The 115,420-nt window shown below is 53.5% G+C and overlaps 21 protein-coding genes across 21 annotated transcripts; 11 read left to right on the top strand and 10 right to left on the bottom strand.

The window, feature by feature from the left end:
* Positions 1-3,205: 3,205 nt before the first annotated feature.
* Positions 3,206-4,982, bottom strand: REG1 (protein phosphatase regulator; the record flags this gene model as incomplete). The annotated part of the gene is made up of 2 exons (XM_053187897.2): positions 3,206-4,238; positions 4,285-4,982. 2 exons carry the CDS (start codon positions 4,980-4,982, stop codon positions 3,206-3,208), a joined length of 1,731 nt encoding a protein of 576 aa, XP_053055401.1.
* A 19,977-nt stretch (positions 4,983-24,959) lies between these two features.
* On the bottom strand, positions 24,960-26,568 carry TRM5 (tRNA(m(1)G37)methyltransferase; the record flags this gene model as incomplete). The annotated part of the gene is made up of 5 exons (XM_065756427.1): positions 24,960-25,897; positions 25,946-26,023; positions 26,077-26,178; positions 26,238-26,493; positions 26,563-26,568. The coding sequence occupies 5 exons, from the start codon at positions 26,566-26,568 to the stop codon at positions 24,960-24,962; spliced, it is 1,380 nt and encodes a 459-aa protein (XP_065614796.1).
* A 448-nt stretch (positions 26,569-27,016) lies between these two features.
* On the top strand, positions 27,017-28,113 carry N0V96_002066 (uncharacterized protein; the record flags this gene model as incomplete). Its single annotated transcript, XM_053187899.2, has 3 exons — positions 27,017-27,097; positions 27,164-27,426; positions 27,477-28,113. The coding sequence occupies 3 exons, from the start codon at positions 27,017-27,019 to the stop codon at positions 28,111-28,113; spliced, it is 981 nt and encodes a 326-aa protein (XP_053055403.2).
* A 34-nt stretch (positions 28,114-28,147) lies between these two features.
* Positions 28,148-29,255, bottom strand: N0V96_002065 (uncharacterized protein; the record flags this gene model as incomplete). Its single annotated transcript, XM_065756426.1, has 3 exons — positions 28,148-28,638; positions 28,696-29,107; positions 29,172-29,255. The coding sequence occupies 3 exons, from the start codon at positions 29,253-29,255 to the stop codon at positions 28,148-28,150; spliced, it is 987 nt and encodes a 328-aa protein (XP_065614795.1).
* A 6,232-nt stretch (positions 29,256-35,487) lies between these two features.
* On the bottom strand, positions 35,488-37,443 carry N0V96_002064 (uncharacterized protein; the record flags this gene model as incomplete). The annotated part of the gene is made up of 2 exons (XM_065756425.1): positions 35,488-37,322; positions 37,437-37,443. The coding sequence occupies 2 exons, from the start codon at positions 37,441-37,443 to the stop codon at positions 35,488-35,490; spliced, it is 1,842 nt and encodes a 613-aa protein (XP_065614794.1).
* A 2,364-nt stretch (positions 37,444-39,807) lies between these two features.
* On the top strand, positions 39,808-41,600 carry N0V96_002063 (uncharacterized protein; the record flags this gene model as incomplete). Its single annotated transcript, XM_065756424.1, has 2 exons — positions 39,808-39,960; positions 40,110-41,600. 2 exons carry the CDS (start codon positions 39,808-39,810, stop codon positions 41,598-41,600), a joined length of 1,644 nt encoding a protein of 547 aa, XP_065614793.1.
* Positions 41,601-42,779: 1,179 nt separating this feature from the next.
* Positions 42,780-46,388, bottom strand: N0V96_002062 (uncharacterized protein; the record flags this gene model as incomplete). The annotated part of the gene is made up of 1 exon (XM_065756423.1): positions 42,780-46,388. One exon carries the CDS (start codon positions 46,386-46,388, stop codon positions 42,780-42,782), a length of 3,609 nt encoding a protein of 1,202 aa, XP_065614792.1.
* Positions 46,389-54,103: 7,715 nt separating this feature from the next.
* Positions 54,104-55,927, bottom strand: N0V96_002061 (uncharacterized protein; the record flags this gene model as incomplete). The annotated part of the gene is made up of 2 exons (XM_053187904.1): positions 54,104-55,292; positions 55,347-55,927. 2 exons carry the CDS (start codon positions 55,925-55,927, stop codon positions 54,104-54,106), a joined length of 1,770 nt encoding a protein of 589 aa, XP_053055408.1.
* Positions 55,928-56,897: 970 nt separating this feature from the next.
* SEC10 (Exocyst complex component 5) lies at positions 56,898-59,509 on the top strand (the record flags this gene model as incomplete). Its single annotated transcript, XM_053187905.2, has 2 exons — positions 56,898-57,093; positions 57,153-59,509. 2 exons carry the CDS (start codon positions 56,898-56,900, stop codon positions 59,507-59,509), a joined length of 2,553 nt encoding a protein of 850 aa, XP_053055409.1.
* A 9,931-nt stretch (positions 59,510-69,440) lies between these two features.
* Positions 69,441-71,048, top strand: N0V96_002059 (uncharacterized protein; the record flags this gene model as incomplete). The annotated part of the gene is made up of 5 exons (XM_065756422.1): positions 69,441-69,563; positions 69,633-69,799; positions 69,854-70,041; positions 70,114-70,664; positions 70,716-71,048. 5 exons carry the CDS (start codon positions 69,441-69,443, stop codon positions 71,046-71,048), a joined length of 1,362 nt encoding a protein of 453 aa, XP_065614791.1.
* Positions 71,049-78,743: 7,695 nt separating this feature from the next.
* On the top strand, positions 78,744-79,514 carry N0V96_002058 (uncharacterized protein; the record flags this gene model as incomplete). The annotated part of the gene is made up of 1 exon (XM_065756421.1): positions 78,744-79,514. One exon carries the CDS (start codon positions 78,744-78,746, stop codon positions 79,512-79,514), a length of 771 nt encoding a protein of 256 aa, XP_065614790.1.
* A 2,611-nt stretch (positions 79,515-82,125) lies between these two features.
* Positions 82,126-83,950, top strand: N0V96_002057 (uncharacterized protein; the record flags this gene model as incomplete). The annotated part of the gene is made up of 2 exons (XM_065756420.1): positions 82,126-82,186; positions 82,413-83,950. 2 exons carry the CDS (start codon positions 82,126-82,128, stop codon positions 83,948-83,950), a joined length of 1,599 nt encoding a protein of 532 aa, XP_065614789.1.
* A 3,706-nt stretch (positions 83,951-87,656) lies between these two features.
* Positions 87,657-90,976, top strand: MSU1 (3'-5' RNA exonuclease complex component; the record flags this gene model as incomplete). Its single annotated transcript, XM_053187909.2, has 2 exons — positions 87,657-87,797; positions 87,875-90,976. The coding sequence occupies 2 exons, from the start codon at positions 87,657-87,659 to the stop codon at positions 90,974-90,976; spliced, it is 3,243 nt and encodes a 1,080-aa protein (XP_053055413.2).
* A 463-nt stretch (positions 90,977-91,439) lies between these two features.
* On the bottom strand, positions 91,440-93,017 carry N0V96_002055 (uncharacterized protein; the record flags this gene model as incomplete). The annotated part of the gene is made up of 1 exon (XM_053187910.2): positions 91,440-93,017. One exon carries the CDS (start codon positions 93,015-93,017, stop codon positions 91,440-91,442), a length of 1,578 nt encoding a protein of 525 aa, XP_053055414.1.
* A 1,248-nt stretch (positions 93,018-94,265) lies between these two features.
* On the top strand, positions 94,266-95,045 carry N0V96_002054 (uncharacterized protein; the record flags this gene model as incomplete). Its single annotated transcript, XM_053187911.2, has 1 exon — positions 94,266-95,045. The coding sequence occupies one exon, from the start codon at positions 94,266-94,268 to the stop codon at positions 95,043-95,045; it is 780 nt and encodes a 259-aa protein (XP_053055415.2).
* Positions 95,046-95,682: 637 nt separating this feature from the next.
* Positions 95,683-96,981, bottom strand: N0V96_002053 (uncharacterized protein; the record flags this gene model as incomplete). The annotated part of the gene is made up of 1 exon (XM_053187912.1): positions 95,683-96,981. The coding sequence occupies one exon, from the start codon at positions 96,979-96,981 to the stop codon at positions 95,683-95,685; it is 1,299 nt and encodes a 432-aa protein (XP_053055416.1).
* Positions 96,982-103,953: 6,972 nt separating this feature from the next.
* Positions 103,954-105,195, bottom strand: N0V96_002052 (uncharacterized protein; the record flags this gene model as incomplete). The annotated part of the gene is made up of 1 exon (XM_053187913.1): positions 103,954-105,195. One exon carries the CDS (start codon positions 105,193-105,195, stop codon positions 103,954-103,956), a length of 1,242 nt encoding a protein of 413 aa, XP_053055417.1.
* A 2,372-nt stretch (positions 105,196-107,567) lies between these two features.
* N0V96_002051 (uncharacterized protein) lies at positions 107,568-109,063 on the top strand (the record flags this gene model as incomplete). Its single annotated transcript, XM_053187914.1, has 4 exons — positions 107,568-107,607; positions 107,680-107,782; positions 107,846-108,015; positions 108,072-109,063. The coding sequence occupies 4 exons, from the start codon at positions 107,568-107,570 to the stop codon at positions 109,061-109,063; spliced, it is 1,305 nt and encodes a 434-aa protein (XP_053055418.1).
* Positions 109,064-109,524: 461 nt separating this feature from the next.
* Positions 109,525-109,980, bottom strand: N0V96_002050 (uncharacterized protein; the record flags this gene model as incomplete). Its single annotated transcript, XM_053187915.2, has 3 exons — positions 109,525-109,719; positions 109,801-109,877; positions 109,953-109,980. The coding sequence occupies 3 exons, from the start codon at positions 109,978-109,980 to the stop codon at positions 109,525-109,527; spliced, it is 300 nt and encodes a 99-aa protein (XP_053055419.1).
* Positions 109,981-110,838: 858 nt separating this feature from the next.
* N0V96_002049 (uncharacterized protein) lies at positions 110,839-111,912 on the top strand (the record flags this gene model as incomplete). Its single annotated transcript, XM_053187916.2, has 3 exons — positions 110,839-111,060; positions 111,141-111,738; positions 111,890-111,912. The coding sequence occupies 3 exons, from the start codon at positions 110,839-110,841 to the stop codon at positions 111,910-111,912; spliced, it is 843 nt and encodes a 280-aa protein (XP_053055420.2).
* A 629-nt stretch (positions 111,913-112,541) lies between these two features.
* On the top strand, positions 112,542-114,421 carry N0V96_002048 (uncharacterized protein; the record flags this gene model as incomplete). Its single annotated transcript, XM_053187917.2, has 2 exons — positions 112,542-113,195; positions 113,690-114,421. The coding sequence occupies 2 exons, from the start codon at positions 112,542-112,544 to the stop codon at positions 114,419-114,421; spliced, it is 1,386 nt and encodes a 461-aa protein (XP_053055421.2).
* Positions 114,422-115,420: the final 999 nt, after the last annotated feature.

The raw sequence follows: 115,420 nt of genomic DNA, 5'->3' as shown, positions 1-115,420 counted from the left end.
TTTTGCCCTCTCTTTCTCGATTCCAGGTTCCGTTTTTCGCCACCTCCACCTCCACACGAAGCTCATCCTCTCCCCCCCCAAAAACAGAAACACGTCTCCAGACAAAGTACTCCAGAAACTCCAGTCCCCAATCCCCTGCTTGTCCCCCTGTTCTGTGTGCATTCTGACCTTGCAGTCCCCTGCGCTCCAGGACCCTGATTTTCAGTGGGGGGGTAGTGGGTGGGTGCCAAACTCCGCGTCCTCCCGATTACCGTTCCGTTTCGGTATCATGCTCTCATCGTGCATATCATCACGAACTTGCCACATGGATCCTTGCTTTTTTTTTTCTATTCACCTTGCCACGGCCTGCCACGAGCATGCCAGTGACCTTGAGTGTGAGAGTGCCACTGCACATCGCTGCTCCGTGTTGGTCACCAAATATCGGTGCAACCCGCAACCTAAAATCGTTCAAAATCACCGAGGTAAAAAAGAAATAAGAGAGAGAGAGAGGATAGATAGAATCGTCCGATCAATGTAGCATTGGTTTACCTCCCCTGCCCCCTCCTTCCTCTCCCCAGGATTCTCCGCGCGTAATCTGAGGTGGACCCTTACTCAAACACCCCGATTCATGAGATAAGACGTGAACTTTCCCGTTTTCCCACTTTACACACTTCAGCTCAAAACTAAATGGAAACCGAAAGTGAAAAAAGAGACATGCCAGAGGCTAGATAGTCGGAGAGGATAGTGACACGCATATTGTCAGATAAGCCTGCATAACGGCGAACGATTCAGGACGCTGCAGATGGAGGTGAAAATCCCCTCCCCCAAATGTCCAAAGGAGGAAATTCGGTAGAAGCTGAGGCAAAACTGTAAGAAAAAAGCAAAGCATATGCAATGTCGTACATAAAACACTGATAGCAACCAAAAAGCCCCCCAATTGAAAAAAAAAAAAAAAAAAAAAACCGCCCCAAATGACAAGATGGCGTAAGGTAACTTTGAGCCACGTATTGGACCCTGAACATCTATTTCTCTTCACAGGAACCTACTGCACACGGGAGGAGGGGGAAAAGCCACAAGCTCGTAAATAAGAAACCAAACATGTGGTATCAAAGTTTGTGCCCATTGGTACTCCTATAAGCCCCCTCCCCGGTCAGCGAGCAGAGAATGGCGTTGACATCATTAGCCACCAATATCACGCATCCCACACCTCTCTCGTCACCGTCACCACCATCACCATTATCAACCTAGTAAGCAACGCTTGTATAACCCCAGGAAGGAGCCGATAGTCTTTGAGTTCCAACGTAAGCAGCCTAAACGCATCAAACACCACACCACATCTACCTTCGTTTCCCTCAAATCTCATAAAATAATACGGTAAAATTAGTAGATAAACACCATACCTAAATATCCATAAACATGTGAACGGAAGAAAGAGGGATCTCCGCAGGGGTTCAAGGGGAGCCTCATCATCCCCATCAGCCGCATTCCAATACCTCACCTAAGTATCTCCACCTCGGCCTTATGCTTCCCCCTTCCCAAGGCTCAGGCACACCTAGACTCTTAGCTAGGCATCTAGCTCACCTCTCCCCTGCCCTCCCCGTCTCCCCGTCCCGTCCGTAGAGGTCCTCAGGGTCTCCCGGGCGGTCCATCACCCGCTCGGCCGCGGGAAGCCAAAATACATACCAAAAACAGAACGACCCCCAGATACACAAAACCAGTAGCCATAGGGGTCCAGGGCAGACGGTGGGGGGAGATCCAGAGTAAGAAAATTCCCACGATTGTATCCGTAAATACGAATAACCTAGAAGCACGTCATCTCGTATCAAAAGAAGGAAACCCAATTGAACCTGTTCTCTCACATCCAGACTCAAATCAAACAAACACACCCTCGCACAAACACCACTCTGGAATTTGAGATCCCCTTCCGCCCCCAAGAACCTACCTACATCCCACATTGCGCCGCACCTTATCAGCAGCAGGAGACGTCAATCTTCCTTGCCTCCATGGCGGTCAAGCCCAATACCCAGCTGTCCATTCCATCCCTTGCTTCCCAGAGATGGCGAGGGGGGGAAAGAAGATAGAAAAGCAAATATACTGAGACATTGGAGATACCGGGAGACATTTGGCGTAATGATACACGTAGACCACGAGGTTAACGGCCGGGACAGGTACACAAAACAGACACCAGTACAATCACTCTTGTAGTCAATGTTCAGTTCAGAGTACGTAGAAAGTCATCACAAGAGAGAAGAGAACGAACGACATTGTGTAAATCGTGTGAATTTTGGCATCTTTGCCACGGCGAGTTCATTTGCTCGAGCCTTTTCCCACCTTTCTATATACATTGGACCAGGGTCTCATCCAGGTGTTCCGTTTCCCCTCGGCGATACACAAAATTGTACGCCACTTTCCCACTGCTTCATCCCTTGATACCCGTGGGGTTTTGCATGCTGCAAGCCATCGCGGCCAAGAATGCTCGACATCTCCACGCAAGGCACGCCGAGCCCGATTTGGACAAGACTAGCACTGCGAAGTCGACGTCAAGTTCGCAGCAACACCATGGCCCCCGAAATTCCACCTCTTCCCACAGCATAAGTTCCGGGTGCTAGAAGCGCACCGAACCCGACTGTACCACACTCGGATGAGACCCAGCCAACTCTTGTTGTGAAACGAGCCATTTTCTTTTGTTCCCCGTCCATCTTTCCCATTGCGCCATTGCTAAAACCCAATACCTGGAACCAATTCGCGTGCCAGGCCTTGTTGGTGAAGACCAACTCGTACCCAAGATTTCCCCAAAAATGATTGTTACAAGCATATTCCGTGTATCGTCATTAAACCCCCACGCAACATTCCTAGTTGCCATGATAGTGAGGATATTGACCAGCCCATTACCATGATTCGCAAGCCTAAGCGCCGGTATCCCATCATGTGCCATTCCTTATTGGGCTCGCGACCAAATGTGATTGAGCCTTCAACTCGCTGCATGATAATGCTCCCCGTGTGCGATGATGTGATTAGACCAGAATCGTCCTTGGGCCCTTGCGTTGACCTGATTACATCTTCGTGGATGCTTCAAGAGATGAAATTCCACAAGCCTCTCGCAGATGCATGCGTCCGCTTTTCTCCGTATCGTACATCCACTCTCAAGAACGACGTGTCGATTGAGTAGCGCTGGAGTCGAGCTAAGAAAAGAAAGCCGAGCTCCAAACCACATTGACTTAGTTCTTTACTTCCTCCATCCCACGTTCCAAATAACATGAGCAATATCCCGGGCTGTATTAACTGTATCAATGACCCGGCCGATGATTCCTTCGTTGGAAGATGATTCCCCCTCTTCATATGGCATGAACATACCTGACGAGGTCCGACGCATGCCAGCTGGTTCGGCGTTCAGACTGTTGGTGGACGATGATCGTTGTAAGCCTGTAGACTTGTCGTCGGATTTTGTCGGTGACTGCCAGCCCATGGAAACGGCCTCCTCCTCTTCATCGTCATCGTCATCGAAGAAAAACTTGCCGGAGCCCTTGGAGGGTCGCAGGGTTTCTTGAGAGGAGGATGGTGACATGATGGGGCTTCTGTAGGAAGTGCTGTGCTTCATGGCTGTTTCTTGTGGCTCGGGAGTATCTTCGCGGTACTTGAGAGTGGTTGATGGCAACATCGCAATCGTCTTGCCCTCAACAGCTGCGGCGGCCTTTGAGGACTTCCTTCTGAGCAATGGTGCCTTCTTCTTTGTTCGTGATCTCTTCATCATGATAGCTCCTTCGTCAGAATCGCTGTTGTCATAGCGCTCGGTGTCGGCGTCATCATCGTCATCATCGCCCTTGATATCAACTGCGATGCATTGAGACACCTGCTCATTGAAATGAATGTGCTTCTTTTCACTGCACGGCGAGATGATGCCGGATGATGTACTTGATGGGCATAGGTTAGAGCTCTCACGGCTCAGCCTCCTCGATGAAAATGGAAACGTGACGTAGTCTGTGGTGGCTCGCTCCAATGTCGGTCGGGCTAGACGTCTCCGTCCATCTTTTTCCTGAGCTTGGACAGCCGCGGCAGCCTGCTTCAGCAGAGAGGACGCGGATAATGATCTCTGCAGCATGACTTCCGACATACTCCTCTTCTTGAGAATTGGCTTCTTGTTGACAAATGAGTTGTTCTTGGTAAGCCTGGCGCTGTTAGGGTCGGTGGTGATAGGGTTCAAAGTATTTGGACCCGTCTGCAATGGTCCATAAAGCCAGGTGACATCGCAGTCCTTGAGCCTGCCAAGAGTTAGTTTGGGTTGATTTACGCTTCCACGGTACCTACCAGTTCAGGGTCTCGGGGGAGACGGTTTTCAGGTGGTTCTTAGCCTTCATCCAGGTCCTCCAAGATGCGTTTTCTAAGCGAGCCGCGTTGCTGTATTCGGATCTCCGGGACACAATGAACTTCCACGACGACCAGATGTCTTCCTCTTTCCAGTTGTGCGAGAGATAGTCAACATGACGCGAGGGTTGTGCTCGAACAGCGGTATCGTCTTCTGCGTGTTCTACATCCAAAATGAACTCTGGTGTATTGGGCCTGGATGTGTTTCCATCGGTGTCGTTGTCGACGGGTGAGACAGTGTACGAGTCCCCAGTCCGGGGACTTGTTGGTGCTTCGAGGTCTTCAACTTGGTCAAAGTAGCCAGATTCTCCATAGTGAGGGATGACAAAGTGGTCGTTGGCGTGCACCGCAAGTTCTAATGTGTCGTCGCAGTCGGATGCAATAGAGACATTGCTGGCCGGTGTCGAGGAGCAAGAAAGGTCGGTAGATTCGGCGTGAATGGTCCTGGGAGATGAAGGGGCTGACGACGGTGCCGAATCGGGATACACCTTCGCGTCTGCAAAGACGTCGCTGATATGGCTAGGGGCGGGAGCTGAGTGGAAGCTCGCTTGTTTTGTGACGAACTTTGGTTGTGAATGCGAACGTCGCAGGTTAGACGACGAGAAGTAGGTATTCTCCTCCGAAGATAAAACGACTGCCATCGTAGAGTTGTTTTGGGCGAATTGAGGAACGTTAGTCCCTAATCGCCGCTAATTCAGTACAGAGGCGAGCAAGATCGGTCATAAGTATCCAAGTGGAAGCTGAGGTCGTCGGGTGTGGTGTTGGTGTTGTTATTATTATTGTTGTTGTAGGTGGATAAGAAGGAGTTGACAGCAGCAGGTCGTAGATCGTGGACCAAAGAGTCGGTAATCGGGGCGACGGCTACGCAGGACGGAGAGGGGGGCTGTATTGTCCGGGAGGATGACGGTCCCTTTTTCTTATTCCTCCCACACCAGGCCGTTGGTTGTACCGTGCAGGTTTTGGGTGGCTCAGGACCTAGCGCGGTGGCGTCCCAAGAAACAAAGGCGGTGACTGGAGCGATGCGCGGGGGATTCGCCAGTGGAAAAGGCGGAGGAGTCGTAGATCAGGTAGGGCGAAACGGAAGAGCAAAACTGGCTGGCGCTGGCTTGGACTGAGGGTACACGCGTGAGGGTCAGTGACGACGGTCGAGAAGAGACGACGGCTGGAGTAGGTAGATGATGTCGCTGCAACTTTGGAAACGCAAACGAGAACGTAAAAACCAAGCAAGTCGCGGACGGCAACGGGAGGAAGCGGGAGGGAGGTGGTTTGTATATTTGCTCGAGTCTCGAGTCGGGTAGGTAAGGTGGAGAGTGAGGACAAGAAGAACACCCGAGGTGTGAAGGGAAAAAGAGATGGGTGGACGGATGGAAAGGGTAGGTAAATGTAATCCGTGGTGTATGGAGAATTTGGGCTGCTCGATAGCCAGAGGCAGGGTAGAAGAGAAAAAAAGGTAAAAAAGTAAAATACTGGGTAGGGAAGCGGATCGAGAAACTGGAACGACAACCGGCACGTTCGAGCCCCAGAGGCTGATTGCAGGTCTCGTTCTTTTGCCCGCCCTAGTGGAGTCTCTCGGTGGATTAGGAGGAGAGAGAAAAAGGTAGGAGAAAGAGTGGGAGTCCATAGGTACGGACACCACTCATGTAGACGTACGCCAGGTCAGGGCAGGATATGACCGGGGAGGGGGGGTGAAAGAGGAGAAGGAGGTACCGGTATCCGTATTGTACGCTAGAGGCGCAGACGTACTGCGTGCTGGAAAGATGGAAGATGAGGGGGGGTCCAAGTTAATGTGGAGGGGGTCAGAATGCAGAAAGGCAGAGCGAGGAGGGAGAAGAGAGGACTCTGTGAGAGAGAGGGGCGTGGGAGACGACGCTCCGGGGTGTGTGGCAGACACAGTTTTTTTTTGCCTTTGCGTCTGGTTATTCGGGAAAGGGCTCGATGGTGCAAGCAAGGGTGATGGTGGGAAAGAAGTCCAAGGGGGTGGCAGGGGGAGTCCTCGTCTGTGTGGAGAAGTAGCGAGGACTGGACCCGGACTTGAAGGCAAGCACTCACTGTTCAGACTCTCAGATGGAGAGAATTGTAGTAGTAGTTAGAGTGATGGTTGATTGAGGGGGATGAAGGCTTCACCAAATGGGATTGGAGTATCGTCTGCTGAACCATATGGACAGGCAGACAGACAGACAGACAGACAGACAGACAGGCTTTGCGAAACTGGAGAGAGAGTGCAACGAAGGGAAGAGAAGGGGAGCAAGAACCTGAGGAGAAACATCTGGAGACTTGCGAGATGTTCTGGGGCCCGGGGATGAACAATGTGGATGGGACTGCGACGTGGACGTGGACGTGGACTGGGGAGGAGGGATCAGGGCACTACCATTAGCACCAGCAAGAAAGCAACAAGCAAAACAGGTGAATGTGCGGTGCAGTTGCGATGCGAAAAGAGGTACTTTGCCATAGTCTGGCGTGCCACCGAGTACTTCACGTACAAGGTAGTCCCTTACAAAGAGATGGACCTAGAGATACGTACTCTTGTATCCCGTCAAGTGCCTACCTATATCTCGGAATACCTAGGAGCAGGTGGGACAACGACTCTCTCTCTCTCTCTCAGTCTTGTACATGGTAGCCACTTAGCAAGGACAAGATACGTGGTGGATATGGACGGGTAGCAGATGGACGTACGCATGCTGGCTCTACGTCAGGTAGCCAGAGTGGCCGGCACGACGGCTGCAAGCACAGAGTGAAATTACCGGTATGTTGGGGTCGTAGAGGAGGCAGGTATCATACTGAGGGAAATCGAGGCAAAGGAAAGTACAGAAGCTGTGCGAAAGAGAGACAGAGAGATAGAGAGGGAGACAGCAAGAGAGACGCAGGTGTACAGTACAGTAACTGAGTAGAGGCGCAACGCAACGGAACGCTATGCTGCGCTGCGCAAGCGTTTATCAGACCCCTGCAAGCCAATGCACACACCAGAGATGCAAGTGTGGCAGCTTGCAGCCAGACCGACAGCTGGGGTGAAAGTGGGAGGGTATCGGAGTAGAGAGATCCAAAGTGCAGGAGACAACGAGGAACAAACACACTGGTACCTACCTCAATGTCTATTCGTCAAGGCTTGTCCACCACTGCGATGATGCTGGCGGTGATGATACGGGTAGTGATGATGAAGATAATGAAGGGAGGGGAAACTTGACTCAAGAAAGGGGCCGTGAGCGGAGGGGATGCATAATGTCTAAATATCTGTGTCGGTTGGTTTGGAACTCCCACATCCAAGTTCAGGTATGTATAATTGAACGAGAACAAGACACAAAACGGCGAGGCGGCGAATGCGGCGTCCAGCGAGTGGTCAATTGATTGGTTAGCATGGCCCGGAAAAGGTCATCGAAGCAGAGATGGAATCCGCAAGGAGCCAACTAGGCGAAGTGAGGAGATGCGGAGGCGGGAAGATGGTCAAGGGAAACTCCAAAGGCAGAGTGGAGAGACATAGACCTCAACTTGGATTCACACTCCCCGGAACACAAGGGATAGATAGAGAGCTCAAGCACAGACTGATAGCGAGCAGCGATTGAGCAGCCCTCCACGCCATCTATAGCGGCGGCCGGGATAATAAACAAGAGACATGGTGGATGATCCGGGGCAAAGCAAGATAAGGCCATTCGAGGGATGTGAGCCAACGTCACTCAGATATCGAGCCATGGTCTAGAGACGACGACAGTCTCAGCAGGGACAAAACCCCTCGCAAGAACGAATTCGTCCCGACCGTGGACGCGCGGGTACGATAACCAGGTGAATCGAAGACCTGCGCAGTAAATGAAGGCATGCCAGTGTCTAGTGAACGAGGCCACCGGAACAGGCTTGGGAATGGGCGTGGATTGTCCGTTACCGCAAAGAGGCGAGAGACTGTGTGGGGGACACTCGTCCAACACTGTAGCCAGAGATGGCCATAGGAAATCGTCCGGCAGGTAAGGCGGTCGTGGCGGTCCTGGAGAAGTGGAGGTTGCAATCCCGGAATGCCACGATACATTGGACGAAGAGAGAGAGAGACAGGCTCGTCGCGGATGTTGTGCCAATAAGAGCCTGCCTGTGTTGGCGCATTCGCATCCGACAGTGCCAGCATAAAACATTACTGACGGAAGTGACGAGATGACACATAACCCAGCCAAGGGTACTAGATGAGGTACCAAGCATTGAAGGGTGGAGGAATGACGGGTCAGAGGATTGAGATACCCAGTGATCTTCAGGTCTTTGGGTCTCTGATGGTCTCCGATCTTTAGCCATATCCAGGTTATGAACGCCCGTCTTGCTTTGGTACTCCTGGCACAAAGACGTCAACGTGGGGACGTTTGTCGTTTTGTCGAACCATGTCGGATACATCGACTCTTGTGTATGCAAGACACGAATATTCGTTTTCCTGAGGGAACAAACGCAATTGCAAATGCCAGCAGCTTTCTGCATGGCCCCAGGCGCTTGACCGACGGTAGCGATTTGCAGGTTACCGCGGCGGATAGCAGCGTGGACCTCTGTAGTATGGAGGCATTCGAGTCGGTTTTCTCTTGGTTGGAATGCACTAGGTCTTGACGAGGCCTGAGCACAGTGAGACCTCGTGATGAAGCCAAAAACCGCTCCAGTGACGATGGCGCAAGTGCGATAATGGCAATGGCAATATCCAGTGACCTGGGCCAAGTTGCGATCCTCGGATGGTCGGACGCCTCAATGTCTAAGGGTTCGAGCAGGGCCAGCTCCCTAGCCCCAAGCCAGTCTGAGTCTGGCCCAGGGCTGGCTAGGCATGCCTCAAGCGAGGAAAGTAATGGGTCTTCATGGCTGCTTTTCGGCAGGCTCGAAATTGACAAGGCGACTGTGGTCCCAAACGACAGGGGGGTCGGTCGGCTGGACCCTAGGCGTGAGGGCGAATGGAGTCGAAAATTATTTTCGAAAAGAATTTTTCTTCCATCTGTCGCGCTCTCGCCCCGGTCACATCCCACGTTGCTGCACCCACTGACGACGTGATCCCCGCCCTCACCCTCGAATCCTCTCCGACAGGCGGGGACAAGATGGTCGGTGTCCTTATGTCTCGCCCGTATGATTCTCGTTTTCCGTACAAGTCCGCGTAACAATCTTCATGGTCCGTGCCGATCCCGGGAGACTCAAGTCGCCGCCGTCGTTACCGGGAGGGATGGCCGCTCAGGCCGAAAGACCTTCTGGCCCAAGATGGGGGTTCCAAGACAGGTCTGGAATGGATGCTATGGCGACAGCAGGCGGGTAGTAAGAGGAACGACCGAAGAGACCGAGAGCTGATATCAAAGGTGACAAATATGGTGCGAGGAAAACCCAAGGGTCTTTGATGCGCTAGTATCAGACATAGGGCGCGCTTGCAGGACTACTTTTTCTCCCTTTCGCTCTGGAAGTTTGGCCCCAGGATTTTGGATGCCCGTTTGTTAAGCTCGGATATGCAAGTCGGGGGTTTTCTCGTGCTGATCCCGCCTACAGGTTCCAGTCAGCAGCAGAGATGCTGGATGCGAATGACGTTAGCTGGCATCGATCGTGGATCATCGCTCAGGCAAGTCGAGCAACACAGCGTGCCTGTTCTCGGCACGCAGCTTGTTTTTGGAGGCATGGTGTTGATTTAGAATTGAATTAGAACAAAAGATGCAACTCTGCCCTGATGTTGAGCAAGGAGCAGGCGAAGATCCAAATCCAGAGCCTCCTTCCTGTGCTATGCGTCTGTCGGGCAGGCCGTCCAAGGAAGGTATAAGGGATACGTACCGAGTCTTAGTAAGGCAAGGGCAAAGCCGATGACAAGGGTCACGTGGGGGTGTGTCTCGGAAGCAGAAGGTCCCAGCTGTCCCACAATTTCGCCGGATGATATGGGCTCTGGTTGTGGCTGGCCCCCCCAGATGGAGACTTGCGCATGACCGGAACCTTTCCCCGGGCTGACGGTCTGGTCACTCGGCGCTGTAAGTTAGCGTGCCATGGACTTGGACATTGCGGGGCAAGCTGTACCTCGCTAACAATTACGCGCAGGGCCCCCTTCTTTCTTTCCCGGGGAGATGGCAACAGCCAACATTGAACAGGGCCAGCAGCGACGCACATTGACAATGTCGTCAACTCGCGTGGGCAAGCCGCAAGACCCCATTGATGCAGCAAGCCGTGCCTGACTTTTTGGGGGACTTGCAACTGGCAATACTCCGTAGCGAACAAGGAAGGCATCATGTCGTGGTCAGCAATTTCTCAATGCTCGGAAAACCACTACACCTTCAACTTCCCATCTTCACCGTCCATCTATCCGCTTGTGAACAACCGCCGAGTAGCTGCATCACCTCGAGTCTCGTCGTATAGTCGTCGACGACCGCACTCGGTAGTCCAGCTCAGCCGAATGTCCGCAGGTTCAATGCGTCTCTCGTCTTGGCCCCATACGCTCCCCCACGGAGACCCCATCAATAGGCCCTATGGTTTCTGGGGACTCGGAAGTTTGGCTGTCTCGCCTCGTTTCTTCTCCTAACCTTACGCCATCAGCATCTCCCAGCTCACAAAAACGCAATGCACCTCTGCGGTACCGCTGTCCTTGCGCATTGTCAGATCCAGCCCTTCAGTCATGCCAGGGCGTTTACTTAGCATCTTCTGCTCACCGGAGCCGCCCTGCTTATCTTTGTCTTGTCACGGCTCGGCGGGGCTTTTCGATCGGACACCACCACATCATGGGAGGAAAGACAACACCCACCCAGCCAGTGTAGTGATATCATATTGTCCCCAGCATCGGGTTGTGGCATCATTGCTTTCAGAATCGGCGGCAAAGTGAACGCTTCTCACCACAAACCACCGCCATCTCGATGCTCTATCTCGATTCCTCGGTCCTCCTGTATGCACTACACCTTGTGCACTACGAGCACGCCCGGTCCTAGCTTCGAGCCATGTACTTCGTGAGGGGAGCATACGGAACTGCGTTTTGGTATGCTCTTTTGCCGCGATGGCAGGCCACTAGGCGAGGAAGCATGGCCTTCCTGGCCATTGACATGTAGTCGTGCGTCAGTTATCCCTCCAAGCTCGCTGATCGCCAGCTCCAGCTTCGTCGGGCCCTGACCGCCAATGTGAATTCGTTGGCTGCCAATATCAGACGTTCGCTATGTTCGATGGTAGCGGGTAGCGCCAGCTTCAAGCTTCCCCTCGCCGAACGTCAACATCGATCGACATTTTGTTGGGACTCGGCTGGTCCACCCCCTGGTGGCTGGCTGTTCAAACTTCAAGGGTCCATGACTCCAACCAAACAGAGTTACTAACAACTGGGGAACGTCTGAAAAGGCAACAAAAGCAAGTGTATGTAGTAGCAGCCTTTGCACATATCAGACAAACTCTGTCGACCTACGACTTGGAAGCTTGGTTAATGTAACCCGGGTTTCCCCCCAGTTCCCAGTATGTCAGATCCGCCGGCCACTATGCTGATAGCAGTCGCTTCAACCTAGATCGTTATCACAGGCGGAACGCTCCATGGTTACGCCAAAGTCTTTACCCCGCCTGGCCTGGCGTTAACTTTCCTCACAAGAATGGCGAGACTGAGACCCAGACTCTATGGATTCATTCGCTTTGTCGAAAGGACCCTCAATCAATAGGGTCTTACGCAACAGGGAACTGCAACTAGACGCTAGCTGCGCAACATCGAACGCACCACTGCACTCTGCTTTTCCTTCCGGCCGCTAAGGAGCGTAGTTAGTTAATGTTGGATGATCCATTTGGCGCGAACTGGTTTACCTGGCTCACCTTTAATGAGCCCAATCATTGGTCATGAGATGACATTCTTTTCGCTCTTTTCTTACGCATACCTCGCCCCTCCCGCGGCCGTTGTGGAGCTGAAGTAGCAGTACGGAGTACGGACAGCGGCCAGACGCAAAGGGCGAGGGCCATGCGGCAAGACTGACCCTTGGAAACTTGCGACTCTACACTATAACTACGTGGCGTGGGTTTAACGTTGCCCAAGCTACGTGCAATTGGCTTGCTTCAACCGCGGCTCCCAATTACTTGCGATCTGATATCGGTCTGGACGCATTATAATAGGAGACTCTCGGTTCAGCGAGTTGGCGCTTTGTGCTGCTGCGCGCGAATACAATACACGCCCGACCTTGGCTTCCCCAGTTTTCACCAAAGTCTACAATCATGTAGGCAGCGAGCCTATCTGTGTCTCTGGTTGTGCCCAGTGGCACTTCAGGTTATGGGCACACGCAAACACATGGATGAACACTCTGGGGTATACGCAAAGCCAACTTGGTCAGTGCCACCAACAGCCCTTTTCCTTGAGCCCGGGAAAGGCATGTCATGCACGCAAGGTGTAAGTAGGTGAGCACTACTGGGCACGGCGCGAGGAGGAGACCAGGCTGAAGCCAAAGGCAGGGTCATTGCAGACAATGCACTGACTGCTAACCAATAGGGGACGGTATGTGATTCGGTTGCAACTCCAACACGACCCGATGTACGCCGAGCTAGGCTGAGGTTAGGTTCAAAAGAGATGTCTCATGAAACGTAGGCTATTCTTGTCGTGGCATCTCGCGTGTCACTGTCACGGCCACGGAACCTGCTGTTGAGGAGGAATCGACGCATCCAGAGTCTGAAAGGAATAATGGGCGAATGGGAAAGGCGCCATTGCGATGCGGTTGAAAGCAATGGTCCCTGGCTATCTCTCAGTGAACGGGTCGGACTCCACTGGAGAGAGATGGGGAGAGTTAAGCCAGCTTGGTTTGGCTTTGGAGATCCCCCGCGGACAGCAAATCACAGATCGAGAATTCATGCATCATTCACCCACGAGGACCTCGACAGCTACGAACTGACGGGCTGAATCTACAGATATTGGACCTTCTACCAGTCACACCGTAGTGTTATAGGATGCCGAAGCCAATAGCTGGATACTGTTCACGACGTTTCGGCCTGAACCGGACACGCCAGTCCATTTGTCGGGTTGAACGGGCTTCTCGATTTCCAGTGTCCTTAGGCTTTTCCCTAGCTGATCACTGTCCTTGGACACTTCCGTTTGTAGCCATGTAGCTCAGTTTCGCTCTCAGGGAAGCAATAGTTGCAGTTTCTGGACGCGCCAAATGGTGGAGCTTCGCCATGAGTTTGCCTCTCTCGCCCCGCCATTCTCTTTCTCTCAGTGTCTCGCGGATTAGGATAGGCTCCCTTCCAACGATATGCCGCATACTTTAGATACCAATGGCAGGCCTGTTTGGAGCAGCAACTGTTTGGCACCTGTTTCTCGCTGGACGAATTACTCATTGCCGCCCTGAACAGCGGGCGGAGCTTCTTCGAGAGCAGGGACGCTGCCAGCTACAGTGGTCTGCTAAGACGCTCTGGCAGATCGGTCTAGACCATAAGGCGCTCAGACAGAGGAAACCCTGGCTGTCCGTTCTTTCGTTTCTGCGAATACCCGTCCGTCCATTTCCTGTGCTGCGATGAAATACGCGGGCTGGAGGGCGACTACGTTGAACCTGCCATACCATGGACCTGGGAGTACATGTCTTGACAGCCAGTGCATCATCTGCCGCAGGTATGGCGAATCCTATGTGAGTGAGACTGACACGCAAGTTGCCAACCCGTTGACGATTACAGTTTGGCTGCTTCCCCTCGTCCTTGGTCTGTTTACGTACACGCCCGACCCGGTATCGTCCGACACTTGTCCTCCTCAACCCATCTGCCAGCTTCTCCGGTTTCTTCCTCCACCATCTGAAGCAACTCCACACTCCGCACTACAGGCATTACCCGTCGGCCAAACACGAACCTTTGGAGCAGAGGCCATTCGATGGCGGTTGCTTGTCGTGTGCATCAAACCCACGAGGCTCTCCTCTCTTTCTCTCCGCAAACCTAGAGAAGAAGCAATACCGGCTCCAGATTTGTACTGCTTACTACCTTGTTTGGCCTGTTTTGTCTGGTCGTTGTCCTGCCTTGGGCCGGCTTGCCATGCCATGCCTTGCCATATAACTGTCTTCTCCGCGCCTCGTCGGCTATGGCTCGAGTCGTCCAATCGAAGGCGCATGTTTCAAACCGTGCCTCATTCAAGGCCATGCCCAGGCGCCTGAAAGAATGCAGCGCTGCAGGTCGACGCGGCGGGAGACAGAGTTCGCAATGTCCTGACTACACGCAGCCGTGTATTCCGTCGTGACACAGGACGCTTCTCTTCTTCATTGAGAGCCGGCCGGTAGGCATCCTAACAACGGGTACCTTGACTGCATATGCAGATATGCGGGCAGCCTATTCTCAAAGCCTTGGGACGGATTCACCTATTTTTCAATGTATAACCAGTACAATAAGCTAGTCAGCCAGTCATTCTGTATCCTCATCGCAACGCTCTTTTGTCTCTCAGGCATTCAAAGCGACGCCGATATCTTGCGCCGTCACCTCATCAGCCCCGCCCAGCCAGTGGCAGCGCCAGGTAATCGAAGCTATGCGACCTTGCAGCTAGACATAAGCCACACTAGCTCATATCCTCTTACTAAAAGACGCAATGGCGGGATGCTACCAGGAGACTCGAAGGCGAACCTAGCAACGGAGAAAACCATCCGCTATCATTTGCTTATCGACCTGCTGGTATGCATAGTTGCTGTTTATTAAGAGTCAGGTCGCCAACCTCATCCCCGACTGGGAAAGTATGGCAGTGGGGTGTGTGGGTGCCAGAGACGAGATAAGGACGACAACAAACGGCTGCAAGGCATCAGAACCAGGAAATCCTTGAGTGCCGTTTGCATTCTTTCCTATGCTGTCCCTTGGTGCCAGCCATCTTGAACAGTCAATGGCCCATGCCGTACGACTGCCAGCCACCCCTCGCACAGGAGACGTCTCAGCAGTGCCCGTCTGCTGAGACCCCAATCCAGTAAACGACATTCAACTCTCTCACTGAGACGGGGCTACGAATTTTCCCCCGTTGATCATGAAGCACTGATCACGTCGTCAGCAACGAGACAAAGCATCTACTACGTACTTGAGAAACCCCAGCGCGTTCAGCTTTCCCCTCTTGTACGATCCAGGGCGACGGGGCCCGCGCCGACCCTCTAAGCCGCCCGAGGTCCGGGCGCGGCCGTCTTACGGTGGACACAGTGAGGATGAGCCCGGATTCTACCGCTAAGCCGCACTGGCGAGAGAATTCGCTTCGTCGAAACTTTCTTCAGGTCGTAGGGCACATGGGAGTCAGGACCCTGATCGGCGCAAGTGCAGTCACTCAGCCGAGTTTCTACCGTATAATGCCTCAACACGGTTCAGTGGATTGAATCGCCCAAGAGTCCAAACTTCATCCGAGTCGAGGCATTGATAATGGGAGTTTTGCAAAGGTGCTTACATGACCGCGACGGAACAGCTCCGCGTGGCAGATGGAGCTCAGCCATTGTAACAGAGAGGCTGAACGAATGCGAACATTGTCAGGGTCATGCCAAGTCCTCAACCACGTCCAGGCCTGCCAAGGGCCAAAGTACGAATTGGTGTCGACCGTGGCATAGTGCTAAAGCCGGCGTTACCTCCCGCACCGGGCAGCAGACCGAGAATCTAGCTCCTGAAGATTCAGCCAACAGCGGATCACCATCCATCCTGTGAGATGGCTCTCCTTCGCATCATCAGCTGCCATGTTGCCCGGCGAAAAGATCACATTGAGGAAAGACCAAGCTGACAAGGATTTCCGCGGTTGCCGGACTGAACTCCGCAAGGTGACTTTGACAGCACAGACGACAGAAAGCTCTTCACGTCACTGTGTCCTCCATTCGTTCCCTTCTGAGGCCCATCGTCTTATCAAACGGTGGTAGCAAAGAGGTACGGGGGAGGATACAGCTCTGCAACACGCTGGTGCAACCAGAAGGACCAAGTGAATCCTGAGACGACATGCAGCTTGTGAACCGACGCCGCTCGTTGGCCAAGGCGCCCTGCACGTCTTCGACAACGGTTGAGTGGTTTCGACCGGCGTGGTTCATGAGTTTGGCCTAGCACACCTGGGTGCGCGTTTCCCAAAGATCTAGGTCTTCTATTTTGTGACTAGTCACATTGAGGCACTTTCGATGCGGTGCTTCTCAAGTTGACGACTTGCCAGAATGCTACCTACGATGCAGAGAATCCTGGTAAACATACAAGGGCTGCCACCCCTGCCCGTAACCCCCATCTCGTCGGGGAGGACAGCCTCTTGCATTCAGAGTCTGCAACGAGACGCCTCTGTGTGTAGAATGCCCCCCACTCCCACGCTACCTACAGACGCCCATCTGTATGACTGTTCACCCAATCGAAGTCTAGATCCGTCGACGATGGTGTTTCTGTCGTTGAAAAACACGAACAAGCCACGCCACTATTCCTGCGCCTCTTCATCACAAGTCGCTCACAGGTCAGTAGTGTGGCTCGATTTAATTATTCTATGGATCTCGGTGGGGGTAGACTTCCGCTCTTGTCACATATAGTCTCCCGAGGTCTTTCGGAACGCCTAGCATCTCTGGTAGCACGTAACCTGCGCGGCCGCCAACGATATCAAGTTGTGAACTGACGTCTGCAAACAATCATGTCAGGCAGCTGGAGGTGAAAACTTCGGAGGGCCCTCGGCTTCTTACGCGCGCAAGTGGGGTCAATTATCCATCTTGGAGGCCTTGTTGCCTCTTCGCGTTTTCAGCAACATGTCCGGGAGAACAAGAACGTAGGCGCCGCAGCCCTGCTGCAGCTCCGTCTGCAGACACATGTCACAGCCTCGGAGTCCCTCATGTGTATCAATCTTGTTATCGTGAAGATCACAAATATCCCGAAACCAACAAACCCCCCACGGAGACTGACGATCCGGCATGCGTATCTTTCAGTCCGAAGACGCGAGATACGGACTACCTCGCTTAAGCACTCCAGCGAGTCAAGGAGTCACTTCAATCGCCTTGAATGTTGGTGTCAATCCGAAGCCGTGAAAACTGGCTGAAGCATACATCGGCTACATGTCGCCCACCTAATGCCTATCGCAAAGTCTTGATGATTCGGCAACCTGGTGAGTTTCCACGGGCTATGCGACAACGTTGGACTCCTGCCCTTCTCCACCTAGCAAAGTTGATGCAAGTTGACTCCGCCGGATCCCTTCACGTCACTTTGGGTACGGGGAAGATCTGCACTCCCGCCCTTTCCCCGGCTGCAAGCTGACACGCCCCGTAATATCCTCATCTGGTAACCCGATATCAATCACTTAGAGAAGTCCCATCGCTGTTGGCTGCCTGGCTGGTTGCCTGCAAAAGAGGCTTCCATAGTACACCACTACCTCCTACCTGTTTTGACCAAGGCCGAGCCCCTCTGCCGCACACCCGAGAAGTATCTGCGGCGTGACGGCCTCGACCGTGTTCGGGAGATGGCCGGGATCCCTCCCGCCTAGAAACCTCGTCTATAGCGTAATGTGTACGGGGCTATCCAGCCTTGGTGATCAACTCGCGGCGTTCATCTGGTCCCAGGAGCGAGAATCCTGCGCTGCAACGAGAGTGCACGTCACGATGCCTCAAAGTTGTCAACAGACAGCGGTCTGTCTGCAAGCCCGAGGCCGAAGTCAGCTTATCTTTGGGATCTCACGCCATACCGTCCGCATCCGCTCGTGCCGGCCGAGAGAGATGACTACGATGGTCCTTGGGGCATGCTACCTGGACAAAGCGGGCCAGGGACAATTGGCTGGAGCTGATCACTTCGAAGCGAAACTTACTGAAATGTGACACTCAATAGGCCTCATTTGCGGCTGACACTAAGAAAAGTCATTGTAGACGCCTACAATTTCGGCATCGAGCAAGGAGCGCGTTCGCGGGAGGTGGGGAGCCAGGTTTCCTAAACCCGCTGGCCCGAAAGAGGTTCGGGAGGCCAACTACCAGGGTGCCTATGGACGGGAGCTACCCAGGCTTCTTGACGGAGGAAAGCCGATTGAATGGCCGGAGGCGGACCGTAAACTCTCGGACGGGCCGGTGGAAGACTCCATGCGAGAGCCGAGTTTTTCCGTCGACTTAACCATTTCCCAGGGGGTGCTATTCGCAGTCGTCAAACAAACAGCGACAATGCTTTGCTTGCTGACTGCAGTGCTGCCGCTGAAGCCCAAAGCTCAACCGGAACTGCTGTTGCTGCTTCCCCGCGTTTCTTCCTTCAGCTTGCATCCGTCAGGCTGCTCAGCCTGGAACCGGGCGGTTCAAACATCTGGAACTTGCACACACACCCACACCCCTCTCGTCTCCTCTCTATCCATTGTATCTCGGACTGTGCGCCGTATTCGCACGCAGGATACTTGCTCCGGGCATACCCGTCTCATCGTTCGTTCCTCTCCGATGGGCTGTGTGGTAGTAAACGGACATTCAGTCGCACGCCCCAACGCTGGCCCGAGCAATCCCGATCCAATACGTCTTCTTTTTTGGTTTTTCTTGTCCTCTTCCCCATTCTTCCCCAGACGTTGGGGAAATCTTACGTGTTTGAGATCTGTTCTCATGAGAACCAACAAGATACTTTCTGGGGTAGGCGATATACCACAAAGTCAACAGGGACAGGGGTTCCTGATGTTCCCCCTTCCGGATGCCTGTTTGTCGCCGACTTGGGGTGGCGCAACCGCGGGGTTGAGCCTTTGAGGTGAGCTTACATACTTTTACCTGCAGAGGTACAGATACCAAAAGAAATGTCTGATACTTTGTACGGCCCAAGAACCAAACGGTTTTTTGCCACGTTTCCGCAAGAGAAGAAAGTCTATAGATGACAAGACACACCAAACTATGTGAGTTGCAAAACGCGGGGAAAAGGGAAAAGCTTCGTCGTATAATTCGACTAAGGCTTATTGAAGACTCGTACTTCATACGACGAGCCGGGAGATGGAAAATGGAAAAAACGGAAGTTCAAGTTCGAGCCGAGACCTTACCTGCGGAAACTTTCTTCATTTGACGTCGAGCTTCTTTTTCCCTCTCTTGTCCGCGGGGAACCTTTGCATACACTTACTACAGAGCATTCTTTTCTAGGGACGTGGGCAGAATTTATTTTTTTGATGGTCACTGACCCAGACCGTTCGCGATGCCTTGCAAAAAGGTGAACAGCTCGCACTCCAACTCAGAAGCTCCATGTCCGAACGAAAGGCTCGGTCGGGAGGATGATGGATTTGTAGCGGCCTCGGTCTAGGTCCAAGAGCTATTGCGCACCGCGACGCAAAAGCCGATGGGATATGCCTCTTAACTCCTACGTGCATGTTCCAGCCCCCGTTCATGATCGTGGGCTCCAAATTTGTCTATGAATGCGGCGTTCTTGAAGTGCAGGTCAGCAGCAGCATGGCAGCATGGCATTACAGGATCAGAGAGTTACCCCCCTGCCAAGATACCGTTGCTTTCCCCGCGCCACCGGCACTGGATCCATACTTCCGCGGTGGCCGGCATCCGGGGTAAGGGAAGAAGATGGGATTATCGTCGCCAGTAGCTTCTCAATAAGGAACGTGGAGTGTGTTGAGTACTATGTAGTGTGTTGGGCAGAGTTTCTAGTAAAAGGGATTGGACTCAACTCGGCCGGGGAAAAGCCTTGCTGAACTACGACGGGACTCTACAAGCCTGAACTAGGGCTAGCCAGGTCCAACCGGCGGCGCGGATGACCGGACAGGTCGGGGGAAAGCTATGGGCAACTTTTTACCTCATTCAATTCCTTCAAGACGATGAGGGAGGATGAAAAATAATCAAAGGGGTGTGTGTATGATGTATATGATTATCTGTGCTGTTCCTGGGTTGCAGAGGGCATGGGCCATTTTCCCACGATCTTGCAACAGATGATAGGTAAAGGGCGTACGTGCGCTGTTGCTTAACAAACCGGGGAACCGGGGAAGGGGTACCGGTGTTGTAGATAAGGTAAGGTAGGGTACCGGTATGTTGTTTGTAATGCCGGGACAGAGGACGTGCCTCGCGGGGCAGGGCAGGGCGACGGGGTGCGGTTGAAGACGGCTTGTTGGGTATTGTCAACCTTTGGGACCGTCTCCGCCTATCGCTATGAGGCTCTGTCTTCTGTCTTCGGTCTGGAGGAGGAGGAGAAGGAGGAGGGAGAGGAGGAGAGACGTCATGTTTACTTTTCCCCCGCCTCCTCCTACCTACTCTCGGGGCACGGAGAGTAGACCGAGCAAGACGTGATGAAAAGTTGGGATCGTTTTGGGTTATGCGAGGGGTGTGGTCTAGAACTACCAGATCAACAGGCTACGGAGCTTTCACCGGAGGACTTCCGATAAGGTGGGAAGCTAGGCAACTGCGGGATAGAGGAGATGGAGGGAGGGGGTACGGATAGATTATAGATTTTTTGATAGAGCTTGGACGGTGTGGCACTCTTTTTTCCCTTGGTTCATGAACGGGGTGACGAAGAGGAGGATTCGGAGGTTGGGGCAGGTGTGAGAAGCAGAGCAGAGCAGAGGGAAAGATGTCATTTGCGTATGGAATAGCGAGCTGACGAGTGACGGGACGTTTCCCGCGAGGAATTTTGGTCAGTCATATCAGTCAGTGAGTACGGCCGGCCGGCCGGTCATGTCGTCTTTGATGGGGGTTGGTTGGTTGGTTTCCACACACACTCACACACACCCGAGCCTCAATGAGGCTCGCTGGATAAAGTATTTACCAGATAGTGCGATAGCGCACCCAGATGGTGGGATGGATGAGGCGAACGAGGCGAACGAGGCGTGTGCTGAGCCGGCTCGCTCTTCACGTTCTCGGCGGCTCTGTCGCGGATCACGACGCTTATCTGTGCCTGCCGCAAGCGAAGGGCGGCTCTGGCGGGCGTGTTTGTCGTATTCGACGGCTCACATCTCTCCCACGCGAAATCGTGATGTGGTGGGTAGCACGGGAACGGGTTGGCTGTCTCAAGCCTCGAGATACGGACAAGACTCAGTTGTATTCCCGGCCGAAAGAGAGGGGTTTTTTCTTCCTACCCTCTGCGACGGGCTTCGTCCGGGCTTGAACATCTCACTAAGTATACCCAAACAGTCCAGTACCTAGCCCAGTAGCAGCCAGTGGAAGCTCGTGAAAATGGCGCCTCCGCCTCCGGGTTTATTTCTCTTTCGCCCCCCGTTTGCGGAGCTTTTCCCACGAGAACCGGAGTTTTTCACGGTGGTACGGCGGCCGAATTTCAAAGGAAAGGGCGCAAGGGGACGCACGCATTGGAGGGGCGGGCCGCCGCCCCCGTTTTATTTTCGTGGTCCGTCGAGGGGGCCGTCGACCAGTGAGAGAGCGGTCTTTTTTTGGCTCTCTTTTCTTTCATTTTGTTGTTCCCGAGGGAAAAGGAGGGCCGATACGGATATCATAACGGAGGTTCGCCGTGAACGTGTTGTGTGTATTCATAGGACTTGTTATGTTCTAGGCGCTAAGCTAATTACACCACGAGTACGCCCGTTTGAGGGTGTACGAACTAGAAAAATGTAAGACACGTACACACACATGCGAATACAGAGAGAAACGAAAGGAAAAAGAGGATGCTAGGCTCGAGTTGATGAGATTCCAGTCTTAGTCTAGGAGGAGATCGTCGATCAGGGCGCAGAGGCGTTGATGTTTCGTTCTATGCGTGGTTTTGTTCTTGTGCCTTGTGCCGGCGCGCATTTAGCTTACACGCTGGGCTTGGTTTGGGGGATGAGACCAGCTTCAGTTGTGGTTCTTCTATCCCCGCCCGCTTCCAGTACCCCTCCACTAATCACGAAACAAGGAGACTCGAACCTCACTTGATTGACGCAGACGGAGGGAGTTTCTTGGCTCTTACGTGATTGAGCCGCTGCCGCGCCCCAGAGACTGGGGAATGGAGACAGAAGCGGAGTTGTTGCCTTTTTCCCCGTGGGACAGCAGAATTGAGTGCGAGATGATCAGGAGATTCTTAGTGACCTACGGATGGCTATCCGGGATCTGAACATCTGCTTCGAGTTCGGATTGCCCAATTCGTTGGTTTATCAGTGTGATGTGGTGTACTATGTACACTGAGACTTGATCTACAATACCTGCTTCAAGAGTCAGATCAGCGAAACCAACCAACTGTGCCAATCTGACAAGGCAAATCTCTTCGGGAATTTTACCACGTATCTCTCCATAGTAGAGGAGGGGCTGTCCATAGAGGAACAAGCTATATGGAGTTGTTACTTGTCGACTTTATCGATCGATGCCAGGATTCAAGAAGCTCTGCAGAGATAGTCTCGTAATTTGTGTAAACACACGCCCTGTCTGCATCGCAATTGAACCGAGTCGAACTACTAATCCAGGGGCGATATTGAAGTTGAATCTCATTTTCCGAGCTCAAGATGTGTAATTCAGCCGTTTACGCACATCATCATGCCCAACACCCAAAGTCCCGAAACTCGCCTCGCATGACGGCAGGCGAAATGGCGGGGAGGGGAGGGTGTATCTCCTGCGAGAGCTGGCGCAGACAGGAGCTCCCTTCTCTAGGCGCAGCTCTTCACTTTGTGCAACCATGTCTATACGTTAGTCGATTGGAACCTTTCAGGTTGGTCCGGTATGTCACTTGTCCAGGTTATCTGGGCCAATACATGCGTCTTAGGTATCAGTGTATGGTGTAAGAGTTGACGAAGGCACGAAGGGTATCAGTACCTGTACTGGAATTGGGATCTTTGGAGGGGGAGTATGCTGAAGCTCACGCAACATCCACACCCTTACATCTACACGCACATATGCTTCGCTGGCGTTGCTGACCCCCGGGGGATACTACAACGTCGCGGCATGCGTTCTACGGGCGTACAACGTACAGCATGCACGCCATGCCTCATGCCCATACCCCGTTTTCCCAGACTTTTTTCTTTCTTTTTTCTTTTTACACATGTTTACACGCAGACGAACGCTGTCTCTCTATTCCCTATCTCCCAGATTGCCCCCATGTCGTGCATATGATGGAGTACCCACATTATCTATGCAAACCGACATAGACATTGCGACGAGAAATTCTACGGTTGGATGAGAGTTCGAAATACTGGAACCCGTAGGAAGAGGGAACCGCTTAATGATGAGTGCGATAGGGAGTGGATTCCCTCGGAGGGAAGTCGGAAAGACTAGATGACGTTCTCACAACTCAACGGGAATCTTGGTTCGGAAAATAGCAACATCATTTTGGCTTCTGAGTAATACCTATCGCCCGAGCCAGGAATGGTTCCCTCCCTCCCCCTTCCGCGTTCTCCCCGAGAGGCTGACTGGGGGTAAGGGGGGGGGCTCTCTGGGCCCATCAACAGATCCGCTGCCGCTGCGACGGGATTTCAGTAAATAGTGATAGATGCGTGATGTGGATACTCGAGGCTTGGATGTGGTGTGTACTGAGGACGTTGTTCATACTGTTTGGCTGGGAATGGATGAATTGATGGGAGCGGTTGACGGGATATTGGATTCGCGGTAATGCAAAACACACCACCAACAGCCCATTGAGACATATCCCCGGATTGTCGCAAATTTGACAAGAGGGAGCACACACGCACAAGACATGCACATAAACATACAGCTTTGACAGGTTGCAGGACGTGGTTGAAGGTGGTGGTGGGATGGGACAACCACAGAGGTGCCGAGTCTCTGCGCGTTCTAGGCCCCGCCATGCTCCTCCTCTGGGCGCCGCCCCCGCTTCACCGGAGCAAAACCCCTCCGTCATCATCTACATGTCATGGTGCAGCCGCTACGACGCCTGAAAAACAGGCGAAAGAAGTACGAAGGAGGAAGAGACGCGTCTCGTGTGAATGTAGCTGTACCAAGCCATGACTTGATGAAGAAGGGGGGCGATACGGGGCTGGGGGACGAACGGGATGATGCACCTTGACCTTCGGCTGGGCGGGACTGGAGTCGTCGTGAAGATGGGGTCGCACGGCGTCGCGCGGCGTCGCAAGATGGAGGCTCGGTCTAGGTGAGGTAGGGGCTGTCCCTTCGACGGTTCGACCACGCCGAACCCTTGGACTGGGCGGGATTGCGCTGGCGGTATCACATGGTGGACGGCGTGGTGGTTTCTGGCGTTCGACGACAACGACATCCACCACTGCCACCAGGGTTCATAGATGAAGGGGGATGGGGCGCGCATATGCAGAACTGGGATGGATGCAGGTAGTCATGATTGCATGTATATCGGGGGGCAGATATAGGAATGTGCGATTGGAGGTGGGTATTGGTTGGTATCGAAGCTGTAGTCGCCGAGACACAATAAGTCGAGATGAGGTGGACCTGCCTCCTCCTCCTCCTGCTCCGCCATCTCCTGTTGTTGTTTCTTTTCTCTTCACTTTGCAGACTCCTCGCTCTCCGCATTTAATGAAGGGTGGCCAAGGTTTCCCGTCACGACACCGTCAGGTTGCCGTACGTTATCTCTGCTGGCCAGCCCCCTCTCCTGCACGACGGCCGATCAGGTAAGTCCTTCAGCTAGGCACACCAGATATACGAAAGGCGCTGGAGAAGCTGTTCTCTGGGAGCTTTGTCAGCCTTACACCGGCTGCAAGTTGAGCGAAGCGAGGCGGGGTTGGTAAAGGCCTGGACGACGCGGTTGGGATATCGGTCACGGTCGTGGAGGATGGTGAGGCTTCCCGTGTGGCGTGAATGAAAGAGGTGTCCCCCAGGTTGAGGTGTCACTGAGAAGTTGTGTCACCAAGCCGGCATCGACATGTCCATCTCGGTGACAGTGACATCGAACTATGCCTGCGGGGGCGGCGATTCTGTAAACCGAGCGGGCGAATCTCAGCTTTCCTTCGCGAAGGCGACCTCGGGAGGAATACGGAAGCTCGCGCAGAACATGCGCTTCTTCGGAGCAACGTCCCGCACGTTGTAAATGGTCATTTCCCCTTGCTTATCCGCGTCTCCAAGCTTGAACTTGACACCGATCTCGGCGTGGATGCGTTCGAGAATGTCATTCAGGGGTACCTCGTCGTCGCTCTTGAGGGCGAAGCAGTGAACGTGGACCATGGGCAGCTTCGCGGACGTGTGAGGTTCGAAGAGCTGCTCGTGTCCGCGGTAAATACCCTTGTAGTGGTTCACAAAGGTGTAAGCCGAAGCTGGTAGGTTCATGACGAAGTGAGAGATTGTAGGAGGGATAGGGATGTGCTTCGGCTCAGGAGGCGGATTTTGGGGCTTGCTTCTCGATTGCTTGGGCTTGATGACAGCGCCCTCTCCCTTCTTCGAAGCCTCGTAGACTTGGTGAACGGCCTCTTGAATAAACTTACGGCCGTCCATGTTGTACGGGCGGACATACTGCTGGACCTTGTTCTTCTGGACCGCTGCATTCAGGTACTTGTAGCTTTCGGGGTTCATATCGTTGGCGAAGACGAAGACGCCCTTCCTACCTGCTGGCACGGCAAACGGCCCGATGCCCGCCATGACATCTGCGACAACTTCTCCCGGCTTGAACATGCCGATGAGTCTGGTGTGTTCAGGCTCGAGCTTGCTGTTCCAGTACACCTTGGAGTAGTCGAATTGGAAGACGCAATCGTTCTCCTTGACCTCGACGTTCATATCCTCGGGTCCGCAGAGAACCTCGTAGGCAAATGTTCTGAACTCAGAGTTGCCGCCGACATCGTCCACCTTGTTGATAACGGTGCTAATCTTGGGGTTCTTGTCGAGGATGACCTCTGCGATGATCTTCTTATAGGGGAGGTACTGTTCCTTGAGGTTGAGGTGCGCTGCGAAGGTCAGTGGCTGGTTTCACCGTGTTACTTCGGTTGACATACCGACATGCCCAGCCGTATTGAATCCAACTGGGATCTCTACGTGAAGTTCCTCGGGCAAGATTGATGTCATCACATCAACTTCGTCAGAGGTTAGCCAGTCCCATTTTCTGGTCGAGACAAACCACACTCACGGTAGCTCCAGTAGTCATAGTCGAGCTGCAGCTCGTAAGGAACCACATCTAGCTCTCCGGTCTTGATACCCTCCTGGAAGACAGGACCCCATGTCGTCGGTGCTGAGTTCTGTGTTAGTCACAGGCTCAAGACATGTACTAAGCATAAGCGGGGTACATACTGTCAGCTTTCACGCCAGGTCGCAGCAAAAGACATTTCAAATTTGATGACTTTGGATCAGTCCTGCATGAATCCAGACGATCGAGTCTAAGGAGCTCATTGCCCTTCTCTAGCTGCTTGCGATACTTTGAGATGTTGCGGGGGTCCTTGACTGTGGCGGCAGCGAGTTCCAACTTTTTAGAAAAGAAGGAACGGTCAAGAATTGTAGCCGCGCGGGCAAGAGGCGCGCGGAGACTGATCATATCGGAGTTTGAGTTCTTCACGATGATATTAGCACAACATTCAAAGAACTAAGCCTGGCCGGCCGTGCAGGGGTCTCGACTTACCGCCATGTTGATGAGTCGATGGTCGGGCACAGTCATGGAGGGGCAAGGCTGAGGAAAAAACTCCGTCTAGGGCTGAGGAGCAGGGGTCCCCGGATGTGGCGTAATGGCGAGGCTGATGTTCGGCGGGTACGAGAGTGGAGCCAGGACGCCACAGGATGATGTCACTGGAGCTCCGTGATCTAAGCGTCATTGATGATTGGTCGACAGGCCTGTCTGAGAGGAATGTGAGAGATTGGTCAGTGTACTTCACCTCAGCTTTCGTGATGGTCGTAGGGTTTGTGTCTTGTTAACGTTCATTTGTAGCGTTAAGCGTCTTTCAGGCTAGAATCCCGGCTGCTGCTTATTGATTAGAGCTTTCAGTTGCATGTGGCTGCTGCTCAACGAGCCCCGGTTCATCCAAGCTTGCCCTCAACTTACACGACACTTCTCATTGTCTAGAAGCCCTTCATACATCATGTCGAAGAAGCGGACCCTGGACTCCTTCTTTGCGCCATCTGTGAAGAAGCCGCGCAAGGAAGTTGAACCAAACGAAGCCGTATGTTTAGTTGCAACTCAAATGCATTTGTAGGGCTCACTACTGACAGAAACTCATGAGTATCAGTTCGGCCAGTCCACTCACGCCAATTATCCCATACCTATCTCAGAGCTTCCCACAAGCATCAGTAAAGAGCTCTCCTCACTTCCTGCCCGTCCAGGCAAGGACATGAATGACCAACCAGACCTCGACCTGGTGTATTTTGAGCCTTATATTCCGTCGTACATGGCCAAAGATCTCTTTGAGTTTCTGCGCTCCGAGTTGCCGTTCTATCGAGTGGAGTACGATATCAAGAGGGGCGGCTTCCAAACTCATATTCGCACGCCACGGTAAGGAGGCTCTCCGTGTTTAGGTGTATGACACCGACTCACATGAATAGGTACACCACGGTATTTGGCTTGGACGACACATCGCGATTTGACGACGATGGCTCCGTCATAGACAAGAAGTCTGGCTTCAAAGTCGTCGACAAAATGTACCAGAGATACCCACCGCGACCAATCCCCAAATGCCTAGACGACCTCCGTCGCTCAGCTGAGACCGCAACAGACTGTAAGTTCAACTTCTGTCTCGTCAACTACTACGCCTCGGGCACGGACAGCATCTCCTTCCACAGCGACGATGAGAGGTTTCTTGGTCCAGATCCAGCCATTGCCTCCTTCTCCCTCGGCGCTAGAAGGGATTTCCTCATGAAGCACAAGCCGATACCCCCAGACAATGAGCATCCGGATAGATCGCAGCCCAAACAGATCAAGCTGCCCCTGGCCAGCGGCGACATGATCCTCATGCGTGGGCGCACTCAGTCGAATTGGCTTCACTCGATACCTAAGCGAACGGGCAAGAATGCGGAGGATGGTGGGAGAATCAACATCACATTCAGGCGAGCCATGGTGAAGGAAGGAACTGATAATTACTACAACTATAACGTTGGAACCGGACCTGTCTATCGATGGGACAAAACGATGCGGGAAATGCGGGTATCTTCCGCCAAAGACCAGCTCAAGGGAACGTCATGACAACTCTCGGGGTATACGCAACCCAAACACCTCTCTATTTGCCTTTGCGGAACTGTGCGCTGGAAAAGTTGAGCAACGCTCTTAAGAAGACTTGATATCCGACACCCTGGTTATCCGGCAAGCAGAAGATCTCCGTGAGGCGGATAGGCCAGGGCGGGTAGCCATCGAGGTCGACGTAAGGACCGAACGAAATGAGCAGATCGGGTTCCGGCATGATTCCCTCGGACAACTCCGCATCGATCAGATCCGTGCTGATGTCACGGGGGTGGAGCTTGCCCTTTTGTGACATCTCGGTCAAGGTGCGAGTGAGATCAACCATGGACGCCCGCCCATCCTCGGCGGAGATGAAGAGAACCTTGAGGTGACGTGGGTCGTTGCGCGCGAAATCGCCGTGGGCTGGGGACTCGAGAACGTCGTCGGCGTGCGGCATGGCCACAGTCAAAGCTGGCTGGTGTCTACCGAAGTAGGATCGCGACTTCTGGATGATGGATTGTTGCAGGTGAGGAAGGTAATGCTTAAGAAGACCTGGGGAAGGAAGAGTCAGTGGGGCGATGGTATATACACGTAGAATCAGGAGCTTACCTGTCCGCTCGTACACCGTCAAGACGGGAATCTTGGCGCAGACACACCACACGGCAATCTCGGCCGCTTCGGCGACCAATCTCTCCAACTCAGCTCCGTGTCTTCCACTTGGCTCGCGCTTCAAAATGACGCTGAGATGCTTCGGCTTCTTCTTCAGACCAACAACGTCCCGCTCGATATATTCCGGGGTTCGGTGATGGTAGAACATGATGGAGGATATGTGGTAGCACACCAGGTGCCATGCCTGTCGTATCCGAATATACAAAGAGAAAATGGCGTGGAGAATTGTGTAAATTGCAAGGTGTAGCTTCGAGCGAAGGGCGCGTCTTAGGCCGAACCTGCCCTTTGGAGGAATATCATCGTCGCGCCATTGCCGTCGTGCGTCTTGGGGTGGGCCGTCTGGGAGGTAGCTCTGGAGGGGCAGAGTTGTCAGCTAACGGTCGAGCTTTGGGAAACTTGCGAGTAGCTCAACTCACCTCGAGCAGTTGCTCCTTTTCTTCATCCTTGAGGTCCACGACATCGTCGGTCCTGTAGATCTTGCGGACCCTCGTGCTGGGCATGCTGGTGAATATCGGTGGTGTCTCTCGGCGCGCGATCAGTCAGGAAGCGCGGTTGTGGGCGTGTAGCTGCGAGGTGGGATGCTTGGGAAATCTGTTGAGCAGAGGGAGGGAAAAGGCCAGTGTAAAAGTTGGCGCGGAGCTAGTTATGCGCTGAGTGGGATATATGAATAGGTTTACGTCGTACGCGGCGTGTCTTCGCAGTTTGCCATTCGTTTCTTGGCAGGATGACGACGGCTTTGGGCGAAGGAAACTTGTCGAAGTTTGGTCTTGTCGCCCAGAGTCAGTTCGGTTCAGCGGCTGCCATGGATTTCCACTTCAGTGAGTGCAGACGCAACGCGGTAATACGACATTGGCACATTGGTTGGGCTGGTGGATTCCTAGTGGATGCTGCGCCGCTACGTCCAGCAAAGCTGCCCGTGGCTGAGGGCTCAGCTGAGGTGTTCTCTCCCCAATCTTTCTCTTCCGTGGGGCACATGGCAGGGCGACAAAAGATACGTATCCTGTCCGAATTGGGCAAGGTCCATGAACTCCAGCCACCCGGTGGCGGCCGCCGGTACAAGCTCCGGTTGACCCATAAAAGTTGAGCACACTTTCGGGACGCCGGGGCCATTCTTGAACGGGCATCCCGGTGCCACCTCTGTCTCCTCGAAATGTTTTTCTCGACTCAATGAACGTGTACAAACGCTGTCGAAGATGATCACAAACCCAGAATAGCGACACTGGCTACTGATAAAGGATTCAGACCGCTCTAACCTTCACCTCTCAAGGCGCTGAGAAGGGGATCACCCTTTAAAGTCGCGAGAGGGATAGACTGATGAAGCTTTATAAAAGAACTAATCTTGCTGATCGTCTGGCCTTGCGCAATGCATTCTTGTTGAGCCTTCGTATGGTTCCCGTTGGATTGTTTGGAGAATGAGCTCTTCTGAAGAATAGTTCTGCTTTTCTTTTAGGATCCCTCGTCCTCTCCCAATTTGCTCTGGTTCCGGTTCGTCTACTTCTTGAATCTTTCATTGCCCTAACGGCATCTCAACTCTCGCGTCTCTTAATATTTTCGTAGTATACATTCCGGGATATGTAAGGGATGAAGATGTAAAAGGGATCGCAACATAAAAAGACGACGATGATAGAGTAATGGTAGAAAGTATAACGAATGGCAGAAATTTAGAGTATCGGATAACAAGATCGCGAGCGTTCATATATCCAGACCTATTCTGAGTGGTCTTAGGAACAAGAAGTTCTATATAGATATTAAAGGGGGTATAGCAGAGATGTAGGGAGTTAGGATGAGGATAGTAGAGACGAAAGCGTGAGGGCCAGCTCGTACTCCATTTTCCCCCTCTATATAGCCTCGAGACGTTCCGACCGAATGACTCATGCTTGGAGCAGCAGTGATACGCTACGATGTGATGTCGCAAGCAAATGGATTTTTTAAGTGGTGGCCTAAAATCCTAAAGATGATCAGTAAGATAGAAACTTCCCTACGAGCACTGTTTCTGGTCAGAAAACAGTTTCAGAGAGTCCCATTGATGCTTATATAGGTACCAATAGATGACTCGATGGTCTGCCAGTGCTCAAATGGAAGCCGAACGTCGAACCAAAAGGGCGGAGACAAGTCACCCCAGTCAAGACGAACTCGGTCACAGCGGTGTCCTGTGTTTGATTACCTGGTAGATAGAAGAGCTTCCGAAGGAGCTTAACTTCGAATAGAAGCGAATGTTGAAGTGAATGCTGGCAGATACTTCTGCATCCAAAACATCGCCCAAGCCTTTCATCAGAGACAGAGAAGAGCGTCAAGTGTATTAATGCATTTCTCAGCTCTCACTGGCCGGTCTACGTGAGTGAGTTCACGTCATTGTCGCTCGGTACCGGCGAGGTCGTCCCTTGATTCTCAACCAGATCGGACGATACATGCCGCGTCAGTTAGTAGGTTCGTTGTTGAGAGAAATGGACAACGGTCATTTTCGCCGCCAAAGATGTTTTACATCTATTCAGAACAAGTATTCGAACGGCAGCGCAGCACCCGAATTCTAAATCAAATCGACAAGTGCCACTCTCCCAAACTTGATGACTGCGAGATAGCCCCTGCTGAAATGGAGGACTTGGGTGAAGCAGACTTCGACGACTTAGACGAGCCTACTTTGGCGTTACACTCAGAATATTGGCCCAAAGAAGGACGCAGAGGGGTCACGGATACTTCCCAGATCACTCAGGGAGACTCGAACCCTGACAAAACTACATGTCTTGGACGAATGGCTTGATGCAAGTTGCGGGTACTTGTCATAGCCGCCACGGTCGAGACCGCTTACACCGCCTGTTAGAAAAATCTTGCCGCAGGCGGTCCATGAGATCGAAAGTTTAAGAACTCGCGGGCTCTTTCCAAGTATATTCATCTGAACAGACATTGAGTAATTACGGATGAGTTCGTGTTCTCCAGAGAGTAATCATCTGAACCACGAGGACCAAGGTAATCCCAACGGGACTCGAGAGAGGCATCGTAATAACGGCATTAAGGATCAAATGGAATATGACAGTTATAGTGAGAATGACGTCTAACTTGATTCTCAACCACTCTAACTAGGATTCTTTAGGAGGAATCTATCTGGAAAAGACCAGGGTCGGGGATTGACACAGAAATCCGGTATACTGGAGACCTCCTTCCCTCAAGCATATTTCAGAGCTCCCTTAGACTCAAGCCGTAATGATCGGTTTGTGAAGGCAAGTACTTACGCGTTTGAGGGGGACATCACCTCAGATGGTTCGGAGAAGAGAGATAGTTGGCACGGTGGCCAGTCGGAAGTCGTCAAAATCAGAAGAGCACTAAAGACAACATACAACATTTTGGATTACCCAATACCGGAGCAATGGCTCCTTATTTGCGACGTTCATTTGACTTAGACAAGACCGCATTTGAAACATCCGCTCGATATGCGATCGGGAAAGCTTCAGCCTTCTGGGATGTGCCTGTATTTGACAATTGACCTTGCGCCCAGTGAGGCTAGTCACATGATCGAAGCCAGAAGCAAAGTATGGTCAGTATCGTCGAAACTTTGCGGTTTTCCATGGCCCGTAAGAACGGGTTCACAGTCAGGCGGTTACCTGCCTCCATTGAGAGGGCCGTCCATGAATCCTCCTTGGTAATCCTTACTCTGCTTACCTGAGTCTCTGCAAATATTGAATTTTGAGATGAACGTATAGAAAAGATTGAGATCTGTCCGGCTTTGCGTGATCGTTTTGCCACGCGGGCCCGATCATACGGTCGGTTTCATACTCGACGCATGCTTTAGTAACTTCTTCAAAATGGCAATACGCTCTTAGAGCGTATAGTGCCGAGACCTGCCGGGGCCTTAAGTCTTAGAATCTAAGATGTCGGCATCTTTAGTCTTTGTCTCCCCGAGGCTCAAGTATATTATTAAAGGAATATACAGAAAATGGATAAGAGCAATAGTGATAGCAATGAAAACAGCAGGAGAGATGGCGAGGACAAGAACAGGAGAGACAGCAATGACAATAGCAAAAGAAATAGCAATAGTAATAGTAAGAGAAATAGTAATAACAATGATAAGAGAAAAAACGACAATAATAATAAGAGAAATAGGAATAATAGTAATGGGGGAAGTAGCGATATGAATATACGAGGTAGTAGATGGTTCTATTATTTATTTAATTGCTCTACATAGGTGCTTTTAGATCATATGGAGCCCGACGAGACTGCTCGAAGAAACCGACAGTCCCGACATGACTCTGTAAATCGACATCCTGCTAATCAATATCGAGTCATCGACCAATCTGCTCAAAGACACCCTTCATGTATCGCGTACCGCGCGCGAATTCGGAATTCTTGTGGTTGTCGGGGTAGAAGAGACCGACCACGGAATCGCTACCGCGGTGCCATCACTCGATGGAAGGGTCCTACTGGGGGTCATAGGGGATGCGAGTCTTACGAAACTCCTTATGTGACGGGGCATGCTGTATATATTCCTACAATGAAGCTAGACCCGGCTCCGAAAGACTTTCAGAGGATTCGTCCAGTCTTTGGTTGACAATGGGCGTGGCGGACACCAAGTAACGGGCCAGAGCGTGTACACGAAGTAGATTCCTTCTCCGAACCTGATACTGAGAGCACCGAACCGGATTAATGAGACTTCATGACTTGGAAGCACTTACTGGACTCAGCAGGTCGACCGTTTGTGATATACTCGCGTAACTAGAAGGGCGTTTTGGTACGGGACCACTATTCCTACCCATGTTGTTTGTGGTCGCACAGGTGACAGAATTTCGAGCAGTGAAAGAACACAATACTGGGATACCGTCATTTTTCGTTGGGTCACTAACAGAGAACAGCCGCAAGATGTAGGATCTCAAATAGGGCGCTAACAGAAAAATTGACCAAGGTCAGGGCTGCCGAGTGACGGTTGCGGGCGAACAGGTTGTTGTTAACACCCATCCCCGCCATCCCATCAAGCACCTTGTTGTGGTCTTGCGCCGGTGAGTTCGGTGAAGTAAGCGCTTAGGCAGCTGGGTTATGCAGTAATTTGTGCCATTCACAAGTAAGCTGCTGCATATATGCATAGAACATGATGGCAGAACATTGTGAACCCCCGAAGTCTGTTTGTCACACTTTCCCACCATAACCAGAGTCTGGTTGGTTACCAGACTCCATAGACCGCAATCGACCAGCCGGTCAACAAGGTAAACCAAAAGACAGTGGACCTCAAAAGTCGAAGCAGGCCAATGGCTGTCGTGGTCGAGCCTCACCGTCTGTTTGTGGTGGATGTTTTCGCGTAACTCACCGGAAAGTTGACCCAGACAATCAGGTGGCTGATTCTGGCCCAACAAGCTCATTGGACATGTCTGCAGCCAATTTCCGCATGTATCCACACGGTTTAAGGTTTCTCCCCGCCCGGAATGACTCGTGTCCTCACACATTCTGCCGCCTCGCCCCATCCGCGTCTCGCAACACCGCCCATCAGACTTCTATATAAACGCTGTCTGCCGCTGTCGTTTGCTTGTTTTCTCTCTTTCTTCTTTAGCTCTCTTTGCCTTTTGGCTTAGATCAAGTGTAGTATCTGTTCTTTTCAGTTTAATCTCTGAAAGGTCTCTAAGGAGACCAATCGTGATTATTCCTATTTTTGTACCTCGAGAGAAGCTCTCTGTGCTTGCACATGGCTTCTCTCACAGTGTCCCTGGTATTACACTGCTTCCAGGCGACGCGAACCTATTTTTTCATTATGTGCCCTGGCTTATCCAGTGTCATGAGGAAGAATCACAACTCATCCATTCCCTGGTGTCAACTACCCTGAGCAAAACCTATTCAATACCAAGTGAGTGGCACGGATTGATAGCCCTGGCCGAGCTCTATCTGCTGCCTGACTTACATGGTCTTCCGCTACAATTTGGACAATGTGTGAACTTGATAACATTGTGCGCACCGGAGTTCCGAAGGAGGCGGCTCGGTGATATCGGCGCTCGGCGATAGACCAGCACCCCACAGACGGGCTCGATTGCACGGGCCATGAGGCCCACTTTCCATGCGCGGCCCGCTAGCGCCATACCAATTTTAGATCACCATCGCACGTGACACTGTACTTCAGCCAGGCCTCAATTGACGTCACCGACCACCGGTAGCTTGGTTGAACATCAACAACGATGCGATGCCGACAGGTGACCAGTTGACGAGGATCAATCGACTCACCAACCTTGGTGCAAGAACAATTCACCGCTGGAACAGCATCTGAAGATGATTGCCTACGCTTACGAAGACAGTCGCTCTGCTACATTTGGGTGGCCTTCTCAAATGGCGCGAATGCTGCCTGGTCTGTCCACGATGCCACCTCTTGAGCAAGCACAACATGGTCCTGGCCACAATTGATAGTCAGGCGAATTGAAATAGGGTCTGAAACTATTCTCGAATTCAAAGGCAACATGCTCACATCGGCTAGAGGGAAAACGACGTTAAGCGAAGCCAGACAATTTTGAACATTTAGTCTAGGAAACCACAGGATCAACATCCCTTGGCTTTCTCGACCTTCATCTGAACTGGCGCTAGTCATATAATACCCGGATCATCCCACAGTCAGCACCTTATCGGTCCCAGCTTCCCAACATTGTAATACCAGACAAGCAAGTAAATCATGTCTTAAAGGCCAAACCCAGCCAGTTTCACCCACGCCTGACACTCCATGTTCCTTGCGATGAACACCACAAACCTGTTCACATAACTGAAAACGTCTTCTCATCCATACGCCCTCGCGAGTCGCCGAGAGTACACCAGCGTCATGTACCCTTCAATCTGAGACTTGTGAGGTCGGTGGATGGTGAACGGCCTCTTTACTGCCATACTATCGGGCGGCATGAAAGTGAAAACCGAACCGTACTTGGGCAGAACCGAAAACCCGAGCTCGGCCATGGCGCCTTCAAAGGCCGTCCAGTTCACTGCACCTCGGGACTCGGACTTCATGAAGAGGGCATAGAAAACCTCGGCAGTCGCTGGCGAGACTTTGAACCTCTGTTTCCCGACGACTGGCTCTGCAGTCGGCACATTTGCCTGAGGACCGACCTCAAAGGCAGATACGTAGGCCGGACGAATTTTTTTCTTCTCCTTCCGCTGGTCTACCAAAGTTTCTCGCGGCTCGGGGGCACGTACGGGAAGTGGCGTCCACTCCTTTTGGCCTTGGCTGATCTTGAGTTTGTACTGTTCATGCTGATTTTCAAGGTCGGAGAAGCATTCGAAAACAAGATCTTCGTACAGCACACCAAGATTGGCACCGGCATTGTCAACAATAAACTGGTTGAGTTTCTCTAGAGCTTCAGCGGTCATCCCCGGCTCTAGAAGGTTGTCGATAGGGACGACAAAGTCCCTCAGATCAAGGCCGGCCCTGAGCTCGTTCAATTCTTTCTCGAGCTCTTGGGACCTGGAGACGAAAAGTTGCCCCTTTTTGCGGGATGGAGCTGGCGTCGAGATTGTACTGATTACATCCTGGATGAAGGCGACGGTGGTGGCTAGGTCACAAAGAGACCCGAACTCGCTCTCCACCAGTTTCTCCTGCTCTCCAGGATGAGCCTGATGAAGATCGCCCAACTTCTTCAGCCATTCGGCGGCCTTGGCTGCAGTGGTGTCAGGGTGGCAGAGACGGAGCATGTAGTGAAGTTGAGGATCGCTTCGCGTCAAGTCGCCTGGATTGCCTTTGAGCGTCACGCGCGCGTTACCAACGCTGTCATACACATTGGACATCCGGTTGTACCACTTGCTGCCAGAATGCGACTGAATATGCCGCTTGAATAAGGCCTGGGCGGAGACGTAGGCGAGCTGGGCGGCGTTGGCTATCTCCTGTAGCAGGATAGCCCTGTGGGCTTTGTCTTGGTTCAAGCTTTCGAAACGCTCGAGGAGCTGATGAATGCAATTCCACAGGACAGCTGCCTGGACAGAGTTATGGACAGCGTCGAAGACGCTGGCACTGATGTACTTGTCCGAAACCACCGTCAAACGACGTCCTTTCTCGTCTGGGAGTGTCTCTGGCCGGCTGAAGTGCCAGAAGTTGACGTCGTGTGCAAGAACAACCGGCTCTGAGCAAAGCTCTATGCGTTCCTTGAGCGAAGCCGCCTGATCGTAGGCATTATTGACGAGGTCGGCTAGAGAAAGCTTGGCGGGTGATTGTGGGATGCTCAATTTTGCGAATGCCGCAGTGGTTGTGTCCTCTGGCTTCTTGGGGCACTGGGCCTTACTTCGCGTCTTCGAGCCCTGCTCTAAGATATTGTCAATGAGAATATTGAGTGACTGCAGCAAGGTGACTTGTCGTTTTAAGATTAGCTCGCCAATATCTCTTGGTGGTACAAGTCCCGCTCTGATGGCCGGCACAAGCCCGCCCAACGATTTCTCATCTTTTTCGGGCAGATAAACAGTACAACCGTACCATTCCCCATCGGAAAACAGCATGTACCAGTCCTTGTCAGATGCAGGCGGACGTAAACCCTGCGTCCGCATGCTCTCCTGAATGACATCGGCATCACCCTTACCACCGTTAAGCCCGTAACAGTATTGCTCCATGGGCGTTTTCTTGATGCGGTGCTCTAGCATGCTAAGAAAATGTTCGGGCCGTTCAGTCAAGTCGCGCAAATTCCATCCGGGAAAGATCTTCTAGTTATCGCCCAGAGTAGTGTCCCCCGAGTGTCTGAGCAAGACACCCTCCATTACTCCGGCCTACACACGCTTCGCGCGCTGGCCTGCACCAAACTCTCTCCAAATTTCATCGATGACAGCGCCATGTCTCTTGTACTTTCGAACAAGATCATTATGCAGGTCCGTGGCCTCATTGTCCTGTTGTGGGTGCATGTTAGGCACTCAATAGTATGACTGAGAAGATAACTGGACTTGGCAGCATTCGCAGTACGAAGTCACTCTTCCGTCAACAGCCGGATCTTCCAGAGCGTTGTGACAGTCGACATGCGATGCCTAGATCATCCACGAGCTCTTTGCTTCTCGTCAGTGCCCAACTGGCGATGAACTGGAGGTTCTCCCATTGTCGGAAAAACATATATTCCCCTACACTAGATAGGTCCGGTCACGCTCCGTACCCCACACACCCATGCCTTCTTTGATGTACCGATCTGTGTATCCAGGACAGCTCTGGGCTAGGGCAGGAATCTTCGACTTTATCTGTCTGAAAGACTGGACATTCGTATCTTGAAAAAGTTCACATCATCGAGGACCAACGACGATTGAGGATCATGAGAAATCATCAGACGCGGCCCTTATCCGCGGTGCACGCTGGTTCATTGGTGCAAAAACCTATCACCGCAGACTCTAGGCTTCTTCCCAACTTTCTACCACTCAAAGATGGAAACGACGGCAATCATCAAGATCCTTATCGCAAAGCTAGTTCGAAGAATGAGCATGAAATGGGGCTCAATGGCATCAAGAGTCGAGAGCATGGGCTGCTCAACATCGAATGATACTAAGTTTCGGGAGGAGCCCAATGATCAACTGACATCGAACGAGCCAAACCACTACGAGTTAGTTCTGTACGAAGCACAGCCAGGCCGTTGAATACCCAACTGTCTCAAAAGGGGCATATTCCTCGGAGCAAGGGGCATGAAATCAAGTTCAAGCCCTTCCTTTCAGCCTTAAACCTTGCGGTTGTGATAGGTTTCTCATGAAGAGGAAGAAAAAGGTTCAGAATCCTTCGGGTGGTTTAAGATGACCGCATACCCACTCCCCTCCAATTAGGGAGCACACCATCGACCAAGGACCAGCCCACAGCCCTGTATCCGTAACGGTTGGGAAATCCCACAGGGCTGTTAGCTTCCGTTCCTCGCCCACTCTTCGGAGCCGGAGCTGGTCCAGTTAAACCTACCGACGAGGGGTTATGGTCACCGAGTCGGCGACGTTATGGAGTTCGCTGGGAACAGCCTGGGACCGCGGACGGCCGGGGGGCTGCCCCTCCCCCTCCATCTTCTTCCCCCCCTCCGCGCGCGGCAACTTGCACGTTGAACGTGTCACACAGACACCCAGCGATCTGACACCCACGCGGGGCGGCGTAGTTATCCGATCAACGTTTGCCGACCTTGCCTTAGCTGATAGTTCTAGACTTTTGCCAGACCACGTCTTTCAACGGCGGCGCAGCCAGGAACATGTGCAACACAGCCACGGCCCCCAAGAGGCTTCGAGGCTTTCAAAAGGATGGTTTCTACAATTGCCCAGCCAGCGCTTAGAGAAAGTTGAACTCATCGATGGCCTTAACCGATGTTATGTAATGATTATGATGCCGTGATCTAGCCGTCATCGATTCACGATTCACTGCTGCCTGGCTCAACCCCCCCGACCTAGGGCGGCTTTTGATTGACTTTGACAACCAAACCAAACAAACCCCCCATGTTGCACCCAGCCAAGGGGTCTGAACTCCTGGCACCCATGCGTGCCATGCCGCCAACTCGTGCTAACGGGTGGCGGTGCGCATTTCCCGATGTTTCCAATTCCTCGATTTCCTTCTGGTCGAGTTCTCCTCACATTGTTTTGACTTCATGGCTCGGAGATAACGCCCCACGTTTTATTCTCCATGAACCCCCCCCCTTCCTGTCAATTTCCCATTCTGTCAACTTGCCTGACAAGACCAACTCTCAACCTGTTGACTTGCAGAAGGATTCATCTTACCTTCATCTTTTTTTCTTTCTTTTTTATTTTCTGCCCATTCCTCATAAGAGATAGACCAGGGTTACTACGGATGATGTAAAAGCGTTTTTAGGCAGCAATAATACATCGTTCCTTCGTTTCCTTTGAGCGCTTACAAAGTCACAACAAAGAGAGAAAGAGGAAGTACAGCAGCATTCATCTTGTGTAATAACCGTCGCTGCTGCCCGCCAAGTGTTCCGGTTCTGGAAATGCGAGAGACCACAACTCGGCGACCTCGTATCTGTTCAAAGACACTAGAGCGGGAAACACACAGTCTCCGAGACCCGAGTACCCGGAACCCCCAATAATCCTTTCCTGGGAGGCACTTTTGTCTTCTCATTTCTCAGCCTCTTACTTACAACAAAGGCCAACAAAACTCCGGCCCTGATGCCCTCTCCCGGTCCCCAGATTCTCACCTTTGCGCTCGAGAACTGGCCTCACAACGCCGGGCCGACGACCAGGGCTAGTAAGCCCAAAGTCCGTACGGGATGCGTCACATGCAAGTATGTCAACTCAGGCACATCAAACCGGATTCTCATCGTACTAACACCCCGTCCAGACGGCGCAGGATAAAATGTGACGAGACAAAGCCGTCATGCCAAAACTGTCTCAAGCGGCGGGTGGAATGTGAGGGGTACAAACCCAAATCGCCAAATGCCTCCTCCTCTCCCGGCGCAGCCTCAAAACAGCTCATCGCAACCACCAGCCCCAACGGCGGCGGCGCCTCCTCCCCCTTCTCCGTCGAGCCGAGCTACCAGAGCCTCGTCTTCACGACGCAGCTCCAAAAGGACCACTTTGACCAATGGCTCTCCTTCGCCGCAGACACCCTCGTCTTCCCCTCCCAGCTCATCACAGAGACCATCCCGCAAATCGCCCGCTCCGACCTGGCCGTCCGCAACGCCGCTTTTGCCATCGGCGCCGCCGCCCTCGGCAGCGGCACTCGCGAGGAGCGTCTCACGGGTAAAGGTCCTTACTTCGCAGACGCGCTCGAGTACTACAACCGCGCGCTGCAGTTGACCGTCAAATCCCCGCCCACGGAGGAGACTTTCCCCAGCGTCCTCATGACATGTCTGCTCTTCGTCATGTTCGAGGCCCTCCACGGCGACAGGAGGTCCGCGCTAACGCACCTCAACCACGGCTACAACATCCTCGACCAGTACGAGCGGCGCCGGTCAAAGAAGATGAAGACGACGAAGCAGGCACCCCGCCGCGACCCCCTAGTCGACGCCATCGCCACAAACTTCCAGCGCCTGACGCTCCAGTCGTGGAGCCACAACGGCGACCACCCGAAGGAGACGGAGAAGCAGGTGCCCTGGTGCTGCCGCGGCCAGACCACGCGCTACGCCGTCGACGAGATACCCGACGCCTTTACCTCGCTCGACGAGGCGCACCGCTGGTGGGAGGTCACCCAGCACCACGTCATCCACCACGCGCCCCTCATCATCGGCTTCCGCGTCGAGGGCACGGGCAACAAGGCGCCGTCCTTCCCGCCCAACGTCAGCCTGCCCATCAACCCGGAGCAAGTGAAAGCGCACGACCGCTACGTCCAAGCCTGGCGCGCGCGCTTCTCGCCCCTCCTCGAAACAGCGCAGGAGAAGAAGAAGAAGAAGAAGAAGAAGAAGCAGGCGAACGAAGAAGAAGGAGGAGAAGCAAAGTGCGATACCAGAGAGTACCTCAAGGCCCTGGGCCTGCACATCCACTCGACGTACCTCTCGATCCCGATCCGGACGGCAAACTACTGCGACACGGACGAGCTCGCGGCCATGACGCCCAGCTTCCGGCTCTACGTCGACCTGAGCAAAGAGTTCCTCGAGCTCCAGCAGCGCCTGCTCAACGCCTCGGGCGAGATGTTCACAATGGACAGCAACAGCCCGACCTGGCCCCTCGGCGCGGCGACGATGCTCTGCATGGACGAAGCGGTGCGGGCCGACGCGCTGCGGCTGTTCCGGGAGTATCCGCGCCGCGACGGGCTGTGGGACACGCAGACGTGGTTGAGCATGCTGGAGAGCTACAAGGAGGCCAACCAGACTATTGTGAAACAAGTTGGCGAGCGGGAGTCGCAGCACATGTTTGACGTCGAGGTTGTCTATGAGGATAAGTCTGTGGTGTGGATCAAGCAAGTGGAGGATCCCACGAGCGTGAGCCCGGATGAGTTGAAGTATAGGATGAATCTCCCTTGAGGGGGGGCTAATAAATGAGTTAAATGAATGCTGAGGTGTTTTGTGTGTGATTAACGTGATATGCCAACCAGGTCTTATATTACTGATCTCTGAAGCTTTGATCGTTAGCGCAACAAGCGCTTGAGAGGTGATTCCATGGGCGTTGCGATTGTATGAGCGACAGCATGAGAAGCGATGACTTAGGTCTGACGACCAGATTGCTGTTGTGTGAAATGACTAGGTGCCACTGCCTCCTACTCGTCCCAAGAAAGGCAAAGAGAAGTCTGTTCTACCCATATGTCAAACCTCATGTCTCTCCACTTCCAACGCGGCGCATATTCCAACTAGAACACTCAGAAGATGAGCTCGCCGATCGGAGAGAGATGAATCCTTCTAAAGAGATAGAGGGAATCTACGATCAATAAACAATCGGACCCATGCGCATTTGCATTTCGGTCCCCCGCATCCACTCCCGCTCCCGAGTTGTTGTAAGAGCGACCTTTCGAGCCACGTTGCTGGTGCGGCTAAACCAAACACCTCCAACTGCATCAACAAGATATTTATATAAGAGACCTACCTGTCAGGCAATTAACATCGTTCCGGGTCTCGATCAGCCTGCCTGTCTGCCTCGCTCGCGTGGTGTACATCACGGCCGTAAGGTCCTATCGATTTCATTGGGTAACACTTCACCATAGGCTTTCAGGACGTGACTTGGCCAGAAAGACTTTTTATTCATAAACCTCCTCCACGCCTCTATTCACCAAGGCAGATATCATTATCGATCTATGGAAAAAAGGGGCTTAGCCATCATCCTGTTGAGGCCGCTAATCTCCAAATATAAAAGATGCTCTTTTTTTTTTAAGGGGGGGGGGGGTGTCATGTCCATGAAGCAACCAACGCAAACTACACAAAACTGCTTTTTTTTCTGATGCTGAAAGCCTCTTGAGGCAGTCAACCAACCAAGTCTCCCTTAAATGGACGTAATCGTAAATGCCGCTGTGTTCTCCTTTTCTTTTATGCAGATTCAAATCAACAAGCACCCGCAGTAGCTTGGTGGAAATGCAGGTATTGACCGTGCGTGAAGGCCAAGAAAATATTGCCCAACCAAACGCATACGCACACAATATTATGAGGGTATAAATACAGGTCTCTCATCCCATATAGCGGACATGAAAGACCTCATGGCAAGTAGTGAGTCGCTTAGAAGAACTTGCCCTTCTTCTTCTTGGTCGTCTTCTTATCCTCGCCTCCGCCCCCGAGAATGTCGTCAAAGGTCATGGTAGACGTGGCGGGATCGTGGGTGTGGTCAACAGACATGTTGCGCAGGTTTGTGGCAGAGGGTGAGCGCGGCATAACCATGCTCAGAGGACGGGAGCCGGCCGAGCTGCTTCGTGCGCTGCCGACGCGTGAGTTGCGGTCGCCAGGCAGGCCCTCATCAAACGGAACGGGCTCGAGGCCGAAAATCATGCTGGAACGGTGCGCGGCGTTGCGGCTGCCAAGCTGACGTCCGCCTGGCGAAGCATTACGCGGCCGGAGATGGGACTGTGGAGACCCAGGTGTGGGCGGGGTGCCACTTGTGCCGAGGGCCGGGGGGCTGCCGACAATCCCATCCGGACCAGGGAAAACTGGCCGGGGCGGTTCTAAAGGAGACATGCCAGCGTCTTGTGGGGGTGGGGCCTCCGCGCCGGACAGCCCTTCCCATTCCTTGGCCGCGAGCCAGCAGTGGCTGCGGTGGTAGACAGCCTCCACACTGAACAGCACACTGTCGGCCGAGAGCTCGACATAGCCATTGCCGCCAGAGACTTCGTACCACATCTTGCGAACCTGGCGAGCATCCTCGACCCAAGGGAGGTTACCCATGGGCGGCTCACAGAGGAAGTACTCAACGCCCTCGTTGAACTTGAGGTTAGGCGCGTCGACCACAAGCATAGGCAGCGACTGAATGACGACGTAGAGGAAGAGCCAGTAGCCGATGCGCTGATCAGCGAGATCTGCCGCGTTCTTTCCCTTTGCCTCATGCTGCTCAAAATCCTTGAACTCCATGAGGAAGGGAATGTTAACGCTGTTGGCGTCCCAGTTGTACGCCTTCTGAATGACCAGCGTCAACTCGTGCTCCTTGATCTTTCTGTCAAACTTGGCCTGCTCCTTGGCTGACAGGTTGTCGTAAGTAGCGAGAATGGACGTCATCGTAGGCAACTTGGGAACGTCGAATGGAATCGGCGGCAGTACAGGAGGCGTAGAGTTGTCGAATTCAGTGAGCATCTTGCGCAGGTTAACAATTGAGAGGGGATCCGTTGACTTGGCAGAATCTTCATCGGTATTTCCATCCATCACTCTGGTGGTGATGTTTTCGCGATCAACCAAAAGATCGTAAAGCGCGGTCATGTCAGAGTAGAGCGCCTTCAACACCAAACGGTTGAGACCGCTCTCAGAGAATGGGTTCTTCTTGCTGCTAGCCTTTGGTGGCCAGGCACCAAAGTTGGTCTTGTAGTAGCCCATGACGAACTGCTTCATCTTGTTGAAGTACTTCTCCCATACCTTGAAACGGACAGCCTTGAGCCCAGGGTCCGACGTAGAGCTGGCGATACCTGCGAACAATGATGGAAACTCGAATCGCTCCAGTCTAATGTTGACGTTGTGTTGGCGGTTGACGAGGTCCAGATGTGCGCGCTCCAGTCGTTGTCTGGTATACAGCGAAACCTGCTCGAACAGAGGAGAGTTCAAGTCGAGAATGGCAGTGTACTTGCCGACTGCGTGCGCAAAAGCCTCGTTGTACAAGTCCATTGATTTCATGCTCTCACCTAGAATCAATGACTCGAGCGTCTTCTCGCGGCTATGACGAACGTCTGCAAGCGACAATTGTTCCATGAAGAAACCGAAGCTGAGGTCAACAGCCTCGCCAAAAGATTGCCCATCTGCGTTGGTGAAGCCATACTCCTTTAGTAACTTGGAGATCTGCAGGAAGGCAGTAAAGGTGGTGGGGTGCGCCTTGGTGGCCACCAAAGGCTGGCCGGTCAAGAACGCAAAGAGGTTGCGAATTGCGATTGCACGGTCAACTTCGGCACGGAGCTGGGGTCCCGGCGCGGCGAGGCCGTTTCCAGGCTGCGTGTATTGTGGGGGCGTTGCCGGCAGATACAACTTCAATTCGCCTTCGCCAGGGCTGTCTGGGTCCTCTGCAGGAGGCGAGCCGGACCCAGAAATGGTCGCCCGGACAAGCGCATCGTCGACGGACAGACTACCCCCGAAACTCCTTCCCCGGCTCCGTCCCGATGGCGAAGACATTTCAGCTTGAATGAGCTCGTTGAAAATGACTGAGTTGATGATGGAGAAGCTTGGAACCTTGAACGAAGGTCCGGCATTGCTGCTTCTAGGTTGAAGGTAAACGTAGACATTGCCGTTTTCATTCCACAACTCCGGGACCTGCAAGTGAATTAGTCTCTCCGTCAGATTTGATGCGACACATGGCAGGAAGCTTACCTTTTCAGCATTCAGCAAGAATGAAGTATTGTACTCGCCAGGCGTGTCAGGCGACAAGACCCATGCCTGTGAGTTCTTCACAGCCGCGGAAACGTCGTGTGAGTTGGACCTTGATCTTCCGCCACCTGGCAGCCAAGATCTGCGCAAGCGTCCACGTCTCTCATCGCGGGTCGGGCTGTGGCTCTCGTTCGACCCGGTGTGGTGTGAGCTTCCGGTGTCGGTTCTGGCTCCTGGTGGGTGTGCAGAGGTGCTTCTACCCCGTGCATCTGGTGAAGGTGCGCGAACGCCCAGCATGGGGAACGCGGATTTTCGGTTCTCGAGGAAGGAGCTGCTTCGCTTTCTAGGCTCGGCGGCATTCTCTTTCTTGAGTTTCGCAGGTGAGGTCGCCTCCGGGTGGGAGACAGCTCTGGGCGAGGGAGCATCGTTGGTGTGTGATACTGCAGGAGGCGTAGGCAAGTTCTTCTCCTTGCGCAGCTTGGCGGGAATTGGGGGAGGCGCCTCAGAAGGCGGCAACGGTGCAGCCATCATATTTTGTGTTGTAGGTGTTGGAGGTTGAGGAGGAGAGACCAGAGGCTGATCGGCAGCGGGGGATGATATTATTGAAGAGTCTAGAGGTGCGGGGGCGACTTTCCTAGGAATAGGAGGCGGTGCATCAGAGGGAGCAGCCGGAGGAGGTGGGTCGAGGGATTCAGATGCCGCAGGAGCAATTCCGAGACCCAGGCCGGAGCTCGTCACAGGTCTCACGGTGGGATGCTCAGCCGTGTGGTAGGAAGGCGCGCTGTCGGAAGGAGACGAGGCGGGGGGAGTGTCGTCGGGCAGCGGCTTGCGGTGAATCGGTACTTGGTGTTGTTGCTGCAGCTGAGGCTGGGCAGACGGTGATTGAGTCTGAGGCTGATCTGTGGGTTGGATAATGAGCGAGGGAAACAGAGCAGACAGACGGTTGCCCCAAGATCGGGACTTTCTGTTGTTGGGAGGTCGAGTGGGAGCGAGCACTGGCTCGGAGGGCTTCTCCTTCTCTTCAAGCGTCACGTTCAGAGTTCCGGCATTGATTTTCGCAGCTGTCGTTGGCGAGTTGACGGTAGTATCGGTCTGTGATCGTTTCGGGGATGCGGGACGCTGCGGGCGGGAGGACGTGTAACCGTTGGCGTTGACGACGGCGGCGTCTCCGTGGGTCGCTTGGTCGTGTACAGGCTCGGATACGCTGTGATGCCTTTCGCGGCGTGATTTGGGCGAGACGGGGTTGGTGAGGTTGACTTGTGAAGAAGAGAAGGAGAAATGGCTTAAAGAAGACTTAAGAGAGGCGCGAGAGACCGACAACTTACTCGACGTCATGCTGGGCATAATCAGCAGCCGAGCCGTCTTTCAGTCTTGCTAAGTCTAGTCCTTGTCTGGATCTGGCGTGAATGTCACCTCGCTGCGGCGCAAGTAGGAGAAACGTGTGGTGGTAGTACAGTAAGGTAGGAGCTGAAGGAGCGATCTCGCAACCAACAACCAGCTAGTCTTTTTTTTTTCTCTCCCGTTTCTTTGCGCAAGCAGCAGGAATGGAAACAAACAGTTCAGTCCAGACCAGAGATAGCAAAGCAGACTTCCAGGTAGCAGGAGGGAACGGCGGGCGGAGGCGGCTATTATGAATACAAACAAAGGGCGGGAGGACAAGCCAAGACGGCGACTGCGGGACTGAGACCTAGTTCCTTGTGAGAGACGAAGAGAGAAGAGTGGGAATATGGAATGGAATGGCGTGCACAAGCCCATCCATGTACGAGCTACCTAGACCATGAACATTGCTCGGGTCTAGTGTAAGAGGTAAGACACAAGACACCGGATCCCTGGAAAGAAAGTTTCTGGGATAGTGCGGATACACAGAGCGAGCGAGTTAAGGTCGGCAAGGTAGGTAGGTATTGCAAGACAGGACGGGACCAGGAAGAGAGGCTTCAGAACGAGGATGAGGGCGAGAAGAGGGGACGACGGGCTCAGGTTGACGAGGGGAGGGGTGTCGAGAGAGTGGAGGTTTACCTGGTGCTGGTGCTGGTGCTGGTCTGGTCAGGTCAGGTTAGATCCAGTTGTCTGTCTGTACGGATATGTCTGCCCGTGTGAGGCTTTGCTCGGGATGGCGCGTTGTGCTGTGCAAGTGCTGCGCTTTTTCCTCGGCCGTTGGTGCTGGCGGTGGATGGCAAACGGGGCCGTTACGTGTTTAGCAGAGTCGGTTGAAAGTGCAGAGTACGTAAGTTGGTGAGGTGAGGAAAACAGAACAAGAGCGCAAGGCCAAAGCTAAGGTAGGAGAGAAAACGGTGCTGGTAGGGACAGGGTACGTAAGGCGTTCTGACTTCTGAGGTACCTTACTTTATTCGTGCCTAGGTACGGAGCAAGGGAAGGTGGAAAGTACCTCTCCTCATGTCTCTCTTTCTTCTCTCTCCTTCTCTTTTTCTGGGGGAGCCGAATCATTGATGGGCGACGGATGTGGATGACATAGGTACTCCGTACTGCGCAAGGTACCTTACCCTACCTACCGATCAGGGCTTCTTTCTCGTTCTCTCTCTTCCTCTGCTGCTGCTTCCATTCATTCAGAGTCTCTTCCAGGTTGGTTGTCTGTCACTTCCGATTTTTACGATGGGTCCAACGCGGTAAATCCGCAACAGCAGCGTTGGCGGTTCTTCGTCCCTTTGGAGCACTGTGCATGCGGCATGCCCCACTTGGCTCACCTCACACTGCATCCTCCGTTCATCCCTCCTCTAAAACGGTACGTATCTCTTTCATGTACTTCTGTACCTTAATCCCTCCTAAGGTACCCTCTCTCCTCGAATCTGGGTCCCTCCTTCCATTTGACAGTACACGTATTGAGGGCCCCCAAGACCAGCCTTTGCATGGCGTTCTTGGTGTGTAAGGCAGGGAGATGGTCACTCATCCGACTGAGGGATGACGTTTTTAGTTGCGGGGTGGAGACAGCAGACTTGGACGGATGGGAAGAATGCACACCAAAAGAAAAAGGCACCACTCACATGAGGTCGGGTGGTCTCCAAGAAGTACATCGTAAAGTACCTACCTCGGACGGTAAGGTACTGTAAAGGGGCCGCAAGCTCAAGTGACGACGGGTCAACGGCAGCGAAGCCATGTAACAGTAATCGCAATTTGGATCGACAGATCTGGGGCCGGCGGGCAAAGAGGACGTGTCGCCGTTTGAGGCTGGGCTTGCTTCAAGATGAGATTTCACGACAGACCGAGGAGTCAGGACTCTCGAGTCTCAGGATCTTTTTAAGACTCTCTGAATGAAGGGGAAACGTCTGCTCCATCTCATCAAGCCCCATGTCCCTCACTTCCTCCAGCTCGGCTCAGCTCAGGCTCATCTCATCTCAATTCACCAAGCTGCAAGCCTGCAAAGCCCAGGGCAGGCTCGTTCTTGCATTAGCCCAGCATGGCCTAGCCCGGGGTGGTCCCTCAACTCCCGGAACTGCGAGCTGGGCGCCGGCATCGACGGTAGTCGTGGAGGTAGCGCCATGCAATTGCGATGGGCCCTTTGATTTTTTTATTATTATTTTTGTTCGCCCCCCGCGCATCATCACTCATCTTGCCCGGTTCCATTTCTTTGGCAGAGAAAGCCCATGCCTTTCCACTTCGTATACGGAGGAGCTCTCTTGTGACTGTGTGCGAGAATCGGAATCTCTCCCTTTCTTCAGGTGAGAGTGTGGGTGCAACTGAATCTGTACCACCTGATGGGTGAAATTGGGCAGTTCGTATGGGACAACTGGACTGTGCTGCATTGAATTCGCACCTACGTATCCGTACGGGATCCAGTAGTATAAGTTGAGGCGATACCGAAACCGGGTCGGGCCACATGAGCGTTGCGTGTCTTTGTACATACTGTGTAGGCATAGTGTCAATGGCTGTGTGTGTCGTACGTCCAGTGATGCACACTCTTCGGGGGGGGTTCTTTCCTTCCTGCAGATTCCAGACTCTCCAAAGTCAAGAGGTCGAGGTCCGGTGCTACGCTGGCCCAGCTCGGGGTTGCAGCCAGACCTGCGATTGGACCCGACCCCGAGAAACCGGAAACACGGGGTCCTGTCAGTGCCCTTTCCCAGGCGTCGCGTACCGTTGCAATGAAATGCCCGGACTGCCGAATGGACGCGTGCTTTGCGGCGTACGAAACGAAGTCTATTTTCTCGTGCTTTGTGTGTCTGTTGTGCTGGCTTTTGTTTCGCTATACTCATGCTTCAATGTAAATGTGAAGCAAAACCTTCGAGAATAGGTAGAACGGTAAATGGTGGTTGTTCATGTTCTTGGTGTTCCTAGCCTTTCTTCCACAACTTTGCTTATTCTTAGTTGCTGCTGGTGACGGGGCATGTACTTGAAACTTTCCCCTCAATCCCAATGCTAATGCCACTGGGCTTGGATGACCCCCGGACAGCGGCTCTATTGGCTTATTGGACCCAAGCAAATGGCTCATTGGCGTCTGTAAGCCTACGGATACCTGGATCACCATTAACCGTCTGCCATGTTCGAGAGATTCAGGGGGAGGGCAAGATCAAGAAACAATCCAACCGAGCTCGTGCTTTGCTTGTTTGGAGGGCAAGGTGCTGTAAAGCCGAGAATGCCAGGCTGAGGGTCAGACAGATATTTCTTCTCCCTCTGGAACATCATGTACTCCAGATCTCACCACAGCGAGCTAATGCCTATCTATTTGATTGAGGGACGTCAGACAGCTGGTTGGCAGGGCAGTCTAGGCAAGCTGGCGGTAAGGCGTGCCGCGGGGTTGTTTCTTCCCAGCTGAGGTCAAATTGAACATGGTTCTTTCATCCATGTCTGAGGATAATTGAATTGGTGATTTGGAAACTGAAAAGCAGCTGTATGAGTCGACTTGGAGGTTGGAAGTTGGAAACTGCCACTTTGCATCTGGCGCCTTCTCTTCTAAGCCTGACGTACATTTTGAGCGGGAAGGCAGAGGTCAGCCCGGGTCCTGCCACGTCTGACCTTTTGATGGTTCCTTCCGTCTCATCAACGGTACGTACAATTGGCTTTCGTCCCGCTTCCCTCATCCTTCCTTTCCCAGCACTGAGATTCCAGGAAGGAACATGTTCGCCACCCGACGCCTAAGATACCTTTTCACCATCATCCAATATCGGCAGCTGCACTCCTGGTGACGTGATGGGAATTCAACAACACATCGCGCCTGGCTGAAGGCAGGTTGTTCAGCGTCTTTCATCATCCGGTTTCTCACTTGAGATTCGAGGCTTTTCTTCTCGATGTATCATGCTGCATATACAATACCCTTTACGTGCTTTGACACTCAACCATTGGATGGCGTGGTGCCGATCTTGCTCTTCCGTCTGATCCAGCTGACCTGGATCTCATCTCTCAACATTGTGATTACGCCCTCTCGATCATCGCATCTGTTTGCAGCTCAGTTCCTGCAGCAACGTGCACTTTGCACCCTCCCTCCCTTCCTTTTCTCACGGATCATCCTGCATCGTTTTTTCTCGTTCGCCATTCGCTAGCGTTCGGCGCAACTTTGCCGTTGGTCCATCTACCTAACCAACCATTCTTGACTGACAGCAACTACAGTATGGAGTAATAATCATAACCAAGATAGCAGCGTGGACCGAACAGGCCGGGCCCGGTCAATTTGCCGGACGGCTTTCACTCATCACCGACCCCCTTGCCCAAGCCATCGAACACGAAAGCCGTCGAGGCCAGCGGGTGGCCCGACAAAGAGAAGAACCGTATACGCGGCGTCCCGTCAGACCTCGTGTGCGACAGTGCAACTCCCACAAGTCTACCTACTCGATCCGGACACAAGGTTTTGGCCTTCCCAGCAGGACGGCTCTGGAAGGGAAGGCGAACTCTAGCACCCTACGGATACACGTACAAAGTGCACAAAGAAGGCTTCGTCCCACCCACATTCAAAAAACAACAACCAACGACCACCCTAAGAAACAATCACAAGAAGCTTTGGGTAAAAATAGCTTCGCGGCGCCTCCCTTCCCCAGTTGCGCCCCGTCCCACGCATCATCTCATCCACAGTCCACACCCATTGCATTCCAGCGGTCCACTCCAGCCCGAGGTCGCGGTACATCAACCCGCTTTCGGCTCATCCTCCCACCTGCCCGCCGCGCTTGCCCGCCTCGTCTCTCACAGCCGGACCCAGCACAGCCACCTTTACACCCTTCTTGGAAGTCGAGAAAGGCACAAAGGGAAGCAAAGAGAAGAGGACGACCAGCCCGTTCAGATCTCGCCATTTGGCAACGTGCTCTCACCAGCTGACGGCTAGCTAAGCCCTTCCGAGAGGCCGAGACAGAACAACGCACCTCTCACCGTCTACAAGCCTAGTCTGCCGGTCCACGCCTTTCCATTCATGTCGATCTAGAAAATACATCTTCGCGACTTGATCTAGTGCCGATCCCAGCATTCTTGTGACTTCCGAGCCACCCCTTTCGTCCTATACAGTACGGATATTTTGCGTCCATTTTCGCTCCCTATTGCTTCCCGCGGCGGCGGTCAACTCTGTTGCCCTTCATCTCGTCTTACCTACGTTTTTAGAACGAATCTTGCCGGCAGCTGACGCCTGGTGCTCATACTAGACAAGTCAACGAGTCGTGCCTCAAAAAAGTACCACAACGCGATGTGGCGTGTTGGCCGCATTTGATGAGGCTCCGGGTATGAGCCCCCAAATCCGACTTGACACCCGATCACTTCATCTCCAAATCTTCCAATGCGGCGCCGCATTTCTGGATCCTCACCTCACTCCGCAAAAGTGGATGGGAACAAGGGGTGACCCTTTTCATTTTTCACACTCAAAAGGGGGGGCTCCTGTTTTTTCAGGGACCGCGTTGTGGTGCTGGCCGTGGAACCTGGAACCATTCCAATCTTGGATCAACATTGCAGTGCCATCCCCACACTCCGGCGCGACTCGGCCAACATCGTCCCCGCCGTCGGAGCTCGGGTTTTGTGAGAAAGAGGCAGAATGCTACCTTAACCACCGGCCGCGCTGACGACTCCGGTTGCGTCGTCTTCGCAGGGCTGAGCCGATCCGCACGGTCTGGCTTTCGCCATGTTTACAATGGACCTCGACAGATTTTTCTTTCCGTCGTCTCGGCTGAGTCACTGTTGGGGAGTGGTCCAAGTACGTTGCATTGGCATGTCGTTGAGGGAAACTTGCGCAATTGTCTACTGCGGTCAAGAGGTCCGTCCGGTCAAGGCCGTGCCTCCTCCGGTGGGGATGCTGCCCCTCCGTTGAAGCTTTTCGGCACCGAAACCTGTCTTATACAGTCTGGAGACATATCCGACTCGGCTGATGGCGATTGATAGCTAGCCGCGTCAGTCAAACCCCGGGGACTCTAGCACGCTTGCGGCTCAAACCACACGGGAAGCCATCGTTAGAGTTCCTATCCAGGTGGGTATCAAGCTTGGCGAGGTTGGCCAGGTTTACGTTCCGCGACTTAGCATTGCAAACGGCCCACGGGGTTGCGAAACCTAGAGAGGCTTAAGCTTGGCGTGACAAGCCTTGACCCAAGCGTAATCCGCCTCATGATTTTTGCAACTATCCGTAGATGAATTATTGAAGGGCTGCCGGAGTCTCATAGGCTTACCTCTCAGGGTGGGCGAGGGCTACTCTTCTGCACTGTACCTTGTGCCAACTCTATGGCTGCGAGACTGACGGCCGCTGCCATCGTAAAGGCACATGCCACCTTTTTGCATTCTGACTTATACCGATGTTACCCTAAAGCTCAACCAAGGTTCCCTCCAAACGCGTCTACCTCTGCAGATAGTCCGTGACTGTTCCAGAGCTACTGACCACGTAGCAAAGTTAACGTTGGACAACAGCAGCATCTATACGGTCTTTCTATTGCACAGTCCACGAAGGAGCCTATAGGTCTCCGTTTGCGAGGGGAAATAATCCTTACCTTCTATCATGGAGACATGATTGACATTTTCTCTTCAAAATCTAATATAAGTCGACAAACCTGAACCGCAAAAACGTTTGTTGCTTCTCATATAATGTCAATGAGCCAGCGGTTCCCTTTCAGCAAGATGTTGTATGACTGGGGATAAATGATGCCTCTGGGTTTCCAAGATGAATCCTAACATCATTAGTACCAAAGTTTGCTGTCACCTTGGCCAGGGAGGGGGGCGCTGACGTGGCGATGAGTACGGCGAAGTTGGTAGGAACGCATAATTAGGGATAGGTACTGGATGTTAGCCATACGAACCCTCGTTCACGTGTTTTACCTACCTTAGGTAGCGAATACTGTATGTCGCTTACAGGAAGCTTCGGATGAGGTGATGGTACTTTTCGGTCCAACATAGGCGCCGTACTCCAGTCCGCACAAGCTACGTTTACTGTGATTTTGGTCTTGGCAAGTCTCCCAGGAGTTCTTGTAGTGTGACATCTTTTTGTTCGAGGAAGTCTATGTGTGTAGGGAAGAACCCGAAGTAGGTAAGCATATGTATCCATGTTCAACGCGTAAGCCTTTGGGAACAAAGGCACGAGAGAAGCGAGATTCTGTGACTATACTAAAGGATACAAATATGGTATGGTAAGTATATGGTATGGTAAGTTGAGAAAAATTAATTGAGCAGGCAATGATACCTTTGGCGTTAACTTGGGGCCAGATAGATGTGGGATCCGCGGAGACAGTACCTTGGAACCATTAGGTCATTTTCATAATGCTCAGGAAGAAGCTAGTGCCATATACAACCAAACTCAGACGGACACCCTTTCTGAACGCTCCAGAGCCCTTTTCTTAATGGAATATACAAAAGACGGCTAAGCTAAGTGGCCAGGGGCAAAATGTAGAGCGTATTGACGTGTGTAAGGGCTATGTTGAGATACGATGAGAACTAATCATCTCTGTAGAAGTTCATCGAACAGCCCATGGATGGCATTGGCGCAATGCAACACACTCAATTCAGCAACCGGGGGCGGCTCTATATACCTACTACGTCGTGAGACGGCGTGACTTAGGAAAGATGAAGTGAAAGAACGAAGACCATGATTACACACCCAAGGATAGATGATTGAGAGACAACATATTTGAGCATGTAGTTCAGTCTTTCATTCATGTCTCGATCCCTTTCCCTCTCGTCTTCCAACTCTCTTCAGAGTACGCTTGGAAACACTTCTCGCACTCGCCACAGTTACCGCACCCCTTGAGCTGCCACTGACCATCAAACACATTGAACTCTCGCGCGCCGGAACCATCGATTGAGGGGTCTAGGGGCAAAGACTTCAGCCCGGCCGCGTATTGCGGGCCAGCAGGAAACCCGATATCCTTGTCGTCGTGAATCCTCTTCTTGGGCCCGCTAGCCGTACAATTCACGTCGACCCCGCGCTTCTCACCAACGGCTATGAGGCGCTGGAAGCAAAGGTTGTTGGGCGGCTTATGCTTGGAGCAACGCGCCCGGTCGCACCGGTCTCGTCGGACCACGTCGTCCTCGATGAAAAGTGCCTTGAACTTTGGGAACCTGTCCGACTTGAGAAGGCCGATGAGGAGATTCTCTGTCTTTTCTGGGTCACTTTGCTCCGCCGAGTTACCCAGGAAGAGAACCTCCATCGCCGCAGGGAGGCGGGAGATAATCCACTCGAGCGCTGCTTCAGCGGGAGTTTGCCATAGCTGTGGTATCGTGTACATGTCGTAGCTGTCCGCCTGCTTGAGAAGGTCGGCGTTGTCGAGCCAGACGTGCCGGAGGTGTGGAAATGTGTTGAGTTCGAGCAAATGGAGGTGATACAGCTCACAGCCGGATTTGCGAGCAGTTTGCATCCCCCACGCTCCGTACAGCATGAAGCTTTCAAGAGATTCAGCCTGGGCGTTGCGGGCACTGAGCAGGAATCTGTCAATTTCGTCCCAGAAGTCCTGATCACGTCTAACGTTGCCGCGGAGGCAGAGGGTTTTGAGGGAGCGAGGGGCGTTGAGAAGGGCTGAGCAGAACCCTGCACTCAAAAACCCTGCCCCATCGATGAATAGGTGCTGTACGCTTGAGCAGCCGCGTGACAGGCCGCGGACCAAGTCATTGATACGATCGCCATCCCAATCGTAGAGGCCGTGGAAGTAGACGGTATCGATGCTGGGGAGCATGAGCACATTTGCTAGGAGATCGGGGCGATGATAGATTCCATAATCGCAGTCTAGCCAAGTTCCGGAGCGCACTCCGATGGAGACCTCACGAAGAGCGCGTAGCCCTGGTGCCCAGGATCCGATAAGTTGACTCCTTTCGATGAGCGAAGTGAGCCATTTCAGGCTATCATCTCTAGGCCAGGTGCGTTAGAATATAGCTATATGCAGATCCAAGGTTCAAGCTCACCTGGTGCCCTCGTCGCACAGGATGTATTTCACACTACTCAGGTGAGGGCATAGAGCCATAAGTAAGATTTTGAGGATGCCATCGTTACCCTCGTCGAGTTGTTGTTCGGCCAAACACGTATCGTCGAAATCCGGATGAAATATATCTTTAAAAAGCCGCATGTACTCCCCCCGCTCCTTGTCTTCCAACGGCCACTCCAACGGCTGCGCATGTTCGTCAAAACGTTCTCGCGGCCAAAGCAAGACGAGGTTGAACGGCCGCCAGTCTTCCCAAAATCTTCGGCTACCCCATATTTCTAGTGAACGTATGTGCCATGTGATCCACGGGTCCTTGTGCATGAGAACATTGCGCAATAATGTGGGTATAGTTGCCGGCTGGAGGTCTGAGATGACGCCGTACTGATTATGGATTTCTCTGTGATGGCGAAGAACGCCGGCTGAACACTTGGCGATCTTCTTGCAGGTGCAGGCAAAGTTTAGGTGGGAAGCGACGTCTACATACTCGATGATGTCTCTGAGGAGCTCTGCTGGCAGGAGACTCAGGCGGTCTGTCCTCTCGGCTGGTTTGTGTTTCATGGCCATGGCGGCTGGAGAGTGAGGCTCAGATTGTGTATGTGAAATGAGGAAGAAAGAAGGTGATGCTGTCGAAGTTAAGGATGTGAAGACGTCGTGGAAGACTTATACGTCTATGCGATGAGACTAAAGGCGAACTATTAGACAGGGCCCCACCTGCTGCCTATGTCTGCCCGTTGCTTTCTTGGCAGGCAACTAGAGCGCAACGTTGCGCGCAGGAACATCGCATCTGTATTTTGATAGTTGCCTCTGAGCCTCTTGAGGACGACAGAGTGTTGACCAGCGACGATGAGTATTTCAAGCTATCAAAGGGTCTCGCACCAAGGCATCTTGAGACGGCGATTATTTGACAACACTTGGTGAGCAGTGTCTCTTTTGAGGATTTTAAGCTACTGTAAGACCCTGGAAGAGCACATCAAAGTCTCCGACCAGAGTCACGATAGCCGAAGCAGGCAACTTAGATGTTTACCAGCTTGCCATTGATTGAGGTCCTGTGTTAAAGGAGGCATAGGCTTCCCATGATATCGAAAATTGATGTTCATACTAGGCATGTTTTCTCTGCCTCGGGATCCGTCCATAGATGTGCCTAATAGCCCGGTGGGAGGAACTAGCCTGGACAGTCTCATTGAATTGCTCATTTGAATATCTACAGAACGGACCCTTGATGATCACCGTTGCTAGTGGTGTGTCTCATCACGTGATACAATCGAGATCAAGTACACACAGACCAACAAAGGCGGGGCAGTGACTTGTAGTGGTCCAAGCTCAAGCAAGGGACAGACAGTTCGTCACTCGCTGGGAGCAGCAACGCGGATACCCGTGCTCCCGAAACACACAACCTCGACCACGATACCACACATTGGGCGACAAGCTGCAGACGACAATCCGATTACACGATAGCCATACTCCAGAGCCATGTAGCAGATTGCCATTCAATTGAATCTGCAAAAGTAACCTCGCTTCCTGCCCGACCGCCGACATGGAACGGGCCCCCTCTGGGGCCAAGTCCCTGTTCCCTCAAGGGCCCAGCTTCACCCTCGAGGACTTCTCGAACCAGGACTTCGTGGTCCGCGAATTCGTTGACACTCTTGCCGAGAATGCTGTACCTGCGAACCGCCGATCAGGTCCATCGCAACCCGCCTTTGACCCCAAGCCACTCATTCGCACCTTTGAGAGTATGGCAGCTTCGTTCCCTTCTTCGTCTCGCGCCTTCCTGACTAACCCCTCTCTACAGATGCGCTGTCGCAGCTTGGATCGTTGTCCGAAGAACTCCAGGAGAAGGAATCGGAACTCCAGTCCAACGTACGAAGGGCCGAAGCCCAGCATGATCAAACACTCGATACCCTCGGTCGAAAGCTCGACCAGTCCATGGCCTCCTTCGAAGCACTCGATCTATCATTGAACCAATCCGCCACGAACGGCGACAGAAGTGCGAGACAAGAAGCAGGCGGTAATATTGCTGTGCAGATTGGAGAGAAGCTGGAAGAGCTGGACAGAAAACGGAGGCGAGCCCAGGATGCCAACTTCCTCATTCAATGCTGGATCGAGGTTAGTGAGACGGGCCAGCTCACGTCATTAGAGGAGATCCAGAGGCAGGGAGGAGCAGAGAACAAGGTCCGATGCGCGGTAATCTCCCGACAGCTCATGCGCATCAGTCAGCGGCTAGACCCGACCTCTTGGGGTCAGACGAATGGTACAAACGGGTTCCGAGGAAACGGCGTTACGAACGGCGTCACGGGAACTAATCGCGTGCACAACACGAGAGAACTACTCGAGAAGTTCTCCGAGTCTTTGGAGCAGGAGCTCCTCAAGCAGTTCAACAGCAGTTACCGACGCCAAAACTTCGACGACATGATGGAGTGCTCCAAGGTCCTATACGACTTTAACGGCGGCTCCAGCGTCATTGCGACCTTTGTAAATCAGCACCAGTTCTTCATCGACAGAGACCAATTGATTTCGGATGAAGTCATGTTGGACGGCGACACATGGGAACAGATTGCAGATCCCGATTCTGAACCACCTGGCGTCGAAGCCAGCCTGCAATCTCTTGTCGACGAGGTCAAACTCGTCATGCAAGAGGAGTCCTTCATCATCAAGCGCGCCTTCCCCTTTTACGAGACTGTTTTGATCAAATTCATTCAGCGCGTGTTCCAGCAGTCCGTTCAACAAAGGCTCGAGATGGTGCTCGACAAGGCCAACGAAATCTCTTCCTTGGCGTTCCTCAGATCGCTGCACTCATCGAGGACATACATCAGTTCTTTGATCGAAGACCTCAAATCACACGGCCTTACCGAACATCCAGAACCGGCTTCCCCTCAAATCTCCCAGACACTGGACCAGCAGATGGAGGAACTTTTCGTTCCCTACCTTGTTGGTAACTCGTACATCGACCGAGAGAGAAAGAGTCTCGAGGAAACGTACAACTCATTGCTCTTCAAATTCACAACGTACCACTCCAAGAGAAAGAAGGCACCGACCGGCTTCATGGCCTCACTTGCACAACAGAGTTCGCAGATGCTGTCGTCGGCCAAGGATGCATATCTCGAGCGCCTCGACTCCTCTGAGTTGACAGCCACTCAGAAGGCTATGATGCTTCGTGTCGCAGGAATACAAGACAATAACGACAACAAGAACGACGTTGAGGTGTCAGAAGAAGACGGTATCCTGAGTATAGCAAACGCCAAGAGAATGATGAAGTGGCTCGCGGAATCCGTCCGGAGAACCCTCGAACTCGGTTCCCCCGCCGATACACCAAAGGACGTCAACGTTCTCCTAAACCTTTTACTCACAACAATGGGTCGCGTCTATGTGGAGACGGCTCTGGACGCCGCCCTCGACCAGGCGACTTCTCAGGAAAATATCAAGTCGGAACCTGACCTGAGCTACCTCCCTTCGATCCGTCCTGCGGTGACCATCACTAGCATCATGGAACGCTTCATTACTACTGTGCTTATCAAACTGGCCGAATCCAACACGACAGTCCGCCGCAGCATGTCCACGCAGACAAAATCCGCCATTGACGGCATTGAGCGTAAGACCAACGCCGTAATGCGCAGCTCCATCGACGTCGTTACCAACTGGGTCACGCGCTCTCTCTCTAGTCAGAAGAAGTTTGACTTCCGTCCTCGCGACGCAGATCTGGATTCGCTTCAGACACCCACGTGCTTACAAATGAGCCAGTTCCTCTCCCGTGTCTCCAAGCACGCCGCCCAGGCTGTGGACGGCCAGAACTTGGAGGTCTGGAGCTCCGAGGTCGCACTCGCTGTCCTGGCTCTGCTCTTTGACCACTTCAAAAAGTTCCAGGTCAATGCTACGGGCGGACTCATGGTCGCGCAGGATCTGTCCAAGTACTCTTCCACTCTCAAGGAGTGGTCGCTCGCACCGGATGTCGAAACCTCGGCCGAGCTTCTCACTGATATTGGCTCCCTCTTCATTGTCGGACCCGAGGCCCTAAGGGAAAAGTCTCGCACGCTCGCGGCGGGCCCCTCTGGCCAGGGCAAGAAGCTTACCAAGGCCGACTTCAAGGCATTTGTGCAGCGTCGCGACGATGCCAATAGCGTTGGCATCCAGAGTGTATTGGCCGGGCTTTGAGAAATAGGGGTTTGGTGGTCAAGGTTTGGGAAAAGGGGCATTGCCGGGGTAGTTGGGGAGATTGACGCATGTACTGTCTTATTAATGATCGAATATGATACCAGGTTTCAATGTGCACAAGCCCTGCTGAACGATTTTGACTTGTTGTCAGCAGCCGCCGGTCCGAGGTCACATACCTACAGACTCGGGAAGGCGAGAGCAAGAATCGCCGACTATGGAAAAGGCAGCGAAAGGGAAGTCTTGCAAGCGCGCGCGCGCGCCATGACAACCTGCCCGATCTGACGGAGATACCCGTTAGGCAAGCTAACGAGATAATTTTCCGTTGTTAGCTTGGGACCAGGGAAGAGTCTAAGAGTACCTTTAGTCGAGCTAAGTGGCTCACAAGTTTGGGTTTTGGGCAGACTCTTTTTCCCTTTCGTTCACTGACCAATATGCTGCCATCAGGCCAGAGTTTAGCGTCCTCTCGAGTTCGACGGCGTCGTCGCACTCGCAACCTTTAAACTTTGCGCGCCCACACGGACAGGAGTCTACGGCCGTAAGCGCCAACGGTGTGGCGCCTTTTTGGGTTGTTTAGTTTTACAACGGTCTTTTTGACGGTGGTGTTTCTCGAGGAACGTGTACTGTCTGTGGATGCCGTCCATTTGGGTTAATGATGGGTTTTCTGAGGATATCGCAGGGGGGGGAGAGCTTGAGGTTCATACTGCAGCTAGAAGAAAATTTGTATCTCAAAGGCGAAAGAGACACTCCCTGCCTTGAGTTCTCTGTAAGAGCCAGGGATGTTCACAAAATTCAGAGGTCATTAGAGAATATCGGACAGAATCGGGGGTTCCTTTGGAAAGTACTGGAGGCCGTTTGTGGGGGGCTCGTAAGGCTTCCCCCGGCCCGAGGCTAGGTGATTAATATCCCGGGCTAGAGTACGTTTCAGGGGAAGAAGGAGATCTTTGGACCCTGACGACGTCAAGCAGACTCTCGCTCACTCACGTTTAGTTGTCTCAACTCTGGAAGTCCTTTATAGTGTCACTTATAGTGCCACGATGCACTATGTCGTAAAGATAAAGGCTAAAGCCTAAGTGTCGACAAGCCGCGAGCATCTCATGTGGATTCGATGGTGGCCGTCTTCATGGTGAAGCTGAGTTTCATAGCCTGGAATTAAACTTCCATAGCTCATCCTCCATCCAGTTTGACCATTTTGTTGATATTTACCCACTGCTCCGTACAGACCATGCGTGACCGTCAGCGCCGTCCCCCCGACACTTGGAGCCTGGAACTCATGGGCGATCGAGCTAGGCAGGCGGTTGACGGGTAGCTATTAGTTGGAGTAGTGCTGTGATGAACTTCTCAGGTGCGTATAGGGATTGAAAATGCTCTTTCCCTGAAAATCGATGCTTACTCTAAGATCAGACCTAGTCGTCTACGTACATCTGACGGTGGCTACCTGGCTGACGCAGCCTAAATCCTTTGCATTTGCCCCGTCAGAGGTTTGGTGTATCTAATTACCACGTCGAAGTTGGGACTCTTTCTACTGCAGAATCACACTACGAAAGACCATGGCTGCGCTTGAGGATACTGTTGCCTGTCTTGCTGAGTAGGGATTCAGTTCTACTGATTATTTGGTTAATAGTACTCTGATTCTAGAGTGAGAATCTAACTTTACGATCCGGGGTTCTGGTAGGGCAACTGAGTATGCTGCTAAGAACCCGAAGAATCCGCTTCAGGATCCTGAGAACTTGGGTTAAAACATCGAAGAGATGTCGTAGAGCTGTTTCGGGGCGTGGACGAAGTACGTAGCTTAGTTGTAGGGAAGCTGTTTCAGGGTATGGTATAGCTAAGAAGGTGCCTGGCTAGTCCTTTGGCAAGTGTCGAACTCAGTCGGGGGAGATCTTTCAGGGGCTGGCGGGGGGTCGGGCAGGCCTCACTGGAGCAGGAACCCATGTATGAGCTGGTGAAGGCTCTGTTTCCGCATACCTTATGAGATACCTCCTCTTGCTTCTTATAAAATATGCAAAGCATGTTGAAGAAGTAGCTAAGCGATAACTAAACGTACTTCTAGTGTGTCTGACCCGAGGCAGGATGCTAAGAGTCGGAGACATAGTTACCTTTCCGGCCGTTGGATGAGCGGTCATCAAAGCATTTCCATAAAGTACACAAACATCCAGTGTCACTAAAGGTACATCCGGCACTGCTAACACCCGAAATTACTTCGCGAATATGTGCTGCGGATATATAGTATCAAAGGAGAACCGCGGTTGTAAAAGCCCGGGTTGTGCGGATAGAAGGAGGCGTACTACGTAGTTTCCAGATGCTGGTGTAAATATAGCGTTGGCTGACTTCCATAATGACGAGAAACAACTGGAAGCCATTGTGCACAAGAAGGCAACTTCAGATAGGTCGTGTTGCGAAAGCCCTGTCTGTTGAAATTCAAAGCCTTCTTACCTCCTGATGTTGAAGGTTAACAAACGAGGCCAAACATCCCACGGGCCTTACCCAGGGACTCGGTACCATGTGTAACACACCCAGAACATGTTCGAGAGACACAGTCTCGGCATTTTTGCGAAAGGGAAAGAGCTTCGGGATGGAACGTGATCCTTGCTGTCGCGCAGCAGGCCCGTTTGGCGGAGAAGTGGCCCCTCTGAGGAAGATCCTTCACTGTATCCTCTTCACTTAGCTTCACTGATGAGAGGTCGTGTCCAAGGGACCAAGGGGTTTTGGGGACAGTTCAAGTGTGGCATTTCCAGCTTTTCTCGTCTTCTGTTAAGAGTCAACGGGGGGCGCGGCCAGCGATGAGAAGGGCGCCATGACTAGGCTTGTCGAGCCGACAAGTGCCATGAATGTGACAGGCGGCATTACAGGGGTGGTAACGCACAAGTCCAGATTCTAATTAATGATTACTATGCAGAAGATACTGCTAATACTCCTGCTGTGTATTGGACGGTTCAGTTCGAACCCCTCATTTAGCCGTCATGGGGTGGCGGAACCCAGGCACACAGCAGAACACTTCAGGGGATGCTTCCAGCGCGTCCTGAGATACCACAAGTGACGACCATCGTGACTGCTTTCTTTCATGTACCCCGAAGATAGGAACAGGATTTCGGTCGTATTGCGCTAGCATTGTCGCTCTGCCCAGTGGGTTGGTTTGAACTTGAGACGGGATTGGCATCCTTCGCGGGGAATGCTAACCAATATAGCTGCGTTCCTTTGTGCCAGTAGCATCCTCCACATCCATCCCGACGACTCAGCAAAGATCGATCCTGACATAGACAAGGAACCGGAAGGAAGCAGTTCTACAAGGCGAAGGAGTGTGTTTCGGCAAAGGCACCCGAGCATGGCAATGACCATACCGACACAATTGCGGCAAGGGCTTTGGTTGCGGATGGTGCCGGAGGAGGCACGTTATATGTAGCTATCCTCACGCGCGAATGTGTCCGTAAACAGCTACCCGGTGAAACATCCGTGTATAGCAAATGCCGTGGTTCGTGGCGACCTGAACGAGGCAGCTGAGCGACCCCCACAGGACTTTCTCGGGCCTTGTTCGTCTCCTCCCTCGGTCAAGATGGTTTTGGTCTAGCCCTTGACCACCCTTGAACGCTATTACAACACTCTCCAACTTCTCCAGGGCCCTTACGGCCGAAACAATCACTATGATCTCCGGGGCTAGACTACAGAAGTCGCGCTACGATGCTCGAGATGTCACGTCGGCGCCCGCCCGCCGACCTGATCTGATGTCTCTGGACTGCAGGACGCAGTCTGACGGTGAGCAGCACGTAGTGAGACCAAGAAAACGTGTCCCATCTTCGTGGACAGGAGGGCACACCGAGGACCCTCCGAGATCTCCCCCGAGCCTTCGTAGTGCTCACATCTCATATTTACAATAGGGGCTTCAGCCAGGTCTCCCCGATCCGTTAACCTCTGCGTCACCGTCTCGGCTCTTCTGCCCCCCTTGTTAGTTTATACTTCAAATCAGACATTCATCTCGCCTTGGCACGCGAGATAAGCAACAGGTATTTGTCCACTTTCCAAGGGGGGGCCCAGAGGGCGGGATCCCGTATGTCTTCGAGCTTGGACTCCCATGTCTCCATATGGAAGCGGATTCGGTATAGCAGAGTGGCGCTCCCCCTTACACAATTATCCAAATAGAAACAGAAATGTCATGACGGAGCGTTAGAGTCAAAACGTCGACCGCTGTTTAAGGTTTCGACTAGTTTCTCGATCGTGACATTTCTGATCCGGAATAACAAAGACAGCCGATCACGTCGTTTCCCCCTCCCCAAAACTTGGGCTAACGGGCCGCGCCGAAACCACCGCCCTGGCGGAATAAAGGACTCGAGCCGGTGCAAAGCCCTGGGATTGCTTTTCCATCCATTCCAACGGGTGTGGCTTGGCCGTTTGCAGAGGAATCGCGTCTCGCGGATCTGGCCTCGTCCGAACGCCTCGCGCCCCTGTGTCCCTTTCGTCAATCCCAATCTCGAGCCAGGCCCCCTATGATCCCACCGACAGCTGTTTTTTGGTACAAGACATACCTACAGCAATGACTCGGACCGCTCACCGAGCTTCCTATTTCAAGCCGGCCCAGTGTTATCTCAATGGAACATCGACTGGCGGCCAGTAGCCTTCTCAACGGTCCACTTCGTTGTGATGTAAGCGGAGAGGTGCAAATTCTGCCTTCACACGGGGAGCCTATTGACGGTAGGAATATATGACCTATGTCTCGTCCATTGATCCCCCACAACTTGCCACGTCGTACAATGTCACACAACGTACGGACAACGGATGGGTCGTAAGTCCCACCTCGCAGGCTCGCGGCGCAGCGGGCATGGCAATAAGCGCCCGAACGGGAACGTAGCAGTGACGATCTACTTTCTTTTTGGGAAAAATGCCCAGGAATGGCAACGGCAGAAAGGAGTCGGCGTTGACGTCTTCGAAAACCTATCCATACTTTCATTGTCAAAGGCTGCCGACTCTGGCATGGGCTCCTCAACTCAACAACGGAAAACCCCGTGTCGGCGACTGGGTTCACACTCACTAGTCTGCCACCCCTGGGTCTCCATGCCCTCACAAGATCCTTCTTTCCCACCCTATTCACTTGAAAGCGGGATACTTTTTTCGCGACTGGCCGAATCTTTTCGATAGTCTCACTCAAACCCCGGTTGCTGGTGAAGCCTACCTTAGTCTCACCTTAGTCCGACTCTGTAGTCGCGTAAACTCCCCTTTGGAAAACTTTGAGTGGTTGTGAGTCTGCTTTTACTGGATTTCTTGATCCGGACCTCGTCTCGCGGTCTCCCTGGCAGGCCACGACTGGCCAAAGCTCATCCCGAGAGCCATGCCGATGGGCTTCCCAACGTCTCTTAGATGTACCTCGAGTTACAGTTCCGGTTTTAGTTGGATAAAGAAGCGATTTGCGTAGTAAGACGTTCTCTACTGTAATGGAATCCACTCGTTCCACTGGAAATCTTACCCTTTGTATCGGCCAGCAGCCTCAACCGCCCACAGCCAATTCAACTCCTCGCCGCACCCATCCACGACGCTCACAAAGTCCCTAATGATAAGTATCTAGTGGTCAAGCTGTGCAAAAACGGGGTAAGTTGGCTTATACCCGGTCTTGGCCGGTGGAGCTCTGTTGGCTGTACCATGTCTCCTTGGCCTTGGAAGGCGTGGCGGATATTCCGGACACTTTCCCCGTGGGATTGTAGATACGCACGTCTGATAACTTGCATACTCAGATCTTCGATCCATGTAGGCGAAATATTCATCACTGTAGGTATATCAAGGAAGGCACTGTACCATTGCCGGCCGGATAACTTGATGGCGAGCAGGGGAGACCGTCAGGCTTGGGCCTAATGTACCATCAAGCCATTGCGCGAACATGATTCGAGGACACATTCCTATGGTGTGAGAGTTTGGCTAAACCCCTTGAGTCAAATAAGGTAAGTATATGGATTCAAGGTTACTAAGGGAGTAAAACATGAAAGCGTCCAAAAACAGTTCAAGTTGCGGTGTATGTCATTCCATTCGCTCTGACCGGCTTCACTCTTGTGTTATCATACGATTCGTAACCGTTTTGCGTTGGGCGGTCATCGTCCTGCAACCTTTGGTCCGATCCTGCAAGTCATTTTCGACGAGGGCTGCATGAAGCGCTCCTTAATCCAGATAGTTAACGTTGTCGTCAGCCAACCACGTTGTAACAGTGCCTCACCGGGATAGCCAAGACTGCCGGTCTACCCAGTCATCCTCCATCATCAGTCTGAGGGGATCCTTGCCGACTCCAGTTATAAATAAGAAAGGAATTTTCGGCCCTCGTGCTCGTGGTCGGATGGTTCGTGTCGACATTTTTTTGAATCACACCTTTACCAACCATTTCCAGCTGCGTTTCAAACACAACCACCGGACAAAGCAGCAACTCACGAGCGCCATTGCGAGGACGACTGCAAGAAACGCAATCATCAAGCGAGGGCGGCTGCCCTCACCGTCCCCTAGGACAGCCTGACTGGCTGGGTTGCCGACCAAGGTTGCCAGACTCACAACAGCATAGCAGCAGCCAATGTAAGTACCACTGTCTTGCGGGTCGCAGAGTCGTCCGAGACATGTAGCAGCCGTCGACACAAAGCTACCGGTACCGAATCCAAGACAAAAGGCGACGGCATAGAGCGTAGGCGCGGACGTGTCTCCGAACGCTAGCCACAACACAAGCATGACCGCCTCTGTGAATATTGTCATGAGTATGGTCACATTGAAAGGCCCTAATTTATCGGTGAAATATCCAGGAACGATTCTGCCGAAGGAAGACCCCCTGAGAAAACATGAGCTGAAGAACCAAGCGTCGGCCCTAAGATCCCGCGTCGATCAAGGGTGGTGAACTTACACACTGAAGACAAGGGTCAAGTAGAATACATCGCCCAGCTTGACTATTCTGGCATACGTGGGTAGCAGACCCCACGCTACGAACAGCACCAACTCGAAGCCTGCCATCACATTGCATTAGGGCTACTGATACTCGATGAAGTTGGTGTGGTACAACTGCCATACCGCATACGCTGAAGGTGAAGAGGACAAACTTCCAACGCCTGAAGCAGGCAAAGTCCCACATCTTTCCTTTGCGAGCCTTGAGTACTCTGGGCCTCGTCAAGGCGCATCCGAGGGATAAAAAGGCGCAAATTATGGCAAAGTGGATGAGACTTGCTGTCGTCCACTCGAAGTTCTTGGTGGTGAACCGAAGCACCACAGAGAAGATCACGCCACCCAGTCCTCCACCCATGGTGCAAATGCCCATGGCCAGTCCCTTCTTGTCGTCAAACCAATGATTAATAACGGCTAGCGCAGTGGTGGTCAAAGCCGCTACGTCCGTAACGTTAGGATAATTCTTGACAGTTACGCTTTACCCGAGATGGACAAAGAACCTACCTGCACCTATACCAGCAGCACAGAAGCAGACCATGAATTGCCAGTACTGACTGCTGAAGGCGACCCCCAAGAAGGCCGCGCTGTACACAATGGCTGCGGGGGTCACGAGCCATCGGGGCCCAAACGTATCAAACAGGATGCCGAAGGGGCCGCAAAGTAGAACAGATAGAAACCCAAAGATGGATATAATCCAGGATACTTCCGTGTTAGACCATGGAGCAAGCTGATTTTCCTTCCAATACACCTGAAAGATGCCCACGGTCGTCATTAGACCGAATGTCGGGATCATGAACGCCATTGATCCCACAAGAACAGACCAAGCCCTCCATCCACGGTCTACAGGCTCTCTTGATAGCACCTTGACCTGGTCGTTAGAGGCATGATGTACCGTCGAAGGCTGCTGAGTTTGGGGCAACGTCGGGCGGCGGATTATGGCAGCGGGGCTGGAGTGAGAAACGGGTCGGAGCGGCGGCAGTCTGCACAAATGGACGTAAGTCAGGTCAGTCAGGTCCGCTAGAAGAAGCAAGGAAGAGAGCTGAGGGGTCCATGAACATGCCCTATGCCTGTTTTATGGCGGAGTGACGGCATGCCACACGCCCTAGAGCGTGTGGGTTTCCTCGACATCCACGTTTGGACTGGCCGCTACCTGAGACACTGATGATGTACGCTGATCGAGCTGACTTGGTCTAGACACGTCCATGGCTGTGTTAGGTACTTGATAATATCTGGTGATTCTTTTTCTGTTTTCTTCAGAGAGAGATGACAACAGTAGGTACACCAGTCTAGCACACAGGCTTCATGAAGGTTGGATCAAGGGTAACGGGCTTCTTTAACACTACCCTTAGCCGTACCAGCTCTTTCTTTGTAAGCTGTAAACCAACATAGCTACGGACAAAACCCGGACACTTTCCGCTTGATTTCACTCAGACCAAGCTTCGGAGTGCAATTTACTGTTGGCGTAAGTCCGGCAACTCCAAGGCTAGATCAGCGGAACGCCCAGGCAAGGGCCCACACCTGGTCCAACCGAACATTTCTTGTAGTTTAGAAGTATCACAGGAGACTTATCCTTGACTCGTTGAAAGAGGTTGTTGGTTTATCCCGTGCAACGCAACTGGACTTATGCTGTTAGACAAAGACCAGTATCATAGCCTGGTGTACTTGGTCAGGACATTCGTTTCGAGTGCATGCCATACGGAAGTCGGTGTGCAACAACAGCAGCTCAGCCGGCATTGCATTGTCTTGGGTTTGTGGAGAGTCTCTAGGGCCCCAACCGCTGGCTCTCGAGGGATTTTCTCGGGAGGTGAGATGCTAGACAAAGGACTAATATGCGTGACCAGACACTCGGTAGCTAATAGGAAGTCAGCGTTTGACGATGAGGGAGAGTGGACTAAGCCAGGATATATGCAAATGCAGCTCGATTTGGATATTGCTCAGATGAATGCGTGTATAAGCGTGATTTCATCGGCATATCACTTGCGCGAGACGTGGCAACAATACAAGGTTGTGGTGGTACCTCTCGCCTCAAGCGCCGCGGGGAAGTGTAGTAAGGGGTTGCCGCCGTTGTGCCTCGAGCTACTGTGACTGAACGCACAGCTAGACTGCCACCCTGCATAGCAACTTCCTAGTAGTCATCGGAATAAAAGCCGTTAGTAAAAGGTACTCCGAGTTACGGCGAAGCATAGGAAGGTTACACAAGACGAGGTTGTGTTGCGCTTTCCGAGAAGTCATAGCAAACAGTCTGCTCATTCTTGGGTACAGTACCTACCTTCCGAGTCGCCTTTAGATGGCTGAACAGAAAGTTCACCAAAAGAAGGAGGACCTGGCCGTGACTTTCCGTTGAGCTGGTAGATACTCATTCCGTTGAAGGAAAGTTCTCCGTGTAACCTGTTTGCTGAAGGCCGATCTTGGTGTTTGCCTTCCGCCCCCTGCCACACTGTTGGTTCTTCACCAACGGTTATGAACGGCGGTAGATCTAAACGCCTTCTGTCCTTTCCAATCTGGCCATATGTCGAGGCGATTCTTGCAGGAGTGAAATATGGCAACACCTCCACTACCTCCCCCTCCTCCATCCCATCCTGCATCGGGATATCTCTCTCAGAGATTCCTTATCTGATGATTACAACACCTTTTTCCTCCTCTCAGTTCCGACTCGATGCATGGAACTTCCACCAACGCGCCATTCAACAACCTCCCGTGCTGACGGTAGTCATACGACAAAACGCTGGCGGTGATAACCCGCATATTGGCCAAGCCTAGCTTATTTCAACCGTCTCGTAACGGCCTTCAGCTAGGCACGGCCGAAGATTTCCGCAACGCCCACGGAACGACGACCGTTCCCTGGACCTTTGGCTACCCAAGGTGCCCCGAAGACTAGGAAATCTTGAGCATCACAATGTTGTCGTCCAGTATGCCGGTTCGGGCAGCGGCTCGTTTTATCCGGGCAACACAGCATGGCCAAGGAACTCGCTGGATTGCCACTCCATCTCGTTTACAGGCAGCTCAAGCTGCAGCCTCTGAAACGGTGGTCGAAGAACCAATGTACCACGATCATGTTGCAGACGTATCAACATTAGATCGAGGCAGACGGGACGAGTTCTGGCGCAAGATCCCTTGGTGGCAAGACGTATCAACAGAGGACTTCCTGAGTTATCGTTGGAGCGTAAGTTGACAGGTTTCTCCCTTCTCAATTATGTTTCCTGTTGCATTCTGACACCACCCCCGTGTGCAGAGTAGGAACATGGTCGAGAGACTTCCGAAGCTGCGAGGCTTTCTTGATGCGACCTTGCCCGAGTACATCCCTGTCCGTGGTCCCAGCAGTGATATAGAGCCTCGAGAGAAGCTGGTCAACGACGTCCTCGCAGGAATCAAGAAGGCAACCATGTCTGTTCGGCTTACGTGGGTTGAATAGTAGTCGATATCAAGTGAAGGTGCTAATTCGATTTGCCACAGCCCGTATGTCCTGAGCCGTATCGACTGGACTGACCCTCGCAACGATCCCATTTTTCGCCAGTTCATCCCGACTCAGTCGTCGATGGTACCCGATCATCCCCGACTGACGCTTGATTCTTTGCACGAAGAGGCCGACTCTCCAGTGCCTGGGCTCGTCCATCGGTACCCAGACAAGGCTTTGTTTCTCCGTAAGCTCAACCAACAGACACATGCCAAGCACGGCCATCCTTGATGTATTGGCTAACATCATCTTCCCGAAGCCGTGTCCGTCTGTCCGACATACTGCATGTTCTGCACTCGCTCCTATGCAGTGGGTGCCAACACCGAAACCGTCGACAAGCATTCGTTCAAGCCCATCCTTGCCAGATGGGAGAAGGTGTTCCAGTACATCGAGAATACACCGAATCTGCAGGACATTGTAGTCTCCGGAGGCGACTCATACTACTTGGCGCCTCATCAAATCGAACTGATTGGTGACAAACTGATCTCGATGCCCAACATACGTCGCTTCCGGTTTGCCTCAAAGGGACTTGCCGTCTGCCCGACTCGGATTCTTGATCCTAACGACACTTGGGTAGATGCCCTTGTCTCCGTGTCCAACAAGGCGAGGAGGGCTGGCAAGGCGGTGGCGCTGCACACCCACTTCAACCACCCCAACGAGATCTCCTGGATTAGTGAGGAGGCCAGCCAGAAGCTCTTTGAAGCCGGGGTCGTGGTACGGAACCAGACCGTGCTACTACGCGGGGTCAACGATGATGTTGGCACCATGTCTATGCTCATTCGCAAGTTGGCGAATAACAACATTCTTCCGGTACGTAGCCCCCTCCCCAACGGGCCTTTTGTGCGGCGCTGACTGGACCAGTACTATGTCTATCAGTGTGACATGGTCAAGATGGTAGAGCACTTGCGAACGCCTCTGCAAACGATTCTTAACTTGGAGTCTAAGATCAGGGGTACGATCGCTGGATTTGTGATGCCGCAGTTTGTAGTGGATCTCCCTGGAGGCGGTGGCAAGCGCTTGGCGAGTACTCATAGATCGTACGACCGCAAGACGGGTATATCAACGTATGTGGCGCCTGCAGTGACGGGTCGTGACAAGGAAAACAAGGTGTATGAGTACTACGACCCCGTCGACTCTCTTCTCGAGAGCCAACCAACCGATTTTCTGGACGGGGCGTCCCGACACACTGGTTGAGTCCGGTCTAGATTCTGCGAGTCGGCTCAACATAACTTCCGAGACTCTGAACATGCCGGCCATCTGGAATAGCTATCAGCTCGGCAACGACATCTTACAATTAGGAAAGGGGTGGCATACGCGAGATACGGATGAGGGGCCTTGCCAACAGCCTGGCGGGATTATGGCGTTCCCTTCCTTGTTCATACAACGTATCAAACCCCGGCACCAGACCCAATGGCCGTTCTAGTCTTGAACTGCATGGCTGGTAACTGCTGCCGTTGGTTGTCGTTACAAAGAAGGCAGCGATCGGTTGCAGACCGCGTGTGGGCTTATGTAATGCCAGTGTGGTCACCGTGTGTGACGAGAGACGGATGTTGACGGTTGAAAGGTGGAAGTTTTTCTGATGGAAGAGGTTTGAACTATCTCATACGTCTATATATAAAGAGCAGAGTGCCCAGAGCTGGTCTGGAAGTCTCATGTTGTGAAACCTTGATCTCGTTCCATGCGGACGTTTTGCTCCTGTGTAGAAAGGAACGGCCCGGTGCGATGACAGTCATATCATGCGCTCCTGAAGTCTGACCTGAACTGAGCCGGACACAGTGTCTAGAGAGAGAAGGGGAAAAAAGATGTTTGCTTGCCAGGGGTCTCACACCCTCTCGGTCTAAGCTGTTGTTTGGCGGCTGAAGGCTGCCAAGGGAAGATTTCCTAATAGGACGTCGAGCATATGCTGTTGGTTTGTTCTGCAGCCTCACTGCCATGATGGGTAACCGGTATGATGAAAGAGGGGTAAAGTGTTGCGACTTCATATCAGATGGGTAGAAGAGCAGAAAAGACCTGCACGGAAGTCTGGATATCAGCTGTCTTTTGTTCAGAGATGTTTCTCAAGCAAGTGAGCAGCAGAAGAAACAACAGTAATGTTCGAGGAGTAGTACTACGTAACTCCTATAGCGTATCGCGACATCCTCATGTCTTGGGAACCTTTAATACACCACTACAGAACGAGGCTGTTTTTCCATATCCTAGTAGACAACTTTGATTCGTTTGCTGTTTGAGTATACGAAACCGCCTGCTGGAATGTCACTCCCTCTCCGGCTACATGCCTAACACTCAAGACCAGCCCACACGGTGACAGACTGAGAGACAAACAGAGACAACGTCAACGAATGACGTGCAGCTCCCCTTCCATCCTACCGGACCCGGAATCAAATTCAAAGCAATGGAGTAATAACGCAATTTCGTTGGTCGGCCGGGGTTGTCGTACGAATAGTAACGTCTGGTCGCAGCGCGTGGAATTGCCACCCTGCCCCCCCGAACTCGCAAGCCTGAAAGAGCCTCGAGGAGGAGAAGTCGCGAAATGAGATTCCTCTCGGGACTTTGTTCTCACTCACCTGACGTTTATTTCCGTCTTCTTGTTTCCCAGAAGATTGGTTTCCGTGGTTCGTCAACCGTTCCCCCCCAAAAGAAGATTTGTGTCCCATGTCTGGTGTAACATTCCCGGAGGCTATGAGAAAAAGGCGGGGGTGGTTCGTTCGGGTTTGGCTGGAAATGAGGTTAAGATTGGCTTTTCTCCGTCTTCACTTATCGTGCTCGTAGCGACGTTGCATTGGCATACTTCTGGAAGCCTGGCTTTGTTCATAAGGATGATGGGTAACGGGGAGGTCATTGCACAAAGTGCAATGCTCGCGGGATACGTTTCGCACGACACACATGCGCCGCTAATCCGGGACTGTACCATGGCGAGCGCGACAAACACCTTATTTTTGCCGTTTTGCCGAGGGCGACGTTGGATCTTTGTCGGTTTCTGGCCTCTGTCTGGCTGCAACAATCTAGGCTGGAGCTCGGCCGTTGAGCGAATTGGACCAGTCGCATGCATCTTGGAAGACGAAGACGGCAATATCGGCGCGTGGCGGCGAGCTAAGAAGGAGGAGGGAAGCAGAAAAGATCCCGAACGTTTTCGTGTGAGAGTAGCAGTGGCTTGACAACGAACGGGGAAGACGACAAGCCACATTGAAACTTGACTCAGTTTCGTCGATAACTTCACCTCTTTCAGATTGCTGTCCAATCCATTTATCTGACCAGCGGGCACTTTTTTGACTTCAATATTCCGAGCCCACAGGAAAAGAGGCCCAATTGCCTTTTTAGAACGAACGATGCCCCTTTTAAGAACGGAGAGAAGCTTATTTCGAAAGAAAAAAAAAGGCTGAAGCTGCGCTCAAGCCCTCGTACGACCAGACATCACAATGACTCGCCATCCATTACTTTCTCTCCCCAATGTGACGGGAGAGTACGGAGTACAGTATTCGTACAGAGAATAGAGACGCGTGTGAGTCAAGCGCTAATTACCTTCGTGTACGAGTCTTCTTCCGCGTCGAGGCGTCATGGTAAAGAACTTTGGGTGGACGGGAGGCACTCTCGCACAAGGCGGGTTTCGACTCGTAAGGACAAACCCATGGGACAAACTTCGAAGCTTGATGGGAGGGCCATGGGAGAAAAACGAGAGCCGGCGGTGAAGAATGGCCCTCATTACGCAATTGCTTTTCTGTCAGAGTCGCGAAACGTGCCGCATGCGCGTAACAGGTGTGAAGAAGCAAAGAAGCACACGTCAAGAGGCAGGGAAGAAGCCGTGTAGAAGAAGCAGTTCGCTGGACTTCGAAAGGCCCGCCGGCACAGACTGTCAGACAGACACACACCAAGGAAACCCCCTTCCCTCGACCGCCCCGGAGCCAGTCAAGTAGGTCGTCATTCAAGTTGTGCCGACGACCCTGCTTGAAGGACCCTGCTTGCCAGCGAGGGCATGTTTGCTTGTTTTTTCGGGCTTCATCGACAAGCGAGGCATGCGGTGAGACCCTCCCCCTCGGGCATTCCGTCGGTGCGGGAGACCCGAAGTTGGAGAAAATAGCGGAACGGGTGGGCAACGAGGGGGGAAGAGGAATCGTTCCTCTTTGAATCGAGTGCCAATCGATCAGATGAGTTGACATGATCCTCAGTGGGTATTCTGGAAGATGCCGAACCTGCGGTGTGGACATTACGAATCTTTGTCAGTTCCTCTGTCGTTGTACCAACAATTGATGAACAGACAGGTTTCGACCACGAAAGCGGTCAAGCGTTTCTTTCGTCGCCAAGGTCCAGACTCGCCTCTGGTCTCCCCTTCACGCTAAGAATTTCTGCAGGGACTGAGGGAGGCCAGCCATGGAGAGATGAGGCTCCGGTCAATGATGACCTACGAATAACCTAGTAACCCAATTATCGACAATTAGATGCTGAAACGGAGAACCCAGGAAGCGAATAGGTCCCGCGATTCTCTGGGGGTCTAGCGCTGTGGAGGTCTGGAGGAGCCTAGAAAGAAGAAGAGAGCTGGGATGAGGACAGGAAGGGGGTCCCATCGGGTCTTTCGGCTCTCTCTTGCGCGCGGAAACATGGGCGAGGAATAAAGCGATGTTTTGATTTTTATGTGTGTTTCGTGATCACGGACGAAGCGACAACGTGTTTGTCAAAGGATGGACCCGAGAGACGACCTATGGAGAAAGCATACTATCGGTACGGAGTACTCGTACGGGGGCCATGGCTGTAGGCAGAGGAAGAAAAAGACTTCCAGAAACGGGAAGAAAAAGGAGTCAAATTGATGAATGGACAGGGAGACGTTGACTCGTTCTCGGCCGAGGGGCCCCGCCAATCTTCACAATCCGAGTCGTGCGTGGCCGTTGCGAACCCCGGGGCCAGGTTGTAAATTGGTGTTTCAACGAAGAGAAAACCTGCTCGATATTCGTGGTAAGAAACCCTCCATATTTAGCTCTCGATTATCCTGGACCCTCTCTGCTCATCTTGAAATGCTAGGATCGTGAAGAGCACAGTAGGCGTTTGCACCGATGACGATGATGTGCAAAGATTGACGATACTCGAGATAAGTCTTGTCTCCAGACAGCTGGAACGCGAGGGGATGTTCGTAGCTGCATAAAAGCTAATCACGGGCCTCCACTGTTTCGGGAATCGGCGTCGTAATGGGCGTGGGGTTCTCTTTGTCTCCTTGATCGCGAAGGGTTCGCGGTTCAAAATTGCATACCAGTGGGCTCCAGCAACTTTATGCTATCCCATTTGGTATATTCCCACTTCCACCTTATGCGTGGGGCTTCTCAACGGTTCGTCCGGTTTGCTGCTGAGCCTGCTGGCCATGTCCCGTTTGGGATGAGCCAGAGCAATAAGATCTGCGATATAGCTATCCTATTTCGTCCCAAAAAGCCCCCCGAGTCAATACTCAACGGCGGGACGAAGGCAGAAAAGGCAAAAAAAGAAGGGACGATTCATGAGCCAGAATGGAGGCGTTCAGTTGACGTGAAAAGTGGAATCGGGGATCGCACAGGCGGAAGAGTCAAGCGACTCACGGATGGGGTTGCACCGGCAATGAAAGTATAGGGTCCCTATGATTGCTTATTCAAGGGCAGGACTGGCGTCGTCATGACCTCTCTCGAGTCTCTGCCACCGTTGCTGAAGTGCCGAATTCCGTCGGATGGTGGAAATAGGGGCGCACATCCTTTGGGCGAGGTATTGCAACTTGCAAGTTTTGTATCCCTCCAGACTCCAGTTCTCTATTACTCCGTACCCGTATGGCTCCTCCCCTCGTGGAGTTGTGCCCGGCGTGTCGGTGTGACTGTGACCTCAGAGCCCCAGAATGAGGTGCCGATCGGTACGCAGGAGAGAAAGGGAAGGTTTCATTGCGTCCGTATTTCCCGGAGGAACCCTCCCCAGGGAGTAGGGTTACTTTCTTGCTAAGGTGCTCCCCTTTTTCTCTATGGACCTCGTCACATCACTCCATAACATGCGGGCTCTATAACGGCAACGCGCAACGCCTACTGGCACAGCCGCGTCGAGCATGAATGAATTCTGTAAGCGCTCATAGCTGACAATCACATAATGTCCTTAGCACATAATCTACCTGAGCGGCGGCCGTTGACCCCGTTAGGCGTTGCCACGTAAAGGCAAGCATCTGACAACTGACGATGACATTTGTGACCAAACACAGCAAGGGGGTCACAGCCATTCAACGGCTCGTAGTGTGGGGGCCGCGATAATCGAGAGAGAAAGGCTAGAAGCTTAGATTCAAGCAACCACGCAGCCTTGTTGAACGAAACGCCACGAGAGTGCCCTCTGCTGACGGTTCATCTCGGACTCTCGAGAGCTTGCCTTCGTACGTCCGTAGGCTCGTCCAGTGCAGTGCGGCTGGTCTGGGCTTTCCCCCTTAAGGTCATACTCATCTTTCCTAGCTCAAGCGTCCAACGTCGCGCAAGGCCTGCCTCGAATAGATTGCAGGCTCTCTGCTGTGTTTTTTTTCCTCCGGTTTCGTAATCTCACGACAGGGAAAGAGATGCGAGAGTGGAAGAAGAGAAAAGCAAGAACTTTCTGTGCTCCCGAACTAGTCGCAAAAAGGGCTGAGGTTCAGGTTCTGATCAGTGCTTCCGCTACGCAAACCAAGGTTGTCCCCTCCGCGACGTCGGTGAAACCGTGAAACAAAAATACACGATGCTTTTCTCTGATTTCGTGTTTCTTTGCTATACTGTGGAGCTCTACCTTGGGTATTCATGCTTGATAGGGCTCTGTGGACAGACTACGGAGTATACGACCATGTCCAATGATCGCCCGTCAGCAGGTAAATAATAGGGACGCCGATGGTGGGATTAACCCGTTCTCGAGACTTCCGACAGTTGTCGTGTAACTTTCCAGCAAGTCTGCCGTGTTGCCAGGGATGCCATTCGCCCCCACCAAAGAAAGAAGGTTCCCAGGATGAATGCGAGAGAGAAACTCTCGTCTGGTCTTGAAGCCGCGGAAGAGGTACTTCGTAGAGTAAATATGAAAGGGTTGGCTGGACTCCGCGACACGGCATTGGGGCTGAAGTTTGAACATGGGACGATGTGATATTCGGGGGTGGATGATGATGTTCAGGCACACAAGCAGGGGGGCAGAGTGACGAGGTAGCACAGACTCACGAGATGGATGTGTGGTTTGATTTTGCTTCCGTTACTCGACAGAGACCGAGACTGGAGTGTGCTCCTGCAAGAGTGAGATGGAGGGCTGGCAATTTGCGGGCGCCGCATCCATGTGCAACCACACCAGTAGAAAGTCTTGGGGAAAGGAGATGAAGCCGTCACGCTGTCTATCACAGTACGATAGCATGATTGTGAAAGCTTGATGAACCGACGGTCTTGACTGCTTCGGGACACGGGACGGCGAGACATGCAGAGGAGCGGAAATGTTGTGCTACAACCCGAACGTATGACAAACCGACGCAGCCCTCCCTCTCGAGGCATTTTACTTTCTTGGACTGGCTGCCGTCTCGACAACCTGCAGAACCGCTGAAGATTTTCCGCTTGTTCCTAAAATTGCATTTGGTGTGCTTCGCGAAGCGCTTGTGAAATTCGCTACATGCAGCTCTTGTAAGCTCATTTGCTGTGCTGGCCTTGTTTCGTCAACCAAGAGATGGGCGTTCCGGGTCATCAGCAACCATTGGGATACGAGATATATGATGTAGGTCACACCTCGATTCTCTCTCACTCTGTCTGGCTGAAGGCTTCGATGTGTGTGTGTGTGTGGTGTTGGCATCTAAATACAGGATGAACCCTTCCCGGGCCCTACAAATTGGCAATGCTTCATGTTTCCTTTATTGCAGAGTCATGCCCGAATGTGTTGGTGATCAACATTATCAATACCATTCTCGAGAGTTTCACCCCGGTCTCTTAGAGCGACCCTCTTTTTGGACTCTTGAGCTCTCAGACTCTGGAGCCCTGCTGGTGGATTGAACCATACTTTTTTTCTACCTTACCTTTACGCTACCACTCTATTCGCCGTTCGGCTGCATGTTCCCCTGCTCCCTGGTCCCTCTTCACCCAGCGGATCCGGAACCAACAGGAAGAGGAAGACCCTCTTTTACGCATCCTAGGCACAGGCACCAGGCCCCCGTCTGCTGGCAGGGACTCCCGGACTTTGTGAGGTCAGCTCAATACCAGATCCGGCAGTATCTCGTTGGACCTTAGTGACTTGGTGCCTCACAGCGGAGCAAAAAGTGTAGCAACCATGACTGCGCTGCTGGGGACAAGCCAGCAGGATCCAAGGCGATTGGGGGAAAGTTTGTGGATGTCATCGACGACCTTCTCGTCCAGGTCCTGGGCAGAGCAAGAGGAGCGGGCAAGTGGACGAATGAAGGCCTTTGCTGGCATTGCTCTCGCTGCCCCGGCGCGCGTACCTGGCGTGATGGGCGCGCTGCCGTGGGACCCATCACGATTGTCACCATCGACTGGTAGGCTTGGACCGGGGGAGATGGAGGAGGACAAGTTATGCCAGCACCGCCTTCGTCCCTGGGCGGCGGCAATGATGGATAAGGATATGGGCAGCGTTGCCAGCGTGGACCAGCATGAGCTCATAAGTTTCCTTGACGACACGGATACGGACGCAGACGAGTTTATCCTTTGCTCGTCTAATAACTCGTCTCCTTCTTCTGTTCCCATTGCGCACTTTCTGATCGACGAGAACGAGATCGACAGAGATCTTTCATCAACAAGAACCGACAGCAGCACCAGCACCGACATTATTTTCAATAGTACCCGTAATAATACTTCGTTTTACTCTTCCGCACGCTCGAGCTTTTCGTCATCGACAACGACAACAACAACAAATTTGACTTTTACTACGACATCGGCAGCGACAGCCACCACGACAACGGCGACGATGGCGCCAACGACCATTACCAACAGCTTCCTCAGCATTGGGGGAGGTGACAACCACGCCGCTAGGAGCAATGGCAAGAAGACAGCAGTAGCAACAGCGGAGACGGCGGCCGGTGGACGGACCAGCGAGGATAGCGTGGACCGGTCTCACGGCCTCTGGAACTATTTGCATCACGGACTCGACGGGTACAGCTCGCCCGATCTGCGTTTGCTCCAGTACAACCAGCAGCAACAGCAACAGAACCCGCAACAGCATAAACAATCCCCTTCGTCATCGTCATATCATAACCTCTACTTGCGGCCCGACTCGTCGAGGAGCCACCAGCACTTTCATTTTCCCCGGACGAGCTCAGACTCGGGTTCCCGCTCTGGCACTGGCTCGACCGCGACCGCGACCGCCAACTCGACGACGTGGACACTGAGGAGCGGCAAGAGTCACGAGAAGAGCAATAGCAGCGGCAGTAAGAAGACGACGGCGACGACGGCGTCTGCCGCAAATTCGGCGACGATGGCTGTGAAGCCGACAAAGGTCAATACCACCGGATCAGCAACAATTGCTGTGCCGCCTCCGCCGGTATCGCCTTCATCGTCGGGGCCCTTTGGGGCGCAGATGACGAAGCAAGAATTCGAGGCGTTGCCGGAAGCCATTCAGCGAAAGGTGAGCAAAGACGTCTTATTTGTGTGGTTTTTCACCCCCTTCCCTTTCTTTGTGGACCTGATCTACCCCCAACCGAGACTTCGCTTTGTCTTCTCTGGTGCTCTCTATTTCTGATTGTTCTGTTCCTAATTATCCCCCTTTGCTCTTTTGTCTCTTTCTCTTCATGGCCCCTCACTCAGGCATTTTCTCGATCAACCCCGAAAATCTGCCATCTCCATATGCCGTCCCGATGGGCATTCCTTTATTTGCAAGTGCCGAGTCTCTCGTTGCTTTACTTAGCGCAGCCAGCAAGCCAGCGCCCCCCAACCGAGAGGAAGTTTGAGCCGAGAGACACGCCGTCTCTTCAAATTTGAGGACGGAACTGCGGCGCCCGTTTTTATTTTATTTCACTTCATTTTGTTTCTTTCCCGCCCTCGGCCCTGCTCTGCACGGGCTTATTTCCCTTGGCCATTTGGGCCAGCCCTGGGCAGAAAATAGAGGCACAGACAGTGGCAGGGAGAGTTGTCAAGGACACGGATGAAAGTGCGCTCGGCCGGCCATAAGGAGACGAGACGAGGGCGAGGCGAGTCGAGGCGCCTTCTCTCCGGGTTCCTGAGCGTTCGAGGGGAATGAGATGGGATGAGGATGAGAGATGGGAGTTTTATCTGCCCGTCCGACCTCACAATCATCACCGCTCGCCCTTCTGCTTCTGCTGGCTGGAAAGGTCCAGACCGACCCTGGACAGAGCTATCCGTTTCCTCCAATGAGTCTCCGACCCAAGTCCAGGGTACCTTCACCTCGCCAACCACAGCCGCCTGAGTTCCGCCGTATAGCTGCAGCGGGGACTCGCGGCTGGGGGGCCGCCATTCAGGTACCCATCGATGCAGGTTGGCTCGCCGAGTGGTTGCCCAACTGCAGCATCCGCGGCGCGGAGAGACACACTCACAGCGAGTGAGGGTGAGCGAGAGAGTGAGAGTGAGAGCCAAGTGTCCACTGAGACATGCACCCGAGAAAAGAACAGCCTGCTTTGGGCCCTCTCCCCCGGGAAGCAGCTCACAATCATCACCTCCTTTCCGTCCAACCAACACCCAGCACCTCTCATTCTTCAATCTCTCTCTGCCCCCAACTCGCATCTTCGCCCCCACACCCTCATGCACTCGGCTCCCAATATCACCTTCATTCGCTCTGGGGGGGCGGCCAGTCAGCATTGGCGTCAGGCACAAGGCACAGGCGCGGGCGGCACAAGGCACAGGCGCGGGCGGCACAAGGTCCCCTCTTCTGTCCATATCTGCGTTCATGCTCATGCATATGCATAGCTGCCAACCGCTGAAGAGAGCGTTTTCCCCTTCAGCACACAGCTGAAGATGAGGGGATTGGGGGGCGCAGGCTACGATGCAGACCGATGCAGAGTTCGTTCGTTCACGAACTCGCATATGACAAATCGCATCGTGTTATTGAGTGAGTATCGTCATCACAACATTAACAACACCATCACCAACAACAATACCAAGTCGTCCAATCTCATCATCTCACCACTACTTGCTCGTCATGTCTGGTCTTTGCATCGTCTGGTCTCATTCAGCTTGCCTTCCCCCCCATACACGCTGCACATTTCGATATTGCACTATCAGCACAACATGAGGCGTGTCTCTCTCTCATGTCTCTCTTACTCTCACACTCACTCTCGCCCTCTCACACAACGTACCCCGGCCCGCCAGTTTAGCCATGAACCGTTCCCGTGCCGTTGTGCAACCCACGACCGAACGACATGTCTCACTCGAGTGCAGAAATTGGGCCCAACCATCCGTCATGTCTCTCCCCAATCCCTCGCTCGTCCACTCAGTCCAAACAAACCCCCGATCCTCCTCGGACTCCCTCCTCACCCATCATTGCTCATATTGCAACGGCGGGCCTATCTTTATTGGTCGGCAGCACATCCCAATTCCCACATTCTATGGAACCCACCCGGGCCACCAAGTGGTGCCGCTGGCTGAACGGACAAGCGAGCTAAGCCGCAAGTGCTCTTGGTGAACTTGGTGCGGCGTGGACTCTAGAGCTATTCCCGCATGGCGTGTGCCGTCCGTGTCTGCGTCGTCTTGTCTGTCGTCTCTCCTTGAGAAAAGTCACTATGCACGCACGGCACATGCATCCGCACTGACGCTGAGCATGGTGCTGATGCACTGACCTGACTTGACATGCATCACGGACTCTCTCACGCTCTCTCTCCCTCACTTTCCCTCACTCTCACTCTCCCACGCAAGTCAAGGAACTACCGCCATAGCTCCCTCCTCCTCCAACCTGTCTTTGCCTTCCGGCTTTCTCCCCCCCTGGCACCCAGCCGCCCCTCCTGTCTCAATTGACGGTTTGGAGCTTTGCGTCCAAAGTCATGGGTTGGCTCCCGGGCTATTCCTAGATTGCCTGTAGAAGCAATCCCAATCCCAGAACCCCGAGCTTGTCCCTTGAGGGCCGGGGGGCTGAATTGAGTTCGAGCGTCGCTGATCTCGATGTATTGGGTTGGCGTTCAAGTTGATTCGAGCAAGTGCTCCTCTCTCTCTCTCTCAAAGTATCTCTGCCTATGGATACTGCAGCTTGATGACTGCGGTATCGCACCCGCTCCAGGCCAGCCAATGTCCATTGCAAGATAATTCCTTCCCGTGTCTGCGTGTCTCTGTACCCTCGTACATCCTGTCCTCAGTACGGCACCGTACGGTAGCTGCTCCATCCGTCATGCACCTCAGCAGATGCAATGCAGGTCCCGCTCACAAGCACCACCGCAACACGACGCAACACGACACAGGTGCGGTGCGGTACGGACGAGCACAGTCTCTGGCTCCAGTCCCATACCTTTCTCCATACTCTACTTTTAGTAGTGCAAGTGGAGGGAACACGACGTCTCCCTCCCTCTGCTCGTTATTGCATTAAGACACTACATGCCCTCCTTGTTTCTTACTTCCATTCTTGCCCCCATTTACATTCCCGTCTACGCCTTTGTATCTTTTTTTCTTCCTCATCTCACTCACAACTCTTACTAAGTCCTTCCTCAGTACTTTAGCTCCCTCGAACGTCTTCACTTTGCCAGTCTTGCTCCGGCTCCTACTCCGCCATCCACACATATCGACATCTACTTTGATCGTCCAGACACCGCACCCACACCAAAGACATTAAAGCAGCGCCGCAAAGAACGTCAAGCTAGACTTGCATCCGATCAAGTTTCCGACCGTGTCAAGAGACGGCCTTCCCGCCGTGCCAATTTCCGCGCTTCGACGAGCTCCTCCGTCTACGTACGGCTGCCCGATAAGATTCGGAAGAGGCACTTGACTACCGAAGAGCAAATTGTTGCTTCCCGGAACCGGAGACACGACATCATCCTTGACCCGGCTGATGAGGCCATTTACAAAGTTCGAAGACGAGCCTCTAGCCTGATTGTCCAAGACGAGCTGTGGAGTCCGACTCTATCGGTGAGACCTTCGACGATGGAGTCTCGGCGGCCGAGCCAAGATACGAGGAAACAAATGCCCAAGTCGGAAGAGAAGAAGTCCCCTGAAGTTCAGAAGAAGCGGGACTCCTTCTACGATAGCTTTCGTTGGTTGGAGGAGGATGACGACCTAGACCTGCGTTTACATCTCGATGATTACCACGCCAATTTGCGAGAGGATTTACCGGCCAACTCGAAACAGCGCAGGCCGTCGTTTCGCAGGCACCTTTCCATATCAAAGATACCTTTCGGCCGCAACTCGCTCTCCACCAACCGCCCCGGTACGACACCCGCCGGGGCAAGCCACCCCACGACTCCGCTGTTTTCGAGTTCTCCGATCAGCCCTCAGACAAGCTCTCCGGGACACGGCCGGCGAAGATCGCGGGCGCTGTCTCTGATTTCACCAAAGCATAGTCCCCAGGACACCGTCGCTGCCTTTGATCCCGAGGCTGCACACTACCAAGATCCCGAGGCCCGGTTGAAGCTGCGAGTCTATCTGGCCTCCCCTCAAAAGTTTGACGAAGCCATCGAGTTCGGGTTTCCTTCAAAAGAAGCCATGGTCACCACCAAGCCTGGCAAGGACGTCAAGCAACTGAAACATCGACAATCCAAGGCAGCGTTGGTGGACGAGTCAGAAAACCTCCGCACCTTTCTCGCCGACGATCGGTCGTCGATCTTCAGCGATGATGGATCCCTTGATTCGGATTCTCCCAAGACACCCCATACAGTGGAGATGACAGCGCTTCGGCCGCCGCCCATCAAGAGTGATCAGCTTCATTCACCCAAGCCATCAACGGAATATGCACGGATGCCGGCAGAGGCGAGAGAAATGACACTGCGCATGACCCTTACCCGACCCGACCTCCGAGCCCACGAAGATCAAATGTATGGCTGGCAACAAAAGCCGTTACCGCCTAGGAAATCCCAATCCAACGGCTTACGAGACGAATTTCCGACGTCGACGTACGTCCGAGATGCATCGTCAAAGGAGAGCATAGAACGTCAATTCGCGGCCATGGACCAGGAAAACGCTCAGGCCAACGACCGAGGGGTCATGAAGCGTTTTTGGAATAAGGTCCGGCGAGGACCGGCATAGCGCTCGCCATTCCTCTATACCATGCTCGGACCCGATGCTCTCGAATCGCAAATCTTACCAAACGCCCGTTAGACACAGGCAGCAAGATTGCAAACAACAACAACACCTGCATAATGAACCTTTACAGCACTGTTTCTTATACCCCCCCATTCAATCTGTATACTGTCGAAATTCCATAGTGTCTATTATTTCCTATCTCAACAAAATTCTTCCAAAGCGACCTTTTCTGGGGTAATTGTATTGAAGCTGGGAGTCACTGTCAGAAGAAGCATCTCGGGGATCGGGGGAGGGCGGAAATGTGGTAGTTTGAGAGGAATCAGGGCCTTTAGCCGCCCTTTCCACCTGTCACATTTGACTCAGTATTGCGGATACGTTGGAGAAGAGGAATGGTCTAGAGAGATGGCAGATCTTTTACCTAAAAAGGGGTGGGAAAGCAAGGAGTTGCATAGGGTAGCATCGTCAACTGGGAGAAGGGAGGCGCTCGCGCGCAAAGCGTTAACCAACTAGGCCAAACCAAGTAAATAAAAAAATGGAATCATAAAGAATCAAAGTCCAGTCAAGCTCTTCAGTAATTCCCTCCCTATGTGGTGGGTGCATGGCCACGAGGGAGTGATGGGCTGCATTGGTGACATGCACCTTGTGTCACAGGAAGGGAGGGGGATGCAGTGTTACCTACCGTGAGCACGGCACGCAACGAAGGGGGGGCTAGGTGCCAAGTGTCAGTCACTCTGACGGGCATGATAAGCGCTCAACCGGCACAGTGGATGGGTCTCGAATCGCAGAAGGATGGATAGAATTAACGTCTAGATCATGGTTGCGGAGTGAAGGTTGGTACAGAGCAGAGCAGGAAACGTAGTACCTAGGTGATACGGGATTATGTGAACAGCCAACGTGGCTCTGAGCCTCTGGCAAGAGTCTGACTTGAACCCAGGAACCTGGTTGATAGCTAAGTAGCTTTTAAGCCTACTAACGGTCGGACCTCCCCTCCCTTCCCTTCCCTCCTCCTCCGCTTGCTTCGTCGGAGGTTCCGAGGTTTGGTTTACAGTAATAGAGAGGACGTTATAGGGCTACTTGAAACGAAAAAGGCAGGGAAGATTGGTGATGTGGATTGCATGTTTTGGTTCACAGTTTTGGGGTCTGGGGTTTCCTTGATAACCACTTGGAGGTCGTCAAGACGCATAAGTCGAGGGGCCCCTCTTTTTTGAGAGAGAGATTAGAATACGGTCTTCAAGCAACCCATCTTCATCAGGAACATTTCTTCCAGAACTTTGAAGGGCCCCGGAGACTTGGGAACGGGATCGAACTTTGACGCAAGAGTTTGGACGTTTTGGCACTTTGAAGTTATCAGTGTGGTTGAGTTGTGATGGGATGAACCCTGGGGTCACTTTGTTGTCATGGCGAGCCGCTCGGATCCTTTTCCCTCTTGTCCTTTCCTGGTTCTTCCTCTCTAGTCTGGTCCCCTGCTTCAATCATTGCTGGAAACATTGGATTCTGCGCGTTGGAAACCGTTCACGGGAGAGAGGGGGCGGGGGCGATTTTTTTTTATTTACACTACGTTAGTGCCGTCCATGATGTTAGATACCATGGTACGGATAGATGGATGATGTGCGTGATTGGGGTTTGTGCTTTTGTACCGCGTGTATGGAAAGGCTGGTTGAAGAGGGAGGGAGGGAGGGGAGGGGGGAGTCGGAAGCGGCAGGCAGTGAGGGACTGTGCGCAAAGGGGATGGTATGGTTATGGTGGTGTCGTTTGGTCTCTAGCACGCGCGGGATGGCATGATGTCAAAGTCTTCCCTACTCTCTGGAAATAAACCATGGCGCGTTTGCGTTTCCAAGGAAGGGGAAAGGGTGGTGGCTTCGGGAAGGTTGTGTTCCGTTGAGACCTCTTCACCCCTTCCCGCCTTGATTGAAATTTCCCGCGGGGACCATTTCGGTGATCAGCCACTGAGCCACAGAGTCGGCCACTCCCCCGGTTCTTGTAAGTTGGGATTGACGCGGGAGATGGGGAGAAGGAGGCTTGAAACCCGTTCGTGGTGGTGCGTTTGTGTTAGCTCCCCCTGCTATGTTTTTTTCTTGTCTCGGCACTTTTCTTCAACTCGTAGGCTCTTCTTCCTTATTTGGGAAGGTAGCGGGAAGGAGGAGATTAGGTGAGCACTGAGCTCAAGAAACCGAGCTAGAAAAACCGTTCGAGAAACTCATAATCTTGTTAAAGAAGTTGATTGGCACCAGAAGTCGTTTTAGAAGGGGTGAGTAGATGTTCATGATGGTATGGTTAGGAAGGTGCAGCCGCAGGGGAAAAAAAGCCGTTACGTGCAAACTATGTGCGAGCACGTCAAATGGAATGGTTCAGACGAAGAAGAAAGCAAGGAAGAAACTTAGGGCTCTGCTGTTGTACGAAGTACGTGCCTGGTGCTTGGAGACTGGGTAAGAATAACCTTGCTTTTTGCTGCAGTTTTTGAGACGAGAGCTCGGGCCGAGGATTGGGGAGAAAGAAGTCATAGCGTAATCTAGGTATGTGGGGGATGGATTTTGGACGAAATTCGGATATCCAGCTGATGCCCAGCTTAGACGCACCATCGAGACACATGCTTATTGTGCAGCCACGTGTGATTGTTGTCGCTTCTCCGGTTTTTGTTTCTTGCTGGCTTTTCGTTTGTTTCGGGGTTCGCGGGTGGGGGAAGTTGAGATTGGAGAATTGAAACATGTGAGGATTTGAGTGGTGTGGAGTTTTGCGGGTTGAAACATTGTTCGATGAAAGGGACTTTTGGACGATGATCTCACTATTCCATAAAAGTTTCCGGGATGTACGGAGTATATCTACCCTGCGTGTAGGCGAGACGGATGGAAATGGATGGCGAGAAGGAAATGGTGAGCTGCATGTAGGGCCCCGTTTCTAAGCTTTTGTGTCGCGCCCTGGAGCAATGTTGATCTTGCGGGTGGACGGCCATCGCTGGATTTTTCAATGAGTTGGAAAGACGAAGACTGAATTGTGGAAATTCACGGTCGCTGCATTGATTCGGCGTTGTTCTGTAGAGGCAATTGGGTAAAGATGGCAAGGTCGCATAACTATACCGCCTCGCTCCGGATGAAGTGACCGGATGAGAAAGTGCCGATGTGGGGCACCCCGGCACCGGCGCCGGAGGACAGCCGTCGGCGGGTTCCACTGCCCATTTAGGCATCAGGGACCTACTGTGTACGAATGAAGGGATTCTCTGGCCATGTCGTATGACCCCCGTCTAAGGCTCCCAAATAACGCCACCAGTGCCGACGAAGGGCACAAATTCGCTATCCCTTGCATGACGGTATTCTTGTCGGCCTGTGACCGCGAGACGGTGCGTTGTGACATAGTAAATATCCAGCGCTTTCCTTCGATGAGGTTGTTCCTATCTGTCCAAGTTGAATCTCCAGATTCTCTATGATCGAGCGTATATTTTCATGTGTTGGCAATACTAATGAGTCGTTCACATGTTAATTACTCTACTTTACTCATGAACGCTGAACGCTGAATGAAGATTAAGTTGAAGGTACGGATACCTGATTCTCATTGCTATGGGAAATAGGTCACGTGATAGCGCGAAAGTGGACCAAAAAGTGGACACCGTGTGGCGCGGACCAGAAATTTTGGGTGAGCCACTGAGACAGAACGTCGTGGCGAGGGACGTCGCTCAACACTACGCCCTCACAGCATTGCCATACCATTGCCCGCAATGTTACGAAACTCGGGCAAGCCATATGTGTGCTGGAGATGTCTTTCATCTAGAACGTCATCATCACCATTCGCCAGCGGCTTGACCTCCACCTTAACACTCCAGCAGCTGGGGACAGGCTCATCCACAGAGTCTAGAAGGGTACGTCTTGCTTTTGATTAAGGCTTCCTCATGAAATATTTCTCAACATCTTTCAATCTCACTAAAACCATCTCCAGTCATATGCGGGTGGAAGGTCGTACTACAGTGGCAATCAAGGCAGTAATCATCACGGGAACTATGGCCACCAAGGCGGAAACGCTCGTGGTGGAAACTTTGGTAATGGCAGAGGAGGACATCGCAAGCCCACGACCATAGCCACGAAAGAAGAACTGAAATACATCCGCCAAAAGTCGGATATTAGGATGCGGCTCCGGGAATGGGAGAGCGCAAATTACTCACCCTCAAAGCGTCTGCTTCAAGACCTACCCGCGCAGGACACGCCGCTCTTGAACTACCTCACCAGACCGGACCTGCTCCCTGGCGCTTTGGGACTCATGAACGGTAGAGAAGGCGAGCTGTACGAGAAAACAAAGACGAACCGCGACTTGTCCAAGGGCGATGAACTCCAGGACCTGCGAGGATCTACGTTCGCTCTCAAACCGGGTGACCTGGTCGAGACAAGATACAACAGCGGCCGCTTGCCCATCCTGGCAGTCTGTATTGGCCGTCACAACAATTCACAGTACTTTTACATGAGCACCGGTGAACTCGTCCCAGAGCGCAATATTGTCACCCTCTTCATCCTCAAAAACTTTGTCGACCCGTACAGACTCAAGCCCCTTGCCGATATCTTGCCCGCGGAACCCGAGACGGAGGAGCGGCGCAACGCGCTGTTCCACAACCACACGCCGGCCGCTCTCAAGACCGCCGCCGATTTGCAGAGAGACTTGATCAAATTCTACCAGGACTCTGTCTCGTTCTACCAGTCCCAGCTCACCCTGGACCTCGCGAGCAAACACTTGGCCACGGACGAGCGGCAGTACCTCAGCCTCGAGGAGATCGCGGATAAGCTTCTGCCTCAGCACGTAAAAGCGGGCGACATGTTCCTCCCTCATCAGCTGTATGCCGTGCATACCGCCCTGAACCGCGATGGATGGGGGTTCCGCCCGCTCAACATGAAGTGGCATAGGCGCAACTACATCTATGAGGTCAGGTCCATATCCGACCTCAAACTCCTGAACAAGGTTGAGAACCAGGTCCGCGAACTGGTAGAGGGCGCCGCGCTGCGCGAAAATCCGGCGCAATCCCTCTCCCTCCTCCGCCAGAACAGCCTTGGTTCCTTTATCCTCAAGGCTCGCGGGGTCATCCAGGCGAGCCGGCTGAGGCGAGAGTGGACGCCCCATGGCATGATCGGACCCAGCAACGACAAAGTGGAAAACCTCGCCACATGGAGTAAGCAGGATCTCGAATACATCCGCTTCATGGAGCTATGGGCATGCCATCGCATTGTGCCGAAGCCATCTCAGCTCGAGAGTCTGGGCTCCACCATTCTCAAGCTGACGGACTGCTACAAGGATTCTGAATGGGTGGCGCACTGGACGGCCTTCACTTTCCTCCAGGAGATTGGCTGGATTCCACCCTGGGATATTCCAGCTCGCTACGAGTACAAGCTCGCGGGCACCACGGTCCAGCGAGGCGCCACCATGGAGACGCCCCTCGTGGACGTCAATGAATCACTCCGACCTGATATCGCTGAAGGCCACAGGCGTGACTGGGGCAAGACGACAATCTTCTGTGTGGACTCTGAGCAGACGGCCGACGTGGACGATGGCTTCTCTGTCGAGGCGACCGAGAAGCCGGGGGAATATTGGATTCACATCCACATTGCCGACCCTGCCTCCCGTATCGACCCAAAGTCCGCGCTCGCTCGTCAACTCGAGAAGGCACCATCAAGTCTGTACATGCCTGGGTACAACCAAAAGATGCTGCCGCGGGATCTCGAGCAGGAGTTTTCGCTGAACCCCGGCCGACCGTCCCTGACGTTCAGCGCCAAGGTCAACGAAATAGGAGGCATCCTAGACTACAAGGTCGAACCGGGCACCGTGCAGAATATCTTGCACATCCCCAAGCATGAGGTCACTGGCATCCTGCCCGGCCTTGAAACACAGACCGTTAGCAAGACCTTCGTCGTGGGCAAGCCGCCTCCGCCGCCCAAGCCTGTGAAGCGTATCACTACCGCCGCGGATTTGTCCCCGGAGGATAGGGATGACCTTCTCCTCATCAATCGCCTTTGCAAAGCCCTTAAGCACCGCCGCGTGGAAAAGGGACAACTGCCCCCTTTCGAGACCAGATTCGACTCCCCCAAGGTATCTCTCGACCATATCGTCGTCAAAGGCGACGCCGATGACTTGTCCAGGTCGATGGCGTGGCAGGGTGATCCGTTTATTGAATTCAACACGTCCACGTACAGCAAGGCCGACCGCCTCGTCGAGACGCTCATGCACACGGCTGGCGAGGTCGCTGCAAAGTGGTGCCAGACCCGCGCCATCCCCGTTCCCTACAGCACCCAACCGGATGCCGTCACAAACGCAAAGGGTCTCGCCGCCTACCGCCGCGAGCACATCGACCCTTTAGCGGCGGAAGGCAAACCCATCCCCGCGGAGCACATCCACCGGCTCCTCGTCTACGTTGGCAACTCGGAGCTCTCGGCCAGCCCCGCCCCCTTTTACGCCGTAGGCGTCGACGCCTACGCAAAGTCCACCAGTCCCATCCGCCGCTTCAACGACCTCGTTGTTCACTGGCAAATCCACGCCGCCCTCGCCCACGAGCGCGAGACGGGCCGCTCCCTCGTCGGTGAGGACCTCTTGTCCGACGACAATGCCGTCGCCATCCTTCCCTGGACGCACCGCTCCCTCTCCGAAGCGCTGCCGATGCTCCACGCCCTCCAGCGCCAGATCAAGCAGGTCGACAACAAAAACGCCCCGACGCACTGGGTCGCGCAGGCACTGCTGCGCGCGTGGCGCTTCGGCGAGGCGCCGCTGCCAAAGACGTTCAAGTTCGTCGTCGATGCCGTCTACGCGTTTGGACTGAGAGGCCGGCTGAGCACCTTTTACAACCTGGGTGCCTCTGTGGACTTGCTGAGGCTGGAGGGCTATAGTAGGCTCGCGGACGTGCAGGCTGATGATGTGATTGATGTTGAGATTGCCGACATCAATGTCGTGACGATGCAGGTTTGGTGTCAACCCGTGGGACGACGACGGGTCGACAAGAAGAAGACGGTCAAGAAGGATGCTACGCCTGCTGGAGGTGCGGTAGCGGCTACTCCTATGCCTGCTTGATTGTTTCGGGGGCAGCTGCTCAGCCTCGCAATATCTGTAATACTACTAAAAGAGGATTCTCCTCGTGTAAGAAGAAGGGCAAAAAGAAATGTACAACATGGCGTGGACTTGATTTGATTTTGTAGGATACTAGGAAACGCTGGGTATCATCAACACACTGGACCGACATAGGGAGTCGGGAAATAGGCCATCGAAAATAGAGATGGGTTGGCTACCTGTATAACTTTGTCATGATCTCAACACAAAAGTCTCGTCTCATTCCAGATCCCGAGATGGACGTTCTCCTCCATTCTTCTGCGAGCGAGATGCAAATTTACAAAATTCTATTTTCCCAACCAAGGGGGTGATGATTGGGGGAAACCATCTGATATCCCGGGAGTTCTACAAAGTACTATAACTATACACAATTCACCCTCCCGCTGCTTCTCCGAGAGCGAAACATCTAGACATATCTCCTGACTCTCTAAGCCTTGACATCATTCCCACCATCGCCCTGCCCGTCACGAGGTGGCGCATCAGCAACAAGATCACCCCTCGTCTTCTTCTTCTTCTCCAAACCATCCACCCGCGCCCCTTCCACCTTGCGTCCCGTCACGAACTCGATCCCGACCAACCCGGCCAGCATACCAAACAGATGCGACGTCAAATCAATCGTCTGCTTGCCCCGCCTGAAAAAGGCATAAATATGGAACCCCAGAATCAGCGCAATAAATCCCAAGCCCTGGGGCCCGTTCATCGGATCCGGAGGGAACCCAAGCACCTTGAACGAATCGAACCGATGCATCCAAAAGTACGCCGTCGCGACGCCAAACACGGCGCCCGATGCACCCACTGTCGAGACGGTCAAAAGCCCGCGGAGCGTAAACGCCGTCAAGCTGCCCAGGAACCCGACGGCGCCCGAGGCGAGGTAAATCGCCAGGAAATTCGCCCGCCCGACCTCGTCGTGCAGCGCGGTGCCCATGAACCACAGCCCCACCATGTTGGTCGCCAAATGACCCAGAGAACTGTGCGAGAAATTGGCCGTAATCATCGTCACGGCCCGCGGCATGCCGTGCACGAGCACAAAGTACCGGTTCAGGAACCGCCACAGCGGCGGCACGCGCCACGCGACCGAGACGAGGACGTTGAGCGCGATGAGCGCGCCCACCGTCGCCGTCGAGGCGCTCACCTCGGGGAATAGGCGGTCGGCGTCGCGGGGCGGGGTGTACACCGCCGCGAACGCCGCCAGCGAGGCCACGAGCAACAGGACGACGGCCGCGGAGGGGAGGATGCGCTCGGCGAGTGTGAGAGGGGGTGGGGCGGCGAGGTCCGAGGCGGCGCCTTGTTCCGTCCATTTCGCCATGCGCGGCGTCATGGGCGGGCGCTTGATGGGGATGGAGAGCGTGCCCGGGTTGTACTCGATGCCCTTTGCCTCGGCCTCGGCGATGAGCCGGGCCTCTTCCTCGGCGGCTTTGGCTTGGTTCTTGGCGCGGATGGCGTCGAAGGCACTGTAGCCGTAGACGGGGTCTGGTTTGACGACGGGGGAAGATTCTTTTCGGAGGGACGGTGTTTTGGAGCCAGCGTCTGCGGTTGACGAGGCATCTTCCCCGTCAGCGCTGCTCTCCTCTGCGAGGTCCTTCTCAAGCGCGGCAAGCTCGTCCTCGGCCCGGAGTCCCGCGTTGAGGACCTCGTCGACGGGCGTCTTCTCGCGGAGGTACGCCAGCGCGGCGTCGCGCTGCTGCGCGGTGAAGGCGGCGGTGTTGATGGCGAAGGCGGGGTCCTCGAGGGTGCCGGCGACGCGGCGGCCGTGCATGATGCGCAGCAGCCGGTTCGCGGCGGCGGGCTTGAGCGAGGGCCCGAAGACGGCTCGGACTTCTGCCGCGGTGAGGTCCTTGTTCTCTTCTGTGAACCGCAGGCCTAGCTTGTCCTTGTAGTCGAGCGGGAGGTCTACGTACTCGCGGAGCAGAGGTTCGTTCTTGTAGTCGGTTTTGGGGGGTGGTGATGATGCGGAGGAGGAGGAGGAGGAGGAAGCCCATCTTTGTATCGATCTACCGGCCGTCATGGCGGCGAGGCTGGGCGACGGCCATTGGGTTCGGCGGTGGGTTGAGGGACACGGTACGTACGGCCGGGTAGCGGCGGGCGTCCGCCGGGAGGCGATGATGGTGCATGTCGAAAGAAGTCGTGACGCGGACGAACAGCTCGTCGTATTCGGCGCAGAACGGCACGCGGCGCGCAGGCCGAGGTGGAGGAACGACCTCGAAGGGACGAGACCGAGTGAGGCGTTCATGGCTTCTTAGAGCCGCCCTGGGTGGGCGAACAACCGTCTCTTTTTGCTCGTTTCGCGGGAGCGCACTGAAAAGCTAGAGACTCATCAATGCGCAGGCGACTTGTCGACGGAGAGGTTTCTTTTTTGGAAAATATCGGAGGCGTCTGCCACCTCTCGTATTGTAGGTGCTATCGTCGCACTTTAGTCGCCGGTTCGTAGAGGTAGTGATGGTGGTTGCTCGTCGTCGTCGTCGTCGTCGTCGCGCGCGGGCGGCGTTGTCGCGATGGTTCGATCTCAAAGACGCAATCGAAGCCCGTAAATTCTTTGGTATTCCGACCACGGGGATCGGGACCGCGGCAGCCGGCGAAGGGCAGCTTCCGGCCCACCCCCGGTGTACCTGCCTAAGAAGCCTACCTTACTGGGCCTGAAGACTGGCTTTGGTAAGCACGCAGGAACTAAGGCACGTAATCGATAACGACGTGGAGCGGATAACGCCGTCGGCGGTAAGACCCCATGAAAGGTAAGGTACCTGGCACTTCGTCATTTTCCATCAAGGTATCCGTACCTGACCGCCCCCTGCCCATTCCCCACCGCCGGAACCTTCTACTGCACCTTCTACCACCTTCCCACCCCGCGCTCAGCTTTGGAGGGAAGCTACCGCTACCTCACCTCCTCCAGCTGGCAGAAAACCTGCGGTGACGTTGCACGGCATCTACCTGGAAGAACGTCCCTTTTTTCTACAAACACCAAGCCCGCACATCGTCATCGTCCCCCCCCTCCGTCCATCCTTTCGGTCAACCATCACTCGTGAACAGGGTCATTTCTCACTCGCTTTTTACTTTCTTCCCCTCTCTCTCTCTCTCTCTCTCTCACTCTCAAAAACCCAGTCACATTTCTTGTCCACACACCAATAACCTCCAGTCTCTTTCTCAACAAGACTCCAAGTCGCAAAGAACCAAAGACTAAAGACAACCCAAACCAACACCGCAAACACCAAAACCTAGAGACAAAACCAACACACACACACACACACGCACCCCAAAAATGTCAGCAGACACCCGCCCAATATCCCCCAACCCACTTCGCCTCCGCCCTCCGCGACCTCTCCTCCCAACCCTCCACCTCAAAGCCCTCGAGATCCGCAACTCCATCCTCCACCTCGAATACTCAAACGCCCAGCTCGCCCCCTACGCAGCAGGCGACGCCACCACTCTCGACTCCGCCACCGACGCCTCGGCAGGCCACGGCCCGGACCCGACCTGCGTCGAAGCCATTCGCGAAAACGACGTCGTCATCGCTCGCATGCGCGAGCGTGTCCAGATCATCCGCGACGAGGTCGAGGGCAGAGGACACTCGTGGAACGAGTTCAAGAGTAAAGAAGAGGTTGAAGAGGAGGAGGCAGAGGCACGAGAAGGAGCGGTGGCAGCGGTGAATCGGCGGGGTATCACGAGCGAGTCGGTGGCCGGTGCGAACGGCGTCAACGGGAACGGGACTCCCGCGACCAACGGGCTTGGCGCCGCGGCCGCTGAGGAAAATAGGATTGCCACTGGACGTCAGGGCGTACTGGCGGCGACCAACGGTGGTGGCTCGTCGACTACTGCCGCGAGCTCGTCACACCCTGCTTGGATGGACGGTACATTCCAGATGGGCACGATACGCAACGGTGTGATCACGATGGATGGTCCCCCGGCGCAATCCACCCAATCTACTCAGCAAGCAAACGGCACGGGTGGTCGCCTGACGGACGAAGAACTGCGGCGGGCCATGGAGGAGCGGATGAGAGGTCTCGGCGATGACGACGAGGATGGCGGAATGCATTTGTAAGAGTACGGGAGAAGAAAGACTACGGCAGAAGAAGCTGGATGACACACGCGGTTCGCATTTATGAGGCGTTGGTTCCGGTCGATGAAGATGGACCAAGCAAAAACGGAAAATGGATCGTTCGACGTTGGGACACCAGAATTTGGACAGAGCAATAATACCCTTCATGTTCCTAGTGCTACTTGCTAGTAATGCCATGACAAAGGGAAAATTGGAAAGGAAAAAAGGGACATGAAAAGAAAGAAGTAAAGGCTTCATCGCATCTTTGTGTGCGGCCAAATGTGTAAAATGTAGAAACGAAGAGATGAAATAAAGAAATATCAAACAAGCCATGGATCTCGTCCTCTTTTGAACAAACCCAACCCAAAGACCAGAGACCTTACTTTTTGAAACACCCAATTGCCCACCGTATGCTTGCTATCTTGCTTTTTTTGGCAACACACCCCTAAACGCCTCGATGCCGAATCCTATTTCCGAAAAATGCAAATGCTCCTTCCCATGAACGCTATGCCCCTCTCTGGGTGTAGATAATGCAGTAGATGACCCTCGTCAGATGATAATGGTGAGAGTCAGAGACAACTAGAGAAAGTATGTTCTGGCCGGCTGTCTGTTCGGCCTAGTTCGTGGAAGACGTCCAACATCATGATACTGTTGTGGTAGTGGTGACAGTGGTAGGTGTGTTTTCATCCGCAGTGCGGTTGATGATAGGGTTGGCAGACGCTTTGGGCGTGACGTCAGAGTTGTCCTTGGGTGCAACATCTGGCTTCGTGCCGTTGGGACGTGCCTTTAATGCCTGTCTGGAGTTGGAGCGGGAGCTCTTGATGGTCTCCAGCTTGGGCCGTCGGGGAGGACTCGATTTCCCCAACGAATCCCACGTGCGGTGCTGGACAAAGTCGTCCTCATCTGAAGAGGTCTCCTCGGGCGTCATGGGAACACGTCGAGCACGGGCGATGCGCCGACGTTCCACCAGCTCGCCGTCTGAAGATACTTCGGAATCTAGCGAGAGGCTGCGGCTACGGTTGGACATGCCCCTGCTCGATACCGTTGTCCGCCGTGACCGCCTGCCGATGAGCGAGTCGATCAACTCCGATTCCGACGGTGTCTCCTCCAAGGGCAGCTTCTCTCCCTGTTGCCGTAACTTCTTCTTCAACGCCTTTTCACGGACCAATCTGTCCAAGGGGGTGTCCTCAGACGCCATTGTTCTCCTGCTTCCAACTGTGCTGGTGCTCTGGGTTCTGGCGACAGGAATGCGGCCTTCCATGAGCTTGGCAGGGGGCGGCGGCTGTAACATCCACTTGAGAGCGTCCGGACGGGAGGGCTTGCTTCCTACTATCGGCGGATGGTACTCGTTGACGGGCGGGTTTCTCGGTGTACGGTAAAAGTTCTCGCGGTCCTCATCTGTGATGGGCTTCTCGAGTCCCAACTTCTCCTCCATGTAGCGCCCGGCAGTGTTTCCAGCCTTTGCGATGTTGTCCATCAGCTTGTGACCCATGCCGGTGAAGTTGTGGCCCCAGAGCTCTTCATCCTCTCGTTGGTACAGCTCTCTATTCCAACCCTCGCCGGATAGCTTTCGACCAGCTGTTGAGGCACTTATTGTCGGGGTCGCAGGGCTAGTACTCTCGGCAACGGTGCTTGCTCCGCCAAAACTCGCGGCTGTGCTTGTCCGACCTGCACTCGCCAGACCTCTCTGGCTCGAATTCTTGTTGGTTGACTTTTTGGGTAGGTGTGGTCCTGCTGCCATCTCCTCGGCCCAAAATGGGTTTGTGTGAAAGGGGTCCGGATGACGATACAGTCCTGGTTGCTCCATCTCTATTTTTCTCTTCACCTCCCTATCCTCCTTGGCCTTCTTCTTGGCCTTTCGGAAAGCCTTCATTTCGTTACATGGTGTACATGCGAGGTAGTAGAAGATCGCTGACTGGATAGCGACTGGTAATGACATGTTTGCGGTATGGCCGTAACCCCGGCGTGGGGAGATGGTCTGGAGTGTATTCGGTGCCCGGTATTTCTAGTACACATGGAAGGCAAAGGATATATTCGGGGAGCGTTCGAAGAGGTAGGTGGTGTGGGTGTGGGTGTGTGTGTGTGTGTTGGGTGTGGGTGTCGAGGGGGGTGATATAGACGGGGTGCCGACTTGTTTGATCGAGTGGTTCGCGGGGAGGAAATAAGTGTCCAAGTGGGAGAAAAGTGACAGGAACCACGAGGAGGAAAGGTAGTCCAAACAGGCAAAGCGGATGTTCAAGGTAGCCAGGATAAGGTGAGGTACGGGAACGGGACGGTAAGGTAGGATACGGCGCCTTCGAACCTAAGATGAGTTGCTTAGGGAAGGGAAAGGACCGCGTGCCAGCACCAGAGGGAACCTGGGAAGTCTATAGCGCCATTGAAGTGAATCACCGGCGCAGAGCCCAAGACACAGTTTCGGTACGGGGGCGCGAAATGCTTTAAAAGTGGCTCGGCCTGTGCGGCCCCTCCAGGTACTGGGTGTATCGAGGTTTGGTGTTGGGAGGAGGGAGGACAGAGTGAGGTTTCAAGGTTGAGTGATGTCCTGGACGGGTGCTATTCTCGAAGGGGGTGCGTGTAAGAGGAAGAAGCACAGGCGCAGGCGCAGGCGTGACAGCAACCGGTGCAGTCTGCAGTCCAATCCAGTTGGCAGGAACTAAAAAAGAAACTTGCAATGCACCTCAATAGGCGAGCAAAGGCAGAGGTCGTAGAGTACCTTGGTGCTTTGGGTGAGATAATAGGACCGTAGCGCAAGACGGCGGTCGGAGCGGCGGATGGAGATGGATGGATGGACGGGCGGGCTCGGACGGAACGGTTTAGAAAGTAGGGAGGACCAGATGATTGTGGTCGAAGATGAGGGTGCCTCGGAGGCTTGCGTCGCGTGAGCGAATAGACGTTGGTCTATGGCGGTATGTTACTCTCGAGTGTGTATAGGGAGGGTGCTGCTTGTTTCTTTCTCTCTCTCTCTCTTGCTATTGCGCTACCACATGGAAGGATGACGATGGATTCGATTGGCGGTATCGGGCGGGTTTGGGATGAGGAATTGAGACACAGACGCTCTGGACATGCAAGAGGGAGCAGAGGGGGAGGGGAAAAGACAGGAAAGGGAGCGGAACGAAGTGAGGGAAAAAAAGACGGGTGAATAGAAGGCGAAATAGAATTGAAGTGAGGTGCTTAGAGACGACGTTTCGAAAAAGGGAGGCGCAAGGTAAGTACAGTAAGTAGCGCCTACCTTCACACTCGCCCAGTTCTCCTCTCTACAGGTGGGCAGGTCCCTCCTCCTCGGCCTCCCTCTCCCTCCTTCTTTCCCATCGGGCAATCAATGAAGGGGGGAGTGGGTGGAGGTACCAGTCGCATGGAGACCGAGAACTCAAGGTACAGTGTACTAGTTTAGAGGCGTGGACTGGGGGGAATTGTGGGTTTCTCGACGGCAACCGAGGGAAGCGATTTGAGAGAGGGACACGGGGGGCATGGGGGCCTGGCACGCCTGGGAAAGAAGGGTAAGGGGAGAGAGGAAGAGGAAGCCACGAAGCAAAGACAAGTACTCTGTACTCTGTACCCGGTACATGTACCTCTACCTTACCTCATACACGCCCGCTGTCTGTGTCCCTCTGTCCTTAGGTTCTCTTCCCTATTCTTCTTCGTCTTCTCCTCCTCTTCCTCTTTTGAGTCCACCTCCGATATCCAAATTGATCGGGTCCAACAGTTCGGATCCCTTAAACTCTACCGTCCTATCTGCTACCCTTCTCCCTGCTATCTGGGACATTGTAAATGCAATGGAAAATGTATCAACCATTCCATTACAACGCCTGAGTCGTTGGCTTGATTGCAGAGCGCATCTTCATCAGACACTTTACGAACGTCCACTTTACGCCAGATGATCGCGAGAGATTGCGCTCCCCTCCACGGCTTAAGCGGACGGGTCCTGGACACCGTGACACCCCCGACTATGGATCGAGCACGCACGCAGCCCAGCCTACCAGATATGGCACAATCTGAGTTGGGCATGCCAATCATTGCAATCAATGGTGCGAAGTTGGTCCTGTCTGGGGCGCCTGGGCGGACCCGTCGTCGTCCTCGTCCTCGTCTCCATGCATCTAAATGCGCCTCCATTCCACAACACTCACAACACTGCGAACCGTCGACTGCTGTACACGTACACACTACAGTTACACAGTCCTTAGCTGCCTCTCGTCCTGCAAAGGCTGCAACTGAACAGACCAGAACGAGAACAAGGTGCTACACCTTCCCCCTCCGGAAACGCCAAGTACCCAGGAAACGCCAATCCGGGGCAGCTCTGTGCCTCGTGCCTGCGTCTGGCTGCTGTGCGCTGTTTGGTTCATCCGTCGCCCGCTGTCCCACACGATGCAAGTCGAATCAGAATGCGAATCGAGTGTGCCTGTTTGCTGCGCATGGTTACCCGACCTCGCGTCACTGGAGTCTTGGAGGACAGGCCAAGTCAAAGGTCAAGACGGACAACCTTGGAAGTCGGACAGACAAAGGTGCCGCTGCCCCACGGAGCGCATTGCATCGCACCGCAACGATTCCTCGTCCAACGCGCTCTGTTTCCCACCGCCTCTCGTCCGAATCCTCGAATCCTGAGTCTGTCTGTCTGTCAGACTGTGTCTCTGTCCAAGACGCGGACCGAGGTAGACTTGCCAACGCAACGCACCACCACAAGCCTGCCAATCCCGTCTTGGCCGATAATCCGTCTTGTCGCGCGCCTTCAATGTCTGCAACTGGCTCGTTCGTCATTCCTCTTGATGAATCGTCCTCTACGAATACTGCAAACAACCAGGAGAGGTCCGTTCATATCGGGGCGGCGCAGAGAAATAGCGGAAGATCTCAATCGGCCAAGACTTTCACTTGTTTTACGCATTACGCTACTTGAAGTGGGAGAGCCGATGTACCCGGTACCTAGGTCGGATCTCTTGCTTCCTCTATGCCACTATCATCTATGGACCCTGTCAACCTCCCCTCCCTCTCCACGACAACCCGACCCCTCAAGGAATGGGAGTGCTAGGCTCGGGGGGACCAGATTGACCAGTGTTCGAACTTGAATACCATGCACCTGCACATGCACCACACACCACCACGACTATGGACCGATTTACCGCAACCCTCCTCCAACAACCCAATTGCCCAATGCCGCTCGAGTCTTGCCAGCCCGACCCTACGCCGTACTATCACGGCCTACTGGCGACGGGGGCCCGGAAGCGGGACGGAGCTCCATGAATCTGCAACTCGGCCAATCTGCGCCGCGTCGCGCCTTTGGTCATAATGGATTGGTTCCTAGAGAGGGATTTCTTCTCCATGGCGCCCATCGCGCGAACAATCAGTTCATGATCCATATGTCATCATCTACCACCGACTTCAACTTAGTCATGGACAATTGACCCGGAAGCGTCGAAGTGTCCGGCCTTAATTTCACTTTTCTGCTCAGCTCAGCAACCCGGATCCCGAACCACCAACCGGACTGCCACAACACGACAACCCGTAAAACGAAATTGTTCAATCTTGTTCTCCCATTTCCACCAGAAAAGTCCGACAAGACGGCCTCCGCCGCCGAACGACGCCGCGGACGCCGCATCCCCTAAACTGGCAACTTGCAACTGGCACCTCGTCCAGCCAGCACCGTTGATGTCTCAAGCCCCTCTCCCACGACCAATCCGCAATGACCACTGGTTGTTCTCAACTTGACCATGGCGTACGGCCACGGGCGGCGGTCTAAACCCCCTCTGCTAAGCCTCCGAGGGAAGTAGGGAGTCGGCGTCCTTAGCGCACGTTTGCCTGCGCACGCCGCGTTCTGTATCTTTCTGTCAAGTCTTGTCTCACTCACTGCACCATTGTGAGGCAGGCTACACCACAAAACGCCTCAGCGTTTCGCGCGCTAGGTGAGGTTTTACCTCGACGGCTCTCATCTCCTTTCCTTGCGCGCGCGCCGTCGCCCGCCGGCACCGCCTGCAGCACTCCCTGATCCATGGGCAATGCCAATGGTCTGATAGATTCCTCAATTCCCAATGCCATTTGCAACTCAAGCTTTGGCCGACTCCCTTTGAGGTGGTGGACATTACTGATGACCCTGTTTTGGTCTGACTGACAGGTCTGGTGGACTGCCAATGGTTGATTACTCGGTGTCTACCGCGCTCTCTAGCCTAACCTAACCACCTAACCTACCCGTCAGTGTCGGTAGTAACCACCATTACATTTGGTCGAGGGTCCCTTGCTAGGAGGGATATTATCGAACAACTGCGCCTATCGATGATCATGCTTCCCCGTTCCACCTCACTCGACTCAGCCCCTCCAGCTCCTACCACTGCGGACACTCTCCTCGCGTAACCTGTTTCTCTGGGTGTAACGAGTCGCACGGCAGCTGGACCCTTGATTTGCTTGAAATGCGTACGCAAATGCGCAACGAACACTCGGTAGCTTCTTTTTGATCGACCGCCCGTCCGCCACAATGCTACGGTATGATACACCCGAGTCCTTTTATAGGATATAGGGAAAACTCCACTGTTTCGATCGTCTACGGGATGCGCAAGTGTGGCCGCAGGGAGCAGATCCCGCCAGAGATGTGAGTATTCCCGCGGATGAACTGCCACTCCTAAATGCCTGTGCAATCGGACATGGATCCGTTCCCAAGCCACTTCACCGACGTCGGGAACTATCGTGGAGGAACGACAAACATCTCTTTGAAAAAGTCAAAGTCAAATCAACCTTCGGGAGGCACTCTCCCATAGGGCCAGCTCGCAGCCAAGACAAGACGACACCAACCAGCATAAACGTAAGTAACTTTTCCCTGTAGAGAAAGACTTTCGAATACACTCCCTTGGATTATCGGATCCTGTCCAAGAGGGTGTGAGGAGGTTCGGTTCGACCCTAACACTTTAACAATACCAACCGATATTTCCTCGTCTGGATTATATACGGCACGCACCAAGCCCGAGTAGGAAGAAATGGCTTCCTACCAACACATCCACCGGAGAAGGAGAACTTCTGTTAGAGAAGTCCTACAAAGGCCAGCTCAGTCCGCCTCGGCTCAACTTACATGAACCTGTGGTCCATCACACAACTGGACAGAGAAATGCAGACAGCCAACGAAACGGGCCATCGTAAGCGACACGGATCACGCCTCACGCAAGTCATAAACGTCAACTGGGCCGGAATCTCCAACACACAATTCCCCGCCCTCGACTCTCCTCGCACACTTTGATCCAACCAACTATCCAGACCTGATCTTACCCACAGCAGACTCTGACAGAAGACCGTAAAGGACACAAGCCGCTCCATCCGTCCTCCTCATCGTTGCGCTGCTGCGTTTCCCTATCCCTCTTGATGGGATCCAACAAACCTCTCTTCCCATCCTCCAGACTTGTTGCTATGAACAAAAACATGTGAAAACTACATGTCTCACCTCTGCGTGTCGTCTTGTCCTGCAGAGCAAGTCACCCCCACGGGCGTATAGGTCTCAACTACCCGACATTAGCACCTAGCTCAAAGTCCCAGAAAGCTCCTAGTCTACCCGTCAACCCGTGATGCCGCGATTTCCCTTCCCACCGCCTTGGAAACAACATCCCACCAATCTAACCAGCTGGACACACGAGGGGCTCTTAGTTACCTCGAACACGCATCTCACTTGCCAACATCCCACCTCCTCACGTAATGCATGTCTAGGAAATTGGATCGCAGCTCAACGTCCATCGTACACCCCCTCCTCCTTCTCTCCTCTTCCTCCTTCTCCTCCACCACATACATTGTATAGTATGTAGCGGTCAAAGCCCAAAGTCAATCCCACAAACGTGACAAAGTCAGGTGCAAGCATAATCTAAGACCTTCAACTAGCCCCCCTTCATCGGAAAAATACAACAGAAACTAGATCACTTTTTCCCCCTCGTCCCTCCGCCAACGCCGGCGAAGGAATGCGCTGTACCTAGGTTGCCGGAGGGGGGCGGTAGGTAGCCAGCTGGAGACGTACGGAAAATACTCCAACTCTTCTCACATGCTCCAAACCAAACCCCCCCCCCGGCCACGATCGCCTCTTAGCCTCGATCGACTACAACGCACAAGGCTCCCTTTTAGTGGGCGGAGATCGTGACGAAATATCGAGGTGGGGGGACGCCAGCATGTGCAGTGTTAAAAAAACGTGGAGAAATAACGTGATGCGCATTACCATGTCATCACTTGATCTGGCACTATCCCAGTAACATGACAACAAACAAGTCACAAACCAAGTCATGACTGCCTGGGAAATAAACGTGGTTTTTACTGGTGGGAAAGAAGACTCATTGAAAAGTTATCTGGCGGGATCCTGTGCTTTTGAGCACACAACGACTGAAGGGGCATGGCCAGTTCCCATGTGATCTAACCAATCTGCCCTAAAGGAAAGGTTTCATATTTTGTTGTTCCTCTTCCCGCTCGAGACCCATTCCCTCTTTTTTCAACTTCCTCGTATACATCGTGATCCTGCGTCACTCTCTCCTTCGTGTCCACCCCATCAATAGCTGGCTGGTCTCGAGGCCGAAAAGGAAGAAGAAGAAAAAAAGAAAAGCATGTGCAAATCACTCAGCCCGCTGGCCAATGTAATCCCCCAACTCCAAGATCTCATGCCGTGGCCGAGATCGTTTTTGTTTGCGTGTATGCGATAGCAAAGCCATGTCGCCTTTACTCGATGAGGCCGCCGTCTCGCGGAAGCGTGATCGAACCAATGCTGGCGTCTTCTTCATGGCGTCAAAAGGATTGCAGGTGTGTGTGTGAGAGAGTTTTGAGGTGTGCCGCACTCCAGGAAGAAGTATTGTACAGTTAGAATAACAAGTGACATCCAGACGGCGCGAGGACGATGGTGTGAAGTTGAGAAGAGCGCATCTGGGGAGGGCGGAATATCCTGGAGAATGACAATCGTAGGTGTAGTGACCGCTTAGACATCCCACTCCTCCTCCTCGGTGCTGAGGGCGGAGAAGGATCCAAAGTTGGACGTGACGGGCTTCGCAGCCTTGCCGTTGGACGCAGGCTTCTGGACGGCCTGGGCGATGGGGCGAGCCGGAGCAGGGGCGGCGGCGGCGGCGGCAGGCTTGGCAGCTTCGGGGGAAGGGGAGCGGTTCTCCTTCTTGGACTTCTTGGACTTGGCGGGAACAGTGTTCCACTCATCCTCCTCCTTGAGGCGCTGGATTTGCTCCTCTTCAGAGGGAAGGGAAGAGATCCAGTTGTTGGAGGTCTGGGCCGGAGCGGCGGCAGAGGTGCCGTTCTGGGCCGGAGCATCGAAGGTGTCGAGAGGCTGAACAGCAGCGGAGGTGCCGTTGGTAGCAGAAGCACCGTTGGGGGAGCCGGCGGTCCAAGCGGACTTGTTGCCGTTGACACTGGCCATGAACTGGGAACCATCCTTGGCGGGGATGCCGGCGGCCTCGCGGGCGGTACGGCGCTGCTTCTCGAGCTTGACCTTGCGCTCCTTCTCCTCCTCCTCGCGGGCGGCTCTCTTGGCCTCAACCTTTTGGCGGTTCTGGCGCTGCTTCTTGGTCTCAGCCTGCTCGGGGGCCTTCTGCTTCTTGGCCTTGGGCTTCTCCTTATCGGTGCCGGTCAGGCGGAGGACGGAGGGACCGGATGAGGTGGGCTCGAGCATGTCGTTGACGCCGCTGGGGTCGGCAGGAGTGACCTCGGGGGAAGTGGCAGGGGAGCTCTCCTCCTCTTCCTCAACAGCCTCGACAGCGGGGGCAGAGGAAGCGGCGGGCTCCTCCTCCTCCTCCTCGGTGACGTCGACGGGCTTCTTCTCAGCAGCACGCGATTGCTTGACGGACTTGGTCTTCTTCTTCTTGGCATCAGCAGCAGATTTGCCATCAAACTTCTTGCCCTCCTTGACACTGGCCATCCTTTTGGCGAAATCGGCATTATCAACTTCCTCCTTAGGGTCATTGCTCAGCCATGTGCTAGAAGGATCGACTGCGCTCGTGGAAGCCTTCTCCTCGGGCTTTTGTGAAGCAAAGGCAGCCTTTCGCTGCTTCTTTGCGTTGGTGTCCTTCTTGGGCTCGACATATGCCTTGGCAGTCTTGGCAATCTGCGCAGGCTTCTTGTTGCCGGAGTAGTTGTAGATCAAGCCACCAGCGACGAGGAAGCAGACAAGGTAGCCGCCCACGGTCTGGGTGTTGAGAAAGTCGGAGACTGTCATTGTTGCGACTGTGGATGGCGCAAAAACGCTACCAGATGGGTATTAAGGGGTATGGTAGATTATGCAACGTGGTGCAGTTGAAGACAGCAAAGACCACGGTGAGTCGAATCAAGGACCGCAAGCTCAGGGTGCCGTTGAGAGTCACGGTGTATCTTCGATGCCTCAGTGATGGAGAAGTTGTGGAGAGAGAGATTCGGATGACTGGACAATGGATAGGTTAGCTATGGAGTCCAATTTGTGCTGAGCTCTGCACACGGGAGCAGATGATCCGAGATGTCTGGGGCAAGCGCCGATCGGGGGACATACAGGTGGAAGGTGCGCAAGGGAGATGTGGGCGCAACAATGGATGGGTTGCTTGAGGATGAAAGTTAAGGTGAGAGCGGTGATGCTCGGGGGGGTGGTTGGTTTGTTGAAGGGGAGAAACAACAAGAATTGGGTGAATGGGAAGAAGGAAATAGGGCGATTGAGGAGGCGTTTCGACCACGCGGTTGAAAGACGGCTTGGATGTCGTGTTCAGATGCAGGTAGCTTGGCAAGGAGAGACAGGCCGAAAAAAAAAGTTACCAGGTGGCTTCTCAGCAAATGTGCCTGCGGTTGCCGCCAGTGGTCCACGGCAGGTCCAAGGTGTAGAGGCTAGAGCCAGTAGCACATGGGGGTTTTTGGCTGAGGCAAGCGCCCAGGGTTCATGCCACGGATGCAAAAGCCGACCTATGGGATAGGTTGGACCGCTGGAGAGGTCCCACGGGTAACTGCTGCTGATGCTGCCGCTGCGGCTGCTCGGTGTTGCTAGGTGCTCCAGGTATCCAATCTGTAAGGTGCTGCACCGAACCCTGACCTGCGTCGGGACCGAGTCTCCAGGAGTGGGAATTGCGTATGAGGATTGGTGTCCTCTTTTGCCGCAGGTCCCCAGGGATGTGTTTCTGGCTGGCCGAGCTCAGATGAAGCAGCAAGATAAAAGGCGAGACGAGGGAGTGTGTGATGTAACATGCGACAAGGAAAAAGAACAATTGGGAAGGAAATTGCACTTACTTGCTGTATGGTAGCTCTTCTCAGCGATCTGGTGTTTCTTTCCTCGAGTTGAGCAAGGGAGGTAGGTGAGGTGGTGAGGTAAGGGTAGGTAATGGAGGTAGATGAGGTTATCTCCAGGGTGCTGTTAGGTAATTTCCTGGATCCCCAAAGTGACAGCTTCGCGTTTCCACGGGGTTAAGGGACATGGACCCGCCTTTTCTTTTTGGGGCTCGGCTACCTTACGTTACCAGCACGGACTCGGGCGAACATGAAAAATGGGGACGGGTCACGTGTTGGGGAGACAATAAACTGGTGGAAGGCAAGGGAGCAATCATCAACCGGGAGGGTGTTATTGACACGTGACTGTGATGACTTCTCTCTATAAGAGCTCTCCGTGATTGGGCGGGATGACATTGAGGTCACAATGCTTGCTGTCAGGGCATCAAGTCAATTGACAACTGCCAAGCAATGTCATTGGAGACTTGTCGGACTCGGAGGTTACCTTGATATCCCGCGGGCCCGGCCTGTTAAACCGAAAAGCAAAAAGTTTAGAATTAAAAATAGGTTTTTTGCAGACAGCTTTCCTTAGGTTCACGTGAGTAAGGTACCCTCATCCAAGTAAACTTCCCGAGGCCATTCCGTTTCCATGTCTCATCCAATGTTTGCAAGGTCCGGAGTTGTAACCTGCCGCACGTCAGATTCCTTTCTCTTGGCTTTAGATTCCGATAAGAGCTGGCTGGGGCGGGCAGTTTATCCGTCTAGGTGCCCAATGTCCCCAAAGTCCCTATTTTCCAAGGTTTCCCGCAGCGACCTGCCTCATGCTTATCGACAACAACTGGATCTCGGTAGCTCAAAACGGCTTAGCGTATCATATCTCTCTCTCCATCATTCGCACCGCAAACCACAACCCCACCATTGATCCCTCCCCTCGACGGCGGCGCATCTGACGCTTCTACGATGAGGGGTTCGGCCGCCCGCCCCAACTGTGCCAATTTCTCAATGCGACACCGACGCCCTTGCTATTGACACAAAAAGGACCCGGCGAGAAGGCAGGAACGCGGTGTCACACCGTAAAGGCACATTCACATCTCCCGGGGCGCCGGGTTGCTTATTGTATCTACCTTACACCGGAGACAGGCGGAGACCGGACACCTCCGTGCAAGCTTAGCTCACGTGCCCGCAGATGTCCGCTCCTCCCCCCACCACTCTCCATCAACATTTGGTTTCCTATATCACTAATGTTTTCCCAGCTTTCCTAGGTGATTGAATCAACTGTGCCTTTTGAGAGACGAAACCATTCTCGTCTTCATTTAACAGTTTTCACCCCAATTTTAAGAATCTTCTCGTAAATCGAAAACCGCAGCCATGGCCCCCAAGAACCGCATCATTATCGATTCCGACCCAGGTGAGATATGAATGAGCCAACCCCCCCCCCAAAAAATTGTGACGTGCAAGTAAGCTCATATATCTCTGTCAGGCATTGACGATGTCATGGCCATGCTCCTGGCCCTATCGGCCTCTCCCGAGGAGCTTGAGGTCATGATGATTTCAGTCACCTACGGAAACGTGCCTCTCCAGAGGTAAGTTTAATGCCGCGCAAGGTGACTTTGAATTCCTTAGTCTAACCGTTTATTATGAAAAAGCTGCCTGAAGAACGTCGTTGCCCTCTTCCACGTCTTGGAAAAGGAGATTGCGTGGCGCAAGGAGAATGGAAAGCCCGAGGGCTTCGAGTCCCTCAAGGCCTACAAGCCCATCGTGGCAGTCGGTGCCGAGCACGCTCTGGAAGATGACGAGCTGGCCGCCGACTATTTCCGTGAGACACTCCTTGGTCAACACTCCCCTGTTGCTCATCCACTGACTCTCCTTTAGACGGACTCGATGGCCTTCACGGCGTCCACGAGAAGCACCCCCACCTCTCCCCGGACGACCGCTGGCAGTCCCTCTTCCACACCGAGAAGAACGTGGACCACGACCCCTCACCCTTTAACCAGTACTTCACCCCGGCCAAGCAAGTCGCCCACAAGGAGATCCTGCGCATCCTCAAGGAGAACGAGCCCAACACCATCTCCATCTGTGTCGTCGGCCCCATGACCAACGTGGCCCTCGCCGCCGCCGAGGACCCAGAAACCTTCCTCCGCGTCAAGGAGCTCTGCGTCATGGGCGGCGCCGTCCACGTCGAGGGCAACATCACCCCGCACGGCGAGTTCAACACCGTCGCCGACGCCGTCGCCGCTGCGCGCGTCTTCGCGCTGACCTCCCCGACCCCGCGCTCCACCATGCCGCCCATCTCGGACAACAAGTCGTCCTTGCCCCCCTACCCGGCCAGGTTGTCCAAGAAGCTCAAGCTGACGCTGTTCCCCCTCGACATCACGACCCCGCACCTGCTCCGCCAGAACTACTTCACCGAGACCATCAAGCCCATCGTGGCGTCCGGGAGCCCCCTTGGCCAGTGGGTCAACCACTTCATGTCAAAGTGTTTCGACAAGATCATAGAGCTCGAGGGCGACGGACAGGAGCCCGGCCTCTCCCTGCACGACCCCCTGACGGTCTGGTACCTGTTGACGCAGTCCGACCCCAAGTGGAAGGCCACTGCGGAGCCCGAGGACATCCGCATCGAGACCACAGGCCAGTGGACGCGCGGTATGCACGTCATCGACCGCAGACTCCGCGTCAAGTACAACGAGGCCGCCCTCGAGGCCAGCGAGACGGGCGATGCCGTCGACGTCCTGACCCTGGCTGAGGTCCCCGGCGACACTGGCGGCTGGCTCAGCACCAGCAGGGGCAACAGGGTAAACAGGATGGTTGAGTCCCCCGGCGAGGAATTGTTTGCCCCTGATCTGATGAAGAGAGTTTTCGGATAAGATGGAGGAGACGAAGGACGTATATCCTCAGCCACCGCCCTCTATGTGTATGAGTGTGGGGCTCTTTTGTCGTTGATGTCTCGTGTCAGCACAAACATGATTTTGAGACTGTAGCAGCATGGAGGAAGGATCTGGATAGAAGAAGAAAGGTAGGCGCATACCCCGTAGGAAAACCCAATGTCATTCTATAGCAACCCCAAAATATGTGCAAACGCCGTTGTTCTGTGTGTGTGTGTGTAGGTGTGTGTTCATGCGCATACGCATGTGTGCATGAAATGCGCGCACGCCTGTCTGCCTGTCTGCCTGCCTGTCTCAATGGCAGCAGTGCAATTTCATGTCCTTCCCAACACTCGGGTATCCCGCTCGTAATCAAACATCCCGTGACTCAACATGTCACTCTCATCCTTGAGAACCATCTCTGCTCTTGTTCTTTGCTTTTCTCTCTTGTGTATGCGTAGGCTTCATACGTGCTTGGTTCCTCCAATAGCAGAACCCTTGACTTCGGTCCAGTTGATGCTATCGTCTAGTGCCTCATCTACCAAGCCGATTGTGCAGACGTTGTCGCCTCGAACAAGATAGAGGCCGAGAGGCACTTCGACAGAGGGTTCGCCGCTCTCGGGGGTTTGGATGACTCGCTCTTGGGCATTGCTGAGAACCTGAGGCGTAAAATGCGTGTTAGTTAGGCGCACTTCAGAGGATTCGCGAGAGGTTTGAAGGGGAGGGGGAAGGCGCATTACGAGGTTCGTGGACTGGTCCGCAGCTTCCAATGTGCCCACCAAGATTCGTGAGTCCGACGTCACAATGAGGACTTTCTCTAATGGGGGTGAGAACCGTCAATATGTCATCGGAGAAGCAACACTCGAGGTTGGCAATTTTGGGGGGAACGTACTGTTGAGGTAGCCTCCGAGGGTTGCCATGATTGCGGAGGTGTCGAGGTCTGAAAGGGTGGAAGGTTTCGCAAGAAGCTGAGGTAGGTGTTCACGTGGAGAATTGGATCGTCGGATGATCGGATTTATTTCGTCAGAGCGTGCTCGGAACTGTTGCCAGTGGTATTATCGCAGTGTTGAATCCAGAGGTTTGGCTGGTGAAATTCGGGAATTCTGAGTGGAGGGACCTTGGAGCTCTCAAGCTAAGCCAATTTAGGCCAAGGTAAGCACGACAAAGGTCTGGTCTGTGCACTTCCAGTCGTTCGTCCTTTCCTTTCAATAAGCCGTTAGATGTCACTCGAGCTCTCAGCTGGCACCAAAGCTATCGCAACTCATTGCTACAAATCAACTCAACATGCATGATCGAATTATTACCTTGCCACCTGCAACAATGGAAGCCCATGATAGGTCGCCTTATTCTATTCAATGATGGCTCAGCAAGATGTCGTTGGCGCCAGTGCCGGGCAGGCGCTCACTCAGCCCTCACAAGTCAAGGCCATTCGCCATGGTGCCGAGATTACTGGCCTCAAAAGGGGATGGCTGCCAAGATCCCAGGCTGAAATATCAAGCTCACTATACTGCTGTGCCGCATGAACCTACTCAGCCTGCCATACTTACTGGGCGAAGAACCCCGGCAGCGACATCACCTGCTCAATCGGGTGTGGCACTGGGCTGAATTTCGTTTTTGCGCTTTTAAAGACTCTGCGATTGCCTCCTCACCGCTGTGTGGTGAAAAGTTTTGACCATGTCTCCAGACGAAAGATGTATCTCACTGTTCGCTGAGACAACAATCCGACTCTCTTTTCCCCCGGGTCAGGATGTATAGCAGCATCACCGCACTTCCTAAATATGAACGCCTCTGCTCAAGATGACAGGCCTAGCCATGGCAAGAAGTACACGCTCAACCAGACTCAAGAGAGAGCGGTACGACGCTTACTGTTTCTGTGCGCATTGGTCTTTGATGCCCTCACAGTGACGCTCGTCATGGTTCTATGCGTCGGCGCATGGACAAAGTCGGGTGGTTTGAGATCGTCAAAAGGTATCAACAACAGAGAGGCTCACCTCGCTACTGTAAGTCGGACTTGGGGTCGGGAAGATAACCCTCTCTTCCCCTCCCGTCTCCATATGTCTGTACTGACAATGAATGACAGTGGTCAGCGGCATATGTCCGGCAATGGCTAGCTGACGAGACCACGGTCGTCTTCAGTTGGCACCTCAGCAGCTACTGCTACTCGCACTTAGGGCGAGAGGCATGTATCCGCCGGGCTCCCGGCGCCCCCTTCGACCTCGATGACATTATGGACGACGTCGCATATGCAATCGGAGGGGGTTCGTACTATTCGTCAAGCAGAGGCACCTTCCCGGCTCTGGAAGCGCTAGACATTGGCCTCAGGACGGCCTCCAAAGTCACTTCGTCCAAGAACGCGTTCATCACCTACATCGTTTTCATGGTGGTTACGGCGTGCCTCTGGTCCTGGCACTTCTTCGTCGGCACGGTTCCGGGCGCACCCAACTGTGATCGTTTCCTGGCTGTGTCGTTTACTTTGGCGGGGGCGGCCCTGCTCGTCGCCTCGGCCAACACAACCCGGGCGGCTCTTGAGGCGGACGGCATCCTCGCCCAATACGAGAGTGCCTTCAAATACCATAGCGCCGGTACTTCGACATTCGTCGTCACGTGGATTGCCTCGGCAAGTCATTTCCTCGCGGTAACGATATACACGGTTGCAGTGGCCATTGGCAAACGACTGCGTAAGCCAGACCGATACCCGCCAGAGTGGGAGCCGTCAGACATGGGACCGACCAATGACGCACGCAGAGCGAGGGAGGCGGAAGTGCCAACGGAAGTCGACAGAGACGATTCTTATAGGAGGCGGCTCGAGGCATTCATGCGCGTGCGCAGTCAGAGACGACGATCAGAACTAGCTTCCTTTCGCATGAACCGCAATAGCGGAGAATGTCGGAGGACACATGCGAATGGCGATATCTGGTTGCCGGTTTACTCGAGGGTCGATCCGAACGCGATGCATTCACCGGTAAAGCCAAACGGTGCAACCGGCTCACCTATTGGAATGACGGATGTGAGTGCGGCTACGGGTGGTCAATCTCGCGCGGGCAATGTGGTGGATGTGCCAGCGCCGGTCTATGAGCGGTATCAAACTGCGTCACCTCGCCGCCCGTGAGGTAGGTAGATGATATCCAAGGGTTATGGATAGCGATGTGTTTTATGCAACATACAATAAGAAGATATATGTTATACCCATATTAGTTTACGATGTCGGAATAAGATAATACACAGTCTATTTAGCTGCATCACAAGTTTGTAATATGTCAAAAAGTCATCCTGTGGCGGGAGCCGTCCAATTCAAACGGACGGGCCGTGTCCAACCTCAACAGACAACTGAACCGGCACCAGCTGGGCTAGGTTCCACGCCAGGGTCGCGGGCCAAAAATCCTAGCGCGACAACTCCGACTCCAGCACATCTTAAATCTGACCTCATCAAACCACTGGTCCTTAAACTTCCTCCCATCAACCACACCTCTCGCCGCCCACGATGTCGTCTCACGACACACCAAACATCTACGCAGAACTCCTCACAAATATCCGCCAGCTCTCCGTCGCAGTGACCCTCCCCTCACCAGCAGGAGGCCAAACAAAAGCCCTCATCGCCCCAGACGGCGCAACGCTGCACATCCACCACGCAGGCACAGAAACCTCATTCCCGCTGCCCGGAAGAGTCCTCGCCCAGGCAGGAGCTCCCACAGCCTTACCCACACCACCACCGTCAGCATCATCAGCCCCGCACACGCTATCATGGCGTCTCCCGCTAGCAGACTCCTCAGCGGCACTGCGCAGCAGCAGCGCAGACGACCCTGTCCCCTGGACGGCGCGGGACCTCCTCCCCGGCTCGGCCATCGCGTGCAGACGCTGCGCCGCGGCCATCGTGCCCGGCGGGAAAGCGGGGGAGTGGAAGGACCTGCCGAGCGAGAACTGGGCTGAGATGATGGACTTTTGGCACTGTCATAAGCCTAGCACGGATCACGAGGATGAGCATGAGCACGGCGTGAACGGGGAGGGCAAGGAGGACCACGAGCATCTGACCAGGCGCGGGTACGGAGCCAACTCGTCCATTGCTGCGCAACCTGGCGTCGGCATGGTGGATTTGACGTCATTTCTGTTTTGCGAGGCCGATTGTGTTGGTCTTAAGGTAAGCGGGCTCTCTTTCTCTCGCTCCATCTCTGTTCTGTTACTCATATCTTCAACATCATGTTGGGGATCCGTCTGTTCGATACAAATTACTGTGTATCCTCAAAACACGGGGGCATCAAGAAGGAGGCCATGTCGGCAGCAACACGCTACCAACTCAGTGATCTGGTCACCGATACTCCGCCCCTATATGAACTATCCAAAAACACACGCCGTCGTCCCCTGTCCTCGCGCAGGGGGTGCTTTCCAAAGCGCAAGATTCCGAAACCTCTACGCCCCTTGGTGTGTGTAAGATGGTTTCTGGTTCTTGAACTTTGGTTTGCAAAAGACGGCTGGCCCTCTTGCTTTCACTGGGGTTGTTTCCAGAGCCTCGGAGACCCCGGGATAAACAGCGAGGGACATTGAACCAATACTTTCTCCATTTCGTGTATGCCGCCACGGTACATTTCGTCTTCTCTCTTCTCTCCTTACTTACTCTTCTTCTCTCCACTCCAGTTCTCTCTCCCATCATCATCATCATCAGATGCCGCACCCCCAGCATCCTCCAGCTCAGAAGTCCTAGCTGGAGGAGGAGTAGGAAACTCTGACTCTGCTCCTGATGCCACACAACCACCACCCCCGCGGATGCTCAACATCGCCTGCTCCGCCTGCGCCTCCCACATAGGCTTCTTCAACGTGGCCATCTCCTCCGTCGTCCTGCTGAAATGGCAAGTGTCATGCCAGACAAGCACATCACGCCCTACGGCCGCGGCGGCAGCACTGCCCACCAGCACAGACTGCCTAGCCGCGACCCTCATCGCGACCCTCTCCCGCTCAGGCTCCTCCAAATCAGTCGTCGTCCCCGCCTTCCAATCCACCCAAAACCTAGCAGCTTCTTCCTCCAGCGGTGGCAAGGTTGTACCGCCTGCCCTGCACCTCTGGATCCTCAACAGCAACATTACCTACGCCTCCTCTTCCTTCTCCCTCTCCTCCTCTTCTTCTTCTTCTTCTCCTCAACGCACAAAACGCGCAGCCATAAAACTGCTCTACAAAGAAATCCCCCAAGATGAGGCGGATGACATGCTCGAATCCATGACGTCCGACGTGCAAGAGGTTAACCTCCCACTACCGGCAATCGTCGCCGCGGCAGAGGGGTTGAAGCGGAGCAGTGGGCTTTTACCGCCTGGTGAGCGGGTGTTTAAAGGGTGGAATGTCGGGTTGTTGGATAAGTGGGAGCCAGCCAGCTAGCCAGTCTTTCGCTGAGACGGTTAGCCCGTGATGGGTGTAGACGTTAGGGAGGGGCGTCAAGGGCAGAGGTGTAGAGGTATGACCGTTGGAGCGTGAGAGTGAGGTACTCGGGAGAAAGGAGCCAGAGAGAGAGATGGAATTTTAAGCTGCGAATAAGGAATGGCACAAATGGTACCTCATCCTTCCGAGAGACCCCTGGCCACAAACCTCCACCCAGAGTCTAGACTCTGTTACATAGCTTAACTGATGACTTGGCTTTGACCGAAACCACTCCTCCACACAATGATTTAGAGTCCTGTTACACGAGGCTGTAACAAGGCTCACTTCACAAGTCTCACCAGGCTCCCGATGCTGTATATATGCCATTCAAGGACCAAGATGTAGTCAACCCGCATGGTTCATTCACTACTACCGTCCGTCTGCCTCAGTCAACGTAGCGTCTTTTGCTGAGTGGCAATTGGGAAGTAAAGCACTTGCTCATCTCACAACACGAAATAGGCAAGAGAGGACATCAGTGTTCGTAACTTGGCAAGCCATCAATTGGTGCAACAGCCTACAAGTTGCAAGGAATAATACAATAAATCCTCCGCGCCGCCATTTTTTCCTTTTCATCTTTTTCATCAAAAAAAGATAAAGACAACTTATATCGACAACATTCCTCCCCCACCACCCGCCGCCTTCCATTGCTCCTTATTCTCCTCTTTTCCATTTCCCATTCATCAGCCATCAATCCCCTCTGTATGGGGGGGAACATGTGAAATGGCGACAGCTGGAAAACAGAAAAAAGAAAAGACAACCACCACTGCCAAAATTCACCAAGTTGCCCCTCCAAGTTTGGCAACTCATCAACACCCTGGAAATGCTTCCCTAAACCCCCTTTGGATATGGTAAACAAAAAATTGATAATTACATATTCAACCCAGACAGCGTGGCATGCGCGTTGTGTTGTTGTTGTTTGAGTTCTCTGCGATATTGGTATCACGGAAATGACTGACTGCG

Source organism: Colletotrichum fioriniae (genome assembly GCF_027942845.1).
Source record: "Colletotrichum fioriniae strain IMI 355084 chromosome Unknown scaffold_2, whole genome shotgun sequence".
In the NCBI taxonomy this organism is placed as follows: domain Eukaryota; kingdom Fungi; phylum Ascomycota; class Sordariomycetes; order Glomerellales; family Glomerellaceae; genus Colletotrichum; species Colletotrichum fioriniae.
Note: the sequence above shows the minus strand (reverse complement) of the source record. Positions and strands in the feature narration are given on the sequence as shown.